A 141,592-nucleotide genomic window follows, 5' to 3' on the forward strand; every position below is an offset into this window, starting at 1 on the left:
AAAGACCTAATTGTATCTACACACATACGTAGATGTATATATATTTCTTTAAAGCATGCAAAGAAACTTTTCTGTCTTCCCCACCCATTTTTACCCATGTTGTTCAACGTACATTATATGAGTAGAAAGTAACCCAAGATGGAAGTGACAGGTCCTGGCAGTAAGATCTCCTCAACCGAGCAGCTTCTTACCCTCATTTTGCTTTCAGCAAGCTTATAAATCATTAGAGGAATCAAAGCAGAAATTTCCAAGAGAGAAGAATTAATCTCTCATAATAAACATGCCATTATTCTGAGCCCTCATAAGGACGGAGGCGTCAAAGAGGCTTTTCATTTAAATTTGAAAAGAAAATCATGGGGAGATGGGGATCCAACACCCGATCCCGAGGTCTTCTCTGCTGTAGGGGCCCCCATCCAGCTGAAATTTTGTCAGCAGCAGATTGTCCTGCAGGGACAACTTTACTGAAGACAACAGCAATTGGCACGAGCACACCATGTGTCTGCTGGATGCCCTGAGGCCACGCTAGCACTGCAGTGACTGACAGCTGTCACTCAGAAAGGCAGGAGCTTCCTTCTTTAGGACCGGAGAGGTGATACTAAAGATAAAAGAAACGGGAAAAGCTTGAAGGGAGATGAGTGGACCAAGGTCTTCTAAGAGAGAAGAAAACAGACTTATTCAAGTGCGGTTTCATAGCCATTTGGATGGCTCTGGAGAGGATGGGGAAGACACGAGGCTCCTCTCAAGGAGGCAGGGCTGGGCTTTACTCTTACTCTTGCATGCACACATATTTTGCAATGCAGAAAAATGGGTTAGTGCCATCCACATGCTTCTCATGGCCCTAATTCCAACCTCTGAAGTCAGTGGGAAACTTTCCACCGGGCTCGGGAAGACAGGGGGAGGACCCCTCAGCTGTGCTGTTGTCAGGGAGATGCTCGCTCCTTGCCTTGACCCGGCACACAAACCTCGCTCTGTCCGGGCTAATGGGAAGAGAAATGCCCAGGGGGGTCCTTAATGCATCTGTCACCACGTCTCCTGCTGTTCCTGTAAGGCACAGAAAGGGATGCTGCTCTCTCGCGTGCTCCAAAGTTTGTATCGCTGAAGGGTGATGAGCAAAACACTTTGCAAGGGCCTGATTCTGCTCTAGGAGGACAGGAGGTGGCAGGGGTAACTCCGGTGAGCAGGACACTCAGCCCGAGGTGCATGCTGCAATTTGCTGTTTGCTTAAAAATCAACACTTTTTTTTTTTTTTTTTTGGTAAGTTTGAACGGGGACATTGCAAAAGCATTAAAGCTCAAAAATCAAAGGTTTCCTGTTATAAATAATCTTGTATCCCTTAGGCAATAGAAGGTAAAATATAGCCAAGATTAGATTAAAAGATTTTGGGGGCTTTTTTTTTTCTTAAAAAAAAATAAATCTAAAAAAAACCTGTCCTTGGGAGGTCAAAGTAAATGTTTCTTTGCAGTTGTTTGAAAATATATTTATTAGCATAGAGTGTCAGTTTGTCTTTCTGGCATAAATGCTGCAAATACATATGTTTCCCCATCCAGGGATCCCAAATCCCATGCTAATGAGGTTCTTTTCACTCTGGTAAATGTACAGGGAAAACCTAAGGTATATGATCTCTTTAAAAATCAATTGCTAAACAACAGGAAAATTTAATCAGAGGAAACAGAGCTCAAACCCGAAATGCCAAAAGGTTTTTAGATCTAAATATGCCAATTTTATTCAAGGTTACATTTTTGTACCCAGAGGTACCCCGGGGGGGGCAGGCAGTGGAGAGGACAGCGATTCTCTGCTGTCTGATAAAACACAGAGCTCTGGTTCTGCCAGCTGACATCTGTGCATCCCTCTGCTTTCCCATCTTTAAAATGGAAATAATTGTTCACGCTGTCTTGTTTTTGGAGGGAGAGGTGAACTCTTCAGGCTGGGTCTGCCCAGCATCGTGTCTGCTGCTGCCTCGTGGTCAGCACCCAAGAAAGAGGAAAAGGGAAGCGAGGTCTGAAGACCACCCTGGTGTGATTTTCCTTTTCCTTTGCCTGTGACTGCACCTGTTTCATGGAGCCAAGAGCCTCCGAGCCTCCAATGGGTCTTCCTTCCAGGAATTTCTCACTGACTCTTCAGACCCATTGATTAAAAAAAAAAAAAAAAAAAAAAGTTACGAAACCACTGCATGATCATTTAAATTGAAGTTTCCAGACTCTAAGAAATAGTGGAAAATTGTTCCTTATGCCCCTTGTCTGCCACTCACAATTTGATGTTTATCAAATCATCACCTTCTCCCTTTAGCTTACTCTTTCTCCAAGCTATGGCTCAGGTTTTCCTCCCAGGATAAAACTTTATGCTTAGTGACTGAATTTTTTTTGCCATTTTTTCTTATAGTCACACTGTGACTGTAAGTCTTCCTTTAATCTTCCACAGGAGACCATCAATCAGCTCTAGGAATAGATTTTGTATCAGGAAAATCTGTGCCGTTGCTAATCTGTTGCATTTCATAAATATGTGTGAAAATGCCTGCTGCTTTTAAACAGCATCTCTCTCCTACATCTTTCTGGATACTGCACTGATGAAGGCATGTATAACCCGACATGCGAGGATGCAAAAGATGCAGGCCCTTGGCTTTATGGTCTTGGGCTTTCTCTCTTCCACCCTGACCACTTGGATAGATCCTTGATTTGCATTAAAATACCCTCCTGCCTGATCCCTGCAGCAGACCTCACGCCAAATACTTGCTGCCCTCCGACACACAAGTGCTGTGCATGGGTAGGGACAAGAGGCTGTGCAAAGAGGGGAAGACATGGTCTCAGGGCAGCTTTTCCAGAGCTGTCAGGGCTTTGTTTCATGGTGGCCACATCCTCAGTTCTCTTACCCTTTGCCTTGGCATCTGCATAGGTTTGCAGTTTGAAGGGATGTGGAGCTGAGACTCATGTCATTGTGGAGCGATTACGATAGCCTTTGATTCCCACTGGCAGAAATTTCCATTAACTTGTGCTAATGGAAATGAGTCCAGTGATGTAGATATCAGTAGAAGCAAGTGTCCTTAGATTTTTCTGGACAACCTCCAAAATGTTTTGGTAGGATTATATTTCTGTTTTATTTCCAGGTTTTATAGTGTTGTAGATAATATAAAGTTAAATAAACTAGTCTCGCTCCTTTGGTCCGCACTTATTTATATCTAACATTTTCATGAAAATCAAGAAAAAACACACACAGAGGGTCAGAGTCTTGTTCCATATCAAATTTGCCTGAAGCTAATTGAATTGCTGGGAATATCTAAGAATGTTGCAAAAGTAACTTCTGGAGAGAGTAACCTGAACATTTCTTGAGACAAATTTTCACTGGGTATAAAAACAGTACTGTGCATCAGGAGAATATTTATCCTTTCCTGTTTTCTCTTCTTTTCTTTTTTTTTTTTTTTTTCTCTATGTTCCAATATACATAAAGAATGCAGCTTGAAGTAATTTTACTAAGTTCTTCTCTGGTGAAAATTAAAAAATATTAAGGGCATGTGCCAGTTAGTTGGAAAGAAATGCCTTTTGATATTAAATCCAAAGAAATAAATTCTGCTTGGTAGAAGTAGTGTAATTTTTTTTAGATCTTTTACATTAGACTTGTAGCCAGCCACGCAACTGTGTGATCCTTTCTAACACAGCTCCAATGGCACGGTATTAATAAAGCAATTAATAGTTAGAATAATAGTAATTCTCAGCAATCCATGTGATATGGGAAAACTGAAATACAGAATGTGAAAACGCAGTCATGTTACTGTAAAAAGTCTTCCACATTGCATACACATCCATACGCACACATATGGTTTCATAATATATCCTAGATTGCAAAGAACAAATGGAATTTAGGAATGATTTGGTTTACAGTTCCCTTAAGTAACATTATCTTGTTAAAGACATTAACCTCAGGCCTTTACTGTTATATATTTGCTTTTATTGTTTTCATCCTGGGGAGCAACCTGTAGGAGAGACACTCAACAGGAAAAGAAGGTTCAAAGGGCATCAAAACATTGATTTTCAAGATGGCTGAACAGCTGTCTTGGGAGCACTGTGCAATTATGAAAAACAGACATCTCTGTTTAGCCTTCCTTATTATTAAAAATCTTCACATACCTTTCGAGCACTAATAACCGGGCTAACATTTAGCTTGGCACCATAGATTTTGCTGAGCGGGCTCCTGTACCCCAGCTAAGCAGAATTTCACGGGATGAAATATATTCTCCTGTGCGCTATATAAAACTGAGCACTGGCAGAAAGACTGAAAACGAGTCGAGCAGCCTCTTCCAAAAAGATTTCCTCCAACACAGCCATAGCGATCTATGTGGGTTTTGTTATTTCTGTTTACCCATGGGGCTTTTATACAGTGTTTGTTTGCTGTGGGTTTATGGGTTAAGTATGCACAAATCTTAGAATAAACTTCAGGAATAACATTTCCATTTAAGTTGCTTGACAAGTCCATTTTAAAACCCCTCTGGAAGCCTCTGCATATGCTCTCCAGAATTGCTCCTATTCCTTAAAACAGGTGTTCTTCCTTATTTTCCCTTTTCCTCGCTGAAGGCCAAGGAAGTTTTTTAAATGCCTTTGGCAAACCTTACGTTGGAAAAGATGCTGTCTGGGGACAAACTAGAGAGCGTGATGATCTGTGTCATTTCCAGAGCATTCACCACAGCTTCTCACCTGTGCTTTAAACGAGCTGGGGTGATGCTGTAAGGTCTCAGACGTGCAAGTGCTGTGAGAAGAGAGGTCTCCAGCTGCCTCTGGTTTGTCTCTGCGTGTCTACATGTGCAAATACCTGCCGCCACCGCAGGTGCCTTCCCCGAGCCCAGTGCCCAGAATATCCCATTCTCATGGTCCTGTCTATTTTGGCATCACGACTGAGGGGTGTATGAATGAAATCCACTACCATTGTGCACAGCACCGTGCTCCCAGGGGGGCAGCTGGCACCTCGCAGGCTGAGGACGGACGGGGCTGGGCCGTGTAGGAATCCCTGTTCCTCAAGGAGAAGTGAGCAAAATAGAGGTCCTTTGGCACAGCTTTTGTCTTGGCAAGCAGGAGGTGTTCTTCTGATCCATCCTCTAGGAAGGAGGGGTTTTGACTCTGGCAGAAGACTCTGGTAGTGGATTTCATTCATACATCCCTCAGTTGTGATGCTGAAATAGACAGGACCATGAGAATGGGATATTCTGGGGAAAGCCCAGCTGCCCCAAGGGGAAGAAAAAAAAAGAAAACAAAACATATATGTTTTTTGATTAAGTAATTTCTTTCCCAAATAGATTAGCTTTCTCTGGAAAGCACTTGGTATGCAGATGCCCCAGATGCAATGAATTCCGATCCCCTGCCTCATGGTTTCCAGTCTGGGGCAGCTTCTTCATGCAGTCACAGCTTCAAAGGTCACTTAAGTACATGATGCTTATTTTCCAGTTGCTGATGTCCTCTCTTAATTAAGCCAAAGATGTGGTTAAGTGGCATCCCTTCAGAAGGTCATGGTACACAGCTCACAGGGACAGGTAGGCTCTGCAAACTTCTACCAGCTCTCTTTTCAGGCTGCTTGCAAACTCAAGCATCACCCCCTTTAAGCACTTGCAGCTGAAGGGTTATTTCTTTCCCATGACCACAAGAGATAGACTGAAAAACGCATTTGTGGGTTCTGGAAGAGAATAAAGCAGCTGAGAAGATGTGCTGTCAAATGGTGTTACCGTTACTGCCTCCACTGGTGTGAGTGTTCGGGGCTCTGTCTTCTCTCTTGCTCCCCAAGGATGTAATTAGGATGCAGGGCCGTAGGTCTCTGCTCGTGGTGTTTCCTGGAGACCAGCAGCTGTCCAAGGCCTTTTCCTTTTGCCTTTTCAATAGCTGAAGGCTTGGGAGTTTGGAGTTTTGCATCCTTTACTATCATACCAATAAGCAACAGAGAGAAACTGGACCAATCCTGCAGCAACCAGTTAAGGATTTATTTATTGTGCTTTGATAATGAATAAAGGCATGCTATTCCTTGTGTTTCCCAAGGCACAAATGAATAATTATATAGTCAGCTGTCAATCCTGTCTTTAGCAGATTTACCCACAATGTTTAAGAACATGCTGCCTTTTAAAAACTTTGAATTACAATTTCATCAATGAATATTATTTCCTTTCTTAAAAAATAAAAATAAATTAAAAAATTGCAAGATTAGCTGGAATAGAAGACCTAGGAATGTGTGTGTTTGAACGCAGGAAAGACAAGCCATAAAAAATCCCTTTTTCCCTACTTATCCAACATGCTCCTATGATTTTTTCCAGCATGTTTAGAATGAAACTGTAGGATCGTGTCACTGGATTCTGACTAGTGGAAAATTGGCTATTTAAATTCCAGGAAATGTCTGATTTTTCAACTACAACTGGTTTCTAATTAGAGCAGAATCCAGCTGTCAGCCAGCGGAGGAATTATGAAATGCTAAAATCACCGGGGGCGATGGAGAACAATTAGCATTCTCAGCCCTAGCGCTGTTGTTGTCCTCTCCAAGTGCTGGGCTGCTTACCTTGCACATGCTAATGCTCTGTTCAACTGAGAGATCCTACGGGAGTTGCACATGACAAGAGAACAGCTTATTGCTTAAACTCTTCTGGGGTCAGCAAAAAGTCACGGAGGCCCCGAGTTTCTTCCCATTGAAGTCAACAATCAAAGGTTCAAAGCCAAGTGAGTCAGGTGGTGTGTTTCTGCGCAGCTCCGTTGGCTTTGGTGGCCTCGGCGAGATGTGCAGCCACTGAGGGCCTGATGCTCTGGCCTGGGAGGGAGTGGGGTTTTCAGGAAGCAGCTCAGGGCTTCTCATCAGCTTAGGCAAAGCCGTGTGATGCTGCCTAAAGGAAGCAGAGCCAAGCTGGGCTCTCGCTGCTGCTGTGCTGGGAGGAGGAATTGGAAGGGAGGGTGAAGACAGAGGGACAGAGCCAGGAGGTAATGGCTACAGCTGGGGTCTCCAGAGAATTGATACGGACAGAACAGCAGTAGTTGTTCATCTGGAGCTGGTCCAGACTTGTGATCCTGCGAAGCCTGTGGTAGGACCACCTGGATACATGCTGCATTAGCGCTTGAATTCGAGTTACAGTGGCTGCTGCCACCCACAACTGCGTGGAGCTCCATCCAGGAGGCAGCCAACCTGCCCCGCAGGAACGTGTAAGAGGCAGCCTGGGGAGATGTTATCCTATTCCGGTCTGTGGTTGTTATTGTTTTCTTAGTCTGTGCCTTCACTGTTTGGCTTTGTAAGAGCCTAGGAAACAAACTGAAAATATTGATACATTATGAATCGCTATTCATTTACAGCCTCCTTTGTATTAGCCCAGTTTGCTGTTAGATGTAATGCTTTGGCACAATCACCATATTCTGCCCACATGCCTAGAGTTAGAAGCCAGTCTTGTGAGACACAAGACACATGCATCTCCCATCAGCTTGAAAAGGTACTGGCAGGAAGACAAAGCAGCTTGAAAGAAGTTTCAATGTTATCTGAAAATTCAAAAAATCAAGAATGTGTTATAATTGGAAACAATCAGCAGAGATAATGCTGGACTCCAGGAGGGGGGAAAGAAGCAGCCAAAAGGTGACCTTGAGGGAGTGTGTATGTGTAAATACAGAAAGCACTGAGTGTTAGAAACGATGGTTGTTGCCTGGGACAACGATGACTCCTTGGACAGGCTGGGAAAGGAGAAAAAGTCATGCAAGTTCTGCTCTGCTGCTCTTGTTGCCCAAGTTGGATGTTAATTACAGGAAAGCTCAAGCCAACGAGTTGGATCTGAGCATCCTTGTCCAGATCCAAGTTTCATCCACTTGATTTTGTTCTTGTTTATATGGGAACAACTTGGCTAGCGTCGGTGCTTTTTGCAATGTTGCAAAATCAGTGGAAGTGGGCTCAGAACTTGGTCTGACCTGATCTATAGCAAGTCAATCCTACTGTGTCATATTAGAAACTCAAAGCTGAAGTCCTGCTCCCTCCTCCCAGGACTCCTGCTGGCAGGGAAACTTCTGAGATGTGGGGCTGTAGGGCACCCAATCATCCTCCTGTCCCTTAAGAATCTCCTGCAGGAACGAACCTACAAAGCGTATGCTGGACTCACCTGGTGTCATTGCTCTGTTTGGTTCATCCAAGTCCCCAAAACAGGATTGCTTTTCCACTGCTGTGCAGGAAACGTCACGAAAACCTCTGAGCAGAGCCAAGAGGCAAGCTCTGGGTGCTCAGATTTGACCCTTCTAGAAAATGCAGTGTGAGCTGAGAACTTGGGATCTGAACCTGGATGCTAACTCTGGCTCAGACCTAATGATACCAGGCCCCTCTCTTTTCTGGAGATGAGATAAACGTTGAAGAGCGCTCAGCGGTGTGTTTTTGTAAGGAATATGTATGGTCTTGGACAAGAAGATGAGTCACTATTGTGAGATGGTGCCTGGCTGTTACTGGAACACAGTAAAGTGGCTATATTAAGACTATACCAAGGAACAAGTGGAATAAGTATTTAAAGATGAAATGCCAGATTTCTTCACAAAGAGAAAATGTTAAGAGCTTTGTGACTTACTGTCTCCTTCCCAACATATACACGGAAAGTTTTACAGGAAAAGACTGATAAACCAAAAGAGCAAGGAACAGGGAAGAAAGCGTGTCCTACATGCAGCACCAGGAAAACAAATTGCAGTTCTTATTTGCTAATTAAATGCTGTGGTCTTGGTAGATAAGAGATACTGGTGCAAATTAAGAAGAGGTGTTTGTGTCCAAGGCTTGATACTGCAGGGTAGCGAGTGTCTTGGTGAAATACCACCCTTCAGCCCTGCACAATATAACAAGCTCAAAAATCATTTCTAGTCTTTAATTCATCTATTTTTTGACCCTAGTGGGTTGTGATTATTAATTAATTTTATAAACTATAGGTACACGTGAAGCAAAATCTTGGATATTTGCATATGAAATGAGTGCAGAGGCTACAGTAGGTGGATAGTGAATGGGATACCAAGTAACCACAGATGTTTGCTGGCCTGAAGGACAACTTGACTTCCATTAATGGTGATTATTAAGCACCTGTATCAACTTGGTAGGCTAGGACTAAAAGCTACCTCCTCTGTTCTGTACTGCAGAAACACCATGTCTTATGTTGGTGCAGAAATAAAGGTGGGCCCAGTTTATTGTTTTGCTTGGCTTGGGTGCTCTGTATGGGTTTGGGACAAATTTTGCCTTTGCTGGAGTCTGAAAGCTACTGAAAAATCAGGCAATGGGGCAAAATTTTCAAAACAAAATAGCCACCTCCCCCTTCAGCAGAGCAGCTCTCTGATTTCCGAACTTGGAACAGGGCTTAGAGCAGGGAGATGACATTACACACGGCCTGTCAGCACGCACTTACAGAGCCCAGGCAAAGCAAGACAGCGTCTCTCGTTACAGGTGAAAAAAATGTTTTTTTTAGCAAGGCTTTCGGAAGAGTTACAACCGCGTGCACAAGGCAGAAGACAGCATTTTTCTCTGCGTGTTATCAGCCATGTTTCCAGTGCACATGGTCCTATGCTGTAAATGGGGATGGGATGTCAGGCAAACAGGTAGTTTGTGCTTTGCTGGAGCCTTCCTCAGCCTCATCAGGGGAGGCCTGCCGAAATCCGAGATGTCAAAATCCAAGACCAGGTTCCCAATTAGGTGCAAGTTGGCCTGCATCCTTCGATGGAGCTATGCTGATTTATGCAAGCTGGGAAATCTGCTTCGTGGTGTGCCGGAACAGATAATATTTCCCTGCCTCGCTATTGGGGCAGGCAAATGGGGAAAAGATTATAATAAGGATGAAATTGTCGTGATGAATCTGATGAATTTGATGATTTTGAACAATAGCTTTGAAAATTCCTGTTCTCCTGGCTCACGGGGAGTATCACTTCTCAGGGCGGGGGGAACTGCTTCTGGAGAAGGGCACACCTTCTTCCAGCTCAGTTTTGGAGAAGTCTGTGCTCATTTCGTCAATCCCAATCAAACTATGCAATAAATCAAGTCATCAAGTGCACCTCCTGCTGATGTCTTCTGCACTTCATGGGAAGGTGCCAAAGCCTAAAAAAAACATCCAGCTGCCAACCACCCCAGGCTATGGGACTGATCCTTCATCAGGGCTGGTCTTCCAGGGCTTCCACCCTTGGTTCCGCTCTGGTGTCCTGCAGCTGCAATGTCCAGCAAGCCTGAGCACCACTGGAGAGGAAGAATCGCTGGGTTTCTCCTGGATTATCCTCCCCAAAAGGCTCCCGAGATCCAGGGATGTTAAGAGGACCTGCCAGCAGACCAAGCCAGGATTTGGATGCCTTCCACCCTTGCGTTGCTTCAGAGCTCCTCCTAAAACCGGGGCTGGCTCGCAGGTGTAGGACATTCCTGGCATGGTTCTGCTGAGGGAAGTGGGCTTTTGACAAGCTTTTGTGAAAAAAATGCAAAATAAAAGGATGTGACATAGCTGATTTAGTCACTTTAGGTTGGTAATTAGTAAAGATATGATGTAGCCTGATATTGTGGCAAGAAATGCACAATTAATTTGTGGGGCTCACCACCACGAGACACCGCTGAAGCCAACGAGCTTAATGATTTCAAACCCGGCCTGTAGGATTATGTGCACACAGTTGTGTTCAATTTGATTAGCTTGGGAAAAAAATCAAAACCACAGCAGTTTGGAAGAAATAAAAGCCTACATGTTTTGGTGCAGGACTGAAACCTGAGCTAGGGAGTAGAAGGAAGACAGGGAGATTTGTGACAGTTTATTCCATAACTTCCTGATTTGGGGTTTCTTCTTGGAAGTGAGATACCAGAGAACAGGGAAAACTGCTCCAAGCTGGCTGGGAAATTATCTAGGAACAGGCAGACCTAAACTCCTTGGCTTCAAGTGGCAGAAAGCCATTCCTTGCTCCTCCACTCACCTCCTGAGCAAAAACCACGGGCATTCACTAATGCTTTTGCTTATCGCAGCCTTCCCCCATCAGCAGATCTGAGCCGTGCACTTCGACTTGAACTTGACCACAAGTCAACGGGAGGCCTTGATAGATGGACAGATAGCTTGTGCGTGTCTTTCCAAGCCAGTTCCCTTCAGCAGGTGTTTGCTGTGTCTGAGGTTACTTTGTTTATATAACCCTTGTTCCATTTGGAAGGATGAAAAATATCACCCCCTTTTATTGTAAACAGACTCCGGTTCTCTTAAACACTAAAAGGAAAGGTTACAAGATTACTCAGAGCCTTCTCCCCACCGCCGCCGCCGCCACCTCGCTTTGCTCCCCGCTCGGGAAGAGGCCGAGGAGCCGACGTGGCCGCTGTGTGGGGTGTCCCATGGGTGCTGGTGAGGCAAAGGATGCTCCAGCCCAGGGTGCTGGGCTGCGTGGGGGGTCCCTGTGTGCCACCCCAGTTCCAGCTATCAGTTTTCATATAAGAGCTTGGATGAGCATCCAGGTTTTATCTCCCATTCCCTGCCAATAATTCCCATTTTGACATTTTTTTTCTTTTTTATTCTCCTTGCTGATTTGTTTTATTTCTTGATGAGCGGCTGTGAGTGGAAGCTCCATCGTGGGAAGGCAATGTTTCGTGACAGCAGCAGAAACAGGGATCTGTGTTGAGATAGTGACTTGCTGAGAAAGCAGGGCAAAGGCTGAGCTTGGTGCATGCATAAGGTGCATTTGGAAAAGAGATGGGAAGGATGGAGCCTGCTGGGTTAGGTGCACGATGCAGCGAAAACAGATGAGTAAGCCAAAACCAGGTGGCTTTACTGCAGTCCCAGTGACCGTAAGGCAGACAGAGCCTTTATGGTGTTACCCCAAGGCCAGGGCAGCCAGCCCCAGGGCTCAGGTTTCCCCCAGGCCCGGCGGATGGCCCCGGTGATGTGTATAAATGAGCTCTGCACAGAGCCTCTGCTCAAGTCCTCGAGAGAGGGGCATGAGCATCTGACAGGGCCTCCTAACATAAGGCATGTGTGCGTGAGCCGTGCTATGAATCATCGGGGCCTGGAACGGAGCTTTATTTAGGATGCAGAGTCAGAGAAAATTCCACCCTTGCCCTGGGAGTAGGAGAAAGCAGGTGTTTTTTTCCATAAACTGTCCTTAGCCCTAAAGTTAATGGCCATAAATTAAACAGGGGAGGGGAATAGCAGATGTTACTATAGGAATCCACATACTGTGTCTGAAGTCGAAGGCTAAATATAGATATTTTTTTCAAAAATTATTTTTTTCATCGAAATCCAAAGAAATGTCCGTACCTTTTTCCTTTCCGGTGGAGAGTCAGGTCACACCACTTTGAGGAACACACCTTTCTCCCTTCCTCCCCGGGCTGAAACATCCCTTGGCAGTGGTGTGAGCAAATGCTCAGTCCCACAGCTGGGCAGGCTGCACGCATCCTGCTGCCCCCGCTCCACCACCTGACTACTCCCAGCACATGCTGCAGGAGACTTGTCACAGCCTTTAGGTTGAAAGAAACCCTTGTATTCTTGATGAGATCTGATTTATCCCTTTTTTTTTTTTTCATAAAATCATCCGATTTCCCTTTTCCCATGCCCTGTCTCTGCTGAATCCCGGTCCAGCAGGGAGGATGCTGCACAGGGAGCCCAGCCAGCACCTACAGGTGCCCGGGCACCACCCTGCTCTTGCTGCACCCATGTCCCCAGCACCCACACGAGGCCACCCCATGCCACCTGCCCCACAGATCTCATCCCTGATGGGACACACTCGTGCAACATTTCCACCCCAGCCGTCCCTCGGTGACCTGGCCGTGGGTTGTGGCGCTGGGACAGCCACCCCAGACAGACCTCACCCCCATCTCGTATCCCTTCGCTCCCCCCTTCCTGCGGCCGGTTTACCTAATGGCCTGTATAAACACAGGAAACGTGGTTATTTTCCAAAAAGAATGAAAGAAAAAAGAAATCGGTGCACGGCTGTTTCGCAGGCAGCGCTCCATCGACAGGACGGGGCTGGTGGGGACACGGGGGGACACTGCAGGGGACAGCCAGCGTGCCATCCCTGGGGCTCTGCTTGGTATCACTGTGATGGCGGGGGGGAAAAAAAAAAAAAACAACAGAGAGCAGGACAAAGAGGGACTGGGGCAGTATTTAAGTTTTATCCACGTGGGCAGAGTGGTTTTGGGGCTACCACGTGGGTTTGGGGGGAGTGCTTTGCTATCCAGATTGCATGGAGAGCTGCATGTCAGAGGGCTTTTCTCGAAGAAAAGTGATCAAAGCTTTTTTTTCCTCAAATAAAAGGCGATGGTGGCATCCCACAGCCAGTTTTTGTCCTGCTGGGCTCTGCCACCACTGTGTAAACAAACGGGGAAACTGAGGCACGCTGGAGGGGCGTTATGGGAAGGGCAAAACAGCTCCCTGGTGCCACCCGCCCTCAGCCCTCGCCGGATCAAACCACAGCTGCTCTCTTTGCTCCGCCAGCAAATCCTTGCGGCTGTGCATAACACAAAAACAGGGGCCTAGAGGACAGGGTGATGGGCTCCGCGTGTCCCCCTCCTTGCAGGCTGCCTTCTGCCTGCCCGTGTCCTGCTGGGGCAGGAGGGGATGCTGCTGACCACAGACACAGCCTCGGCTCTGCTCTTCTGCCTAAATTGCTTTAAATCATTTTCTTGCAGATTGGGCTGGGCACGAGGGACTGCTGTGGTCCCCCCCATCTTCGGCTGCCCCTTGGGACCTTATTTCCAGGTGCTTTTCCTGGTAGCTCTGCTTCTTTCCCATGCACTGCAACTCCCGGCTGCAACAAACCAGGCAGGAGGAAAGGAAGGGGAGGAAGAAAGAAAAAAAAAAAAAAAAAGAAAAGGAAAGAAAAAACCAAAAGCCCTGGGGCTAAACTGAAGCCATTAGTAGCCTCGAACTGATGACAGCGCAATAAATTACTAATTAACCTTCAGGGCGAGTTCAACACCTTGGGGATAAGTGTGAAAACACGGAGTAATAAGCCCTGACAAAGGCAGGGAGCTGCAGCTCCCGCCGGGCCGGGGCACACGGCGCTGCCTTCGAGGCAGGAGGTGCTGGGCGGCTGCAGGGCGGGCAGGGAGCACAAAAAGGGGGGGCATGGGGCTGGGGTCTCGGTCCTGAGGCCAGAAGGAAAATATCAGCATTTTTGCCTTGTTGTGTGTTTTCTTGTTTGTTTGTTTTTTGTTTTTTTTTTTTTCCAAATTGCATCTTTCTAGGATGTCTGTTAAAAAAAATAATAATAAATAAATAAAATAAATAAATACAAATGGAAAGAAATAAAAATGGAAATAAAAATAAAATAAAAATAAAAATGAAAAAATAAAATAAAAATAAAAATAAAAATAAAAATAAAAATAAAAATAAAAATAAAAATAAAAATAAAAATAAAAATAAAAATAAAAATAAAAATAAATAAAAAAGAGCCATTCGACTATGGGAAATGTCTTCAGTTGCAGAGGACTGGCTCTGGGGGATTTTGCTGCTGTTGCAATCACACTGTCCGATCAGAGCATCGCACCCACTCCTGGCCGTGGGTTTGCCAGGGCAGACGATTACCTTGAAGCCTGTGGCCAGCCCCAGATTTGAACCCTAGCCCTAGAGTAATTTGCTCTTGCAGAGATTTCAGCACAGAAATATTTAGCTATCAATGCTGTGCAGTGCCGTGATTCAGGCAATCTACCTCATTAGAAGAGACAATCATGAATTCCAAAAGACTTTATATATATATATATATATATAATTTTATATATGTGTATCCTTTTTTGCATTGCAAGAAGCGGAAGATGGTAATTACCCCAACCTGAGCCCGCTCCCTGCAGGTTTTCTGTGGTTGTTCCTTGGATTTACTCCCCGGCGAGGGGGGAAATGCAATCCCGACCACCCACGGAGCACACGGCTCTCTTGGAGACGCGACGGTGGCGGGGCCAGAAGCTGCGACGGCCGGGGACTGCGACAGGACCCCTGCCTCTGCCCCGGGGAAGGATGAAGCAGCCTGATGCTACGGGCAGAAAAGGGCAGCAGGGCTCTTTCCACATCAGGAGAAAATAAAAAAAAAAAAAAATACAACATTCAATCTTTCAGTTCTTGCTGAAGGAGAAGCCCCAAACCAGTCCTTACAGCCAAGAGCTCCCCTTCTCTTTTTGATTCCCCTTCTGGTGCTGGGGCAAGTATTTGCAAGGTTCATTCTTTGGCATCTCACTGCTGATCGAGCAGGGGGCTTTGCCAATAGTATTGCATCAAAGTCTTTTCAGTTGTAATGGTGTATGACATTTCTGAGACCAGATATGGCTCAACTAATCATATTTTAATAGCCCTACCTTTTAGGAACGGACTGGCTCGGAGTGTACAGAGTAATATTTTAATTTCTGAGCTCTGATGAGCATAATTTTGAGCAGGTATTCAGTTTCTGTATGTTATAAATCGTGCTCCCAGATGTTCAATGCCAACGGGCTATAAAGAGCAACTGCACAAATATAATATTTAATACTGAATGTCAGTTTGGGTGTTCCACTCAATTTCCTGGAAAGATCTTTAAACTCGTCTTATTTAGCTTGAATACCCAATCAGTTCCATACTCCAGCCCGAGCTATGTAATTCCGCATAACTAAGTTCTCTAATTTCTGAGATGCAAATGTAGAGCAGATGTAAAAGGGGAGTGGAGGGAAGGGGGGATGTTCCTGCGCTTTCAGCAGCCCTGGTTATCAGTGCCGCTTGGATCAGAGCGTGAAGGGGCTGTCAGGCTCTGCAAAAAGCACAGACCCCGGATGCTCTGGAGCCTAAGCCAGGGCTGTTGGAGAGGACTTGGGACAAGAAAATAGTGTGTGCCCTGAGAAATCAGCCAGCTAGCATGGCAGGTTTGTAGTGGGAATAAATGTTGGACCTGTCCTTCTAGCAAAGCCCCATCCTGGTAGATAAACCGGAGCTATTGTGCAGGCTGAAGGAGCACTGGAGGTAAGTCGCAGTGAGCTTCTGGCTTTCTCGGTAGTGAGATGGGACAGGGAAGGAGCTGTGATCCGCTGGGACTTCTCCCAGGTAGGCAGAGACTGTCTCCTTGCTGTCTGCCTGAGCTGTGCTGTCCCACGTGTCCCCATCCATCCGTGGCCATCAGCTATCTCACTGCCCATGAGCAGCACCCATGGGCAGCCAGAACAGCATCAATCACTGCCCGTACAGCCTCTAGCGCTGCCACTGTCCTGATGTCACCCATGCCATAGTGACAGGCACCGACAAAAGCAGAAGAAACCCCTTTCCTTCCTCTCCCCTGCCAGCCCAAAGCTGTCTCCTGCAAACCCTACAGCTCCCATCCCGAGGTTTTATGGGTCAAACCCAGCACACTCCCACCGAGCCTGTCCACAGGGGTCAAAATTAGGGAAAAGGGTCCCAAGGGAGATGGGCCACCCGGGCTAAGGGCTGGCTGGTCCGGCAGGGGGCAGGGGGGGGCGTGGTGCCCCCCGGCAGGGCTGGAAGCTTAGCAGCTGCCACCGCAGCGCAATCCATCACCACGGGCTCTTTGAGCTCGGTGAAGTTATTTGACCTTCTTTTTTTTTCTGCTTTAAAAAGAAATACAATAAAAATGTGATTCTGGCTACAGCTTCTAAAGCAGAACTGACCAAATACCATATATAGTATCGACTAAGGACAGCCACAGACTTCCTTCCATCTTTTTAAGCCATCCCCCTTCCTCCAACACCATCCAAGTTGCATTAATCATGGGCTTCTTCAGCGCAAGCGGGATTAATCTGCCCTCCCGCCATTTCCCTGATGTTTTTCAGCGAATGTTGGATGCACGCAGGGATAGTGTGCACCTCACAGGCACAGCAGCCATGGGATGCAAAGGAAACAGTAGCTATTTCTATCGGGTCAAGCCGCAGGGTGTTTCCTGCTCCTCCAAGCAGATCAGTCCCAGGTGGTCACAGCCCCGTGCGCGCTTAGGTCAAAAAATGTTCACTTTCTCCATGCTCAGCGCTTGCTTGCCAAGAAGACAAACTGTTTTGCTGAGCGACCCATCCTATTCCTTTGGTTTAAACATCTCAGCGGCCTCAAAAGCTGCTTCTGCATCCAGCCTTTAGGCGTTGGTTCCGAAAAAAAAATTCAGAAAAGGCTTCTGAAACTGAGCTGGCTGAGCGCAGACACCCCGTGCAAGGAGATGGCGTTTGGAGTTTGCAGAGGGAAAGGCTTTGGGGATTCATTTGTGCCTCAGTGAGTGGGTCGGATTATTAATTATTACATTTCTGCCTGGATTCATCCTGGATTATTCTCACCTCTTTGTCTAATCCACTGAAATTTCTGTCTGTGATGCGTTCACAAATGTACCCCCCCCCTCCAAACCACACCTCAGGGTGCTCTGCCACCAACACACAACCCTGGGGCTGTGGTAGAGCTGCCTTGCCTTCATCCCACTCTTCTTCATCACCGGCTACTGCTGAGCAAGTTGCTAGCCCCGTCGCTGGTGCAGGGATGGAGGCAGGGAGGTGTCAGGGACTGCACTGCTCACTACCTGACAGCATCTGCGGCTCTCAGGGAGTCGCTTCCTTTTCGTGTTCCCAAATGCATTTGCCTGAGAACTCCTTGCAGATGTGCTCAGTGTTAAGCTGACGTGTGAGGTAATGCATGTATTCGTGAACTGTAAAAAGGAAAAAAAAAAAAAAAAAAAAAAAAAAAAAGCGCTCTGTGCTTTATCTGAGCTAATCACAGTCCTTCTATCACATGGGGGACATGGGTCCTTCATGTCATGGTCTGGTGTTGTTACAAACAAAACCCTTTAAAATGTCTTTTTCTCTCTCTTTTTTTTTTTCTCTCTTTGTTTTCTCTTCCTTTTTTTTTTTTTTTTTAATTTTAATGGGAAAACTACTCATGTATTCTGCCACATGAAAGTAGATGTGCCTTCATTTGTGGCCGTGCTGATTACAAAGCCTCGGAGATCTTTAATTAAATCGCTTGGGTTTTGGGTACTCCTTTCAAAGGGAGCCATCAAAATAGCATTTGTGACTCATTACAATTATAACGGTGATGCTATCGTCTTCGCCTTCCTACATGACTCGTTTTGATCAAAACCTCTGCGTGTCGTGCATACCTTGGGCAGCCGTGAGCCTGCACCTCTGCTGCCTGGGGCAGGGCACGGCCGGCCTTGGCGTGTCGGAGGGAGCCGTGCTCATCTCCAGCTGGTTTGTCGCTCTGCTGAGAGCCGTGGCGTCGAGATGCTTTGCATCCAAAAGCCCCAAAGTGACCCAAACATGGGCAGAATTTATTCTGGGTATATCTGTGGCATCAGGATGTCCTGAAGGCGTGTTGCAATCAGCGTGCTTGTAGTGTCTTCTCTTGCTCAAAACTCTCCTCCAGGTGGTTTGTCTCCTTTTTTTTTTTTTTTTTTTTTATATATATATATATATATTTAAAAGCAAGGGTTTATATATATATATATATATTTTTTTTTTTTTAAAAAAAAAGCAGGGTAAATCAGTGTCCACATTGCTCACTCTATGCTTCCCCAGCCTGGCCAAGGACCAGCCCTTGTTCCTCTGCAGCCAGGCAGGGGACAGCGCACACCCTCCTGCCGTTACTCCTGCTGCAGAGAGGATGCAGACAGGTCCCTTCCCTTCTGCCTGGGGCTCGGGGAAGGTCGTGGCTGCAAACCGAACGGGACCACGAGGGCTCATGAGCATGCAGGCTTATTTTATCAAAGCTTGAGGATACCCTGAATGCATATCACTCATTTGTCCGTGGTCCTTGTGGCAAGGAGGAGTGGCAGGTCCCTCTTCCACTGCCGTTTCCACCTATTTATGCTGGGGATGAAGCAGTGCTGGCCCTGATGCCGTCACAGGAGTGAGGATCGCCGCTGATACGTGTGCCCTCAAGTTTGTTTTCTGATACCAGGGGACATCCCTGTTGCCTGGCGAGTGGCATGTGGGTACAATCAGTCTCAGGCAATTTATTTTACTGCCCTGTGTAAACACAGTGCTGAAATTGTCACTCTGATTTAGGAGGTGCCAGATTTTTCTGTTAGTCATTTTTTTCCTTTTTTTTTTTTTTTTCTTCTTTCTCGACACCTTCTGCTCCATCTCTGGAGCAGCACTTCACGAGCAGCTTTCCCCCAGGATTTCCCTGGTCCTCGGATGTGCTTGCGAGGTGTGAGCTCTGCCTCCCAGCCCACGTTAGGTGTTTTCTAGGAGACTGGCAAGAAGGAGAGGGCAAAACTGTTTTTCACCCGGCAACCATTTTGTGCACTGAAAACTGGAAGTATCATTTTAAATGAGCCACTCGGAGAGATGTGATCACCCAAATACAGATGAAATCACTTAAAAATTTTGAAACTGGCAACCTCGTATATTTTAATTATAGACTGCAGTGATATTCTGCTGAAAGCAATTATGTTGTAGCTCTTCCCACACACACAGGCAGTCCCAGTTGTGCTCCACAAAAACTAGTGGTTAAGCAAATCAAGCATCACGTATTCTTTTTTTTTAAGAAAAAAAAAATATATTTTTGTTCAGCCCTTTGAAATAAGGCAGAGATTCACTGTTCTGGACATGGCCTCATTGCACATATGTGGTGTGTTTGGGTGAATGAATGTAGGTGCATTGACTGCAGCAGCAGAAGGATGGATCTACCACCAGGACTGCCTTTTCCCCACCTTTTGAATGGCCTCTTGTTTTTACCATGAAAACGGCCGTCCCTGCTTCGTCAGGGCTTTTCAAACTTGCTAGGGCCAGAAAAGATACCTCTGTTTAGAAGCAGAGAAACGATCCACTAAAAAGTTTCAAACGCAAGGATATCCATTTCACCGGGCTTCACTGGCCAACAAGCGTGGCTTGCTGAAATGTGGTCGAGACGCTCAGATACAGTTCATGCTACTGATACCCCTTGCTCTCCCGTCAAAATTAGCCCGGATGAATGGGGCCTTTTGTAGTTGGGAAAGAAACAGGCAGAAATCACAATAATCTCTTTCTAGCCGGGCTTCTCCAGTGCAGGGTGAGCCGACGGCTCTGCCCGGTGCTGTAGAAGAAGGAAAACAGCAATTTCTCAGCGGTTTCCTTGGCATGTTGGAAACTGAAGGCGATCTTCTCTCCTGCTGCCCGTTGCACCTCGGGCTGGGCGCTCCCGTTGACTCCGTTCCAGCCGTGCAAGCATCACGGGGCTGTGGGATGGCAATCGCATCCCTCACGGACCTGGCCGAGAGGGTCAGTCCCCATCGATGTCCCCTGGCTGGGAAAGCTGGTGGCTTTCCGTGCACGTGTCCCCTGCCAGAGCCTTCGCTCCCAGTGAGGAGTTAGGCTTCTTTCCTGTTATTCTAAAACTAAGTACTTTGCACATTTGGAAAGAATAATTAAATAATGGTCTGAGTGACGGTCTGTGGTTGGAGTTAATTTCTTCCAGTTCTCAAAGTGTCTAATTACACTTTCTTCAACGCTAACTGTACGGGTTGTTTCAAAGCTGCAAAGATCTCTTGTTTAAAAAAAAAAAAAAAAAAAGGAAGATGAAGAGGAGAAAAACCTCAGTTCATCCAGAGTAAAGGAGTCTGGGGACAGAAGGGTAGCCCAAACGTCTTCTGATTTCAGCACAGCTCATGGTTCTGTACATCTCCCTATGAAATCCTTGAAGGAATAGAAATGACAGTCTAGTGCTGCCTGATGTAAATCCAGGTTATCCCTTTTATACAGTTTGCATTCCCTGACTTAAAGCCCCTCTGTCTTTAACGTAGACCTGTGTCAAGTGAAGACACAGCCACTGGAACCTGGTCACATTTAGGGACCTTCTTGTAGTGGCTAATTGACGATCAACACAGCTTTATGCAGACTTCCTACAGGACAGGCAGGAACACTGTTTCGAGGTGTATTTCTACCTCTTTGCCACGGGCCATTTAGAAAAACAAACACACCCTACGGCTGATTTTTCCAGTGACGGTTTGAAATGCTTTAGATGGGTGTCGGGGGAGATGAGAAGGGCAGAGCCAGTGGGGCTGTGTGGCCAGCTAGTGAAGCACGTTGCCTTCTGTGCCCAAGGGACAAGCCCCAGGACCTCAGTGGCGTCGTGGCCACACTCACGACCAGTGCTGAGCATCACATCAGCCCCAATCACAGCAAGTTTTTACCCACCATTGGCTTTGGCCGTGCTCAAACTAGGGATTTCATGGTTCCCAGGTCTTTGCCCCACTATCAGACCGCGGAGGGGATAAGTAACGTGGAAAGCTGGTGGGACGGGTGCCTGGCAGTGCACGTGGCTTTGTTTTTGGGGCTGGTTCGATGCCTGATGCTAGGCTGTCTGACTTCTCCAAGGGATGGATGCACCTGGTTTGAACGGTGGCCTACGGGAGGAGATGTGGTATCCTCCGAGAGCGGGCGAGCTCACGTTGTGATTTATTTTTCTTTCCTGGGGTTTGTGACTGCATCAGACGGGAGAGAGGAAGTGAAGGTTTGTTCTTTCTAAAGATTTATTTCGTTACATCTGCAACAAGTCAAGAAGAGAACAGGGTAGAAAGGCTTTTGGTTTTGGGCCTGGAACAAAGCTCAGTACTTGAGATAAACAAATGGGGGAAAGGAATTATCAAAGAAAGAGCTGGCCACAGACTCTGTTATGAGCTTTATTGTAACAGGCTGAGAAACTCTGGTAACTTGAACCAAAGTGAAAGCGGACTGGACTCCGCAGGGTGAAAGGAAAAGCAGATGATGGAGGTACCTTGAAGAAGAAAGTGCTCTGTCTGCCTGCCTACCCGTCTTCGTGAGTCTCCTGTGTTGCTCTTCCACGTGGAGATGGACATGGAAAATATTTCATGGTGCAGGTGAGAGGACCCAGAGGATGTGCAAGGTGCGTGATGTGCCCAGCTGCTGCTGACAGCTGTGCACGAGCTGTGTATGCACCTGACTCTACTGATTTATCTAGGAAATGCAGCAGTGAGGTTTTCGTAGCATCAGCAAGCACTGAGACACACGAGCACAAGATAAATTGTAGGTATTGATGTGGCATCACGTCCCAGTGTGCTGTACCTGCCAGGTGTGATGTGCTGTACATGCTGTGGAGACAACACAGGTGGTGTGGCATACATTTCCTACACAAGATTTCTCTGCAAAATTGTCAAGCATTTAATCGCAAAAGTATTTCCAGACCACGATGGCACCTTCTCCAAGTGTCCTCTTTGGCAAGCAGGTGCTAATAATAATTCCTATGTAGTGCTGAGGCCAGTCTAGGAGCTGAACTACTGCAAGTAGGCCAGCAGAGATGGTGAGAAATAAACGATCGGAGAGATACAGCATTTGGTCACAGAACAGAGTTTATTTCTCTGTGGGGGAAAAAAAGAAAAAAAAAAAAAAAAAAGGAAAAATGATGAAGCCTTCATTTCCACAGTGTTAAATTAACAACAGCAAAAACAACTCAAACGAATAAACTGCATGCTAAGTAAATTTAAAGGAATTACTATGAAATGAATGCCAGCTTGCTTTGTTAGTGCCTGCACATGCAGCCAGCAACCCCCCTGTAGCATTTCCCAAAAAACTCAGAGGATCATGCCAGTCCCTGCTCCCCCCTGCACAGCTGTAGGGCCGTGGTGTCCCCAGAGGAGCTCCTCCAGCAGAGATAACCCCACTGCAGCCCCGTTACCTGTGCTCCTTATCTTGCTGATATCCTATCAGCCCTGCTCACGGTGAGGCTGGCGAGATAGCAAAGTGGGGCAATTAGCAGTAATTAGCGGTACCCTGGGGCACAGCAGGTCTGTGTCACCCAGTTCTTCTAGAGAAGACGATAGGGTTGGGTGGCCATGGGGCTGGAAATCAGGGCGGGCTTTGTGCTGCCAGTTCTCTTCTATCACCGTGCACGGTGGGGCTGGGTTTGGGGGCAGAGCCCTGGGGTAAACGTGGGGATGGTGAAGGTGGCCTCACCCTGGGGACGGGAGGATGCACGGGAGGCTCACACCTCCAGAAAGTGCACAGCCGGGCCACCCCATGGCGTTGTTGAGGCATTAATCCTACTAAAACCAGGCGGGCTGGTCGTGCAAGTGATGGTCCATGACATCTGGACCATGAGGCACCTTGCTGGGAGCTGCCAGGATGAGGAAATCTCAGGATGGTGGGAGCTTTGGGGAACAGGAAAAGTCAAGTTTTCCTTTAGTGCCATGTCACTGGGGACTACCTAAAGCAACAAAACCCTAGAGCTGACTCTGTCATCAGTACGCCCTAATAGAAGAGGGGAAAACCTCCGTAAATATGAGTTTTGGGTCATCTGGGGCACACACAGGCTGACTTGCAGTGCAGCCCACATCGAGGCGGGCTGCCCCCATCACTTGCTCCAAAAACTGGCTTTTCCTACACCTTCCAGGCACTCACCCAGGGGGTGAGGGCTGTCCTGTCTCCACCCGCAGCCCGGTCCTGCAGCAGGGTCAGGGTGGGATGCCTCCACCCCACACGGCTGGCACCCGATCGAAGCCTGGTGCACGACATCCCCAAATGAGCAGCGTGGCCGTGGCAGTCGCTGGAGTTGCTGGCCAGAAACCTATAAAGCAGAAGGGAAATTGTTTTGGTGGCAGAACTACAAATACTCAATAAAGCGCAGCTTGTTTCAGTGCTTTTTTATGTGGTTCTGTGCTGACTTCTCGTCCCCTAATTCACAGCAGAAGTGAAGCAGAGTGTAGCAGAGATTGAGCATGAATCCTTCGCTTTTCGTTAATGGGAACAATTACAGCAGTTTCTTCTTTTTCTTTTGCCAAGCTGTGATATGAAATAATTTGCTGGGTTCCTGTTTCCATAGAAACAATTAGTTTCATACTATTTTTATATTACACATCAATGAAATGATTAACTAAGTAAAGGCCAACACTTCGTAAACGTATTGTCTCACGCAATAATCATGGAGCTACCAAGTGCCACAGCTAAACGTGCTTGAAGTGCAAGGAAACCAAATCCATAAAGCCCTTACCAGTGTGTGAGTATTTATTGATCTGATGTGGCATGTGCTTCATGAGCCAAAAATACCCCAAATTTCAAACATTGGTGTTCAGGTGCCGTAGGGCATGCTGACTTTTGTGGAAGTTCCCAGTTTCTCTGAGGGTCTGGGTGCCTCGATTCATCTCTAGGGAAGGGTTTAGGGACCTGCTGGGTGATGCAGATGGATTTCAGCTGCCGGTGATGCTGAGAGCTGCCATCCTGCAGGCAGAGGAAAGCCAAGGGCGGATGGCTTGCCCCGTGGTTGGTGTGCTCACAGGGACGTGCCTGGTCCCCAGCCTTTCTCCAAGGACTTGATGCATATTTTCTCCTTAAAACAAAATATACAAAGAGTCCGCCCGGCACGGAGTGGAATTCAGGGCTCTGCCCGCTCCCTCCCGAGCACATCTGGGAGCCTTTCCCTCGCAGAGCCGAGCAGCTGCACCGCCGGGGAGGGCGGAGGGAGGGAGAGAGGGAGGGAGACTCCCATGCGCTGTCACGGGGGAAAGCGAGGGCTGAAATGGGAACTGCTTTCAGGGACGCTGTGGTGGGTGGCTTGGCCCCGAGGCTGCTCGCTTGGGTAGGGATGGGACTGCTGGGGATGGCGCCCAGCCCCGGGGAGGTGCAGCCTGGGCTGAGCAATGGACAGGGCTGGCTTCCCGGACAGCAGGCTTAGTAATTCAGTCCTGAAAATGAGCCACTCGCTCCGAAGGCTCAGTAGGAGTTAGGGTAGCTCGCTTTAATGAGTAGTTAGGGAAGAATTCACTGTGCAACCCACTCTGTTGGACAATGAAACCTTATTTCACTGGACAATGGCCCGGAGTCTCCATCTCCTATGTCGAGACCAGCCCTGATAGGAAAGGAAGTGACATTTTCCTCTTCACTTGGGAAAGATTTATACACAAGTGGCTGTGCAAAAAGTAATGACCCGTTTTCAGTTTAGCAGTTTAAGAAAATCAGAATTTTGCTTGGAACATTCCCTCTTTATTGAAATGCGTCCTGGTGTGATGCACATACAAGTAGCCTCGTCAGACACAGGACAGACCGTGCTCAGAAACCCCTTCTGCAGCTATTTCATGGATGAAGCCAGTTACTTGCTCCTTCCAAACAGATGCAGACAGAAATGTTAGAGAGCGACTTCGCCTAAAATAACTTTTTTCCCTAATTCCAAAGGACAATTTCCATGCAGGGGAGAAGGCTTCCTCAATGCGTACGAAATGGACCCTGGCTGTCCGTTCGGTGCAATAGTATCCTCTTTAATCCTTTCTGCTGACAAGCTAGGATGCGGTGAATCACCACAACACAACACCAAAAGAAAAGAAATGCTCTGTGCTGGGTGAAAGCACTACGCAGAGCTGTGTCTCCACCCAGATGAGAGGGACATCCATCTCCTTCTCTCTGACAGAGCCGTTTCCCCTGCGTTTCCCCATTTCGTATGGCTTTTCTGTTTGTATTTTTTTAGCCATGCTGAAAACCTTGTCACCCTACGAAGGACCCAGGGATAAGGTGATGGCTAGCGGGGCTGGCTGCCTCGCCTGGCCCTGCCTTGCTCTGCTGGGCCCAAATTGCATGCCCGAAGAGCAAGGGTGCAGAGCGTGCATGGGCCACCCTCATCCAGAGGGCTTTGAAGCTTTGTGCCTGATGTGCTTGCATGCAAGCAGTGCAGATGGGTGGCGAGTCTGGAGAGGAGAACAGGCTCCGAGTCTGCACTTAATGGCCAGTGTAAACATCCCCTTGAAATCTCTTTGCAGAGCCAGCCTCCACCGTCTCTCTGCTATTCCCCACTCCCCTTTTACCACCCAACCTCCTGACCTTGCGAAAAACATGTCTCTGAGGGGTCAGGGCTTGGGTCTGGAGCAGATGCTAGAGCCTGGGATCAGGGGTGGGTGGCCCGAGGGCTGAGCAGTGCAGCATTCCTGCACTGGCTCTCTGCTGGAGATAAGGTGGCCCCATGCCGTGATTTACACCAAGGAAGCGGAGTTTGAATGAGGCCTGCGTGTTCCCTGGCAGGCGAGGCAGGAAAAATCCTGCGGAATAAAACCCTTTCAATCTGTCAGTAATGGTTTGCTTTAGAAAAACATCTAATTATATATAGCTAAAAGCACCATGCTGGTCTGGACCACAAGCCATCGCTCACAGCCTCCAAGCCCGAACGCACTGGAACATACCAGGGATTGAGCTAATTTATTTCTGCTTCGGTTAAGCCTGGCTCAAATCCTCCTGGTTTTGCAACCTCCTCCTGGTTGGGCTTCAGCAGAAAAGGTGAGACAAAAAGCAGCAACAACACTTCCGAGTGAGAAGAACCCATCTGGGATGCTTAAAATCCCTGTTTGGGGCCTGGGGAGGGTCAGGGCTTTGAAAATGGATTAATCACCCCGCCAAGGAGAGCAGACCCCTACCTAAAGTCAGCAAACACCAAGTGAAGCTGCTTAGGGCCAGCTGAGAGGAACGCAGTGAATGCAAAAAGGGCAAAGCAGACTCCAAAGTCCATGGCCTTCCTCTCCTAAAACTGCTGGACACAGGCTGGAGAATAGACCTGCAGCAGGTCCTCTGTTCTGCTGGGGAGGTTTGAGGTTGCAGCTACCCCCCTTTGGTGCAAGTTCCTGAGAAACCCGGTCCAGGTGCCACCAGCCCCAGTGAGATCCTGGAGCCATCAGCCAGACACTTTCCCAGATGTGGCTGGTTCTTCCCCCGGTTCCTTCGGCCTGGAGCCAGTTGATGGCTCAAGATCCTTGTCTAGGAAACACATTTCCACCCTGTTGGGTGATTGTTGAGAAATAGGTTTGAGGACAGAAGAGTCTGGATTAGTCTGAGTTACGACTCCATGTTCAAGGTCACACTGGGAATGTGACATCAAAACCAGGGCTGAATTCTTTCAATACATAAAAAAAAAAATCCTTCGCTGAGCACAGCAGATGACTTTGGAATTTGAGCACTTCCAACTTTTTTTTCCCCATATATCTTATTACACAATTTCTGCTCCCCTGGAGAACACCAGGTCCTCTTCCTTCTTCTCCAACAAGCCCAGCAGAGGTAACGCTGATAACCTGGCCACAAGAGTTCCCCTCACTGCTGCAAACGGTCTTAAACCTACCCAAGGAAACTCACTGAAATGAATCAGGTAACAAATAGCAAACATGCAGTTTATGCAACAGCGTACAACTAGGAAATCTTCCCCTTGGCGAAACAATAAGGCCATTGTGCTCCCCGTCTGAGCAGTCAGCAAACTCTGCTGGTCCGGGGCTGTAATGAATTAAGGGCTTTTCTGCAGCAGATACAATTGCTGCTCGTTACTAAGAAAAGCACTTTGTCTGGGCATCTGCAGCATGCTAAATGCATGCGTTCATGTTCCTAGCATAGTCAAATTTACTAAATAGTTGAGGGAAAGGCGATTAGCAGACGTGAGTGACTCAGCTCTGTGCTCATTTCTCCCGTTTCATATGATTCCCAATAATGTGGTAGCAGGAATGCTTGCAGCTGTAGCGGCTGCTCTGACAGCAGAGCTTCAGAGCCTGGTGGGATGGACACGGGGGCACCGACAGCTTCTGCTGCCTGAGCTCCCCGTATTTGTGCTTGTCGGACCATGTCCTTGGAGGTTTTCCAGGCTCAGTTAAACAAAGCCACGTCTGACCCGACCTCACATTGGCAATGGACCTGCTGTGAGCAGAGGTTCGTTGGGAGCACTGTGAGGTCTCTCTGGATCCCATGGATCAACGCTGAGGCAGTGGCATTATACAGGTTATAGGTTATACAGGACAGGGTGTCAAGGTGATGGGGCTGACCTTTCTCTCCCTGCCATTGTATCACCAGATGGCCTTGGGCAAGGCACTGAAACTTTCCTTGGCTATATTTCCAGCTCTAGGCAGACAGCCTGGTCTGTCTCCGATGTGCTTTTTGGGCTGGGAGGGAAGGGTGGTTAGAGGCTACCAGGCTGCAGGCACCAGGGCTTTTCCAGCAGGGTCCTGAAAGCCACCGAAAAGCTGTAGCTGCTTGGACACCAGCAGCAGTTAGAGCCAATCTGTTGGCACTCCTGAGGTGTCCGCAGCCGTAATTAGGGCTTATTGTGAAACAAAAGAGATCCAGTCCAGGTGGTGGAAATTAGGAAGTGAAATGGCAAGAACAATTACTAGCACGATGTCATGAATTCCCTCCACCACAGCACTGAAGGACTGCGACAGGGAACATACCAATGGGCCCCAATAATTCAGAGCCTTGGTTTCACTTAGGAAATTCTGACTAAACACACTCAATGCTTGCGTTTTGTCTTTAAATTATAGTGGTGCTTTGAATTGCTGTCAGGGCTCTGCAGCACTGGAGTTGATCCTGGGCTTCCATCTTGCCTCTCCCTGGCCTCCAAACCTTAATGGAGGTGGGAAAAGGGAGGTGAGAGCTGCGAAGCTGCTTTCTCCTGCATCCCCTTTCCCAGAGCGCACACATACCATGTGTCACGCTGAAACTGGATGCACCTGCTAGAGGAGCTGTGTGGGGGCAGACATTATACGCCAGTTATAAATCCTTAGGCTATCAACAGCCTTCAGTAAACATTTGGACAATCCTTCCTACCTCTCGGTCGTCCAAATATTTGCAACAAGTGGGGCTGCTAGCCGTTTCCTGACATGCTGCGTATCTAAGAATATCCTCGGATCGTAGGTCGGTTCCAGCGCCCCGTGATGGATAGTCTTATTGGTGGAAATAAATGGCTTGGGGAGAAAGAAAAAAAAAATCTATCTGTCTGCCGATAATAAATCCAGGTCAGGATGGAGTGAAAGAACTTGCAGTCATGTATGGGACTTTTCGAGAGCTTTTAGGATCTGATCCGAAGCACCCAAGGGTTAACAGTGACCAGCCCTGAGCTCAATTAGTGGATCTGCTTCCCTTGGTGACCACTTTGGACCAGGCTCTTGGAGAAATGGCTGAAGATGCTCCCGAAAGCTCTTCCTTCCTGCTGTGTGGAGCGCAGGGTTGGAAATAACCTGAGCCAACTTCGGATGTAAGAGGGGAGCCTGCTCCGCCGGCTCTGGCAGCACTTCCTCCAGCGGAGAGCATCTCCCAGGTGAAACGGGGAGGAGAGCACGGCGGTGCACAGGGCTTGCAGGCTGCGTGTGAACCCTCTCATGCAGCTGAGCTGCCAAATAAAAATAAAACTTTTTTTTTTTTTTTTATTGTGGAGAGAGGAAAGCAGCTCGGACTCCGCTCTAGTAGTCAGTAGGGTTTCCTGCACACAAAACCTGTGTTTAAGGCTACTGTGCTAAATAGCAGTGCAAGGAAGCTGGAGCCTTGCAGCACAATAATTTCAGTCTTCCTCTCAATACTCCGCGGGTACTTCTGGCTAAATATACACTGTAATAAACCAGTGGATTTTCTGATAGCATAGGAAAGAAAATGTTTGACCCTCCGCTTAATTGCAGGATAAAACTCTTAGGGTGTAATGTGGCTTTTCCACTGCAGCTCCAGTTTGGACCTTTCGTTTTAATCTTCACTCCTCTCTCAATAAAACCACCAAAGCCACGACAAACGAAAACAACACAACTTCTTATCATGGAGCAATCGTGGCAGTGGGTGCCGAAAACGTGTTTTCTGACAGCAACGTGGGGCTGACCCCCATGCTAGGGGCTGGTTCGCCCCCAGTTACCACCAGGTAATGTCCCCCCGGCACCCCCCGGCTTCTCCAGGATCTCCTCCCTTCCTTTTGGGAAGCCCACAGCTCCGAGCCCTCTGGACAGACTAAACAACATCTGCAAAGTCGCCTCTCTCCCCTGCAGCCCTCCCGGGGGAAGGAGCCGCTCCCAGATGGACAGGAGAAAGCCGGTGTCACCGGGGAGGGCGAGCGGGGCTCCCGGGGGGGGGTGCCGGGGAGCGGGGATGTGGCGGAAGCATAAAGCACCTGTTGGGAGGCTATTTAGGGATTAGCCAAGTGCTGACAGACAAATTGGCAAGATTAATAAGAGCAATCAAGGCTGTGTGGGCTCGAGTTGTGAGCTGACATTAATGTGACATCACTTTCATCTGCTTTCGCCTCACACCGCATAGCTGGTCTGCAGCATCATTAGGGCTGCAGGAGAGCGGCGCGCTCAACCGCGGGGTTTGGAGGGGTTGTGCGTGTGTTGTGGGTACGTGTGTGTATGGGTACGTGTGTGCACGTGTGCGTGCATCCCTGAGAACACATCTGCACGTGGGTGTGCAGGGGCAGGGGACATCCTGTGGCTGGTCCCTACGCGGGGCTGCGTGCACCGAGGGGCACAGGGGCCAGCGCAGCACCCAGCGCCTTGGGGACCCAGAGCCCCCCACCTTGCTGCCCCCACAGCACCTCCACAGGGCCTACCTGGTCCTAACAGCTCTGGTGTAATTTTGGTGATGTTTTCTCCAAAGCCATCTGCTGTACTCTTTTATTTATTTATTTATTTTGCCTTGATAAGCCCTCCGCTGCATTGCTTGATGTCGCCAGGGAAAAATTATTTCCCCCCTCCCAAAAAAAAAGAAAGAAAGAAAAGCATCATGGAAAAAAAGGTTAATTCCAGGTGCCAGGAGAGAACAAAGGAACACCCCTGGCTCTGTGCTAAGCCCCGTGCTAGGAATGTCCCCTTTCCACCGGGAAATGGTTTGATTCCCCCCCAGATATTTTGAGGGAGAAAAAGCTGTTTTGGGGGCTCTCCTCGGCCACTCAAAACAAGGAGAAAAATCTTCCCCCTGAAGCTCTACAGTGAAGCTGCCATTGCTTGGGGAAACCTTGGGGCAGGGTTTTCACGTTTTTCCTCGTTTCCTTACATCCCTTCCCTGCTAAAGTTTCACTCGCCCCAAATTTTGCTCACGTCCCCCTTCAGGGGGCAACTTGTTTACGCGGCGATTTTCTTTGTACTTCGGTCAATGAGGAATCATAACAGTAGTAAAACATCCGAGCGTACAAATCCTCCAGGTTTGCCTGGCTCTGCCGGAGAGGCTGCTCGGCTGAGAGCTTTTGCCCACAAAAGGAAAGTGTTGAAAAGGAGGGAGATGCCAAAGCTGCGAGCACGTTTGCTCGCCAAGCTCCCGGGGGGGGGGGGGAGGAAAGAAACCCTCTCGCTGGAACCCAGGGTGCATCCCTGCAAGCTGGCAAATTATCGACCGGCAGAAGAAAGGCTGTCAAAATCCGATTTTTTAACTATCGCTAGCAACAGTTCAAGCGCACAAATACAGGCTGGGTAGAAACGGGGGGGTGCCAGGGATAATTTTGGAGACATCTTTTTCCTAAGAAAACCAGAATCGAATGGACCCCAAAATTCAGCCTCTGAAATCAAAGTCACTGCTCTCTCCCTCCCTAAAAAATGTAAAAAAAAAAATAAAATTATTTTTATTTTTATGCAATTGATTACTTGATTACTGCTCACTTTGCACAAAAAAAAAAAGACTGGAATTATATATATATGTATCATACGTATTGCACAGTATTGTATTGTACTCTATTGTATTGTGTTATATTATAATACATTATATTATATTTTTAAATTTATATATTTTTAGCTATTCTAAATGGTAAATTACCGGGGATTTTTTGGAACAGATTTCAGGTTTTTCTGAGCTCCACCCGGCAAGGAAAACCCCCGACAATGCCCCAGCCCGCACAGCCGAGGTTTTAGGGATGTGCACCCGTTTGCGAGCGCGACGCAGAAACCCCTCTGAGGGCTCAGGGGGGGGCTCGGGGAGGACGAGCTGAGCCCCCCCTTCCCCTGCCCGCCTCCAGGAGCCGAGGGCTCGTTTTCGTTGTTTTTACGGCTAATTCTCGGCGAGCTGCTTTGATGCTTCTCCCTGCAGCCCTGCTCCGTCCCCGCCGCGCCGGGAAACACAGCTCCGAAAGCGGAGGGGAAGGGGCAGGGGTGGCACGGGGCTCCCCGAACATCCCAAATGTGTTTCTACTAAAAAGGAAAAAAAAAAAAAAAAAAAAAGGAAAAAAAAAATCATATTTGCTCCCAGAAACTGATTAGGTTTAAAGTACACAGCTTAGACCAATCCGGCAGCAACATCCCGGGCATTCAGTGGTCTGTTTGTAATCTCAGCCTTTTTCATTAACATAAACACTACTTCAACAAAAATATACACGGCCACCTACTAAGCCGGGGAAGTAAACGAGGAGCCGCTCCCGCCGCTCTCGGCGCGGGCACCGGCGGCGCGGAGCGGGCGCTGCGCGGGGCGCGCAACTTGCGCGGAGCGGGGCTGGGGCCGGGGTCCCCTTCGCGTCCCCGCTCCGGGAGGAGATGAGCGAGGCCAAAAAGCACCGAGCAGCCAAAAAAAAGCAGCCGAAGCCCCGAGGCCGGGGCTGTTCTGTCCCCCCCGGGCCAGGGAAACGCCGCCGTGTGCGTGCCCGGCGGGACACCCTTGTCCCTTCCCCTCTTTCCTTCTCTTGTTTTCCATCTCGCTTTCTTTCTTTTTCTCTCTTCCTCTACCTCCTTTTCTCCATTTATTTTTACTTTTTCTCTCATTTTCTCGTTTTCTTATCCTTTTTTTCTTTCCTTCCTTCTTCCCATTTTCGTTCTTTTACTCTATTTTTTCTCTTTCTCGTTATTTTTCTTGTTTGTTTTCCCTTTTTTCCCTCTCTGTTTCCGTTTCTTTCTTTCACCGTCTCTTCTTCTCGTTCTGTTTCTCTTCATTTCCTTGTCTGAATTTCTTTTTATGTTTTCTTTGTTTATTTTCCTTATTGTCTCTAGTTTCTTTACAGTGGTGGTTATTTCTTTATCTTGCTTTGTTTTCCCGCTCTATATTTTATTTCTTTCCTTCTTTCTTTCTTATTTTCTCTTATTTCCTTTTTCTCTTTCTTTTTCCTTCTATCTTTCTTTTCTTTCTTTATCTCTTTCCTTCTTTTTTTTCTCCCTGTCTTTCTTTTCTTTTTTTCTCTCTCTTTCTTTTCTTTCTTTCTTTCTTTCTTTCTTTCTTTCTTTCTTTCTTTCTTTCTTTCTTTCTTTCTTTCTTTCTTTCTTTCTTTCTTTCTTTCTTTCTTTCTTTCTTTCTTTCTTTCTTTCTTTCTTTCTTTTCTTTCTTTCCCTCTCTCTTTCTCTCCCTTTCTCTCTTTTCTTTCTCTTTCTTTCTCTCTTTCTCTCTTTCTCTCTTTCTCTCTCTTTCTCTCTTTCTCTTTCTCTCTCTCTCTTTTCTTTCTCTTTCTCTCTTTCTCTCTTTCTCTCTTTCTCTCTTTCTTTCTTTCTCTTTCTTTGCCTTTCTGTCTCTCTCTTTCATTCCCTTTCTCTCCCTTTCCCTGCTTTGCCCTAGCCCTTTCCACATGTCTCTCTGCCTTTCCCGTCTTTCTCCCTCCTCACCCTGACTCTCCCCCTCTCCTCTCCCCCAGGACCCTTTCTCTCCCCACCTATGACCAGTTCGGCCCCTGGCCCCCTCCGGCTGCAGCCCGGTTCCCTGTTCCCGGGAAGGGAAAGGGAAGGAAGGGAAGGGAAAGGCAGGGAAAGGCGCTCCCGAGGTGCGAGCGCTAATTCCCCCGCACACCCGCATCTCTGCTCGTCCCCGCGGCTTAGCATCAATGGGGGGCGTTTGGACGCCCCCGCGGGTCGGACCCGCTCCGTCCCCCCAAACCAGGGCTCCACGGACGGCAGATTTCGATGCGATTTAAGGGCTCAGCACCGTGCCCCGACGGCCCCGCTGGCTGCTCTCCCCGTCCCACGCGTGGAGGGACACGGGGGGCCCGGGGCTGCTCCCGGCCAGGGCACCCGGGGCTCCCCCGGCCCCCACCCACGGGAGCTCCTCGCCCTTCGCTGGGGTGGGAGCAAAATCCCTAAGCCCGGGGGTCTCCGCCTGGGAGAAGCCCCCGCGGGGCTCTGAGCTTCCCATTTAGGTCGTTTCCAGAGGGGAAACGAATAATCCTGTAAGGAGTATTTTAACATGGTAACTTGGCCCTGCGGCAGCATCTCCCAGCAGGTAGCCCCCCAAAATCTGCTGGAGAAAGGCACTGGACGCCTCTATCTGGAAAAGGAAGGCAGAAGCTCCCTCTTTCACCGATTTTACCGGGGTTAGATGCAAAATGCTTTTGCACGTTTTAAGAACTGGAATTTAAGGGAGAGTAAGAGCGCGGAGCTGAGGGTGTTCTGCAAAACGTGCTGCGACGTTTCACGGTTCAGCGGGCGATTTTGAAAACAGGAAAAACAAAATAACGCATGGGTTCGTTGTTCGAATTTGTGGCTAGATCTGCGCAGTGGTGTTGGTTTTTTGGTTTTGGTTTTTGATTTTTTTTTCCAGAGATTCTTCCCCTTTCCTTCCCCGACTTTCACCCACGCACACCCTCTTCCCCAAAAAACAGACGATGGATGTGCCGGTCCCCATTATCAGCCTGATTCTCACAAAAAGCAGCTGCTTTGCTGCAGAAGCCGTGTAACTGCAGGGTATAATCCTCAGTGCTCCGGAAAGCCTTCCCACCTAGGGTCGGGTGCTTCAGGCGTTCACTGAGCACCTTTCCCGAGGATGCCAACCGAGCTCGCTGTTCCCCGCAGAATATTTTTGAAAGCCTCCCTCCCAACCCTCAAATAAAAAAAATCGTTGATAATGTTTAGCTGGGGGACCAGCCGTGTAAAAGGGGTCGTTTTACGACTCGTTCTTCTCTTTTTCTAATGAAGTGGGAAAGGTGATTAACCAATTTTTAGCGTTTTTTAACTCTGCGCTGATAATCGTAAAGCAAAGAAGGGGGTGTGAATCTGCAGCATCCCGTAACGTGGCTCCAGAGCCCGCTGGTGCATTATAGAGCTGCCGGGGTCCCGCAATTAAGCTATACATCGTTAATTGGGAATTAAATAGTTGAAAGAAGAATCCAGGAAAATAGTTTTTTTTTTTTTTTTTTTTTTTTTTTTACCCCAGGAAAGCCCTCCGCACCTCTTGACAAAGAGTGGCCAAGCGAGCAGGGAGCCGCAATGGTTTCCAGCGGGGTTTTTCCTCCTTGTTTATGAACAACAGTCCCGAAAACACATTCCCCTTTGGGCTCTGGAGCGGGGGGATGAAAACGGGTTGAGGTGCGAGATACATTATAGGATCGAGGTTAAAAACCCTTGGCGGTTCCCCCCTCGGACACAGGCTGTAGCCCGACCGCCCTGCAAAGCCCCGCCGGCCTCTGCCTGCCCGGGCCACCTCCGCCCGCCCCCTGCGCCCCCCATGCCCTGGGGATCCTAACCCTAACACTAACCCTAACCCTAACCCTAAACCTGTCCCTGGCCCGAGGGCGTTCTTGTTCCCTCCGCAGCCCCCAGGGATGCCCCGACTTTAGTTTTGGCAGGTGGAGGCAGGTCTGGCCGGTCCCCGGGCAGGGCAAGGCAGGACCCCACGGGCAGGGGACAAAGGGACGAAGCCCCTCTGGCACACGGGGGGGCTCCCGGCACGCCGAGCCCCGCCTGGGGCTTTCCCCAAACGACCAGGTCCCCAGGGAGCCCGGCACAGGGCTCGCCTCGCCTTCAGCATCCTTCCCTGGAAGCCGCTCTTCTTGCCGCATCCCCCACGGGGGACCTCCGTGTCCTGCGTGGGTCGCCTTGCCGGATGGCCTGGCGGATCCCTGTACCCCTGTCGCCCCTCTCGTCACGACAGGTGACACGACACATGGCATACGGCGACGGCCCCGAGCCCTCACCCCTCTCCCCGGGAAGGGGCACCGCCTGATTTACAGGGCTCAGAGTGGGTTTTATTTTCCACCCCGATGCTGGGGACACTTGTCCTGGGGTTGTCACCCCCTGTCCCCCCACAGCCGGGTGATGCTTCCCCAAAAAGCCGTTCTCCCCCCGAGGACCCCTCCCGCAGCACCGGGGAGGCTGCACGGCCCCGGCACCGTGCGGGTCCCCCCCGGGTTTTTTCCTCCCTCGGAGCCCGGTGTCCTCGCTGTCCCCTGGCACCGAGCACCGAGGGACAGCAAAGCCACCCCCCTCCCATACCCCATTTATTTTCCTCCTCTCCCCGTACTGTTTAGGAGGACACGAAGCCGCCTGCTTGGCTGGTTTTTAGGCTGGCATTACACCGTCCCCGTGGCGTTTCGCACCCGTGCAAGAAAAAAATCCCTTTTCCCCTCTATTTTGCCTATTCCGTTGTGACACCCCATGCAGATGAGTTTTGTAGGGAACCCCGAAACGAGTCCGTCGAGGGGGCCGATGGCCCTCGCCTGCCCTGTGTTAGAAGGGGCTGCGGCTCGACGGGCCGTTTCGTCGGGGATTTTACTTTCGGGTCGGGAAGGAAACAACGAATCGAGGTGAATAAGCCTGGAAATAAGGCTGAGGCTTGCGGGGTGGCCGGTCCCAGGGAAGCCCCTCGCCGTCCCCGGTCCGAGGGGACTTCCCCAATTCCACCCGGCCGCGCGTTTCGCTCCGGGACCCGTCGGGGCAGGGGGAACGGAGGCGATTCCCTGCCCCAAAAGAAAGGCTCGGAGGAACGAAATGTTTCGCAGGCATCGACGTCCCCATTTTGCCCCTCAACCGCCGGAGTTTGGGGCTAGAAAAGCTGGAAATGGCTACCCAAGAGCTGAGTTTTGTCTGCGTGCCACACCGCTCTGAGCAGGAGCTGGGAGAAGCGGGATGCCTTCCCGTCGGGGGGGGTTGTTCGGATCCTTTTAACCCCCGGCCCTTTTGTATCCGACCTTTGCTCTGGGCTCCCGGGGCTCGGGGCGAGCTGGGGAAGCGTTGACACGGAGGGGGCTGCGGGGGGTCCCTGTTTATCTGCCCCCCGGGCGGCTCTCGGCCACAGTGCGGCTGGGTGCCCGGGGAAAGGCTGCGAGGGGGGATAATTCTCAAACGTTTTCTGCTGTAGCCCGTCGTTCAGAGCAGCTCAGTTTCTATCGGGGATGGCTGATGTCCCCACCTCTCCCCCCCAAAGACCCACTCTGAGCCCCCGCCGCACCTCCTGGACCTCCAGTTCAGCTCCGATTGGAGTCACTGGAAGAAAACCCTGCAGGGAAACTGTGTGAGAGAAAGCCCCAGCGATAATGCCAGCCCGGATTTACACCTGGATTTACACTGCGGGCCGCCTTTAGGGCGAACTCTTTTAGCGGGGATGTCCGGGAGCATCACCCGCTGCAGCGAGCCGGGTCCCAGCTCAGCTCGGCTCAGCCCCGCCGGTTGTCTCGGTGCCCTGGTGCTCAGCTCTGAGCCCCAGCCAGCCACAAAGCATCCCTCCGGGAAAGTATTCTAGCTATCCGTCCCTGAGCAGGGATATAAATACCCGGAGATATTTTAAAGATCTCTGTGGGAAGCGATTGTGTCTAAGTGGTAGCGCTCGGAGCTTACTATCGCTGGAACCGATTTGCATCGCGGGGAGTGGGTGCTGCCAGAAAACGAAAAAATCCTGCGCTGAAGAGGGCTGTAAATTCCTGTGCTGCAATATTTCATCGAAGGACGTCATGGAAAATGTGGGCTTTTTGTGGGGGGGGGGTTGGGTGTTGGGGGGGGCAGGCTGAGGACGGGGCAGAGGGGGGGAAAAGAGAGACAAAGAGGGGGAGAGAAAAGTGTGAGGTTTTCCTTTTTTTTCCTTTCTGACCAAAGCCTGAACTTCTGCCCGACACACGGCGGCTGACAGACAGCCCGCACCTCCCCGCAGCCGGCTTAGGCGCTCCGGCAGCTTCGCATTGCACCCGCTCCCGATTTCGGCTTTTTCCTTCCCAAAAACTCCTCCAGGTCCCGGAGGCCGGGCTGAGGGTTCCCGGGATCGGGACACGAGCTGCGTACAAGGACACGCGTGGGGCGAAGTGCTGCCGTGTGCCGGGCCCCCCACCCCGCAGGAACGGCTGGGGAGGGGGCGTTTTGCACCCAGGTGCAGCCGGGAGGGAAGCAGACGAGGGGGGCACTTGGCTCGATTTTAAGGAAAGGGGGGTTTCACCAGGCTGGGGCCCTGCTACCCACTCCGTAGCGGGCCGAATAAACCTGTCTCGCCCCCCCCCCCCGTGCTGCCAAGCCGCCAGCAGCAGCCCCCGGGGCCGGGGAAAGGCGCTCCGCTGTCTGCGGGCGGCTCCGCAGTGACTCCGCAGTGACTCCGCAGCCGGGCTCCGCTCCCCAGCCCCCTGCCCTGCCTCCGGCCCCGCTCTCGGACGCAGCCCCTCGACCTTAAATAAACGTTTAGGGATCAATTTGCAGCCGGCTCGGGGCCGGCGGCCACGGGGACGGATGGCTGAAAAAGCAGCCGAGGGAAAGGGCCGGTGCCGGGGAAAGCGGGGGGGGGGGGGGTCCTCCGGGAGGGGGAAATGCAAAGCAGGGGCAGCGGGGAGGGGGACACGGGCCGGTCACTCCCCTCGCCCTGGGTGGTCCGGGCTCGCAGGAACACCCCGGCCCCTCTCGGAGCAGCACCCAGCCCGCCTCTAACAATACCACCTATATACATTTCCAGCCTCGGATTACACACGGCCTGCTCGCAAAGTTGACTTCACTTAAGCAATTAGCTAGTAAAAATACCTTCGGCGCAGGAAAAGGAAGAAAGCTCGGATTTGTCTATTTTTACACAAAACACGGCCGGCTTGCGGCCCGGGGGAGGGATGGGGCCGTTTGGGAAGCGCAGCGGGGCCGGGACGGGGGCCGGGGGGGTGGCGGGGCCGTGCCGGGCAAAACGGGCCCCAAACGGTGCCGGGATTAGCGCAGGGCTAATTGCTCCTGATGAGCTTTTTTTTTTTTTTTTTTTTTTTTTCCTGCTCGCTCCCCCCCCCCTCCCCCCGGGGGCGAGGGCTTGGGGGGGCGGGCCCGATTAAAACCCCCGAAAGAAGAGCAAACAAGAGCAAAAGCGCGTCCCGCTTTGCTGCGGGGCTGGCTCCAGCCCGGCTCTGCGGCTCCGCAAAGGCCGTCCGAGGCAGATCCGGAATCTGAAAGTGCCGCTGGGACCTGCGAGGGGGTTTATAAGCAATAAAGTGTCACCGTCGCCCCCCCCCCCAGGCCGTGTTCCTGTCCCCGTTATCCCCCCAAGCGCTGCCGAGGGTCGTACAGCCCCCAGGCACAGCACGGCCCGGCTTCTCCTCCCCAAATTTCTCCTTTCCCCAATGCACGGGCTCGGTTTACCTTATAAAACGCTCCGAATTTTCTGCTATTCCCACTGCGAGGCCTATAAAACCGGGGGCAATATATTTCCATTTTAATGCTTGCTGGCCCTAATAAATACATCGGAAATCAAATCTTCACACTCCGAAAAGATGGGGCGAGGGGGGAAAGGGCGTTTGCGCGGGGACTGGGCTTGTCTGGAGGGGGGTGGTTTGATTTCCACGGGGAGATTCTTGCTCGGAGATGTTTATTTCCGAGTGGAAACGCTGCCTGCGGCGGTGCTGGGCTTTACGCGAGCTCTTTGTGCCGTTTTCCGACCTCCATCCCCGGGTGTTTTGGGGGGCGGATGGGGGGGAATTCAGTCGCAGAGCTTTGTATAGCAAAGAACCCCCTTTCTGGGAGGCCTGGGGGGCGGCATTCGATGCGGAGCGAAGCTCAGAGTCAGTGCTGTGCCCCCCAGCCCCCCCAAACCCCCCCGGGCAGCTGCCGAGCTCCGAGCCCCGGCCGGGAAGGGAGCAGCGGCCACGGCCGGCCCGGGCAGTCGGAGCAGCCTCCTGTCCTCTGCCTGCGGCGAAAAGCTCCAGCAATAGCAGCCCCCCCTTGCCCCCCAACACGGGCATCTCTTGTCCCCCCCCCCCCCCCCGTCCCCCCCAGGCTCGGGGTTTGCCCCGCACGGCGCTGAGGACTCGCCCTGCCCGTCTCCATCCCCAGAGCTCCTCGTTTGCCCCGGGAACAGGAGGATTTATTTGGCGGAGAGGGGGCAGACGATGAGAAGGGGAAGGAGAGAGGGTTTTTTTTTTTTTTTTTAAGGAAAAAAAAAAAAAGCCCCTGATGTTAAATCCCTCTTGATTGTATCACAGATGTGACAGGCGCCCTGGAGGCTGCTAACAACTGCCCGCGAATAACGCGAAGGGAGTTTGGAAACCCGATCGGTATCTATCTTTCCTTTAAAAGGTATTAAATTATCATAAAAAAAAAAAAAAACACGTTAAAAGCGAATCTGGAGGACGGGGGTTTTGGGGGATCCCCTCTCTCACTGCGCAGGCTGTAGCGGGGCAGACCCACAGCCCTGCGGTGCGGCCTGCAAGGGGGGGGGGGGCAGTTTTTTCTTTTTTCTTTTTTCTTTTTTTTTTTTTCCTTCCTTTCTCTCTTCCTTTCCCCAATCTTGAGAGCGAGAACGCCGCAGCAGCCAGCACATCTGCTCCGCTCCTAGCCAGCAGCCGGCAAAGCCCGGATTCCTGCAGCCGTGCCCCCCACCCGCCCGGCACCCCCCCGGAGCGCAGATTTCCACGAGCAAGAAGGTGACAAAGCTTTAAAGGGACTTACCTTGATGAGCGAGTGACAGCTCTCCCGATGGGAAGATGCTCACAGGAGCTTTTTTTTTTTTTTTTGGAAGGGGTAGGAGGAGAAAAGGGGGGCTGAGGACTATTCCTTCCCATTCTCCTTCCCCTCCACCCCCCCCCCCCCACCCCTCGCATGTGTGTGTGTGCCTGTGGCATCCGACGGAGCTGAGCATCAGGCTCCTGGCATTCAACAGCAAACGTTCAGCACAGATTTATACACAACATCCCCCCCCCCCCCCAAAAAAAAAAAAAAAAAAAAAAAAGAGAGAAAAACAACCCCAAACAACCCAACCCTAAAGAAACCTCGGAGAGGGCGAGGGGGCCGAAGCCCTTTCCCATCCCGGGACCGGCGGCGGAGGCAGGGAAGGGCATTTCGCGCGGCAGCGGGGACTTTTCGCCGATTTCTTTTTATTAAAGCACCCCCGAGCCCGTGTTTACATTGCGCAGTATAAACATCCTGCCCGGGCCCGCCGAGCTTAAAAGAGCGCACGAAGAGGGGGTTTAAAGTGGGTGAAGCTCCGCGCTGCGCCGAGCCCCCGGGGAGCGGCCGCCGCTTCCCTGCGCGCCCCGCGGAAGTTGCGCGCTGCCCCCGCGGGCCCGGCCTGCCGCGTCCCGGCCCCTTTCCCCGCGACACGCGTGGGGCCCTTCCCACTCCCCCCCGTGGTTTCCAGCAGAGGAGGCTCTTGGTGGTGGTGGTGGGGGGTGATGGTGACGGTGGGAATTTGGGGGGGGGGGGTGGAAATGGGGCAGGGCGGGGGGGGCTGCAAAGGGGGACCCCCCACGCACGGCCGCGGTCACGCGTGGCAAAGCCCCCCCCCCCCCGCTGTGCAGGCGGGGATGCGGCAGGGGCGGCGCGGAAAGGGCTCTTTAAAAGCTGCCCCCCGGCGGGGAGCGGGCGGCGGAGGGGGGCCGGGACAGGGCCGAGGGGGCCGCCCGGGAGGGCGTGGGGGAGCCGCTCGGGGCGGGGAGATGCTGGGGCGCTCTTACGTCTGTCAAGGAGCGGCAGACGGCCGCGGCGAGAGATAAAAAGTAAAAGGCGAGCGGCGGGGCCGGGGGCAGACTCGGCAGGCACGGCGATGGGAAGCAGCTCCCCGAGGCACCGGCCCAGCTAAACGGGGGGGGGGGGGCCCGGCGGGACGCGGACGGCGGCGGTGGCAGCCCGGGGGGCAGCGGAGGGGGCGGCTTCTCCCTCCGAGCACCGAGCCCGGCTTCTTTCTCCCCCCCCCCCCCCCCCCCCGCCCCGGCTGCCTCCCCCCCAGCCCTCCGCCTCTCGCTCGCCGGGCTCGGATTTAGGGATAAAGTGGGAGGAGGAGGGAAAAGGGGGGGGGGGGGGGGTCGCTGCCATTTGTTTAGCCGCCGAGGGGTGAAGTCTCCCGGTGGAAACAAACCCCGCCGGGAGGAGGAGGAGGAGGAGGAGGAGGAAGGGGGGCACAGGGAAGGGGGGGGGGGGGGCCGTCGCGGCGAGCCCCCAGCAGCGTGGCCTTTTGGGGGGGTGCGCGGGGGGGGGTGGCGGAGGAGGGCCGGGGCTGGCCGCCGCGGACCTGGCCGTAGATGACTGCAGAAGCGCAGCAGGCTCTGTCCTCTCAGCCCCCTCCTCCTCCGGCGCACAGCAGCTACGGCCCCATGTCCTCCGTGGCCGAGAAGCAGCCGCAGAGCTCGGCCATGGACGCCGCCCCCGGGGCCCCCCCCGGGCCGGCCGGCAGCGCTGCGGGCAGCGGCGGAGCGGCGGGCGGCGGCGGCGGCCCTAAAGCGAAGAAAACGAACGCGGGGATCCGGCGGCCGGAGAAGCCGCCCTATTCCTACATCGCCCTCATCGTCATGGCCATCCAGAGCTCGCCCTCCAAGCGGCTGACCCTGAGCGAGATCTACCAGTTCTTGCAGAGCCGCTTCCCTTTCTTCCGCGGCTCCTACCAGGGCTGGAAAAACTCGGTGCGCCACAACCTCTCGCTCAACGAGTGCTTCATCAAGCTGCCCAAAGGGCTGGGCCGCCCGGGCAAGGGCCACTACTGGACCATCGACCCCGCCAGCGAGTTCATGTTCGAGGAGGGCTCGTTCCGCCGCCGGCCCCGAGGCTTCAGGAGGAAATGCCAGGCGCTGAAACCCATGTACAGCATGATGAACGGGCTCAGCTTCAACCACCTCCCCGACAGCTACAGCTTCCAGGGCTCGGCCGGAGGGCTCTCGTGCCCCCCCAACAGCCTCTCCCTCGAGGGGGGCTTGGGCATGATGAACGGCCACTTGGCCGGCAACGTGGACGGGATGGGGCTGGCCGGCCACTCAGTGCCCCACCTGCCCGCTAACGGCGGGCACTCCTACATGGGCGGCTGCACCGGCTCCTCGGCGGGGGAATACCCGCACCACGACGGCTCCGTGCCCGCCTCCCCGCTGCTCGCCGGCGGCGGCGTGATGGAGCCGCACTCGGTCTACTCCAGCTCGGCCTCGGCTTGGGCTCCCTCCGCTTCGGCCGCCTTGAACACGGGAGCTTCCTACATCAAGCAGCAGCCGCTGTCGCCCTGCAACCCCACGGCCAACCCGCTCTCCTCCAGCCTTTCCACGCACTCCCTCGACCAGTCCTACCTGCACCAGAACAGCCACAACACCGCCGAGCTGCAAGGTGAGGCGCGGACACGCGTGGGGAGAGCCCCGAGCCCGCCGCGACGGCTCGGCCGGGGGCTGCCGGCGGAGCTGGGGGAGGGAAGGGGGTCGGGGACCGTTTTTAGGCATCCCCCCGCCGCGGGAGAGGCCGCCGTGCCCTCGCTCCTCGCCTCCTTTCCCGGGGGAACCGGCCGGCTCCACGGTGATGCTGCCCGGGCGGTTCGTGCCGTCGGGGTTCGCCCCGTCGCTGCTGCGGGGCCGGGAGCCGCCGAGCCCCGGGCTCCGCTCCCCCGGGGGCTGCCCCGGGCCTAGGACTGGTGGGCTCGGGCAGGAGCGGGGCTGCGGGAAGGTGAGGCCCGGGATGGGTGCCGGGGGTGCCGGGGCTCGGAGCGAATAGGTAGGAGAGGGCAGAGCGGTGGGGACGGGGCAGGGAAGGGGCGAGGGGGGAGGACGAAGGGGTGCCGGCAGCCCCACAGCGACTGACGGGGAGCTCGGCTCCGGTCTTCAACCTCTATCGAGGCCTTAGGGTTAGGGTTATCGAGGGCTCCGGAGGCTCCCAGCGACGTCGGAGGGAGAAATGGGGGGGATTTCCCCACCGGGGTGCCCGCCACCCGGTTCCTCCCGACTCCGGCCCCCACCGCCCCCGCGACCCGCTCCTGCCGGGGCTGTGTTTTCCTCGGGGCTGTGTTTTCCAGGCCCGCCGCCTCCCTCCGGCCTCCGCTCCTCCGCCCATGCGGAAGTCGGAGGCTGGGGCTCCCCGCGCCCCGCAGCCTCGGCCCGGCCTCGGCCCCCCCGCAGCCCCGCTGCTGCTGCCCGGAGGAGGCTTTGCCCTGGCCCGGAGGGGGGGGGGTGTCGTGTTTTCGGCCTCTGCTGGACCACGGAGGCCTGCGGAGGGCCGTGGAGGCCGGGGCTGGCCTTCGTGCGGAGGCCCAAAGTCCCCTCGGGGAGGCTGTCGGGGTGCGGGGAGCGGGGCTGGGGGCTGCGCAGCATCCCCGCGCCTTCGGGGGAGCGAGAAAAACCCCGCGGCCAGGGTGTAAAACAGCGGCAGCGGGGCAGGAGCGCCGAGGGAAGGGCGGAAAGGCGCTGGAGGGAGGACAGCGAGGCCTGGCCCGGGCACAGCGCCGAGCCGAGCCGAGCCGGGCCGTGGCGGGGACAGCGGCCGTCTGCGGGGTCCCGCCGGGCTCCCGCCTCGGTCCCCGCTCCGCCACCGAGCCGGTGGTTATCTGCCGTGCACAGCTCGCTTGGAAAGACCTTGAACGAACCCCAAATCGCTGGAAAAAGGAGCAAAAAGCCGCCCGGAGAAGGCGCCGGGGCCGCCCGCGGCGTGAGGGCAGCAGCTCCTCAAAATCGCCCGGGTTCCCAGCGCCGTCCCGGGGTCCGCGGCTCCTCCCGAGCGCACCCCAACACTTCGGGGCCTTTTTACGTCCCCAGGCGGCTGCAGAAGAGGCAGAGAAAATTCCGCCCTCGGCTGCTTTTCGCCCTCGGCCTCTCCGGCCGCTTTCCGGGGCCGGCCCGTCGGGACTGGGCTGAGAGCGGCCGCACTGCCCCGCTCCGCACCCCGCGGGGAGCACCCGGCACCCTCGAGGGCGCAAAAAGCGGGGGGGAAAAAATTAAAATAAAATGAAAACAACCCGAGACAAAACCCAAACCATCTCCTTGAAGTCTCCTCGGGCCGGCTAAGAGAGAGCCGAGGCCGTGGAGTTTTCCTCGTCGCCACCTGCCCCAATATTGAGGTGTAAAACCCCAAATTCCCAACCGGGCTCTGCGAGGCGCGGGCGGCGGCTTCTCCGCCGTGCTCAACCTCTTTTACTGGACTGTACCCACGACGGCTGACAATTCTTTTTCCCCCTGTCCCACAGGCATCCCGCGGTATCACTCCCAGTCTCCGAGCATGTGCGACAGAAAGGAATTCGTCTTCTCTTTCAACGCCATGGCCTCCTCCTCCATGCATTCGGCGGGCAGCGGCTCCTATTACCACCAACAAGTGACATACCAGGACATCAAGCCGTGCGTTATGTGATACGGGGCGGAAAAGCCACCTCCCGGGGCCGTCGAGGCCTGACCCGGGCACCGAGCCCCCCCCCCCCCGGACCCTGGGGGCGCAGGGGGTTCTCTCCGGGCCGGGAGGAAGGACCGGGAGCCCCGAGGACCGCCGTGCGCGGCGGCCGAGCACCGGCCCCGGCCCCAACACGTGTCTTCAATCAGAGACGGTCTCTGCCTTCTTCTGCTTCTCCGCTTGGGTCGGCTTGGGGTGAGAGGAAAAGCAAAAGCAGCCCCCCGAAACACCCACCGCCGCCTCCTCACCCGAAATCCCCGACTGCGAGTTTGCGTTAAGAGTTTGACAAATGAGGTTTTGATTATTTCCTTTAAAAAAAAAAAAAGAAAGAAAGAAAGAAAAGAAAAGAAAGAAAGAAGAAAAAGAATTTGCTAACCACGTTTTCTAAGTCAGTGCATTGAGCGATGCCACCACCCCGGTGGGTAGGGGCAGAGCCGGCTGGGGCCGGGGGCTCCAAGGACCCCCCCGGTGCCCGCGGCCGCTCCGCGCTGCCCCCTCGGTCGCCTCCGGGCTTCCCGGCCCGGCCTTTCGGTCCCGTCTCACTTCGAGCCCCTACTTCCGAGAAATATCTTCTTAGTTTTGTTTCTTTGCCGGCAAACACACAGCGGGCAAAAATCTCTCAGAGGGATTTTTTTCTTTTGTAACTATATATATAATTTTTTTTTTGCCTGCATAAAGACTGCAGGATCAGACCCTATGCAGAGAGAATAAGGCACTTTGAAAAGAGACAGCCATGCTCATTCTGTTATTTATTCTACATTTTTTTTGTTGTTGTTGCTAATAATCGAGACACGAGTAGTCTCAGTTGATCAGTATTAAAGCGGTGGAGCTCTGTTGGCAATATTTGCCATATAGATTTTTTTTTTTTAGTTAACCTTTGTAAATTTTAAACCGATTATGGTCTTTGTGTAAAGACAATCTTCCATATGTTTTTATAGAAATATATATATAATGAAGGATTATTCCCCTCCGTCCCCCCTCTATTTTTTTTTTTTTGCCCTTTGTACAGTTCGGTGACACCTATTTTAATTTCTTTCTGCACTGTATAAAATTGTAATTATGTGGTTGGTTTTGATTTTGTTTTTTGTTGGTTTATTTTTTTTTTCCGCCCTGCCCTTTTGTGTACGTTTCGTCCCTAAGGATAAAAAAAAAAAAAATCGAACCGAAATAAAACATGTATGTTATTTGTACATGGGCTTCACGATTGTATGAGCAGCAAATAAACGAGCATGCGGTGTAAGACGCGTAATTATATCTGAGGAGGCGGGGGGCTCCGCGGGGCGCGGAGGGGCCGCCCGGCCGCGGAAACCTTCGGGTGTTTGGGGCAAAAAACCCCGAGAAGAATAAAGAGAGGAGGAAGGCAAATCGGAGGCGATTTTCAATTTTTTTTTTGCTGCTGTTATCGCCTTGCCCAAGGAGAAAGCGAAACGCGGTGCCCGACAGCAATTTGCTCCTTGCTGGGGGACGTGGCGGGTCGCTGCGGAGCCCCAGCTCTCGGCTCCTTCTTCCTCCTCCTCCTCCTCCTCCTCCTCCTCCTCTTCCTCGGGGCCGGCCGGGACCCCGGCGGCTTCGGGCACCCGGGGAACCTCCGCGGCAGGGGGAGAGCGGCCGCGGGCCGGCTCGGCAAAGCCGCGTCTGCTGGGGCAGCGCCGCGGAGGTGCACGCAGGCTTTTCCCTCGCCGTGGAAATAAAAAATTAAAAATAATTAAAAAAAATAAAAATAAGAAATTCAAGCGGGCGAACGGGGGGCTGGAGCGGCTCCCGCGGGGTCACCGCGCTGCGCTCGGCGGGGACAGACCCGCACCCTCCGTGCCTGCGGGACAGCGGGTGGCTGGGGACGGGGATGGGGACAAGGATGGGGACAGGCCGGTGGCTGCCGAGTGGGGTTTGTTACCCGCTCTCCAAAGGCGATTCTCCTGTTACGATACCCGGAGGCCAACGCGCCCACATCAGCTCATGCTACGAAGCCAGCCATAGAGTAAAAACAATAAAAAAATGAGATGCATACAGCTAAATCTGATTCCTTCGTCGGGTATTTCTCTCTTTTTACAGGCAAATTAGGTTACGGCGCGCTAATTAGCCCAGCTTAATGTAATGAATTTAATTAAAAGGAAACTCAGCCTGTAACAAACCAACAAAATATCTTTCTAATTGCTCTTCTAATTAAAGCAGGTGGGAAAGGCTTTGTCAGAGCTGGTAGAGGCCTCTCTCCGGGATTTTTTTCTTTTTATTATCATTTTTGGGTGTTTGTTTTTCAAGGGTAGGTCTGCTTAGGCTAATGGCGAACTATGTGCAACATTTACTGGGGTTCCCCTGTTTTTGCGCCTTTCTGGACGGATCCTTCCCTCTGTTCCCTGCACTGTTGACCGTCCCTGCTGGAGGTGAGCCGTGTTGTTACCATCTTTTTAACGTACAAGCTGAAGGCTGAGGTTTCGCTCCCGACGCACATATCTGCGCTAGGTGTGGTTGAGATAGAGGCTCAGGGTGAGGAGTTCAGTCTCTGCCAAGTGGTTTTTCCTTCCTTGAAATCTCACTATCACTCCTAAGACTCGTTTCATCCTTCAGATTCACGTTGAACTTGCTCCTCTGTGTGTATTATCGATCCGCTCACAGCTTGGTGTCTGCAGGGGATGGAAAGGGCAGGCAGACACCTTGCAATCCGCGGGTCCAGCCTGAGCAAAGTTTGATATCTGGTCCCCAACAAAGGTTCGCGTGATTCATTTTCCTCCCTCCCATCGGTTCCCCTGCCCCATGCCGCCAAACCTGGAAAAACAGAACCATTGCATACCGTGGACGCCACATACTCCTCAAGCCAGTGAGCGCAGTCTAAACAGGCAGCTCTCCATCTCAGACACCTCCACTAGGGAGGAGAGGATGAAACCCTACGGGCTCCTGCCCCCAGCCCTTGTTCTGCACGAGACAAACCTGCTTTTTCCCTGCATGTGTTGTCCCGGCGGATGGCAAAAAACCTAGCTGCTATCACAACCGGCCCCTTTGTAGCAGCTCTGCGTGTATGTCTGTGCGGTCGGGTGGGCTCTGCTGGGAGGTGAGGAGAAATAAGCTTGTTCAGAAACACTGGTGGAGCCTTGTAAGAGGAGAGGAGAAGTAGGCTTGCTCAGAAATACGGTATTTGCTCACGCAACAGCCTCCCCTTGTCCAGCTCCAAGCCGTGGTCAGCTGATGTAGCTCCGCTGAGCATCAGGGATCTGCTCACTACTCATCACCCGCTGCCCCATCCATAGGTGATAAAACTACCTGGTTTTCTTTGTTTTTGGTGTTTCTACTATAGGAAAGTTTCCCATTGCGGATGCCCTGCGGTGGCCCGTGAGCTTTATACAGGGCTCTTGTGCTGAAATTCGACGCACAGCAAGAAACAGGCCTGGTGCCTCCGACTATATGTGGCACAAGGGGACCCAGAAGGCACCAGGCAGCAGGGCCAGGTGGTGCCACAGCAGAGCGTTTGGGTGGCAAGGAGCCTTGGTGGCCCTGATGCTTCCCGGGCGTTTCCTTCCCCTGCCACGAAGCTGGATGTGCACACTCACTGCCCTGTTCCTTGCACGCTCGTGTGCGCACAGCTGCTTGCTTTGGGGGGGGGGGGGCACACGGTGGTCCTGCACGGGCAGGGCGCGGAAAGCCCCAAGGGTGCGAGAGCTGCACTTGGGAACCCCACGAGAGGCGGTGCGGGGCTGAGGTCCCCGCCGGGGGTGGGTCGGGGGGGCGATGCTGGGCTCCTTTGGTCGGGGGGCGGCACCTGGGGAGGGGGAGCGGGCCCGGGGGCGGCGCGGAGCCGTTCCCTTGGCGGCAGCGCCACCTGGTGCCGCGCACCGCGCACCGCTCCGGGAGGCGTCCGCCCTTTCCTCCGTGCGCCCTGCTGGGGTGGGTGCTGCAGGCTTGGGGTTGAGGTTTCTTTTCCTTTCTTTTCCTTATTTATTTATTTATTTATTTATTTTTTCTTTTTCCTTCCGCTTTCTGGTAGCCGGAGCTCCGAAGGTGAACGGCCCTTTGCTGCATCTTCAAATTTAGCATCGAAACGTTGGCGCTTGAGCACATCGGACAAACCGTTTTTATGGGATGCTTCTGGGTTAGGCCTGTTCTACCCCCAGGTGGGATGGATGGGGATATGTGGCATGGGGTTGCATAGAGAATCCCATGTATACTCAGCACGTGATGCTCTTGGATGGGGCTGGTTACGCAGACTAGCAGCAAACTAGGCACTTTGGACACTTTGCTGGTAGAAACAGATCCTTTGAATCTTAAAGGGTATTTAGAAGGCCAAGTTCTGAGTTTGGTCTGTACTTTTTAGCAGGTGAAGGCTCAGATTCACCAGGATAATTGGGTGCCTGACTTCTGTGTTGAATCCAAGAAGTTTGGGACCTACACGCGTCAGTGGATCTCATTTACAGTAATTTTCACTTTTCAAAAGGGAACTTTTTCAAAAGGGAACTTTTTCAAAAGGGGACTTTGACTTATTTTGGAAGACCACACGCTTTCAGAAGACCAAACCTGGACATTTGCTCACTTTCCATGCGTGCTTACAAGCACAACTCCTGCCTGATACCAATTTCTGCAGGAAGACAGTGCTAGGGTTGTTCCTGCAGGCTTGGCATTTGCATGTTTGTGCCAAAAAGTCTTTGGCACTGGGATTCGACCTCAGCGACATAACTGATGCAGAGGAGCATGCGTCTGGCTGAAGGAGACCCCCATGATGAGCAGGAGATGCCCAGAGTGCTAGCAGCAGCTCCGCAATTGTGAGCTGATGTTATTCATAGCAACAATTATCAGATTGGCTCAAGACGTGAGGAGAGGCATGCAACTCAGTTGTTTTTTAAAGAACTTTCATTGCCAGTACTCATCCTGCCCAGTAAGCAACTAAAATCAGAATATTATTAAGGAACGATAAAAGAAGGAATAAAGCTCATTGTTACTGATCTTCCAGGATGGAGAGCTGTCTATTTGCACAGGCTTATGAGAGGTTCTTTGAGACCAGTTCCCCGTTATCTGAGGCAAACATGAATCTCCTCTTCTCAGACACTTCCTGCAGGTTCTCTGAGAGATCCCAAGAAGCCTGCAGGTCAGAGGTTGAAATTCATGGTCACAGGCACATAGATCAGAGCAAATGTCAATCTAAGAGATCAGATCTGCTTGATCAAGGAATGAGATGCGTGGACATTGGCAGTGCCACCTCACTTCAGTATTTCTTACAGTGACATGAATACTAGAGACTGGACATAGTCATTTCTTTATTTGAGGCAGCGGGAGTTGAAAGACCCAGAATGGTACAGAAAGTGCAGTTCTGTGGCTCAGCTCAGCTTCAGGCTAATTACTGAAAAAATAAGCAAACACACCTGAGAAAGCAGTATGTCAGAGCCTGGAAAGTTTTGCAGGGACTTAGAGTACCGAGAGTTCACTTGGAGCTGGACTTGTTACAGCGATTGTGTTCCTATACGGTGGTAAAGAAAAGACGCTGCAGATCAACTACCTGAGTAATCGCTTCCTTCAGAGAGGTGGAAACACCAGACTTTGGAATCTGAGCAGTGCAAGTGCCTGGAAAGACTCTGAAAACACGATATCCCTCTGGAAAAACTTTAAGTATTACTCTTGTCTGAATGATTAACTTTATTCTAACGGATTGCTCAAAGATACTAAGGAGTGGCAGGAGTGGATACACTAATGCCTGGAAATGCAGAGGTTTTTGCAACCTTTCATGAATGTTTCACTTCCTTCCCTGCCTTTTTTTCCTCTCATCTAACAGTCCTGAATGTTTGCCTTATTCCTCAAAGAAAAAAATTGCCCCGTTTTAGCCCCACATGTTTCTGCATGGGATGGGTGGACCACAACATAGTTGACTTGCTAGACCTCTGGAGGAGGCACGTCTCAGGGAAAGGAGCTCAGTTTCTGTCCCCCATCTTGTCTCATGGGATAAGAGAGCCGTGATTTATGTCCCTGGACTGGAGAGAGGCTTGCAGTTAAGTGCTTTGACTGACTAGAAGGCTCTCCTGGAGCAGGAGGATCCAAAGGATCACACGATCCCCAACCACAGCAGGGCTGTGAGGGGGCAGAGTGGCTGCGACGCTGCAGCTCCGTTGGGAAGATACAAGATGCCCACCTGTCACATAGAAATGTCAAAAGGTCACCCTGCTGGTTTTATTTTTTGAGGGAGAGAGCTTCTGATGAGTTTCTAACCTGTCCCGCCAGTTGTTTCCCCAAGTGCTGGGAATTACCAGTCACATCTGGTCTAGCAGGAGCCAGTTCCACCTTCCTCATTTTTCCATCTGTAAAACGTGGATGTTACTGGGGCCACCATAAAGATTGACTAGATAGGTCCGTATCCTGAAGTCATTTCTCCCAGTGACTTCAGTGAAATGCCCAGCCCAGAACAATGGCAGGATACACGACCCTAAACATTTCTGCAGTGCTTTGTAAGATGAAAAGCAGTGACTTTTCTACCTATGTCAGTGGAGGGGCAGAGAAACTTTTCATGATGTTTACAGCAGGCATTGCAGACATTATACATAAAAACATGGGAAATGGTGCACTTTTCTTGTAGAGAGATAATCTTTAATAGATGGCAATGAGGAAATAGAGGCATTCATACACAAGAGCCTACCTCACAGACGGGTACATTTCCCTGACTAACATGGTCACAGTCACAGATGTTTCCTCCAGAGCCAGAACTGCTGCATGGGGCTGTTCCTTCTAAGGAACCGGAATGAGAGAAATCCCAGCGCATGCTTTTCCTCCCCCTCCTCAACCCTTGCTGCAGTTATAGAGAAAAATGCAGAGCCAGTGCTAGATTTTCAATGGAAGCATTTTCTTAAAAACGTTTGTTTCTCCCTTTGGAGCACTATAAGACGATTAAATTTAAAACAAAAAAAAAGACATGACTTGAAGCCAGTATTTAACCATCCCTTTCCCCAGATATTTTATTGGTCTCCAATGATAATGAGCTAAGTCCTCTGTCCTTAAAGACTGCTTTCTGGGAGGGAACCAGGGACAAATGTGAATGGAGGCACTGGAGGGCTGGATGGGGACCTGGCTGTGACACAGGAGCAGGCTTTGCTGTATTCCCACCCTGATGTTGAGACTTTTTTTTTCCTTTTTCTCTCCATGGAAACAAACAATCTCTGATTCTTGTCACTCAGAGGAGACTACACAGCAAGATGGCTTGTTTACTCGCTGTTGTCTTTGGTGGATTGAAGCTGTGTGGCCTTGTCCTTGTTCCAGGAAATGCATGGACATAGCTGTCTGAAGGAAAACCCTCATGATTGTATAGTTTTCAGTGCTGAGTGGCATTTAGCCACCTCGTTTTTATTGTTAGCAGATCACAATGTTGCCTCACTGCTCTGTGCCACACACCACGCTGTGACTAATATCATTCAACAAAAGAAAATCCCCTCCAAAGTGACCATGTTCTCCAGCCTAATGGAGCTGGTGGAGGCTCCATTCATCCGATACAGTTTTCTCTTTGCATCTCTCCCACAAGTGGGGACAGAAGATGAGCAGAGGGGGCAGAAGCACTCTGGGAAGCTCATACACACACGCTGTAACACCTAGGGTGGTCGCTGCCGGACTCTGCACCCTCTCAGCTGCCATGAAAGTTGAGCTGGGTTTGCTCACGCTGACCAGCCTCCGGAGCTGTTCAGCATCTTTCCCCATTGAACCCTTAAAAAGAGGGGCATGCAATAACAACATCCTAACTTGTTTGTGCCATGAAAGGAGCTGGAAAGAATGCATCGAACCACATGACAAGCGAGGACATCAGGCTGCACAGAGAATAGAAAGACCTCATTTTTAATTACTTCTGAACAAAGTTGGCTCAGTAAAGTATTTCCCATTGTACTGCTGAACTTTTCTTCTCATCACACAGCAGTGAAACACAGGCTCTTGTGCTGCTGCAAGTGAACCAAAATCAAGTCTGTGTTAGGGATCACTTCATTTCCTATTAAATGCAGACTGCACATCTATCACAGGCATTTCAGACCTCTTTTTTTCCTTCAGCACCCAGGCACTTCTTTCTCATTGTAAATGTTTTTATCATGAGAGTCGTAAAAAGCAAGGATATCCCACCATTCATACAGAAGGAGACTGGGGGTTAAGTGCTTAGAAGTACATTCTCTCCATTGTTCTGGGCATGAGCGGTCACCAAAAGGCAATTACAGAGAACAGGGTTGAAGCACTGAGGCTTCTACAGTCCTAGACTAGCGCTTCAGTCACAGCAATAAAGAGGGACTGTAGGGGCCAATATCCACCTGAGATTAGGCACAAACCTTATCCATGTATATATAGCCAAGTTCATCCTAGGTGCTAGCACCAGGGCCACAAGTACAACCAGCAGAAAATGAAGAGTTATTATTTTAGTAAAAGTTCGCATCTTTAAAGCTTATTAATTCAGACTGTAAATTCTTCAGGGCACGGACTTTGTGGTTTGATTGTTGCTAAAATATCTTGCGTAGTCCTGATCTGGGCCAAAGTGAAACATAAGCAGGCTTCAGTTCCTCGAGTTTCATTATGAGATCAGAGTCTAAGGATTCACTAAAAAGCATTATATTTCAGTTTTGTGGATTCAGAGAAAAGTCAGAAGTGACTCATGTATAACTGATGTCTTCCTGACCGTGCAGAGAGCCTGAAACAATAGATCTAAGAGATGCAAACTGCCCCATTCACTTTTTCTTCAAAATCTGCTGTCTCCCCAAGTAGAATATTGGTCAGCCTGCAAGAAAAAATCCACATCATACAGCTAGAGATGCCAGAAAACCGTGTAGGCGTGTGCCTTGGGCAGTCTTGCATTACTTAATTAAACAGCAATTTAGCATCTTGCATTGAAATGTCTCTTAGCTAAAGATGAGCAACTTCCCAAGCGGCAGTAAGGGCATCGTCCTTGTCACTGCTTCTCTTGCTGGCCAAGACAGAAATCACATTGACTTCAGCATGTGCAAGGTCAAACTCCTACTGAATGTGTTAATATACAGTGCATTTCAGACAGTATGAGCTATACAGTGGTGTATCTCACAGGTTAGCTTGTAGAACAGCTTTGCTGCAAGTCATTCTGCTTTTTTTTTTTTCTTTTCAAAATGTAAATACTTAAGTTCCTACAACATCACTTCTGGTTCTCACTGTGGGAATACTATATCAATCCATAAACGCGCTAGGACTTGTTATGATTTTTCATCTCGAAAAGGGAGAGGTTACGTTCTTCAGTCATATTTGCCAACAGAAAACCCTGGTGAAAGTAAAGCACCCACCCTAAACCTGCAGGAGTATGGGGAAGCCACCCCTGATTTCTGATGACTACTGCTCTGCCTTCATATAACCTCTTACTACTAAACCCTCTGCAGAGGCTCTGAACCCTGGTGAGCCTTCTGTAGCTTCAGGTTCTATTTTCAGCAGCTGCCTGTACTAATTCGTTCCTGCATGATGTTGCTCTTGATGCAGAGATGACAAGTGAACTTGTACCCACACTAGTTACTACTGATTTGCTGAAGCTGCTGATACAGATGGGTTTGCAGTGGGCTGCCAAACTCTGACCTGGAGCAGCTGCTACCTTGAATTAAAAACAAGCTTTAATGACTTTACGATGCCAAGGCCTAGAGGACCTTGCCATTTAACAACCTGGATCAAAAAGGACTACTTAAATTGGATATTATCACAGCGTCAACATTATTCCAGTTCATTCGGAATGCTAATGAATTGTCCATTATCTTAAGCGTATAGTAATTATTTTTCTTTTCAGAGCCTAACTGCAGTTATGTATCTCTGTCTAGTTAATATCTTCCCAGCAGCGTGGTTTGGACTGTTAATTGTCTTTTGGGAAAAGTAACAGGTTATTAGGTATTGCTGTGAAATGTGACCTCACAAAGCATAAGACTGAAAAAAGTGACAGGCTGGAAGATAATTACATAGATTGGCTACACGGATATAGATCTAGCACAGCTCAGGCTATGGAACCACAAACGTAACTCCCCTGGCATAATGTAAGATTTTACTAGGAGAAGACAGAGAAAACCGGTATGAATGCCTCTTTTTCATTACCTTTGGAGGTCAGCTGACCTGGAACTATATGTTGTGGTTTCTGGCAATCAAAAAACAGAGACGACCAAGGTTAGCATAAAAAAATATATTAGGAATACCTTCAAGTATGTATTTACACATGAATACAAATAATTTATCACTTATAAATTTCTTTTGACTCATTCTGCCTCAGTGAAAGCAAAAAACCATTATTTTCCTCCCAAAAAACCCTATGAGATCAACAGCGGTTATTCTTATCTGCACTGAAACTTCAGAGATTAAAAACACAGAAATAAGGCAGAGGATGAAATTCCCACAAACCAGAGAAGGCTGGTTCAACCTGCAATATAACAGGGGAAGTTACAGACGACTGAACTTTTCCCTGGCAGAATAATGCTTTTTAACTGCTGAGGTCACCTGGGCATCATCACCAATGCAAGCAGTATTGCGAGAGTCGAAAAAAACATCACATGATCATGTTGCTTAACTCGCCATCATTTGGAAGGGGAAAGCAGTGATGTGTAATTATTTTTTGATTTTCTTTCCCCTGCTTTCTAAGCCAATGATGTAATGAGTATGTTTTAGTAGTAGCATAACCCCTGACTCCTATCCTTGAAGCACACAACTACCGAAACAAGATGCAGAGGCCCCTGAAGTGCTCATGTCTGAATTCATACTAAGTGACACTGAAAATAATTTTGAGCTGGAGGAAAAGAGAGCATTTAAGAGCACAGCCCTGCTTCTTCAGAAACCTCTCCTTTGCTGACCTTACAGAAAGTTGAAGCAATGCTTTCCTTGAGTCCCTCCTGGGCAGAGCTCATGATAACAGAATTTTTTATTTAATACTGTATGAAATGTCTGACCCTTGAGGCATAATAATGTACTTAAAATATACTTAACAGTACCCTCAGGCTAAAAAAAGTTTCCAACTTATATGTTAAAAAAAAAAAATCCATTTGGATGCTTACTTTGACTATGTGCCCAGCATCAATGGCAAAACTGCTTCTGTTTAGAAAGGATGGTTCAGCCAAAATTCAGCTTGTTTTTCAGGAATGAAGAACTGAAGAAAAAATATAATAAAAGCCATACCACATAAATCATCATTCTCCTCTACACTGTAAGTGTTCATGTGTGTGTAAAAACTTACTTTAAGCTAGTAGTTGATAGCACTTCTGCAAACAAAATTTGTCAGTGCTGCTCCCTAATGCTCATCACTGTCTGCTGCTGTGGGTGCAGGAAGACCACACTGGTGGTGACAAAGACACAGTAAGAACAGGCTTTGCCGCTATCTCCAGCAACTTTTCAAAGAACTGGACTAATCATCAACAAGTTTTGACTGTGGTTTGTCTGCTTTTCATTTCCACTACAATGATTATCTATTAATGTAATTTCCCAGAGGCAATGGAATCACACCACATTATAAGAGACAAGACAATCAGGAAAATAATTTGTTTTATAATTATCTACATCCATCAAAAAGGCACCTGAAGTGTTTTGGGGAGGAGTAGGGGAGAGAAAGTTTCCTCTCCCAGACTGAAATAAAACATACAAAGTTTACAGAGGGCTGAAATAACAAAACAAACCTGAGAAGGGTGCTACCTTCTCTTCCACCTTATGTTAATAGTTATTACTAGAACATGGGGGCTGAGCCAGTGTTTTTACAGCAGTTCTTTAAGAGCACAAATAGGCCAAGGTCCCTTCCCCCATTTTTACGAAAAATATGCTGAAAACTCACATCAGGCAAACACCGTTTCTTAGTAAACATAGCTGTAACCTTTAAGACAGATTTTCTGCAGCTGGCTTTAAAGCTCACAAGCACGAATCTGCAGGTACAATCTGTAGATGACAGAACATAACCACCTCGCTCCATGTGGCTGCGCGCAGCTACCAAAGGGTAGGTTTTTGATCCAGGCCTAACAGATGTACACTCTGAAGAGCAAATCAAACCAGGGCCAATGAAAAACAAATGCACAGAACGTGGGTACTTTGTGGACAACCATTCAGAGAAAAGGCTCCTCTGTCATCCATCTTGACAAATGCACTTTGCACGTACAACTGCAGGAATGGGGCAGGCAAGTCAGCTGTGAGATGTATGCCTCATTTGTTTCAAAAGCTGGCTTTGCCTTTGTTGTTTAGCCTGCAGAAATCAGAGCCTATACTAATAACCTTGAAAACTTAGGTCAGCTTCTTGCAAAACAATAAAAACATGCCTTTTTTTTTCCCCTCTATTCAAATTAATTTCTAACTATTGATTTCTACTTGCCCTTTGTTTCTCTGATTCTTGGCCAGCTCAACTCGCAAAGTATTACCCCCGAGGCTCAAGCCTTTCAAAGAGGATACAGCACTCTCTGCGGCTGCTTTATCCTTGTAATCGAGAAAAGCCCTGTGCTGCGCTCCCTGCCAATTCACTTTTAAAGGAGTTGCATGGAATTCCCTTAAAGCATATTTCAGCTCGCTCACTCTTACGCTGGGAGGTATGTTCCCCACATACACAGTAGTAATCGTGCCAGATCCCTCTAATCTGGGACTTAAAGAATCACTTTCAACATACTGTTGTCCCATTTGAGCCGAGCCCATTGCAGCCTGCGGTCTTGTATTTCCAGGCCTTGCCTTCTCATTTAACGCTGCTGACTTGTTGGCGTTTGCCAAGTCTGGATGTTCGTCTTGGAGGGTAACATCCTTGCCTGTCTGTTTCTCTTTGTATCGAAGACTCTTTAGGATGGGGATTTTTGCCAGCATCTCATAGCTGACCTAAAAAAGGAGGAAGACAGATACAATTATGAGATTTTTTTTCCAGAAAAAGATGACCATCAGGACCCATTTGTACCATAAAAAGAGCGGAACTTTATTATATTGCTGCCATTCGAAGTGCCAGAGCATTCAAAATGCTACTAATTGTTGGCTGGATTCTGAAGATGCTCCCTAAATACACACTGCAGGACAAAAATAAACATTAGTTACTCTTTAAGCGAGCAGTACAATGTAGATCCAGCAGGAAAATCAAAACCAAACTCAGAGCTATGTGATTTTGACATTTATTTATCAGGGCGTTTTCAGATTTGCATTCTCATTGTTATCCCTTAATATTTGCTTTGACCGAGGGCCTGTGCTCCTGCTCTGGCAGAATCTTACATGCCTACAATTCATCAGACCATCAGGCACTTTCATTCTGCAGACCTCCTTGCTTTCTTTTCCCCCCAAAACAGGATATCCCGTAGGCTGGCTCATACAATGAGGAGGGACCATGGTGTTAGCTTGCAGCTGAGGAGCGTGCCTTGTAGCGGGGCTCCTCCGAGTGTGGGCCCAGCTGGAGGCACGTTCTCTGGTTGTGGCACATCACCACAGCCCCTCTCTTGCCATCTGACCTCACACACCACCCGCAGCTACTCATCAGATCCCACACCACTCTGCTGGGTTGGATCACAGAACGGAAGAGTGTCCAAACGCTTACTTCAAAACTGTGAACTCTCTGTCCCTCCATCCAGCCCCACTTCATAAGCAGCTTTTCTGGAAGGGCTCTTCCTCTCAACAGCTGAACCCTATCCATCTCAGGCATGAGATGCCCCAGGCTGCACTCAGTGACTGGCAGGAAACGCAGTGGTTCCCTAGCTAATGTGGTCTAGCTCTTGGCTTGCAGACTGCAGTTGGAAGCAGCAGTAATTCGTACTTGGCTGCTGGACAAGCAGAACATCCATCAACACAAGATCCAATTCTTAAATTTAGGGAGCAAAACAGAGCCTGGGGAAGCGATGCCTGAGCTAGCAGAGTCCCAAGCTAGTAGCCCACACAGTGCGAGCAAGCCACTCTCGCGGGTGTTGTGCCCAAGAATATGAGCCACGACCTCGGCAGGCTGTCCTGGACCAGCACCAGCGTACCCAGGCCAGAATATGCCTGCAGGGCTCAGCTCAGAGCCCCTGAACTCCTGGTTCTACAGTTCTGTCAGGGGGAGTTTCAATCTAACTGCACCACAAGAAGTCTAAAATTCACAGATCTCTAGGGAAAGGAACCCAACTCTGACGTGACTGGAGTAAAATTGAAGACAGGGTGGGGGCAATGTTAGGCTTAGGTAACAGGAAAGGCAGTTAGCAGGAGTTTCTTAAATGTTTCCAGGCAGGACTCCTCTTCTGAGGAGCAAACAAGTAAGCTTTACTTCAGGCTGAAATTAAATACATACATTTCCATACAGCCCAGCTCCGCCTTGTTAATATAATATCAAACAGCGGAACAGAGCTAACCATCACGGGCAGAGGCAACCTCCATTCTGCCACACTGCAGACCCAGAGACAAGGTGTTTGGGATCAGGCCCTTTAAACAAGCAAACTTTATGGCTGAGAATAATTTCTGTACAAATCTGGCCTGATCTGGCAGCCAGTACAGAGAGGCAAGGACTTCCTCTGGGGCTCTGGGAGCCTCAGCACTCTGAAAGGTACATGCCATTTTCAGATTTTGAAGACTTATTGCTCTGTGGATTCCTGGACTGATTTGTTTTTCTCAGCCAGGAATTCAGACTGCTGGGTTTGACGGCAAACTCCCCTTCCCTGGGCAATACAACATCAAACCAATGGCTGAAGCCATCTTACTTTGTTTTTACTGGCCAACAATTAGGAACATTTGTTGTCCTCTGTCAAATTTCTATGTGAAACGTAAGCTCTATGCTAATTAAACCAAACAGGAAAAACATTTTTCTATTCTCATGCAACTAATCACTCCTGGACCCAAAGAACAACCTTAACCTATTACCAAGTGTGTGCACAGTTCCTTTCGCCCTGAAATTAAACTCAGCTCCTAAGGCACAGACTGGGGGGTTTAGCTTGAAAGAGCAATGCTACCAAGAGCGAGCCCTCACCCACTTTGCAGATTAAGGGAATCGATGAGCAGGGCCACTCAGAGGATGGATCTGGAACTCCCTGTCTCTCAAGGACAAACTGAAGAGAAGACTTAGATAATCCGGGGTCAGCATACTTTCTAAAAGAGAGCTCAACTGGCCAGGCTGCAGCACTGCCTCTCTTCTCACTGGAGTGACCGGCAGTTTTTGGTATCTGCCTGGAGCTCCTGGTTCAGGGTCCCTGCAGCCTCAGGCAGATGTACGTGCAATAGCATGTGTGTCTTCAGAAGGACTACGAACTAGTTCTCTATAAGAGCTGAAGCTCTGATCATCAAAAACCACCACAAAGCAAGCCTATTGTTACCTGAAATGCAGCCCTGGGTAGGCATACCAGCAAGAAGCCTCTAAGCAACAAAGGCAGTTGATTTGGCACTTAGATTTGTTTGTAAAAAAAAAAAATCTGGAAAAAAATATATTAAACTAGTTCTGATACTGTCAACTGACATCCTTCTGCCACAGAGTGACAGAGAATTCACCTTTAAGAATATTTTCCCTGGGGTCTAGGAGAATCTTTCGTCTGGGCCAAAGCTTTCAAATCCTTCCCTATTTCTCACTCCTTTTACGTCAAAGAATGGTAGAAAAACTCAGTTTAGGAATTCAGAATATCATTTCACCACCTTTTTTGGGGTGCAGGGGGTGAGAGACAAAAGGGCAAAAGGGGCAGTGGGTGGCACAGGAGGAGAAAAAACTTGCTCTGCTCTGTTGCAAAATACCAAACAAAAGAACTCCTTTGTGGTAGTACAATGTGTTGCTAATTACGATCACGAAAAAAAGTTTCTTTTGTCTTGTGAGCTGGGGAGGATTGCAATGATTTATTTCCACGTGGAGAGAGTCCAAAGATATTCCTCCTCTCTTTTAAACAAGCTGCACGTTTCTTGGTCCTGTGCCGGCTGGTCACTCCTCCCTAGCCTTGCTTAGCACTTAGAGCTAAGCCAGGACGCAAGGGACTTGGGCTCTGCCCCGCGTCTTGTTGATCCCGTTATGCGGACCTGGGCAACCTCAGTGGCAGAAGCTCCTTCCCTTGCTCCCCCTTTCCCTATAAAGTCAGAGCCAAGCCATTTATTGATGTTTGTAAACTTTGTATTGAGTGTTGGGATTTAGATGATTGGCTTTGGCAGCGAAGCCAGCTGAAGAAGTTTCCTATTATCCCTTGACCACCAATTCCCAGGCCGCTTCCACGCTTCAGCCTTCTGGGGTCGGACAACAGAAGTGCTTCTGGGGCTGTGCTATGAACTCAGTAACTGAAGTGATTCAGGTTAAAAATAACTCCACCAAAGGCAATTAATCATTTAACAATCCTGCCTACTCCCTGCCATGGCTGGGAGAGCCTTGGGGAAAGAGGACAGCAGGGTAGATGAATTCTTCTGGCACACAATTACCGGGCTATGGGAAAGAAGCTGAGAAGGGAAATGTGGCCCCTCTCTGACAGAAACCTGAAGAAAACAGACTCTGGGATGCTGCCTGCCAATAAAAATCTCCCAGCACTTAACCCTGAGCATCCACTCTTACGACACCTGGTTTGGTCCCAAAACAACGTAGTGGCAGATGGACTTCTGCAAAGTCTCTGCTGGAACGTCGGGGCTCTCCTCAGCCACTGTTATTCCAGAAGAGCAAACGTAGCCACTTTCAATATTTTGCTGGAGAAAATGAAAGATGTGTTTGTCCTCTGACAGAATGAGTAATGCTGACCCCTGATACAGTGCAGGCCAAGCCAAACACTGCTTTGATTTCCCTGGCAGCAAAGGCAGTGCAGTTCTGATGTAGGGCCCGTACGGGAAGGACAGTTATAGATTGGAGAGGATGCTAAGTCTGTTATTTAATTCTGCTTCTCATAGCTACCCATCTGGGCACACCAAACGATAGAGGAACACGTGGCTCACGATGGATACAGGTGTTGCTGCCCTGCCCTGGAAGGCTGAGAGCAAGACCAAACGATCTTCAGTAGAGTAGATCCACCAACCCTTCCAAGTACCGAGGCTGGAAGGCCAAAGTGTTTGCAAGATTCATTTCTGCCCACCGTGGGGGATGCCTGACCCGAGACTCCTCATAAAGGCCTCCAGAACAGAGCCCACTTCTCACGTTGTCTCCTTAATCAGTTGCTTGTTTCAAGGAGCGCTCTGCTCACAGGGGTTTAAAGCACAAAGCCAAGACAGCTAGGACGGGCCAGCACAGTCGAACGTTTTGTGCAAATGAATGATAAAATGTCCAAATATGTGCACGCAATCCGAGGGCATATTTCTGGGAGCTGGCAGCCCATGAAGTCTGCGAGTGTCCCTCAGGAGAAACTTATGCAACCCACATTTGGAATCCATCAGCAAAAACCGAGTCCGTGGACTCCGCAGCAAGGGTCAGATTTGCAAAGGTGTCGAGATGTTTAACCACGCGTGGAAGCCTGCCCTGCTCATGCTATCCCTCAAAACAAACCCACCCCAAAAACAAAACAAAAAGCCCTAGCTAAACCGACAATTTTTTTCTGATGGCAACAGCACGTCCCTGCTAAAGGTTTTGCCAGCTTGAGTGTGTGAATTTTTTGAGCTCTGAAACGGCATTATTTTACTTTCCAACCATTCTATCACAGACCCAAATCAAAAGCTGTTTGTTGTCAGTGTCTCTCTGCCACTGCATATTAAACTCTTTCAACATCAGACCCAGGGATTCTCCTAGTTCACTTCGTTTTGGGAAAAAAAAATTCCTACTTCTATAAAATTCTCAGCAAAAGAGTGAAAAAAAAAAAGAGAAGGAAATGCTTGCTAGAATCTAGTGATTTTTCTACCAACTATTCTCATTTCCCTCTTCATGCCCCCAAGTATTTTAATTGGTCTGTACAGTTTCAATTTAAAATAAGCACAGCACAAATAACTTCACAATTGCGACACGCATAATTGACAGCGTCGCAGATAAAGATCACAGCTACCCATACAAAATACTAAATGAGAAAGTAAGTTGGTTCATGAATTCAGAGTTCCCAGAAACAATGGGTCGGATTTTCGAGGCAGATGAAGCCAAATAACTCTCCACTGGTATCCAAATAAAGTTTTCCAGAGAGCTCAGCTCTTAGCGGCCCTTGCTGCCCTCCAAGAGCACTTACACATTTTTCAAACCCCTCAACTCCAGTGCAGAAAGCTTACCTGTATACATGCTCCAGTATTGCCTTTGTAATTCAGATGTGTTTCTAGAGTGCCTAGTACTTATTTTGATAATGCTTCCCTGGTACTAACACTGTAGCTCTTATATTTCCTTTGAAGTCTTTAAAAAATCAGCATTTCTATGACAAAAATCACAGTATATAATTATTCGCACCTGTTCCCATACTTGACTCACTACTTCCTTCCTACACAGCATGTAAGGACCACAAACACTCCAAGACAACACAGTGCCTCTTTGAGCACAGAAACCTAGCCTGGAGATATGCATTTTGTTTACTCTGTAGGTACCCTTTTACCTCATTACAAGCTGAAAACAGAGGGTACCTATTAATGGCTATTTATCCTAACAGCTTTAGGAAAGCACATCCTTTACAACAATTCTTAGCAGTAATCCCATGTTTGCAAACACCTTTAATTCATTTTTTAAGTCATTGTCTTGGCTTGATCCAGTGAAGGATGAATTCTTTTTTGCAATGTATTTTACACATCGCCCACCTTAAAGCAGTTAAGCGACTTTCTGTTGACAAAACACCATACACAGAAGTGGGGTATTTATTTACTGACTACCTCTTGATTCGTTTAGTTTTGCTGAGAGGAATAGGAATGCAACAGCAAAGCCAGGATTTGAAGGAGAAAAGGATGTAGAGAAAAAGATGAGAAAATAATGTAGAAGCATCCAGATAAAGCTGATGGACAAACACTTAAATTGCCTCAATCAAATCCTACAATTTTAACAACCTGACAATTAACTAGACCTCCCACCTCCAAGACCCTCTGTGCAGGAGTAGATCACAGTTACCTCCACAGCCACAAACAACATATATACAAGTTGCTCAGTTCCCTGTGAAAGAATAATGCTAAATTCTTTCTTCGTACAGACAACGCTTTGCTGTTGTCCCAAAATAACAGAAACAATCATCCCCACTGACTAGTGTTCTCCAATATTATCTAGTCAACACAAGCTCTGAAGAACAGCCAAAAGCTGTTTTATATGTTAAATTAACACTCAAACACTTAAAGCTCGGTCATGTAAAGAACTCTGTTCTCAGTGAAAGCTGTAAAAAATTCCATGAGAGCTGTATTTTTCAGACACCACCACTAACGCAGAGATTACTATAGGAAAAACTTTCATTATGACACACAAACTGGCTGAAGTCAATGTGGTGCAGGCTTTAGATAAAACTCTTACTAAGCATCTCCTCAAGCTTTAGAAAAAAGGGGTTGCGACAAATACTTTGTAAGCTTTTGAGCAACATTCTGTAACACAAAGCTTGACTTTTTCTTTGCAAAGCAAAGAAATGCAAAAGAAACATTGAATTTGATAAATTGCTTGGGGACTGACTTGACTTTCTACCAATGGCAAAAGCCACACAAAAGATTCAAGGGTCCCTGCAAGAGACTGTGCCCCAGACCCTTAAATAATGTTGCCAGCAAAAGGAAGGAGACGGGAGGTGGGGGGGAAGCATTAGCAAGGCTGCTTACTGAGACTGGTCTGACAGTAAGAGAGACAGACTATAATCAAAAGTATGTTGGCAAGATGGATAGAGCACAAGGAATAGGCCTTCAAAACAATTACATTCAATAATACCCTAAAAATTATAATTCAAAAATAATTCAATGGAAAAAATGCACTAGAACAGAGAAAGCTTTTATTTATTTAATTTTAACCTCAAATCCTCAACCACAGTCAGGGTAAATCACTCTCTCACCATAGGAATAAAAATAGTACTGGCTAGAATTGTTTGTTGTAGATACATTACCTTAACAAATGCAACTTTTTACTTTGTTAACCACTTGCCAAACAACTGATTTCCCTGAAAGTGTTCACCAGTATTTCTCCAGAGCTTTCTGCAAAGAAAGGGTACGCTATGCCTCATTTTAGCATTTATCCTGCTACCCAGGGTCTTCTCCCTAACAAGATGACTTCTGGAATGAAAATCTAATGACAAAGAAAACGTTTTCACAGAATGCAATTCCAGTAGAATAATTTCCTAAATGCTTTTCCAAAACCATTTTTGAAACCACTGAAGTTTCTGACAATCTCCAGAAAAAAAAAAACAACTCCAAACCCATAATACAATCATTGTCAATAAATAATGATACATGACTTAAAGCAGTATCAAGTCACTGTTCCTCCACCTGATAATGAGCTCCAGTTACAAATTCATCTGTCCTCTGGAAGCCAACCCCATACATTCGCTATGTAAACAGCAATGTACCAGCCACTAAGTCACGCTTTTCTTTTAGAACTGGAGCAGCATGTATTCCACCCATTCCACACAGTCTAATGCCATAAAGTTGTCTCCAAAGTACTGCCTTCATAAATAGAAGGCAGGCAGTTTTATTAAGCACTCAAGAATTAGATATAAAAGAAGATGGAGAAGTCCCTCATCTTACATAAGCTGTTATACTGCAAACAACTACAAGAAATGATGTCTTTCTTAAAACTCCATGAATAATGTTTTTGGCAACTCTCACCCTATAATTCATTTGATACCATAAATTCAGCTTCAGTAATATACTTTGTCACTATCACCATCTACAAACCACTGAACATTTATGCTGTATTTTTGTTTCATCTAACAAACACATTTGCTCCTTTTCCAATTATTTCCAAAGTAACCGATGTGTTTATACGTAATTTTCCCTACGGGAGTAAAAATGGGGAACTTATCAGCAGAATATTGGTACCAGAAAACCATTGTTAACAGAGGTAACTTGCCTTATGCCATATTATTCCCTGTGGTTTTGGTCGTTTGCAATTAGTCTTGATGGTTCTTGTTGGTGTGAGTATATAATCAACGGTTAAATCATGATCATCAAGAAGCTCTTCTGCTATGTCAAGCACCTACAAGAAGCAAGAGATTTGTTAAAAACAAATTCATTAAAATTGTGCATAATTCCTGATGTCTTGTAACATATGCAAATCTATCAGTGACCCTGGAAACAAAGTAAAGGTGCTACCCCAAAATCATTCCAAGCTGCCATTTCAGAGCAGGTATTTTATCTTACCTGGCAGTCATGCACAATAGTAACTACAGGTGTCTCCTCCTTCACTGCTCCCATTGACACCATCATTGCGTATTCCATGTCTGCATAACCTTCACCTTTTCCAATCCTCCAGCCTAAAACACACAAAAGCAAAAGGTGATAGTAGACGCAAACAGCACAGTGGAAAGAATGGTAACTGTCAAAAGCATGAAATTAAACTAAGCACTCTGCAACAGATAAACCAAGCACAGAGTTATAGCCTGGCAAGAATTCAGATCAACGTCTTTCACAGAACGCAACCTTACTTTGAATTAAAACTGAAATTAAAATTAAATGTTAGTTTCAACAAACACTTGGAAGATGCCAGGATCCTCCCACTGAGAATAAACCAAACCCAATCCAATTTGGTTAACACAGCAACCTATTTACCCACTGTAATTAGAACCACCTACTCACATCAAGCACAGTTTAACTTCACGTAAGTAAAGAGGAATCTGGGTCACATACAAAGAGCATTTTATTTTTAGGCAATGGGTGAAGTCAACGGATATTTTTTCACCACCAGCCATTCTTCAAAAGACTAGAATATGCAAAATCTGATCCCCAGATAGGTACTGAACCAGCAGCTGCAACGCCCATCCTTTTATACAGCCTATTAGAGCAGTGCAGGTCTCTGAACACGTGGGTCTCCCTGCTTCCTTTAAAAGAAAAAAGAAAAGCTTGCCTGAGTAGTTCTACTGAAGGCCAGAACAGTGGCCTGTATGCTCTAAACCACACTGCTGCCTGCCCATCAAGTCCCGGTGGCATTGTTGTAAACCAGGCATTGAATCTTCTTGCTTGGACTAGGATCAGTGATTTGACACACAGAAGAGACAAAACTTAAGGCCACAATTAAGCTCCAAGGAGATTTTCAGGTCTGTCAAAATGACGATGTAACATTGAGAATCACAACCTTAACTCCCTCCGCCTGGAAAGCTTACAAGGTTTTATCTTACCTTTTTCAGAGACAGCCACTGATCCTACAACAACCAAGTCCACTCGTACTTTCCCATCAAGACCTACAGGCACACTGTATTCTTTTATACCCTGCAAGAAAAACATAGCTTTAGGTTCACACAGTGCAGAGTCTTCCAACCAGTGAGGCTGAAATCCAGAGTATTTTGATAAATCCAAGTGACTCCCCGTGTTTCTAAGTGTTTCTTCCATGTATAGCCAAGTTGTAAATGTCTGGAAAGGGATTCCCTCTAGGGAATCCTAGAATACATTTTCTACTACAGTGACAAGGATTCTGGCACACTTCAGGGAGAGCTAAGGGAGGTGGGCCATTTTCTAAACAAGGTTGCTTTTTTAGGGTCAAAACCTTGTATTTGAAACCCTTAATTCCGCATCTATTTCTGAAAATGAGGGCAAATGAAACTTACCCTCCTACTCCTACCAAGTGAAAGTCATAAGATATAGATTCACATTCATGAGCAACGCCAGAGCACTACAAATTCTTAAATTAGCTCTCACATACAAATCACAAGGTTAATTTAGACAGACAGCTACAGCCTGAAGATGTTAAACTGTACCCAAAATGCACAACAAGGTGCAGATGCTGGATTACTCTCCTTTTCATACTGTACACGGCACTGCCAGCATCTCCAGACCCAAATCTTTAAAAGCACATTCCCAAGCTGCCTACATGTTCCCTGAGACTGCACTCCTCAACACTTTGCTGTGTGACCATTATTCAGGATGTGCCACTGCCAAGCTATCTTTACCCAAACTTCCTAACTACAACACTGATGAAGAAAACCACATTATTCCTGACAACTCAGAAGAAAAGCTTTACATAGCCCTGGCAACCTTTCTTAATTCCTCTTGCCCCCTCGCCCCCTTCAGGCTCCTCTCTAAAGGACACATCCTAATAAAATTCTGTCCAGAGCTGCAGAAATTAAAAACAGAACTTTATTTTAGCTTTCAAACATCAGATGTTTAGAACTTAAAGATACCTTGGTATTCATTCACTCTTAATACACATATACAGCATAACAAATCTTTTTCACACCAATTCAACCTCGTGCTAAGTTAATCCTCACAATAAAAAAAAAAAAAACATTTTCAGGGTGAAGCATAAAACCAAAAAGATTGGTAATTTTTGTATGACTTTAAGTAATAAGGCTCACTATGCACTTCACAGCAGTGTGCCACAATCAGTTTGCACAGTGCTCTGTCGATATAAACTAATAGCATTTATTCATTAGTAAGCCTATTTGGGGAAGAAACAGACGTGATGGTAAAATCCTAGATCAGACACGAGGTCTGAAGCAGGTCAAAAGAAAGGTCCCTTTCAAAAAAGTGCTCTTCAACCCTGAAAAACTTAATTAATGACCTTAATAGAACTTCCAACAAAGAAAGTTGCTACTAATTACCATCCACTCACAATCCTCAGTTGTATACTAGGTTACTCTAGAACTTTATTGCGTTTAGCAGGAGATAAAGAAGGGAATAAAACTATATAGCAGAACTATTCATTTTATACAAGTTAAATTATCACATCAAATAATGATGCATGTAAACCAAGACAGGTTTCTCTGCCAAGTGACTTTAGCTATACAGTATGACATTTTAACACCAGAGGGCAGCAACACACCATGTTTCAAAGGAAACCACTACATACACATTATTTTTATACTGCCAGTTGAGGCAAATGACAGAATTTATGTTTCTTTAAACTTAAGACTGTAGAAGAACCAATCTTTTCTATTGAATAACTCCAAATATTTTATTGGCCAGATCAGGCAAAAACTGTACACACTGAAATACTCCTTATAGGGTTTACCAACTCAAAACTGCAAAAATAATACAGAAATAATATTTATTAGAAGCTTAAAGATCCAAACCACCTATGAAAGTTGTTCATAATGTTCCAGAAAGCATTCACAAAATATACCGTTCTATTAATAAATTAAATAGACATGAAAAAAAATAAATTGCATCATGACTTCAGCGCTGCCAAAAGAGTATTCCTGGTGGATGTGTACACAAAACCAGGAGCGACACACTAACAGAACAAGCTGTCACGTAGCATCTGGTATTCCAACTTTAAGTTAGACTATCATAACACAACTCTCCTCCACATGTTAATTCAGACTTTGCCCGTTTTGTGTCCCTACTTGAGAAGTAGCACATATCCGCAGGATCTCCTTGGTGGCACCTGAGGGTGGCACAATCCTATTGAACAGGCCACTTCTCAGCCGCGGGGTGGGAACCAACAAAGTCTTCCTTGCCTGTGAAACAAAAGGAGTCACCACATTAAAATGAGGCGGGCTCGTTTTACAGAGAAGAAACATTTTTACTGTCCCATAGATCTCCATATGGCCAACCATCTTATTTGCTATGCGTCGTTAGCATCGGTGACTGTGTAGTGGTTGTAGAGGAATCCTCTCCACTACGGTACAGCTTCAGACAAGGAACTATTTAAAAAATACAGGGCAAAACATGCCTGTTGGTCTAAAGTATGCGTGCACAAATGAGGTACTCATAATAAGCGAACAAACATTTATGGGTCTGACATACACCCTGTGATAAATGTATGGCAATCTGAGGCAAGGCTACCTGACGTGTTTCTGGGAATTAGACCACAAAACCATGGAAACAGCTGTTGTTCCACAGAAGTGTACTACTTTACCAGAACTCTATGTGAACCTCTGTAGTTTGCCCAAAAGGCAATGATACGCTGACATGAGCAGCCCTGGGAAGCTCAGGACTGGTAAAACTCCTGCAGGAAAAATAGCAGGAGTTGGCCACAAGGTGCTGCCAAGCACTGCACCATTGTCCCACTCTCCTCCTCAGGGGTGCAAGGCACTCAGTTACCTGCAGCGCGGCTAGCCGAACACCTTCCAGAGGTTTATCAGGATCCACTTTGATCACACCTGCTCTGCTGAACGCATCGAGCTCTTTAATAGAGCAGCAAGCCTGGTGGGACCCCTGTGTGAAGAAAGGAATCAGGAGAGAAGGGAATGCATTCACTTACTTCTAGTGTTAGAAAGCGAGCATTCTTCTGGGGAACATCGGGATTTATTTTTACAGTATTGGCGGCTTTGAACTCCTGTAAAGCCAGAAGCCTTGTCGCAGCATGAGAGGCACCCTGTTTTCATAAAATAACCATGCATCACCAAGGAGTTCAAAGCAGAGAGGAGAAATTTTTACTCTTTCATCCTGTAGAGACGCTAACTTCCCATGATTTTAAACAAGAGGGACACACTGCTAATTTTGTGACCTTCTCTATGGGAAGGAAACACATACCAACAGTGGCTGAAGGCTCCACTAACATCTTGCAGGCCACAGAAAAAAAGGGGACCTGGGTACACTCACTTTGCCTAAGTTGACTCCATTCACTCCTGACTCAAAGTCGGAGGGCAATTTCCCTGTTTAGACAATGAACACAAACAGGTTCCTTTAAACAAAGGACACAGAGGCTGGTTTTGGATGAACCACTTTCGGGACAAGTCTCCCTTTGCAAAGCCTATATGGAGCTCAAGAAATTAAGTTCTTAGAGTGAGGTGCGAAAACCTGGTGAAACACAAACAAAATGCAGCACACACCTGCCACGGCCTATCTGTGGGAGATCACAGAACGGCTCGGGTGGGAAGGGACCTCAAAGATCATCCAGTTCCCACCCCCTGCCATGGGCGGGGACACCACCCACTGGATCAGGCTGGCCAAGGCCCCATCCAGCCTGGCCTTGGGCACCTCCAGGGATGGGGCAGCCACATCCTCCGGGCAACCTGTGCCAGCGCCTCACCACCCTTACAGCGCAGAACTTCCTCCTAATGCCTAGTCTGAATCTCTTCTCTTTTAGTTTAAGACCATTCCCCCTCATCCTATCACTACCTGCCCAAGCAGAGCCCCCCTTCCATCCTTTTCTTTATCCCTTTTAGCATTGAAAGGCTGCAGCGAGGTTTCCCCGGATGCTTCCCTTCTGCAAGCTGCACACCCCCGGCCTTTCCTCACAGGGGCACACCCCAGGCACGGCAGAGCTTTGCATTTGCTGACCCGCAGCGCACCGGAGGTGCACGGGGTGACGATCTCAGCTCTCTGCCGCCGCCGCCACCACGATCACCACCTCCATCGCCTCCTCCACCACCACCACCACTTCCACCACCACCTCAACCGCCAGCTCCACCTCCGCCGCCTCCATCCTTGCCTTCACTACCATCACCACTACCTCCATCGCTCCCACCACCACGCCCAGGACCACCTCCTCCTCCACCACCACCCCCACCTCCGTCACCATCACCCCCAGAACCTCCACCACCCCCACCTCCTCACCCTCCCCCCCGTACCTTGAAGTTGGGGATGCGGCCGTGCACGGGCCGGGGTCTCTCCGCCAGGCCGCTGCTCTCCAGGTAGCCCCACACCAGCTCCCGGACGCCGCCCTTAGATGTCCCTGAGGGAACGGGGGGCAGCGCTCAGCTACAGCCCCCCCTAAATCCCCTCAGCCCAACCGCCGCCCCCAACGGTCACCCTCGCGCCCCCCCCGGCCGTGACGTAACGCCCCGCGTGACGTCACGCCCCCCACCGTGACGTCGCGCCCCCGCGCCCCGCCCCCGCCGCTCACCCGCGCGCGGCCCCGCGCCCCCCTGCATGGCGGCGAGAGCCGCCCAGGGGTGGGGCTTCCGGCCCCGGCTTGGCTCCGCCCACCGCTCCGGGAGGCTACGGCGGGGCGGAGGGGACAAAAAGGTGCGAGGGCGAAGGGGAAATGGGGGGGGGGGGAATAGGAATAGGAATAGGAATAGGAATAGGAATAGGAATAGGAATAGGAATAGGAATAGGAATAGGAATAGGAATAGGAATAGGAATAGGAATAGGAATAGGAATAGGAATAGGAATAGGAATAGGAATAGGAATAGGAATAGGAATAGGAATAGGAATAGGAATAGGAATAGGAATAGGAATAGGAATAGGAATAGGAATAGGAATAGGAATAGGAATAGGAATAGGAATAGGAATAGGAATAGGAATAGGAATGAACGCCCCAAAGAGAAGCCCCCTCTCCCGCCATAGCCTGTTCTGCAGTGCCACACGCTGTGAGGAAAACCCCAAGCCCAACCCATGGGCCTTTCCCCGAGTCATGCCCCAAAATCCCGGCCATGTCCCCGTGCTTTGCCAGCCCCCGAGGGGCCGCGTTTTGACTTAAGGTTCACAGCAGAAATCAGGGAGAGCTTATGTACAGAAACAGGGCGCAGCACAGCCCCCCAGGATCCCATAGCCTTCCTTTCAGTCGTATGTTTTACCTGGAAAAAAGCACACTTCTCATAAAACAAACTCCCAAATCAACTATTTAATCAGTTATTTTTCCATTTAAAGTCATCCAGTCATACATAAAGCACTACCCAGCCTTTACGTGCGATTCCAGGTCCGCCAGCATCTGCGAAGCACGCTTCTCACCCACATATAATGGGATGGCAAACGATTTATTTGCCCGATTTATTATTTATGGGACGGATGCATTCCCCAAGCACCCCGAGAAAAGCAGAGCGGGACAGGAGGGCTGTGGGAGCGACGAGCCATGGCTTTGTCTTAAAGCCTCTCAGGGAAGAATGGGACATGGCTTTGGGGTTCGGTTTCTGATCTGCTTGGCTCGGGTGCTGCCGATACACGTCCACGGCCGGAGCTGACTGTTGCTTTGCCAGCCCAAAAAGCGGAACAAATTAGGATGCTCTTCTCTGAATAGTTGCAGATGTTTCGCTGGGCAGATGCAAGTGCATTTTCTTTCTGGGGCTGCTGTTGGTTGCCGAGCTGTTTTTTTCACAGCGCAAAGCAAAGGCCACGGCTCCACTGGGCCCGGGAGTCTTTCCCCCTCCAACAATTTGTTTTTCAAGCTCAAACCGATACCGTGGACTTGGGCTAAACGCTGTGGTGAGCCTGGGGCTTCACCTTCCCACCGAAACCCCTCGTCAGCATTTGGAGAAAGAACTCGGAGCCCTGGTTCCGCAATGGGGTGCGCTTAGGAAGAGCCTTTTCACTACCTCCGAGTGCTGCTGGAGCCAGTGGGAATCCGTCCAGGCATAATAGACCACCCATGTGGAGCTGGGCCTAAATGTTTGAAGCTCATTCCTCCACTTCCTACTCACGGAAAACTCCCAGCGACTTTGATATCTCAGCGGGGAGTTCGGGATTGGGCCTTTGGTGAGCAATTTACGGCCTCTCTGTAAGTCAGCCTCATGATTTGCGCTGCCGGCAGAGGAAATGGAAGCGTCGTCCTCCTTCCCGAGAGGGTGCAGGGACCTCACGTGGGCTCACCATGCTGGGACACCGGGTGGCATTTAGCTCTCCTCGTGTCCGTCGGGGCTGCAAGAGCCAGCACTCTCCGTCTGTCCGCTGTCACCCCAAAATCATCGTGCTGCAGCTCCCGGGATGGATGCGGCTCTGACACACTCTTCCTCCTCTCCTCTGGGAAAGGGGAAGCGAGTGAGAGCAACTGCATTGTGACAATTAATGCAATAGCAATCAGGGGGGCTCAGGTCCTTCCCACAGCTCCCTCCAACCTCCCTGCAGGCCATTCAGTCGCACACGTGGATTTGGCTTCCCAAAAATAGGGGCCCGAGCTGGCTCTGCAGCGATCAGGATACTTTGCCCTAGGAGTCTGCTGCTGGGTGGCGTTTTTTTTCGACCGGTTCAATTCACCGCTTTGATTCCACGGCTCTGAAATCCTGTGTGCACCAAATTGCTTTTCCATGGCATCTTTTTTTTTTCATGCAGCCATTCCCATTAGCTCTCACAGCCTCACGTGGCTCGCACAGATGTCACTGGGAAGTCCCTTTGTAGCAGGAAGCGTACAGGGCCACCAACACCCCGTGTAAATGGAGTTAGTCCACTCGAGGTGACTGCATCACTTCTAGATTTCATTTTACAAAACCAAATAAAATACTCTGGTCTTTTATTTTTGACCTCTAGAAAGAAGTCAAAAATTTTTGACTTCTAGAAAGAGGTCAAAAAAGGATCCAAGCATTTCATACGGAAGACAAACTGGAGCTCTCAAAGTTTATGAATACCCTATAAAAGGGAGTGCCTGCCTCACGCAGGCTGGGATTACAGACCCCGGGGTGCACTGCGGACAATGCAGAAAGAAACTCCTTGTGCTGCAGCAGTCCTTGCCCTGGAGTACAGACCGAACGTGTAAGGGCAGCCACAGAAAGCGGACAGGATGTACCCAAAGATGAATGCTAATCTACGTATGTTCATTTTCAATATTGAAATTAAAAATCAGCTGCAAGTTTTTAAGTCAAGCTGGTTTGATGATAAATTCATCCTTGCGGTGCATTAACTGGGGTACTGGCAATTGGTATTTCTGACCACTGTGAAATGGATTTCCATGTGTGAATAAACAGCCTGTGACCGAATCATTGTGCTTACTAAATAACCCCACAAAGGAGGGATGTTAGGGCCCGGACCAACCTGCCTGAGCCCAGCAACCTCACCTGCTGCTGCGAACAGCCATGGGGTTTGTGCCCTGGTGCCCTTCCTGGGGCTGGTCTCCAGAACAGAAGTGACACTGGGGTGTGAGTGTACAGCCAGGAGGATCAGTGGGGCTTTGCCGGGGTGATGCCACTGTTTGCATTGCCAAGGCAAAGCTTTCTTTTTCTTTTTTCCTTTTTTCTTTTTCTTTTTCTTTTTTCTTTTTCTTTTTCTTTCCCTTTCCCTTTCCCTTTCCCTTTCCCTTTCCCTTTCCCTTTCCCTTTCCCTTTTCTTCTTCTTCTTCTTTTCTTCTTCTTTTCTTCTTTTCTTCTTTTCTTCTTCTTTTCTTCTTTTTTCCTTTTTTTCTTTTCCTTTTCCTTTCTCTTTCTTTCCTTCCCTTTCCTTGTCTCTCTTTCTTTCTCTCTTTCATTTTCGCTCTTTCTCTCTCTCTTTCTTCCTTTCCTTCTTTCCTTCTTTTTCCACTTTCTTTCTGTTCCCTTTCCTTCCTCCCTTTCTCATCTTTCTCTCTCCCTTCTGCCACTGTCCCGCATCTACCCGTTGTTCCTTCTCCATTCCCTTTCCCTCTCGCCCTCCCTTCCTCTTTCTCTCTCCCCCTCTCCCCCTGTCTCCCTCACCCCTCTGCCTCTCCTTTCCCCCTTCTCCTTTCTTCTCCCTCTCCTTCCTCCCCATCCCTCACCCTCCGGCTCCTCTCCCGGAGCACGGCTCCGGCTCCCACGGGCAGCCGGTGCCGGTGCGGTGCCGGACGGGCGGTGCAGAGCCCCCGGTGCCCCCTGGGGGGCAGCACACGCCGCGCAGTGCTCCCGCCGGGCAGGTGAGCGCCCGCCGGCACCGGCAGCGCCGAGCACCGGCACCGGGCAGCGCCGGCACCGGGCGCCGGGGCCGGGCCGGGGGGAGCCGGGCTGGGAAAATTCCCCGACGGGCGGCACCGTCGGGGCTGAGGCTCTCGGTTCCGGGGACAAAAAGGCAAAGAAAAGAATTGGAAGGCAAAACCGGGGGGGGGCTTAACTCGGGCAAACGGCGCTGCCGGAGCCCCGGAGGGGGGCGAGAAGAAAAAAGGGCCATGGCCGGGGGGCGAGTGCTTGCCCCTGCCTGTTGCCCGCAGGGACTTCTCTCTGCTCTCCCCTCTTTCGGAAGCATTTTGTTTCATACCGCTGATTTTTCTTTTTCTTTTTTCTTTTTTTATTTTTTTTTTTTCTTCCTCCCCGCGGTTGAAGTTCGGGCTTTTGTGAGCTTGTTGTCAGTCTCTCTAAAGTTCCCAGCTGCAGCGAGCAAAGCCCCGCGGCCGCTCCTCGGTTTTCTGTAGCAATTCATCTCGGTAAAGTTTTCAGCTGAGGAGAGGTAAGATTCAACCCAGGTTATTTCTCGAGAGCGGAGCAGGCTTCTAGGAAGGGACAGCTCTAGGACGCCGCAGGACGGGGTTGCTTTGGTCAAGCTTTTGCAGTTAAAAATTGCTGGCTTTTAAAAAGTGGCATCGTTTAAAAAATCCCGTGCGCTTATATAAGCTTAGAAAAAGCCCCAGTTTTTTAATGAGAAATATGATTTCTTTGAAAACCGAAGATGAAAATATGAAGTCGTTCGCAAATTATTCCAGAAAAAAAAAAAAGTTGTCTCGATAGTCGTAGATTAACAGAAAAATATGAGCAGATCTCGCAGAATTTAGTATTTATTTTCCCCAAAAAAATCTCCTGCACGTTTGCACAGTTGATGAAACCCTCCGGCTAAATTTCCGTTTATTTCCATCAAAATCGAATAACAATTTCGAAGCGTCCGACGAAAACTTGCCGAACGCTTTTCCATCGCGGATCATTTTTGGCGGTACCTCCTTGCAGGGGAGCTGCCCCTGATTTTTTTTTTTCGCCAATCGCATAAAATCGTTTCCTTTCTTACGAAGAAAATCGCCGGCAATCGCCGGCCCCGCCGCGTTCCCACGGCCGCAGCCGGCTGCGGTCTCGCCCCGTCCGCGGTGGCTGGAAGCGGGGAAGGGACATTTCAGCCAGCAAAATCCCTCTCTGGCTTTGGGAAAAAAAATAGAAAATCTATTTTTTAAAGCCTCACGGTGCCCCACAGATCGCAAGGAGGGAAAGGCGGAATTACAGGGCGAGAAAGCAAAAAAAAAATCCCAGCTCAGAAATCAGCTCAGGAGCAGCCGGGCTGGGGGAGGCAGCGGGGAGAAGCCCCGCCGAGGTGACAGCGAATTCACTCCGGTCTCATCTGCTCCCTCCGGGCTCGAATCGATTTTGCAGTGACTGTTTTCGTGGCCCAGGAGGGAGGGGGGAACTGGCCCTTTCCCACCTTCATGTCTCCGCCGGGCAGCCCGGGGCACCTCGCGGCAGCAACCCCAAGCACCCGAGTTTACACTTGGCCACCATGCGTCCCTAATTGTCCCGCTCTGATTGCCTCTAATGAATTCATTAGAGAGAGGCAGAGGGGCGGATTTCACATGCACGAGAAAATCCGCCTCAACGGCCGGAACGAAAAAAGCCACCTAAGAGCACTGGAAAAACTAAAACCCCCCCCCTCAAAGTGCCCCGGAGAGGCCGAGGAACCTCTGAGCCCCCAAGGACGGGGCCCGGGGGGCATCGGGCCGGGAGCGGGGGGCAAAGACGGGACAAAGCGGGGGCAAAGCGGGGACGGGGTCCTTCCTCCACCGCCACCGGGGAGGGAACCGGCGGCCTTCGGCGGATCGAAGCGGGGAGCCGCGAGGCTATTTCACCGCGAACAAATGTATCGGGGCAGGGGCAGAGCCGGCCGGCACGGAGCACAACGAGGTGGGATCCCCAACCACGGTCCTGGGGAGCCAACGGGCTGAAAATGGGCTTAAAAGTTTAAAAAAAAAAATGGGCTGAGTGGAGGGCGAGCAGGGAGCAAAGCGGGGACCCTTTTAATGAAATAATAATAAATGGTAGTAATAGCGGTAATAAAAGATTAAGACATAAAATATTTTAATAGGAATGATGTATTTTAATAAGAATGAAGTATTTAATAATGAAGTATTTTAACAAGAATAAAGATATTTTAATAAGAAATAGTTAAAAAAAAAAAAGTGGGGAAAAACTCTATCTATAGGGTTGGATATATAGATTAAAGCACGGCGAGGGTGGCCGCGCGCGTGGGTGCGCGCGCCCGCGCGCCATGCCCGGCGCGCCACCGCATCCCGGGGCCTCCCTCCCATTGGCTGCGGCGGCGGCGGCGCGGCACGCCATTGGCGGGCGGCGGCGGCGCGGGGCGGGGCGAGCGGGGAGTAAAAGCGCGGCGGCGGCGGGCCGGGGTTTGAACGCTGCGCAGCGCGGCCGGGAGCTCGGCGGCTCCGCGCACCCCTCGCCGCCCGCCGGGAGCCGCCGCCGCCGCTGCTGCTGGCTCCGGGAGGAGTTCGGGCGGCTTGGTTGTCAGCAGAACTGGGTTTCCGCAAGGCTGCTTTTTCTTCTTCTTTTTAATTTTTTCCTCCCTTTTTAAATTTTTTTTTTCCTAAATTCTTTTTTTTTTTTTTTTTTTTCCGCGAGAATATCGTATTTCCCCTCCCCTCCCGTCGGCATCCCGCTCCGCAGCAGCGCCCGCCGCCGCCGCGGGGCACGGCTAGGTGTGTAGGTCAGAATCACAGTCATAAAGAGGGAGGGAGAGGCCGCCAGAGACCACCCTGCCCCCGGCGACCCGAAGGATGCTGCTGCGGCGCCGCTGCTAGAGGACACGCTGGGATTCAGCTCGTGTCCGGGACTCGCTCTCTCCCTCTCTCCCCTCTTCCTTGTTCCGCAGAGGGGTCCCTGCCGAGGGTGAGGCCCTTCCACCCGCGCCCCTCTTCCTCCTCCTCTTCCTCTCCCCCGCGGCTCCGCTCCCCGCGGGCAGCCCTCTCCATGATGCAGGCTCGCTACTCCGTCTCGGACCCCAACGCCCTGGGAGTGGTGCCCTATTTGAGCGAGCAGAACTACTACCGGACGGCGGGGACGTACGGCGGCATGGGCAACCCCATGAGCGTCTATTCGGGCCACGCCGAGCAGTACGCGGCGGGCATGGGGCGCTCCTACGGGCCCTACCACCCGCACCAGCCCGCAGCCCCCAAGGACCTGGTGAAGCCGCCCTACAGCTACATCGCCCTCATCACCATGGCCATCCAGAACGCCCCCGACAAGAAGATCACGCTCAATGGGATTTACCAGTTCATCATGGACCGCTTCCCCTTCTACCGCGAGAACAAGCAGGGCTGGCAGAACAGCATCCGCCACAACCTCTCGCTCAACGAGTGCTTCGTCAAGGTGCCCCGCGACGACAAGAAGCCGGGCAAGGGCAGCTACTGGACCCTGGACCCCGACTCCTACAACATGTTCGAGAACGGCAGCTTCCTGCGCCGCCGGCGCCGCTTCAAGAAGAAGGACGTGTCCAAGGAGAAGGAGGAGGCCCGCGAGAGGCTGCTGAAGGAGCAGCCCAAACCCCCCGGGCTGCCCGGCTCCGAGCTCCCCAAGGAAGCCTCCTCCTCCTCCTCTTCCTCCGCCTCGGCTCCGGCCTCCGAGAAGAAGGTGGTGATCAAGAGCGAGACGGCATCGCCGGAGCTGCCGGTGATCACCAAGGTGGAGACGCTGAGCCCGGCCAGCGGCGGGGCCCTGCGGGACAGCCCCCGCAGCGCCGCCTCGCCTCCCGCCGCCTCCCCCGAGGGCTCCCTGCCCGAGCATCACCCCGCCGGCAACGGGCTGCCGGGGGGTTTCAGCGTGGAGAACATCATGACCCTGCGGACTTCCCCCCCGGGGGATCTGAGCCCGGTGAGTGCCGCCTCGGGCCGGACGGGGGCCGCAATGCCGCTGGGCTACCCGCCGTCGGGGCAGCCGTCGGGTTACAGCGCGGCGTGCAGCCAGGCGCTGGACGCTAGTGGGAGCTACCACTGCAGCATGAGGGCCATGAGCCTGTACAGCGGCGAGAGGCCGGGCCACATGTGCGTGCCCCCAGCGCCGCTGGAGGAAGGCCTGGCCGAGCACCCCACGGGCGCCCCGTCGCCCCTGGGCGCCCTGAGCCTGCCGTCGGGGCAGGAGGGAGCGCTGGGAGCCGGGCATCCCCACGGCGGGGGGGCGGCGCAACCGGCAGCCTCGTGGTACCTCAATCACGGAGCCGAGCTGAGCCACCTGCCCGGGCACACTTTCGGCACCCAGCAGCAGACTTTCCCCAACGTCCGGGAAATGTTCACGTCGCACCGGCTCGGCATGGAGAGCGCCTCGCTCAGCGAGCACCAGGTGAGCAGCAACTCCGCCTGTCAGCTCCCCTACAGGTCCGCGCCGTCCCTATACCGCCACGCCGCCCCCTACTCCTACGACTGCACTAAGTACTGAGTAGCCACCGCCCCCCTCCCCTCTAGGGCAAGCCTCAAAACAAAACCCCCAAAAAAATGAAAGGAAAAAAAAAAAAGGAAAAAAAAAAAACCGATAATAACAATTCCCCCCCCCAAAAAAAATCGAAAATCAGGTGAAATAAAACCACACCAAACCCTTCAGACTGAGGACAGACCTCACAACCTCTCCGTGGACCTGCGAGCCACGGCGTTTGGAGATCCCAAGCCCCCCTCCTTTCCCCCTACCCCCCCCCCCCCCCCCTTCGGGCCTCCTGAAATGCAAGTAAATTTTACTTGAAAAGGGGATCTCTCCTAAAAAAAAAAAAATAAAATTAAAAAAAAAAAACAAATTATATATATATATGTCTATCTAAACAAAGTGGCAAATTTTATATGCTAAAGTATAGGGGGTCTCAGAAAATAAGTTATGGACCAATATCGCAACGACCATTTATACGATTTTAAAGAAAAAAAGTATATAAATATATATATATAAATATATGTCCTGGGTATTTTTTAAGTTCTCTGTTGTGCTGTAAAAAATGTGTGGATTTCTAATCAGGCTAATTTTCAGAGCCATTAATATAATATTTAAAGTTGAGTTCACTGGATTATTTTTGTCGCGCCCAACGACTCCTAACTTCCAAATTAATGACAAGTGATTTCTTCTTCTTCTCTGTACAATTATGCAATAGAGTTTCTTTCGTTTTAGAGCTCTTCTTTGCGCAAGACGAGGAAATAATTTATTTTTTGCTGGTGGATTTTTTTTGAAAGAAAAAGACAAAGTATCTGATACTTTTTTTATTATTATTTACGACGTGTGATGTTTTGTATAATAGATTTCACCTTGACCATTCCTAAGGACTATTTGCTTTAACCTGCTTCAAAGTTCGTTTGTCTTATGTGGTCTTAATTGTTGTACTTACCTTAAAATAAATCCATGCTGTTTTTTCTGCTCCAAGTCTGGCGCTTGTGTGTGTATATACGTGTTTTTTGCAAGTTTTCTCCCTCCACCTTTCCTTCGCGCGGAAAAACGTGGCACTCGTTGCTTTTTTTTTCTTTTTTTTTTTTCTTTTCCCAAACCAAGTCCTTTTCCTGCAGCACGAGGGCTCGTTCCGATTATTTTGGGGGCTGTTGGGTGCTGTGGGGCCGCTCTCCCTCCGCCCCAGCCCCTGCGGCGGGGCATTTCCCAGGCCCCAGGGGTTTCGGATTGCTGCCGCTGCCTTTCCTCTTGCCCTGTCCCTGCATCATAGGCCCGGGCTCCGCTTTGCAGCTGCTTCCACACGGGGCAAAAAAAAAAAAAAAAAAAAAAAAAAAAAAACCCCAATTCCCCTCTTTTAAGGAAACCCGAAGGGCTGCGAGCAGGGACGGGTGAGAAGAGCTCTCGCTTAAACCCCAGCTCGCCGCGGAGTCTAGGAATAATGCGGGAAGTTCTTTTAGGAATCGTTTTACAGCTTTTAAATCCCCTCCCGTCTGAAGGTTTGCATGGGTTTGACCTTCTCGTTATCTACCTAAGCCGCTTTTAGGGCCGGCTTTTTTTTTTTTTTTTTCCCCCCCCCTCCGTCCCCCCCCTTCCCCCCGAACCAACCTGTTAAAGCAACTTCAGCCGGGGGCAGCGATGCTAACGGCATGCTGCGGGCTTCGTGGGGGGGGGAAAAAACTCCGCTTCTTTCCCAGGGTTTGTAAGCCCGGCTCCTTGCCCGGCTGCCGGGGCCACCTCCCCCTTTTCCCTTTCCACCCCCCCCCCCGCCGCCCCCATGTCCCGTGTCGCCGTGGCCGGGTCGCGGAGCCCCTTCTGCTCGCGGGAGGCTGTTAAAATCGATGACATAAATTGGGTTTGATCGGGTACATTTCGCATGCGCTGGAAAGCTGGCAAGAGGCACAGAAACTCTCGGTTTGAAATGAGAAAAAATGTCCGACACTCACTTGATCTGTATTTTAAGGAACATTCTTGTAAAACTCTTGCCCTTTTTCCTGGCTCTCAGAGGGTAGTTTTTCTTTTTTCCTTTTTTTTTTTTTTTTCTTGCAACAAAATCCGAAGAGCTATTTCAAAGAGGAAGAAGGTAAAAAATAATAACAAAAATATAAAGCGGGGAAGATTTCTTCCCCGGGTTCAGCCCTGTGTTTCCTCGCAGGTTTTCTTCTCCACAGGCTGGGGAGCAGCGGGCGGGGACCTGCCCTGCTCTGTGTCCCCCCCCCCCCGTGCTGCTGCTGGACAGTTCCTGGGGGACACGGCCGGGCTGCAGCAGGGTTTGGGGGTCCCCTTTCACCCCCGTTTGGTTTTGCTGCCTCGCCCCCGTCCCGGCGAGGGGCAGCCCCGACGGAAGCAGCAGGGAGGGGGCCAGCCCCCCCAGCCCAGCCCGTAGCTACCCCCCTCCGGTGCCGGCTGGGTTTTTCAGGGCTAGGTGGCCTTTACACTGCCACCAGCAGCCGATGTCGGCAATAATCCTGGAGGGATGTAAAGAGGGGGAGAAGGCTCTGCCCGGTGGGGTGTGCGGTGTTCCCAAGCCCTATCCCCCATCCCCGCTGTGCTGCCGTCGTGGGGCGGCAGGATTTCAGCAGCCTGGCAGAAAAAGAAAAGCCCTCGCGAAGGTGCTGAGAGCAAGGAGCTCGGGAGCTTGCTTCCTGCAGGATCAGGCCTTCCCCCCAGCCGGGAAGAGCATCCGGGGCAGGGCGGCCTCCCGGCTCCCCCCTCGGAGGAGGCTGGGGGCTCAGGTCCCTTTGCTGAGCCCCCACCCTGTGTCCTGGGGAGGGGGGGTGTCAGACCTCGTCTGCCCCTTTCCCCGAGCCCCCGGCCTTTCCGAGGGGAGCGCTTTTGGGGCTCATTTTGCAGGCGAGGCGAGGAGCGCGGGGCTCAGGCATCTTTCCGTGGCTGCATTTAGAAGCCGAGCTATGGGGTTCAATGCCGCGATAGGCGTTTGTCGCGACAGGTGACTTCAGCCCGAGGCAGAGGGGGAGGAAGGAAGGAAGGAGGAAGGCACAGGGCAGCGCCTACGGCCTTGTGACGGCCCTGATGCATCTTTGCCCACCCCAAATAATCCACCACCACGTCCTTAGGACAACGTTTGCAGCTGAAGCACCCCCAGAGCACCCTCCCCCCCCGCCCAAGCAGGTCCGGGGACCAAGCTTAGCCCCAGCGGGGCTGGCTGAAGCTGAAGGATGCTCCGGGACGGGGCCCAGCGCGGTTCCGGGCAGCGGATGAGGATGGTGGATGGGTTTTTCTTGCTGCTTTGCCATCAGCCTACGGTTTTGCAAACCTGTCTGAGAGCCCAGACAGCTGCGGGGCTCGGGAGGGGAAGGGCCGGCGGTTTCCCAGCTCGTCCCCGCGGCGCTGCCGGGAATGTCCCCACGCCGGCGGTCACCGTGCCCCGGCCGAGAGCGCCTTTCCCAAGAGCTGCAGGACCCGGTTAAAACTCACTGCCTTTAGGAAAGTCTCCGACCTCTGCACAGGCCTGGGCACGGAGCTGTCTGCCTTCCCTCCACGCCATCCTAAATCCCCTAGAGCTCGGCAGGGCGCCGTGGGAAGGCATCGGACAGGAGCTTTTGGGGCAAGGCCGCTAGGTCTTTTGTCACTTCGGAGGGGACTTTGCAGACTGTCCATACCAGGCAGTGAGAGGCCAGGAGATAAAGAAATGTACCCCCAAACTGTGCCCATTTCGAGCGACTTTGCAACTGTACAGCGCCGAGCACCCGGGGCGAGGGGTGGGCGCTTGGCTGTGGCTCAGGGCTGCTCGCATCTGTCAGAAGGAGGAAGGGGCTGGGGCAAGGGGCTGGGGCAAGCCGAAAGCCACTGCCGCTGGTAAACCTGCGGGGGGGTTTAACCCCTTCCGAAACCGCTCTGCCAAGGGCTGGACGGGCCCGGACCCTGCGGCGGGGCGGGCCGCGGGGGGAGTGGGGAGCACTGGTTTATTTATCCCCAGTTCCCCACCAGTATGGGCTGCGGAGGGAGTGGGGAGCACTGATTTATCCCCGTTCCCCACCGCTATGGGCCGTGGAGGGAGTGGGAAGCACTGATTTATCCCCCTTCCCCACCGCTACGGGCCGTGGAGGGAGTGGGAAGCACTGATTTATCCCCCGTTCCCCACCGCTATGGGCCGTGGAGGGAGCGGGGAGCGCTGATTTATTTATCCCCCGTTCCCCACCGCTATGGGCCGTGGAGGGAGCGGGGAGCACTGATTTATTTATCCCCCGTTCCCCACCATTACGGGCTGCGGCGGGAGCGGGGAGCACTGATTTATCCCCCTCTCCCCCCGGGATCCCCGGGCGGGAGCGCTCCTCGCTGCTGCTTTAAAAGGGGCCTGTCAGCTGGAGAGGAGGGGAAACACGTCCAGGAGCGCCTCCGTCGCCGGCTCCGCATTTCTTCCGCTCAGGGGAAGAACAACAACATCAACAAAACAACAAAAATCCTTCTCCGCAGCGTTGCTCGCTCTCGTCCGCTCGCTTCCCCGGCCACCCCGCAGCCGTCAGAGCCGCCTCGGCTGCAGGCACGTCCGAGGGGGCTGCTCCCGGGCAGATAACGCGGAGATGCCGCTGGCAGGAGAGAGACACCAGGCAGCACATGGGCTGGGAAGAAGGAGCAGACAGAAAAGCCGCATCCCCGCCTCCAAGGATTTCCTACCGGGGGGGTGGGGGGGGTGGGGGGAGGAGGAAGCAACAATTTTCCTGGGGGAGGGAGCTCGGGAGAGCCCGCGTGCCCGTCTCCTGCAGTCCACGCGAGTATTTATTGTTTTATTAACCCGTGTTTGGGGTGGCTTGGGAGCGGGGGGATTCCCCGAGGTGGGGCTGTGCGGAGGGGGGGGGTGGGAGACGACCCTCGGCCCCGGCTCGCTGCCCTGCGGGAGCGTCGAGCAGGTGAGAGCAGCCGGGCTCTGCACCATCCCTCCCCGCTGAGGATGCTACCGGGGGGGGGTGTGTGTGTGGGGGGGAGACTGCCCGGCAATGCTGGTCCCCACTCTCGAGGCGCTCCTCCCTCCGAGCCCTCCTTCTGCTTTGATTTTTCTGGGCTTTTATTGCATTTATGGCACGCCGGATGGCGTGCCGGGGGCCGGCGGGTGTGCGCGGCGCGGGGGAGGGATGCGGCGTCCCCGCAAGGGCGGTGTTAGCGGGGTGGGTTTAATCCCCCCCCTCTCCTTTTCCCCTTCCCCACCTGCCTGGGACGAGCCAGTGAGCGAGGAGAGCCCCGAGCCCCTCTCCCCGACAGAAGCCACCTCCCTGGGCAGTCCGGCTGCGCATCCCGGACTGGTGATGGTGCTTTATAGGTTTTGGGATCGTTTGCGGCCCCATAAAAATCCCGTTAGATTTCTGCCCGGGGGTGAAAGCCCCTCGCCCTCTGCACTGCTCGGGGAAACGGCAGAGGTGGGCGAGAAACCCGACGGGAGGAGAGGGGGGGCACGGCCAGGGCCGGGCAGATCTTGCTCCCCTCCTTAAATAACCAGGGAGGGAGCATCTCCCGTGCTGGCGTTCCCTCTCCTGAAACCCTCCCTTTATTTCCACGGCCCTATAACGGGGGGGCACACACCCATACACCCCCCATCCCCTGCCTCCTCTTCCCTCCCCCGGAGAAATGATGCTTCACCGCCGGCTCTAACGCAGGTCTGAGCCGCGGTGGCCTGGGGAAAGAGCCGACACCTCCAACCGCATCGGAATACCTCAGGGCTTCGGATTAAAGCTGTTACATCAGTAAATTAAAAAAAAAAATAAAAAAAAAAAATCCAACAACAGAAAACACAGACCCAAACCTGGACGTTTATACAGAAAAAGAGCATCACAAATTCCTAATGTAAGCACCGGCCAGCTGTGTGCACTTGTAAAGTTGTTATAATCCCCCTCCTTGTTATAAACAGGAAAGTACATAATATAAAGCAACAGGCCCGCATTCACAAATACTGACCCTCCTCCCCGCGCCTGCCAAATTCCCCTTGTCTGAAGCTCGCTGCAGCCCCCGGGCGTCTCTCCCGGCTCGGCCCCTGCCCGCACGGCGCTCGCCGGCCACGGGGGGGGCCAGGGCCGGGCCCGGCCTCCGCCCCCAGCCGGTCCTCGACGGGGAGACTGCGGCCTCCGGCCCGGAGCCGCTCCGCACCTGGCCCCCGCACAGAGCCCTTCCTCCGGCAGGGAGTCCCCTGCTCCTTCCTCCCCTCCGCAGCGCTGCTTTCTCCTCTCCTCGATCCGGTTTTCTTCCTTTTCTCTCCATTTTATTTTTTTTTTTATTTTTTTTTTATTTTTTTGGTTAATGCCCCCGTTTTCCTGCGGGGATCCTCGCCCGCTCCTCCCCGAGCTCCAGCAGTGCACATCCTGCTCTGCTGTGTGTGCTTACAGCGTCAAAGGGTGGACGTGATATTTCAAACATCAGATCAGTGCGTTTATATATTGGGTGCCCGGAAATTTTTCCAAATAAACACAGCTTGATTCGACTTGGGTGGGCAGACTTATCAACAGACTAATTCTATAAACAAATGAAGGAATAACCCGGAGACCATTGGCTGGTACCAGCAAGACACGTGGAGAGAGCTTGGAGTTTTGTAGCAATGAAATTTTAATTAATGTGGGTGGGCTGAGAACACAAACGACTGTTTATCAGAGACAATTTATTTTCCAGTGCTAAGTCAACATATAATAGCAAACTTACAACAATTATTTAACTTCTCCCCCCCCTCCTTTTTTTTTTTTTTCCTTTTTTTTTTTTTTTTTTTTTAAGAGCTATGAAGCAGGGACAGAGGCAGAGCGAGCTCGTTGAGGCAGGGCTGGGATCTGAGCTCGCACAAATAGCTCCCCGGCGGACTCGCCCCAGGTTCCTGCCCTGCCCTGGCCCTTCGCTGGGCTCCGAGGGGGAAGACCCGGAGCTCCACGCCCGCCGGCCATGAGCCACCTCTACGGCAGCCACCTCTCCCCCATGGGCAGCCCGTCCATGCTCTACCTCCCGGCCGCGCTGGGCTTCGCCCCCAGCGGCGCTCTCTCCCGGCAGGACCCCCCGCAGAAACCCCCCTACAGCTACATCGCCCTCATCGCCATGGCCATCAAGGAGGCTCCGGAGCAGAAGGTGACCCTGAGCGGCATCTACCAGTTCATCATGGACCGCTTCCCCTTCTACCACGACAACAAGCAGGGCTGGCAGAACAGCATCCGCCACAACCTCTCCCTCAACGACTGCTTCGTCAAGGTGCCCCGGGAGAAGGGGAGGCCGGGCAAGGGCAGCTACTGGACCCTGGACCCTCGCTGCTTGGACATGTTCGAGAACGGCAACTACCGACGGAGGAAGAGGAAGCCCAAAGCCGCGGGGCCCCCGGAGGCTCGGAGCGGCGCCGTGCCCCCCGACGGCGGCCGCCCCGACGAGCCCAAGCGGGCCAAGGGGAGCGGAGCGGGGCACAGCCCGGCGGCGGACTCGGGCGACGAAGGGGCTCCGGGACCGGCTGCCGGTGGGGGGGGGGAAGAAGGGGTTGCCCCCGGGAGACCCCCCCGCTGCTCCTCCGCCGCCGCCCCCCGGGCTCCCGCCGCCTCCGGGGGGCCGCCCGCCGCCCCCCCGGCTCTCAAGAGCGGTCCTCGGGGTCGCAGCTTCAGCATCGAGAGCATCCTCGCCCAGGGGTTGCGGCAGCCCCCCCCCGGGGCAGCCCCCAAGGCCCGGGAGAGCCCCGTCGGTTGCCTCGGCGGCTCCCTGGTCGCCAGCGGGGGCTTCGGGCCGGCCCTCAACGCCTCCCTCATGCTCGACTCCCAGGTGCACGGCAGGCTCTACCACATCGGCATCCCCTTCCTCTCCTGCTTCCCTCTCCACTTCTCCGAGGCCGTACTGAATTTCCAGTAGGTGCCCCCCACCCCTCCAGCCCCCTCGCTGCTCGCTGGAGGGCAGAGCCCGGACTCGGACCTCGCCACGCGGGTAAAAGACCAAAAAACGCTCTTAGAGGTGACTCAGGATTTCAGGGCATTTTCAAGGCACGTCTCGCTGCGGAGAGCTCCTTAGGGATTGCTTCTCCCCACCCCCCAGCCCCCCCCACCAGATCGACTGTGCAAGGTAAAGCGGTTTTCTTTTCACCTCGGTGGCGGAGGCGCAGAGAGGGGGCACTGGGGGGGGTCCCACGCTGGCCTCCACGCCCTGCAGGCTTTGCTCTGCGGCTTTTGCCTTTGCATCCATCACGTTTCTTAGACCTGCTTTCTGCCACCCCCCTCTGGTCTCCAGTTTTCTTTATTTTTTTTATTTTTTCTTTATTTTTTCCTTTTGAAAACCCAAACCGCCCCTTTTATTCTCACGGAAGGGGGCTGAGATTTGCTTTGCCACGCGTACCCATGGGGGCCTGCTGCACACCATCGCTCCTGAGTTCAGCCCAGCCCTCCGAGTGGGTAAAAGGCAGGTAACCAGAGTAACCAGAGCTGAAACAAGGGCAGACAAAATAATCCAGGCTCATTCTGCGCAGTCCTGCTTGCTTTGACTCAGCACTGTATATAACTCACGACGTTAACGCAAGCTGTTTTCCTGCCCAGCACTTGTGCTTCTTGAGTATCGCGATAGTGGTGTCTCACTTCTGTCTCGCTCATGTGGCCGTGGAGAGGGGGCACGGATGAGCAAAGACGTTTTGAACGTGGAGAAGCGGCCCGTTTCCCTGGGTGGCTGGGATCGGTTGCTTCTGACCAAAAAAGACTGAAGCCGGGTTGTGGAGGCTGGTCTTGGCATTTCAAAGGAGCTGTGTTAACAACCCGGACAACTACCAGGAAAAAAAAACACAAACCAACAGAAACCATCAACTATGTTTCTCAAAGTTTTTTTTTTTTTCTTTTCTTTTCTTAAAGAAAGAAAAATCAAGACTCTTTAGGAGCAATCAGGAATATTTTTTTTTTTTTTTTTTTTTTTTTGCCATGATAGAGGCTTTCTGTATATTAATGGATAAATGCCCTTCTGGAAAAAAAAAAAGTCTATATTCTCAATTTTCATTATGAAACCAATCTATATCCAATAAAAGCATTTGGTCCAGGACCGTGGCTGATGCGTTGTCAAACTCCCATCACCTCGTGCAGCCTGGTGGGGTGACGCTGCCAGGAGGAGGTAAAAGGGGACTCAGGAGAAATACAGGGGCTTGGGGAGTGACATGTTTCTTGTAACTGTGATCTCGTATTTCCTGAAGTGATTCTGTCTCTCTCCTCCCTCCATCCCACCCCTTCTCATGGCCTTACCTGGGCTATGGAAGTCTGGTTTCTCAGGTGAGCTGTGGGTCAGCTTTTCCAGAGGATGGCCGGCACCTAACACCTCGCCTGCCTGCCTTGACATTTGGACCAGGAGCTTAGCAGGGCTCAGATCAACACGAAGCAAAGAGCTCTCAGGTGGGGAAGTACAGAAAATCCCTGAAAGGTGGGAATGATGTGGAGTTTCCCAAAAGGAAGATGCTCACAGGTGGATCCCTGGGCAGATACAGATACAGCTTTTCCCAGGAGTGTGCCAACACCCTCAACGAAAAAAAGAAAAAAAGGAGAAAAAAAAAGGACAGGGGAAATATTTATATAGATTTGCAAGATAGAAAAAATAACATTCACTATATGCTTCCTATTTCTGGTAATTTCTGTTTAAATAACAATCGAGTCCATTTTTTAAAGCTATGGCACCACATCAGGACAATCTTGTGATAGTGAAGGTGTCACTGCCCGCGCAAAGCCACTTGTGCTCCCACCGTCACCTACAGAGCTGGGCACGTGCTGGGAGGGTTCATCAATTCCCTTGTCCCTGCAGTGCCACTCCTGTGTAATTACAGACAGGCACTGGAGCAAGTTAAATAAATGGCAGCCTTACTAGGAGGGTTTGAACAAGCCCTGTGGAGGCTGGGTGCTAACATCACCCATATGAAGCAGCAGGGGCAGGGAGGTCAGGGTTAGTTCTTGCCCAGTGGTGCCTTGAGACCTCCCATCATCCCTCCCCCCCCCCCCAGCTGCTTGCATGTCATAGGGCTTGGTCACGCGTGGGAAACGGGGGGGTTAATCCTGCCTCTGAGGATGCATGAGGCCAGGTCTCCATCAAGCTCCAGAGCTTGGTCCCACAGCAGAGATGCTGGATCCTTCGTCCCCCTTCAGCCTGGCCTGAGGAAGGGTTTTGCCCCCGGATGACTATTCGTGCTCTCAGTCACAAGGCAGTTTATAGACAGAAAACCCTTTTTCTTTGTGAGTGAAGCCCCTCCTGACACACAGCAGATGTTCCCACCCGCCCCGGGGAGAGCTCTCCCATTGCAGCTGCACAGGGCATGGTCCCTGGGAATTTGCACACCTCCAGGGTACGCTGGCAAGTGGCCATTTGCTTCTGTGTGCACAGAGTGTGGGGACAGCCACATGCAAAGAAAAATCCACTAAAGCCCCCCCGGGCAGTCCCATCACATGTTTTTATCCGTGTCTCCAGCCTTGGCTGGATCCCTTTTTCCTAACTTGGCCCCCGACCTGTGGTGCCCCAGTCCTGGGACCTCTCAGATCCTATTCCAGCTCCCAAAATACCTTTTTGGTCCTGCTGCCTGGGTTTTTCCTGCTCACACAGGTGTATCCAGGTGCACGGGGTAACCATCAGCAGCCACTGCGACCATTTCCTTCACTGATAGCCTCCACCTCGAAGCCCTTTATGTACAAGGGCAGACCCTGCTCAAAATAAAAAAAGAAATAAAAAACACCTGAAGGAATAAAACTGAAGTTGTACTGCAGCTTGACTTGTATGTTTTTGTCACAGGCGTGTTTTGGGGGGATTTAACCTTTTCTGCGTGATAGGAGTTTGTTTCCTTGAAGCTTTGCTCACAGTGACATTTGGTTTTATGTCTGTTTTGTTAGAGTGGAGTGGGACCGAGCCCAGCTGCAGTATTTAAAAGCTACACCAGGCCTGAGTTTGGTTTCACTTGGGAGAGAAAAATTAACAGGCTTCATGTGTTCTGCACAAGGGTGACTCTAACTCGCGTGAACTCAGAACCAAGTAAATAGCTCTGAGTGGCAACTCGGAATTAATTGGGATCAGGCCATCGGTGTAATTTGCAGGAGATGAATACTGAGAAAAAGGGTCTTGTTGCCAGCTCGCAGAATGACTAACCACACAAGGCTTTTGCACGTCATATGTTTATATATAGAAGAGCAGAACTAATGGTACAATAAAAACAACTGCAGTTTGGTGCTGAGAAAGAAGTGTGCCTATCAGTATGCCAGTACCTGGCATCTGCATGGGGCTGAATGTCCTCGATTCCTCTGCACATCACCCAAATCTTGGTGCTGCGCCGTACAAAACAGACACCGTGTCCTACAAATACAAAGGGCCTGACAAGCTGCAAATATTCAATGTCAATGGTTTCACACCTGTTCCACAACCAAAAAAAAAAACAAAAACAGCTGCCAAACACAAAACTGCCACCCAGTATTTAACTCATCCCTGGAATCTCCCCCCTTTTGCTTTCCCAACCTCTTGGGCTTGGCTATAAACACAAGTCTGCAATACTGCGAAGAAAAAGGAGAAAATAGCCTATGATGCAGTATAAACAGCATACTCCTTGTGTGGGCGATATATATGCTTTTCCGTTCCTCCGGGGAGGAATGACCTCTCCCAGCTGAGCAAGGTTTCACGTCGCCGAGCTCTGCAGCCAATTTTAACTCGTTGGAGCACAGAAGAGCTGGAAGAGGTTTGTGGCGGACCTCTTCAGGTCTCGGAGCAGCCTTGCTCCGAACACAGGTTTCCAATGAGGGGAACTGAAAACGCTGCATAGCAGCCTATTAAAACAGTTCAGGAGTTTTATTTCTCATAAATGGGGCTTCCAATCTTGAAATTCACACTGCGTGTGTCCTCTTAAAGTTGGTCCCACAGCGTATATACACGTATATTTATATATATATAAAACATCAAGTATTTACATATGTGCAGAAGCCGCTTTCAGGACTTGTCACTCAAAGTTCCTGGCTGCACATGCCTGATTTCAAGGTGACACAACCCAAAGGGACTTTGTAGCTGCTTCTATTTCATTTTGGTCCCTTTTAATAATTCCTTTTTCCTTCATCCTTTCCCAAGGAGGACACGCACTGGAGAGAACATCCCTTTTCACACCAAAACCCTCTGGCCTCCTGCTAATTGCTCTTCAGCCTGTTGTAAAGAGCTGTCAATTCCAGAAACAAGAGGGCAGGAGGATCTGCTCCGTTGCTTGATTCATAGCCCCGCACACCCAGAAAACAGGTCTCCTGGGAGACGGCATTTTGGATATTAAACAGATCGCATACTTGATTTTCAATGAAAGACCAAGAAGACAAGATCACAGGATGAGAGAAGTTACAGATGGAAAAGGTCTATGAGGTTATGCAATTCATCAGTCTGGACATTGCATAATTGCTCCCTACAGTATATTTTTAGTGCTTTATCCAGACAAATCATTAAGTGCTTTAAAATGGGCCAGATTCCTCAAATGCAATGCGTGCTAAATCACAGCTGATTTCACAGAGGCTCGTAGCTCGCAGTGTCTAATAAGACACCAGAAGAAAGTTTTGTGTGGTCAAGGAGAACTGAACCGGCCCTTCCAAAAATAAATACTGATCTGATTCAGAATTCCTTATAGGAATCTTTCCTAAATTGGCTGAATTAGAACCCTTAAATCTCATTTTCAGATTATACTGAATAATACGTTATTACTTATTCAGATGTTCTCTTAGTCCAAAGTAAAACATTGTTAATGTTCATGTGAACGCAATTTGTTTTAAGCCAGCTTCAAAGCCAGTTCAGTAAAGCGTAAAGAATGTTTATTTAAAATATAGTTGCTAAATTTAGCATGAGCTTGGTTAGCCTAAATCTTAGCGACATTTTTAGAGAGCACATTGCAAATCAGGAATGCATGGAGAAATAAATAAACTTTCCCACATTTTTGGAAATCGAGTAAGAATTTGCAAGTTATTTCTTGCACGGGCAATTTCCGTGGATTGGAAAGCTTTATGAATAATGCAAATTTCCCACTAAGCAGACAGCTTAAAACACAATGCTAATAATTTTCATTGTAATTCCATTTCAAGGAACACTCCCTCAAGGAGGAAACAACGCTAATAGCAGTCAGCTATTGTTATAAAAATTACACAGGGCATTAACATGTTTCAATATTTACTCAAGCTCTTTGCAAAGCACTGAATAGCTCAGCGGAGCTGCGGTTGGCCTCGAGCCAGATCCAAACCCCTGCAAAGGAAATCTTGCATTGGAATTGGGTCCTGTGCTCTTCCCAGTCCTTAGGACTCTGGATCTGACCCCCACCCCTTGCTGAAGTCCTCGCTGGGTTCGATGCCATCCTGCCCGCGGATGGTGCTGAGCCACGCCAGAGCTGCTCCGCGGTGCTGGGGCTCACCTGAGCTGGATGCAGGCAACAGTTCGGATGCGTGCTCATTTACTTGAGTCCTTTTTTACACTCCTAGCACAGCAAAACACAGGACATGGTGCTCTACAAAGGCCTCATTTACATTACCGTGAGCTAATTCAGCTGGATGGTGATTGAAGCAGGAGACAAGGCAGCCTTGCTGGAAATTACAGCCTTCGGTCCATATAGACAGCAGACAGATGATTTTAAGCTTTTCCTTTCCTTTCTTCCAGCATCACCTTCCTGAGTTCACCTGGGGAAAAGAGGCACATCTGGGCCACCTTTAAGGCATGTGAGTTTGCCTTAGAGAAATGAGGCAAACACATGCAGGGAAGACGAGCAGACTTGTTACGGTAAGGAATTAAATTATCCTTTTTTAGGTCAGTATCCGAGGGCTGGAGCAGCATCTCCATCCTTTCCCTCCACCTTTCCCCGAAAAAACTGTCACAGGGTTGGTTGAGCTCTCTCAGCCCTGCAGGTGAAGGCTTGGGAACACACGGACCCTACACGCTAATTCCTGGATCTGCACTGAGGAGGACCCCTCAATTCTTTACTATCTATCTTCAGTTGCTTACTAAGTCGCTGTTTTCATTACAAAAGCAATATGTAATAATAGTTGTTAAAATAATTGTATTTCTGTTTTTACATCTGTAAAGATTAAGTTAAACAGTATGAAGCCCATTAAACTATTTCATGTCATGCTGCCATAAATTTCCTCCATTCCCATTGCTACTATTATTCCAGAGTAAACTCTGAGATCAAGCTGCTGCCACACAGAGTTATTTATAGGAGCTCATTCATCAATAAAAACTTCAAAAGAAATCTGTTACTCTTCTATTGGGAAGCCAAAGAAAACTAACATAAAGACAACCCTGTTAAGAAACAAAGCTAAGGAGACCACAAGACATTTAGTTAAGGAAAATCCTGATTTCTAACAAATACCATGCAAGGAAGAAAAAAAAGAAAAAAGATTGTTGGCAACATGAATCCTTTTAAGTTACTTCATTTTCATTGGACGGTTAAAATAAACTGTTAAACAGTTGTATTTGTCCTGGCTCGGCCCCCTCATTAGGCTTCATGTGATGGATTTGTGATCTCGCAGTGTATAAGGAGCTCTTCATCTATTGCAAAAACTGGTGCTGTCTTTCCACTTGTCTCAGCTGCTCATCCACCCATCTATCAGCACCGCAGAGACCTAACGAGTGAGATGCTGAGTCGGCAATGGAAAGCACCTACCTCCCTAAAGGTGGATACACAGAACAGGGGAAGGTAGAGATTTCATCGTCTTTATTCTTACTTTATCTTCTGTGCATGTGAGCTGTGCAGCATTCGCTTCTACAACACTGGCAGAGCTGGTCCTTGAGTGTATGGGGGGTCTATTGCTGTGCTTCGCTGCCTGTACCAGCCCTGGTCCTTGCAGAGCTGCTCGTGTCTCTCTCAGGACTGTTTGGAGCCACATCAGATCTCAACGCTTGCCATTTATATCATAGCAATTGCCCATCATTGGGGAAGCAATATTCTTCTCCTTTTTGCAAGAACTTCACATGAGTGAGGTTTTCCTGGAGTTCTTTGTAGGAACATCAGCTCAGCGATCCGCCAGATCCCGTCATGGTAAGAGCATCCCCAAACAGTGCTTTTTGAGCTCAGCAGACAGAGATTTTCTTGTTCCCACCACAGCAATCTGAGCCCCAAAGGCAATACGGGGCTCAGGTACAAGTTGTATAAAAATATCATGGTCATATCCTCAAACATCAAAGCCCAGAGGTGGGGATGCTACTTCCCAGAGATCTCTTTACCTCTCTGTCATTACTCATGCAAGCCTAAGCAGGGCAGTTTGTGTGGATTTCATCTCAATCAACACGAGTCATCTGACAGCTCAACACCTGATCTAAGCTAGCCACCCAGGCTTTCTCCCTAATTTTCCAGGAAAGCAAAACACCGTCAGAGAGTAGATCTTCCAATGACCACGAGCCCAATCTTTAGGGAGATAAAATCACCCCTTGGTTATGTGCGGAGAAGCTGGATGACCAGCTGATATGAGGTCTGTACTTTAGAGAATCAGGGGAGAGGAAATCCACCCACAGCAGATATTGCTTCTTCCAGACAAGCTGTCAGCCTGCTTGGCAAGGGCAATAAACCCCTTTTGTCTGAACAGAGTTCTCTCTAAACTTGCCCCAAAAGCTCTTTTTGTTTTTCTTCCAAGCCGTTTTTGGTTGGGTTGTGCTGCAGTGGAGGGAAGACCTCATTGTTTTCCTTCTGCTGTGGACTTAGACCAGGGAGTCCCAAGTGGACTGCTAGCGATGTGACTTAATAACAGCCCTGCAGTTGCTTCCCCAAGCTCAGGTACTAAGTAAAGAAATTTGCAAAGGCTTGTTATAAGCCACCAAACTAGGGTCCCAGAAAATCTCTTTCCTCACGAAGATCTGGAAGAGTTACCTTCACTTTTGTCCATCATGTGCTTTACTACAAATTGAAGCTCATGTATCCAGCTTTGCACTGATATAATTATAGTCACTGAGAAAGGAGGAGAGCCAAGTCATTCATGTTGACCCAATTACACCAATGAGAAACACTTTTATACATTGCTATAGCTTATATTTGGAATAGGTCTGAGCAGTGGGGACACAATGATTATTAATAAACACGAAATGTCTCCGTATACAAACCAGATTTATTCCAATTTAACTGTACCTACTGTTAAATATAATTGCTTTGTTATGAAAAGGGCAAAGAGAAGCCCTTAATTGTTGTGTCTGGTTTCAGATTAGACTCTACATAAACTTGAAGTAACAATAACAATTGTGGTCCACTTCTTATGGAGCATTTTTCACTGATTTCTCCTAAAGTGCTTTGCAGGGAAGGTCAGTAGAAAACCCCATTGTAAACATGGGGAAATCTCCTGATTATTTGTTTTGGATGACTATAGAGGAAATTGCATATGCTTTCATGGAAAAAAAAAAATCCTCTATTATTATTATTATTATTCTCTGTCCTAAAAGGGAAGAAAAAAAAAAGCCTACTGACTCTGATCTTACTTTAAATTATCTTCAAGCAAATTCCAGGCAAACCAAATTAAGCCAAATGACTCTGAATTTAATGAGAGTAAATAGTAACAGACTAAGTAAAAGCTTAAAACAGGCACCTAGCTGCTCTGTGCTCCTTGTAGCATGATAGAAGGTCTCGAAACCTTCGACTGAATAATTTTTTGTAGCTTATTTCAGAGATGTTTTACTTATGGCTTGAGCATCAATAAGAAACCACAGGTCAGCTGATGGCAAAGCAAAGCTGGACAAATCTGTATCTGTAGCTTAGATAAATTTGAGAAAATAGTTCTGTTTAGAGTGTGAAGTGCAATCATGTAGTGAAGTGTTCAAAAATACCTTTGTGTGGTAGGGTTTGGGGCTGAGCAGAGAGTCCAAGACAGGAGCGAGATGTGAGTCAGCCCTCTGAAGTCTCGTGGGCTGATCCTTTTCACATCCAGATATGATTTCCATTGCTGGGAAAAAAAAACAAACTGAGCTAAAGCTGCGAAGAGAGGGAAAAATATTAATTTTTATTAGAGATGTCTCAGAGATGTCTCATGATCTGGTGTTCGCAGGGTTTGTGCAAGCTGAAGTATCCCAGCTCTGGTGCAGAGCAAGCAACTCTCTGATGAAAGCGCTGCAGGGATAGGACTGGGAGCTGGCCCTGGAGGTGTTCTCCTGCCACTTCAGCCCTGGGGACAAGGCTGGCTGTGATCCCCCCGGGGCCAGGAGGAGCCGCGGGCACTTTTTACAGAGGTTCTGCCTCTCCCGCTGTCAGGACTCAGGAAAGCATCACTGAACACTTACTTTGCAGTACTCTGGCTTTGTCTGGGCAGGCATCTAGCAAGGCTTTCTTGGATTGTTCACTCAACCTTGCTCTATCAAACGCTTTTCTAAAGTCTTTAATCAAGACAGGACTAGTCGTCCTCCACCCATCTGATGGCTCAGCAAATGCTGAAGACCTGGTGGCCTTTCCTTGAGTTTCCAAAGGTGTAAGCACACGGAGAGAAGCTGGAGGGTGGGAGGCCTTGGCCCCCATATATACAGATGCACTGGTGCACATGGACAGGGAATGTGTGTGCTACCCAACCCTGCCCCAGTCCAGAAAGAAAAAAGGGATTAATTTCTTTCTGCTCAGGTAGTTTTAAGAAATCCCTTCTGCCCCCAAACTCACTTCTCTATCCACTATAGTGAGGGATAACAGTGAATCCCCATTCTTTTCCAGCTCTTCATTAAGATTTCCATGCTAGGACACGAGCATTAAATCTCCAAAAGAGGTATGCTGCTTCTACTCTCAGCTCCTTGCTGCTTACTTTAAAAGTCATTATCTTTCCTTCCAGTAATAAAATAAATCAATAGGGAAAAGATATTTTTCAAATGTCTAAGAAACGCAATTTCTCCTTGAGAGCATTAAGGTACGGAGGAAACATGAAATATCAACTTTGACACACTTGACAAATATTGAAAGGGAGCTGAGGCTAAAAGGCAATTCCTTGAAGATTTTGGATCATTAAGAAACTACACGAATGGGTTGAAATCCTTGAAAGAAAACCTATCCCAGGCTTACTTGGCTGGACCGGCGCCAGGGCTGTGCGTTTACCTCCCAGGCTCTCTCTCACTAACGATGTCTAAGGGAAAACCCATCCCCACTTATTTCCTAGGGGTGGGAAGGATCTGTGAGCCGACGAGCTGGGGGTTCCCGTGCCCTCATTTGCTTGTGCGTGCCGTGCTTAGGGCAACACCTGTCAACCTGTAAATCCTGGAGCACTTGGCCTCAGCGAGGGTAAGACCAGCAGCTCGGTTTTGACCCAAAAGATGACTGCGGGGAGCTGGGAGGGGCTGCACAGACCTTTCCCAGGCTCAGCCTCTCCCCACGTTTTGTTGCACTGATTGGAAAGTGCGGGGATGCAAGAGGGAGGTCAAGGTTGTACAGGGTCGTGGTCAAGCCTCTCCAGGGATGTGGCGTGTTGTAGAGGGCTGCATCTTCTGGTGATGCCCTCTGCTGTTAGATGGGTGTTTAATGTGGTGTCAGAGGTGAAGTCACCACACTTTCTGGCCTCAGTGAGAAAACTGGGGTCTCCTGGGTGGCCTGGGAAAAGCCCGGCCCCTCTCCACCAGAGCTCTTCGGCTGAGGCATCGCGGCAGGCGTAGGAGTCGGGCCCCAAGTGAAGGGCCGGACCAGGGGGTGACCTCCTGCACCACGGAAACTTCACATCCGAGCTCTCCGAGACCACGCTGTCTTCCTGTGTCTCCACACAGCTCCTCGCACAAAGGGTCCAGTGTCCCGGGCTGCACACAACGCCCCAACAACAATTAGGTGACTCAGCTCCTCCGGCACGGACGTACGGCCCCGATGGAGAGGACCACACTCAAGGAGAGGGCACGGGGAGGTTATTCGGGGAAGCGGGTTTGAGGGTGGTTTGGTGTGGGCACCCCGCGGGGCCGTCCATGCGTTTGGCAATGGAGGGAAGGAGGAGGAGGGTGCTGGGGCTGAGCTTTCCCAGGGCGGTTGCGAGGCATCGCATGGGATCGGGCTGCCTCTGTCCTGGCATCCAGGCCTTAAATCTCATTTCCAGCTAGTTTACTAGAAATAGTCTCCACAGCCCTCAGGATGAAATATCCCAGGCTGGCGAGCTAACGGCTTGTGCTCGCTGCAATCTGCGAGCTCTGAATTTCACAGCTGCGGTGAGACAGTATTTAAAATCTCAGAGACAGAAATGGCCCTCTGTAAAGCAGAAATTATAAGTTTTGGCCCTGTCTCTAACCTTTGGAGAGTTGCCCAGCTTCTGACAGTCTGTGATGATGTCTCTGTGGAGGAAATCCTACGCTGAAGAAAAGCATGTTGCTTTCTCCCAAAGTTATATCCTTTCTTTTATTCGGCCACCAGAAAGGACACTCTGTCATCTTGACAGATCTTAAATATTCCCTCCTAATTTTAAGGGAGGAAGATATGGGGACAAAATTAATTTTTTTTTTCTATTTTTTTTTCAGGGGTCTTATTTATGGCTGAGGATATAAGGGATTTGAATGGAAATAACAATTAAACTCAAGAAAAAATTCACACCACAGGTCACTGCAATCCCAACTTTTCCCCTTATGAACTCAAGCCGAGGAGGTTTTCTTCCCCTTTGTGATTTAGGCTTTGCTAAACTTCTCTGAAAATAGTTCATATATCACAAAGAAGAATTTCCATGGGGAACATAAATACATCCGTGGAAAGAAGGGAAAATTTTTCCTTGTCTCTGGGAATGGATGAGAAAGAAAGACAGTTGACGCCAAATATTAATGATGAGTGGAGGAATCCATCCAAAGAAACGATCTGTGGAGAATACTTAAACTATCCTAAAGTCACAGACATATAAAAATCTGGTGCGGAACAATGACTTTTCCACTAATATCGGCTTGGAGTCAAGAAATATTTAAGCACATGCTTAAGTCAGTCCCTGTTCAGGATAGCCCTTCAGTGAATTGCTGAAGTTAACTTCAGCTTTATTGATGTGTTTTTCAGCTCGGTGGATATCAGTTGGAGTTAAGCATGCCTAGAATTGCTTAAGAACTGTCTGGCAGGGAGATGCTTTCTTCTGCTGGGACCATGTTAGAGGGTTTTCAGTTTCTTTGCTTCAGAAAGAGTTTGTATTAAATTCCTCGTAGAGGGGACAGCATTGAGGACAGTCAGGGCTGTATGCATATGGATATATATGGCCATGTGCACACCTGCAGATGTGCTGCTCTTCGCAGGCTTCTCGCTTACATCCTGTGGGTGTCCCTCCCAGCGACGGAGGGATGTTAATAGCCGGTCCTGTGTGGCAAACATCCCTGCAAAATTGCATCCTGGGCTTGTGGTGCCTTCACAGGCAGGCGGGCCTGCAGCCTCCCAAGCAGCTGAGTGGGGCAGGGAAGCATTCCTGCCTTCCTTCGAGGGATGGAAAGCAGAGACACCGCCGTGCTGACCATGCACAGGCATGTTCAGGCAGACCTGAGTCTTCGTCCCGCTGCCTGCACGCAGCTGGTGCGGCAGCTGCCACGGGTGCTGTGTGCTCAGAGGGCCACGACCTGCTCCTGAGCACCTCTGCCAAGGTTCACGCTTGATCCCGTGTTTTTGTGCCCCTTCTCCTCCTCCCTTGTGATGGGGAGGAGGTGGTGAGTGAATGCAGGTGGTGTTCTTGGCTTTGGTGGGGTTGCAAGGGCTGGGGATTTTCTCCTCACCGAGCTTTGCAGCACGGCAGGAGGAGCTGGAGCTCATCTCATCCAGGACTCAAGAACCTCAGCAGCTTTTCTCCGGGGAGAAAAAGCCCTTAAACTTCTCGGAAGACAGCTCTAGATGTTAGCACCTCACTGCCTCATATTGCGTGAGGTCAGGCTGATGATGGGCTGGGGCTAGGTGTCGGCCACGAGGACATCAGCTCTGCATGCTGTCACGCAGCGCCAGAATTACAAAGCAAAACACACAAGCCTTCCTCAAGTGGTTGGATTTGACATAGCTGGATGAGCGGTTTAATTGGGTTATTAACACATCTCCACACTGACATCAAGAGCATTAAGCACTGTGTAAACAGACTGGGGCCAAAAGCTCTGCCAAGGTGCTGGAGGTAGGGTGGGAACACTGCTCTCTTTGCAGCTGTGGCGTCACCTGGCTCCAGGCAGGGAGGTGTTAGGAAGGCAGGAGGTGAAACTACATCTCCTTTTGGAGCAGGGAGAGGTTTAAGAAGAAGGCAGGCAGGGTAGGGTCTGCACAAGCCTCACCTGACCTTTCACCATCTGCAGAGCATCCTGGGCGCTGTACTGAGCCATCCTAAAATAGTACAGAGGCCAAGTTCCTACCGTAGCCCTCTCTGCTTTCATCCCCGTGTGGGCAGCATGGTCCCAAGGCAGCAGTTCCTCCAGCACATCTGCTGTGACCAGCATCAGCATTTGTGCAAAGCTCCCCAGCACCGCGCCACCTGCGCGCAGGGACGCGGCTGTGGCTCTGCAAACCTGCACCCCATGTCCCGGGGCAGCGGGAGGATTAGCGAGGAGCTTCAAAGCGTTGTGTAATTGCACTTTCACTCAACTCGCATGGCTTTGTTTTCTTAATTTTAAAAGAAATGTCAGGCCAGCCTCCAGGGACAGGCAAAAGGATCCCTCTCTTGGTGACAGCGGGTAAAACAGAGGCTGCATGTTCTTGCCCTCGGACTGGGCTGGCTGGGTCTGGGCTAAGCTGGTGCCGGGAGAGTGAGGGCAGATAAATCAGCTCTGGATTCGGCCCCTTTGGATGTTTGGATCTGAGTGACAGAAGCATGGCACAGGGCACTCTCTCAGGAGGCCCCACCAGCAGCCGAAGGGACAGTGCCCACCTCTCCTCCTCCCTGCCTTACCCTAAAGGGATGTTGGAGGTTATAAACTTGTCCCTTCCAGGAAAGCGGTATGCTAGAGAAGAAATCGGAGGTGGGCAATGAATTCCCCTGGCTGCTATCTCATGGCATACCAGCAGTGTCTGCATTACAAGATTTACTTCCCGGCGAAGCTGTAACCTCGCTCTCCTCTGTAGCGATAAGCTCTCCCAGGGGCAGAGCATGCTGGTGCTGTCATAAACTTTTATGAGTATGCGTCTCAGCCTTCCTGCATAACACAGATCAGATCATGGGATCCCTGAGTTTGCTCTCATATGTGGCAGGATTCACTTTTTTTTTTTTTTTTTTTGCAAGCTCTGACATGGAAAACAAATCAACCACCTTTTGAGGAGGCTTCAGTCTGCTCTTCAAAAGCTGCAGACTGTGCTGAAAATGCTGCTGGGGAAAAAACTTTTATTTTCACACTGCTCCTAGAGAGGAAAACTATACGGATCGTTAAGCGAAGTTCTCTGCAAGCACAGTCACTTGCTTTCATTTGATCTTTTTCCTAAACAAATCACCCCTATCTTAAACTTTCCCTGTTTTTTCCCCCTCTTCAGCACCATGAGAAGGCTCTGACAGCTAGAAATCATCCTCTAACTTCCTTCCATTTATGATAGGGCATCTGCTAATGAGATACTGGCTCTGGGGATGTTCTCTTTTCCTTCATTTAATCAATCTTCTTTCTCTTCTGCAGAGAGAACGAGCTATTCACTTAGCACAAAATGAAACTGGTGCATCACAGAAGATAAATATGGGGAACTGGTTTATCTGGTTCAAAAGTATGTTCTGATTGTCCTCTGCGCCTGTTCCTGGTGAAGAGCAAACTGTCTTCTCTGACGGCGCTCTAGGCTCTGCTCGTAGTGCTCCTAATCGCGCTTGGGACTCAGAAGTTCAGAAATTGAAGGGAAAAAAATGCCCTAGAAAAACAAAGGAATGTTTTGAATGTTGAATCCTCTTGGTGGGATGCCAGCTGGAGGTGCTGGGTGAAGGTATGTGATTAAGCACACTGCCTTGCTCGTCCCCAGATCATTTACTCGTTCCCAGCACAACAGGTTTGCTTCTGGTGAACTCAAAGCTTTTCTGTCTTTAGAAATGCCACAAAACCTTCTCACCTGATAAAGGTTTCCCTTGCTGACTGGAACAAGATCCATAGGATCAAGTCACAGATTTCAGCTCTTACTATTTTCACTCCTTAAGATGATGCAATTTCAAGTCTGTTGGTGCATTAAAAGTTGTCTGTCTGCCTGGAGCATCCGTTCCCACTGTGGATCCCCAAATAGGTGTCAGGACCCCAAACAGGCTTGTGGCATTTAAACCTTGGCTTGCAAAGCCCATGGGAAGCTCAGCCTCTGAGGTGGGACCATAAGGGTGCTGAAAAGTGTGCTCATCACTGAAAGTCCTTCAGAAGTTGTCACAGGAAAATCTGAGTTTAGTTTTGCTAGTTTCTGTCTTCTCATATATTCTTTTGTATTTCCCTTTCTCTTGTCCCATATACTTGCTCCTTTTCTCAGCCCTCATCCTAATAAATTACATTATCACTCTCTATGGATTCTTTCATCCTACAGAGCTGCAGCAGAAGCTGAAATGTAGTCCAAATCAGAGGGTTGTGATCTTTTTAAAGACAAAGGGAGGGAAAATCATTTGGTTCTCATTCTTTAGAAGACTCTTGCTTTAAGAAGTCATAGGTTATATGATATTTTCCCAATTTCTCCCATTTACATGGGAATGGCAGCAGACCAAACATTACTCTGAAAGCCAGCAGAAGCTTTCTTAACATTTCAGATTCTGACCAAAAGGGAAAAAAATAAAAAGCCCTTTCCCCTCCTTGTTTTTCTGGCCAGCCCTTGTTCATGACATTTGGGAAAAGCAAAGCAGGCGACTGGAAAACACCACCCGTGGTTGCTACCACACAGCCTCTGCTCTCAGGGTTGGATGCTTTCCTTCCCCACATCCCGGGCTCCCACCCGCCGTGGGGGAGCTGCAGAAAAGCCGTGCAGAGGGCATGGGGCTGGACAGAAGTGCTGCCCCCATCAGCCCCGACCAAACGGAGGCTCAGGTCAGGGAATGAACATGCTGGTTTGGGGAAATGAGCTCCTCCAAGATGCACCAGCTGTGGAGTAGTCACAGTCTGTATCTGGGATGCTCTGATCCCATCTGATAAGGGGAGAGGCTGTCCAAAAGCAACAGGCAAAAAAGCACGCTGCCAGGTCCGTGATCTAATCTGCCCAAGTAGGAACAGTGCAAAGAAGTGAAAAATGAACACGAGGAGAGGGAGAGATCCAGGAGACAGCGTGAATAAATCCTCAGTAACACAGGAGTCACCGACAGTAACAATAAACCACGAAAAAACAAAGCTCACCATTATGCGAGCGCCGATTCTGCTTTCACTTATGTCAGTGGAAATCTGGCAATTGGTTTTGATGGCAGGAGGATTAGGTCGGGATGGAAATATTTGTGATCTGAACTTTTCACCTCACAAGAACCTGTTCACACTTTAAGAGCAAGCTGCGTTGAGCAGACGTGACATTCATGTGACAGCGTGACCTGTGCAGGGTCTGAGCATTGTGGCTTTGGCTAAACCTGGGTGATGGTGAACAAAATGATGAACACGCTGAATAAGGAGGAAAGCAAACAACTCAGGAAGGTTTTGGTCTCCTTTTCCCTGCATGGAAAAAAATCTTTTTTTTTTTTTAATTATTATTTATTTATTTTTTGGCTACCAAAATTTAGCAGAGCAAACCCCAAAATTAACATTTTGCAGTTTTGTGTCTCCTCCTAGCTGCAGGCTCAACCAGCTTCTTGCGGCAGTGCCAAACTTACTGTTGGAGTGGAAAATGGAGGATGGGGAGATGGAGGGACCCAAAAAGGTCTGATGGGAGGTGGGTGGCGGAGTTAGGAACCAAGGCTGAAAACTTGATTTCCTTAATCTGAGTGACAAAAGCAACCACATTTCCTCTCAGAGAGGCATTATGAGAAACAACAGCAAATATTGCAGGAAAAAAAGTTTCCCAAACCCTTCCATATCTTATTAATCTTGCCCAAGCTTGTCACCCATAAAGACTCCATTTAACATGAGATTTGTGCTACTCCTCCTAGGCTTAGGGAATATTGTAAATAACAAATAGATGTAAATGCAGAATAAATGACAATTTTTAATGACATTACTGTATTTTTCCTAGTGCTTGTATTAATTTCAGAGCTCCAATCTAACCTCGTGTGTTGTAAGAAATCTTTGTTTATTCCTTGTGCCTACCCCACATGTGGGAAAACACACGGCTAACAACAGTGGATTAATTTTACATCTTCAACAGAGATGCTTATCCCATTTATTAAAAAGATTGTTATACTGTAGAAGGAGGCAGAAAATTGATGCGTTTAAGGCCTTTTGAAAACAAGACAGAAAACAGCAGGAGAAGAAGGGTGGAAAGTTTACACAGAAATCGCTTCTGAGAAGCTGACACTGGGAAAACGAGAAACACATTTCTTTGGCGGAGCCGGGACTTGAGGAGGACACTTTGCGAGCACACCGATTTATCTAAGCGGCAAGGAAGAAAATGATGCATTTCCTGCAAAGAACGTAAAAACAAACAAGAAGTCACACTGCGACTCGAGCGAGAGGAATCAAAAAGCAACCGTGACCATAATAAATAGCGGTGAATTCCTGGCGGAGCCGGCGATGGGGAGGAAAGGACAGCTGAGTCCAATCAGCCGGGCTCAGGCTCTCGCGCTCCTCCTGTCACGGGCTGCTACTTGATGTCTCTTATCATCTGCATCGGCCCCATCGAGACGAGCCGTGTTCTTAATGAGCTGATATACGAGACAGTGATAGCTGCAGCTTAAAGCCAATATTGTACCTTCGGAGGCACGATTTTTCAAAATGAACAAATGGTCTGTGAAGCTGGTGGTGACTCGGAGTAACGGATGAGATGTCTGGAGGTGGATTTTTTTTTTTAGGTGTAAGTGTAGAAATGGCATATTTTTAAATGAGCTCTGATGGGAGCGAGAGGTTCGCTGCAGACCTCATGCAGATGGGCTGACCTGGTGTCCCTGCTGGTTTCCATGCCTGGCATTGTGACAAGCATCCCTGGGGTGAGTGACATAGCTGGGGGCATGTCCCACTACAGCTGCTTGCTTGGAAAGCTGTATGGGGACAGGGGTGCCAGGAGGGGTTCCCTGTGGAATGGGTACCACCAGCCATCCTTCAGCTCATCTGCTACGTGAAATCACCCATCAGCCTTCAAAAGACCCAGGTCGTCTTTACTTCTGTGCAGAAATAAGTATCTGTCTCGGGTGGGCTCACTTCAGGTGTCCATTTCCTTCCTAGATCTCCCCAGCCCAAGAATGGGCATCTCCACCAGACCAGAGCAGCCTTCCCAAATTGGAAGTCCATGGAGAAAATCTGCAGCTTAACTCTTCTGGAGCCCTCTCTTCTGAGCTCATGGACACTGAAACTTCTCCCATACAGTCCTAAGACAGAGCTTTGGGGGTGAAGAATTCGAGGTGAATATTTCTTTGAGAATCTTGTGAAGCTTCACTCAGGTGGCACTGCAAACATACATGATGATTTTCAAGCCAGGGGAAAGTAGTCCTCCAAATTCCATTTCTTGAATAATCTGCAAATATCCCAAGGGAAGACTTTCTGGAGGCACAAGGGATGAATCAGATGCCTCTGAAGTCCAGCAGGAGCTATGTGCCAACCTTCCCGTGTATTTACAAGTCACCCTGTGCAAGCTAAAAGGCTTCTGCAAGGCAGTCACAATACAGAGCCTGCTCAAGAGGCACAGCGTCGTGGACACAGTTAATTTCCTTCCAATCCACAAAATGATTATAACATTGGGTTTGAACAACGTTAAGAAAATGGTGCAAAGGATACAACAAAAGCTGCAGTTATCCTGAAGGGAATTCGATGTAATGATATTCAGGCCGACATAATCAACAGAATCTCTGAACTGTTCAAGTTTCAGCCAGCACTGGCAATTAAGAAATCTTACCAAGAAATGTAACTTAACTCCTTATTAGCACTCGGATCTCTATCAGGAACACTACAAAAAATAGAAAAAAAATATAAAAATAAAATCCGAGAGCATTTTTCAAATTAGCAGCCTTGAGGGCAATATGGGGTAAGTCCAGGCAGAGCGAATTGAATGGGAATAGTTAATTCAGTTCTAGGAAACTTAAGAATCCCTCCTCTCCTCATCAGCAGTAACTTGCTTGTTAAAGGGAGACAAATGAAAATGTTAATCAGCAAAGATGTTCACTGGGGGATTGCTGGGAAGGAATCTCTCTGAGCCAGCAGCCCTGCTGAGGTTGTGTGTGTGTAACCCCTCCGCCAAGGGGTGTGTAACCACCTCTCCCCAAAATGCCCAGTGAGAGACCTGTCTAGCAGGGAGGGTTTGCCCAGAATTGTGACCAGAGCTCACAGGGCTGACAGTGGTCTGAAACTGGTTTTACTGCTGTGTTACTGATCCAGCTCTTGGTAAGGACAGGGGAGCGTTCCCATTGTGAGATCCGGATCCAATGCTGGGTTCTTGGTTGGGTTTCAACGTGTCCTTCACACGTTGTGCGTCTCTGGGAAGGGGAGGCACATGGCCAGGTAAGCAAGTCTAAGGAGGAATTGCAGGACATTTAAAATCTCTTTTTTTTTTTTTTTTTTAACAGAAGAAACAGCTCTGGCTAGTTATATGGACCTTAGATTTAAAAATAGCTGGGTTCCTTCCTGTCTGAGGTAGAGAAAGATATAAGCTTGATTTATTGGCTGTCCAGTGGACTTTATATTCAATTTCCTCTTGTCACATTCCTATCAAGGAACTGCATGAGTGTAGCAGAGACAGGGTGAGCCTTTATAGAATAAATACATTCATTTATGTGATGAATACCTATATTCACATGAATAAAAGTCCCTCTTCAAACACTCAAACAAATAAATACTGGCTAAATATTGTTAGCAGAGAAAAAGAAAGAAAAAAGACATGAAGAAAAGCCATTGCACAAATTTGAATTCTGTTGCAGTTTACAGTTAGCAAGAATTTGTGAATACACTTCCCATAAATGGGATGAACAGAAACGAATGTCCTGCCTCATCCATGCAATGAGGTTTGATAAGCCCCTGCTGGGCTGAAAAATTGGGAGTTTCCAAGGAAAAACACACTGGAAAACTGCACATCAAACAAGAAAAAATAAGAGTGAGAAGAATTGAAACACATTTAAGATTATGAAAGAGGTTTTAATTAGTGTCTGAGTTTTGTCTGATGCCCGGTGATGTAAATCAGTGAAATCAGTGGGGTGGCACCCAAGCTAAGCTCTGGACATGGCCCTGCACGAGGCTCATTGCTACGGTCAGTCCAGGGTGCCAAAATGTGTTCAGCTTGATTGGTTATGGTGAATTCAGGAATACTTTCCCCCTCTTGTATTAAGTATAACTAAAGCATTCATTTAGATTGCATATTCTCCTGTACAAGTATGTTATTTTAATTTCCCCCAAGAGCTAAAAAAAGAATCTTTTTTTTTTCTTTTTTTCTTTTTTTCCCAATTTGATATACATAATGTAGGCTGGCAGTATTAGTCTAAGTGTTTTCTATTCATGGTTTTCTGAAACTTTATATTAGAAGTCTTTGAAATCAAACACCCTTCTTTTTATCATATATTACTTCCTCCCCTGGAACTGTTCCGCCTCTGTGCAGTGATCCCACTAGACTTTTAACTTTCATATGAAAAAAAAAAAAAAAAGTGATAAAAATGTATCGATGTTTGAACACCATCCAAAACAGTCAACTTCAAAAACAACACACAGACACACAGACACACACACAAATTCTGTGAATGGAAAATAGGAACTGAATTTACTGGGAGTGGGAAAAGCTTTGGGAAAGCTAGCTGCTATGTTTTATGGACTATCTATTGACTTTGGGTATACCCAGTACCACCAGTGTTTGCAACAGCATTTAAAACAAATTTTCCAAGAGTGGGCCATGGGTTTATGCAAACCACAAGTGACACAAGTGACTTGCAGGCTGGGTGATGTCTGCAGAATTGTTTATTCTTGCAGCAGTCAAGGAGCACAGGACGGCTGCGGTTCTAGCTGCAAACTTAAGAGGTGGTATCAAGGAGTTTAAAATAGATGTGGTAGGCTTAAAGCTACCACACACAGTTTAAAAAATGAAAAGGTGACCTTAATTTTTTTTTTTTTTTGTGGTGTTCAAAATGCTACCTTGGAATAAGCTTTATCAAATTTTTCTTTTCAGCCCCCCCAGGTGAGTATTTCAGCAGACTTGGAATATTCTCTTCCACCAGCATTTTCCACTTTCACGAGATAGCTGCTTTAATAATAACAGTAATGTTGCAATGCCAAAGGCATCAATCCGGTATCAGTCAGTTTCTCAGCCAGCCTCCTGCGCATCCTAAAGGACGGGGTCAAACGTTTGGGAAGTAAATGAAAGCTCCCAGGCAGTAGGGATGGAGAGGAGGAAAGGCAAAAGACTTACTATGCCTGAACTGAATTATGCTATTATATATTTATTACTGGAGCGCACAGCTTTATGGTTTGGTATGTACATCTGAAATGAGAGTAGCAGAGGACATGAATAGTCCTGAGCTGGAAAGCCAAGATTTCCAGGCCACATTACTGCTGTAGAGCTGACCCCAGAGAGACCCAAGGCATGCCTGAGTCCCACCTTAACCCTCTGCATCCAGAATTCACCAATTTATGAATGCCAAAGTTTCCTTTTCATCTGGTGGAGCATTTCTGGGCAGTGCTGGTGTTCTGCAGTTTCCATGGGACACCAAGCCTGGACAGTAGGTTACACTCACCTAGCTCTGTCCTAATACAACCGTATGATTTTTATTTGATGCCACATGCCTACTCAATCTGCATCAACTGAGACTAATTGGCCAGGTAAATCCCATGATGCTGCTTCTGTTCCTTGACTGGAACTGCATCCAAATGTCATCTGTTAATTTAACACACGCCTTTCATGCATGCAACATCCACACCTGCAACAAAAATCACGCAAACACTTTTGGTGATAATTTAGAAAAAAACCAAGAACCTTAGATGTGATTTCATTAAAATCAAACAAAATGCCAGTGGTTGACATAATGAAGGGTGTTTGATTTGGCTCTTGAGCAATGAAACAGCTATGCGCAGAAAAGTGGTTGCAGCTTTTGTCCTAACAAATATGAAGCATCATTATTCTCTACCAGCTCAGTACCAATCTTCTTCTGTTAAAATCATTCAAACATTTCTTATTTTTTAGCTTCTTGTTTCTTGGTACTGCAAAACAGAAGAAATGTTTGACAGGTATTAATTTTGAAAACAAATGGTGTATTTCCAGATCAGCCGCTGACGAGAAAGGAGGGAAAGAGAAAATTACAGGTTGTTTTAATTGCAAACTGGGAATTTTATAAACAAAATGCACACACGTATAATTTATAAACATTGTCCAGGCCAGAGCAATAATTATGATAAATCCTTTGTCAACCCCACTAAGAAGTCTTTCATGAAGTAGTAGGAAATTAATTCACATTCTAGACAATGGTTCAATAAAATGCTTTCCAGCTTCTCTGGCATATGGAATTCCACATGGGCTGCAATCAGATGTTCCCCAAATCACACTTTTTCATTGCTTAACTCCTTGACAGTTTAACATAAACAAACACTGAATTCATTAAGTTGCATTTTTTAAGCTTTCTAATTAACTGAAACAGCTGAAGTTTAAATCTTCAAACATATGTTAAAAGCTTAATTTTCAAGACATAAACCACTGTAAAACCTGCAGATTATTAACATTTGAGGTGTTCAGCAGAGTACCTTTCCTTGTGTTGTTCTTCATGGTTCTGCAAAATGTAGACTTTCAGTGTTTTAATGTAAAGTAATTAACAAAACAAAAACCGTCTCATTTTTATAATGAAAAACATTACTGTCTTGATTTGGAAATAGAACCTTTTTGATTATGAGCTCCATGATTATTCACATCCAGTCCTATGACGCTATCTTTCTTTTTGATGAAATATCATGTGGTTCCATCAACAGCCTGTTGTTAACCACTGTTAAGTACTATTTTTCAGAGGACATGCACATCCCTGCTCTTGCACCCACATATTCTGGGTGCAGTCTTGACCTCAGGGAAGGGGTTGTGGTTCTTTTATCCATCAAAGTCTTTTCATCTTTGCCATGACATGAGAAACATGCTTCTGGAAGGGACTAGGCTTTAATCCTTCTGTAATCTTTAATGTATTCTATTAAAGAGAAAGGATTGGGTAGGTCAGGAAACTGGTAATATGGCCTTATCCTTTGGATTTGTATGATCCTAGTGAGACCACAAAAATGATGTGAACACCATAGACATTTGGTTGCTCCAACAGTGCTTTTAGATTCAACAGTTCTGAGCTTGAGATAGACACTTTTTAATTCTTAAATGAAAGTAGCCAAGGCAATGGCAACCCTTTAAATCGGGGCACATAAAACATCTATTTGACCTGAGGGCCACACAGCCATGGCATCGTGACAAAGATGTATACCAGAGCTAATAATAGGGCAAAAGTGCTTTTAGCTCTTCTTGTCCCACCAGTAATTAGTACGACGGAGACCATTTGGAAAAAATCTGCGATGACCCTCTACTACTTTGGAAGGCATTGAACAGAGCAGTGGTGGAACTCGGTTTGCACCAACAGACTGTTGTCCACATCTTTTCTCACATGAGATAATGAATCTGACCCGGGCACCAGGTGCCTCGTCCTGCTGACGGGTCTACGTGTGAATTGTGAAGAGAGGAGGAAATGACGGGAAGTGAAGTGCCATCAGCAAAACTTTCATGTGGGCTTTGTTCCCAGGAAACCACTTCCTCTGTTTGTACGGGGATGGGACTGCATGGGGACTCACGCTCTCAGCTAATTTAGCCAAGCCAGAAAAGCCATGGCACCCCACTAAAATTAAATGAGGTATTTCTTTTCTTATTTGTTTATATGGATTCTGCTGTCATAGAGTTTTTGTTTCATGGGAATTTTCATCCTCTTACTTTTCTTTCTGAACTTTTTTTTTTTACTTCTATCAAAACTGATTACAATGAAGCAAATTCTCATGAGTTTGTTTGGATTAGAGAAAAAATGTGGACTCTTGTGAACAGGGAACCAACACATAGATTTCCGTCAGGAAGGAGCATAGTAGCAGACTTTTTTATTAAAACTTGGCTAAATGACATGGCTCCTTAGTCAGCACCGACCTCACTGAACCTTTACCTGCTGAGGATGGGGCACAAACCAAAGTCGAACAACCACAGTAGCTCTCTGGCAAGATGAGAACCTGTGTTCAGGTAAAAATGTGCCTGTATTAATATACATTAACATCAAGTAGTGGAGGGAACCATGAGCTGTGTTCATCATGCTAAGCAGCTCTGTGGCTTGTTTTTCCCTTGGCCAACTGCCTCTCCGTGCCTCCATGGACACTGATAACAGAGAGGCTCCATTTGGTATAATCCGATTATCACCATTCAGCTTCTTCAGGAGGGCACATCCTGCTGATACAAAACTCTTTAACAAGCACACACCAGCATGATGCTACAGGGGAAAAAATTGACTATCACCACATTGTGATGACACAAGGACCACCAAAGCCAAAGGGAAAAAAAAACACAAACTATTATTGGCCTTATTTTCTATGTGTAGGCAATAGCACAGTGAAGACTCCAAGTGTATGCTTAACTCCAAGCCTGGGAGTGGTTTCACTGAAATTTAGAGGTTAAACTTTTTTTTTGTTGTTGTTAAACTTTTGCATCTGCCTACAAGCTTTGCTAGGTCAGCACTTCTTGCCACTTGAGAGGCAATGATACTTGTGCACAACAGAGTAGCAAATGGAGTCTAGGGTGAGCTGGATCCAAGCAGTGGATCACTATTTGGTGTGCAATTAATTACTATTAATAAATTCTCCATTGTGGAGAAACCCTTAGCAAAAGACCTCTATCATTCCAAAACATCTGCAATGGAAAATGTATGGGCAGCAAGGTTTTAAGTGGATTCTCAGGCTACAGGGAGGTTCTTATGAAACCCCCATGATCAAAAAATAATGAAGTAAAAGTTGTTTAAATACATGAAAACATTGTTCATTATTATAAAAATCCTCCAAAGCAGGGGAAGGTTCCAATTTTTTCTGAATGAAAAGAGAAGCATTTTTATGGATGACCCTTCCAGAAGCCTTGTTTTAGTTCCCACCACCACCCAAAAATAATGCAGTTTTAAACGAGTAAAATTCCTCGTTTCTTCCCCCACAGAAGTGTCTGTAAAAGCTTTGTGTTGCCTCAACCTACAGCACCTCTGTGACTAGAGCATTTGCAGGGGTCATCTTGGGGACTGTTGGTTCCCCAAGTTTTCAGTGGATTCCCAGGGCATAGAGCTGGTGGGCTGTTGTTCCTTTGGTGTCCCTGAACCAGAAACTGGAGGAGGCTGTGGGAGGAGAAGGAGGAAGACGAATGTCATTTAATGGGTCGATTAGCAATGAATTTGTAAAAAAAAAAAAAAATGTACAGCTTTCATCTGTGGCCATCATCTGTAAATCACAGAACCACAGACTGATTGAGGTGTCAAGGGACATCTGGAGGTCATCTGGTGCAACCTCCCTGCTCAGGCAGGACCACCAGGTTACTCAGGACCATGTCCAGATAGCTTTTGAATATTTTAGAATATTTTCAATATCTCAAAGGAGGGAGACTCATACTAGCTGATAATGCTCCCACATACATCAGGAAGATGAATAAGAGAAATAACCCTTAAGTGCATCAGGAAGCTTACAAACAGGAGGCCCAGGTAATGTTCTCCCACAAGTCTTGCATCCTGAGATGCATCCAGAAATGTGCAGAGCTGGTACATGGAAGGGTTTGGAGCCACCATGGTACTACTGAGGGCTGGGAGCTGAGGGCTTTCATGCTGAGCCAGGCCCCAGGGTGGTGGTGTGTCTCAGCACAAAAAGAGCCTGAGGTGGAAAAGGGGGTTGTGGTGCTGCAATGTCACCTGCCAGCTTGCAAAGAGCAAAACCGAGCCATGCTGCATCCCAGAGCTGAAGGCAGGGGGAGGTTAGTCACCCACTACTGGAGCATCCCAGATAAACACATCTATGTTTTTTGTTCCTCCATTTGTTGGCTGTTCTCTGTCCAGATCACCAGGCTGGAATAACCTCCCTGGAGCTGGTCATGCTCGGGGTTTGGTTTGGGGTTAGAAGTGAGACCTTAAGTCAATCAGCTGCTATTGGAAAAATCCAGGCTAGCAAAGATGTGGGCAAATTGCGAGAGCCACCACAGCACTCTTCAGCTCAGGGGGCTGGGGAAGGTAATGTCGAAGGAAAGGCCAGGGTCTGAGGTTGTGTCCAAGCACAGCACACAGCAAACCAGCAGCTTAACTCTCTGCTCTCCTGCCCTGTACCACCCTTCCTCCTCCTGTTCCTTGCTGGAGATGCATCTCAGCAAGAGGCCAGAGAATTAACTGCCAACTGTTCATTTTACCAGACAGTTTTAATCTCTTTTTCTGTTCAGGATTATTGACAGGCCAATTACTTCTCAAACTACATTTAATTAAACTCATTTGCAAACTGCTCCTTCAGGTATTTTGCTGAGCAGCCCAATTGTAGATAAACAAGCGTGATGGAGCTGGTTGCTTCCCCCCACTGGATTAATATGGGGCAGTTCTAGTGTCAATGCAGGGTTTTATTTCCCTGATAATGTGCTGATGCAATGTAGAAATATTTTTTCTAGCAAAGTCCAAAGCAAAGTAGTTGATGGAGAGAGCAGAGTGGCCGTGGAAACCAAAGGTGATGGTGGCACTGGTGTCAAGGGAAAGTTTGTGATGCAAAAGGTTCCTGCTCCAGATGCCACCAGGGCTCCAGCATTGTCATCCCACCCCAATCCCTGCACTGTTTCCCTTTTTTCTTCACTGCCACATGGAAGAAGTGCTCCTCATCCTTGGGACAGCAAAATTTGGTTTTCCTCCACTGCAGGGGAGCCCTGAGCTGGCTGGAGAAGGCTGTGGGCTGTTGAGCATCCACTGGGACCACTCCGTGGAGTGAGACAGTCTCATTCCTTATTTTCCACGGTGTGCTCAGTAATTGTTTAGTCTGGTACTGCTGTTCAGAGGAATTGATAAAATTTGTAGATTAGAAACCAGAGAGTGCTGAGGAGACAGCTCTGACCTTCCCCACAGCCTACCGCTCCTCTCCCCAGCCAGGCTGGGCTCTTGCCCACAGGATGGGTTTGGTTTTGTCACTCATTGTTTGCAGATCACTTCAGGCAAAAACAAAGACGCCGAGCCTCAGAAAAGATTTAAAAATCTCAGCTTGCTTTAAAGAAGAGAAAACAGATTTTCATGAAACTCTTTGCTCTGCCGTGTTGTCCCCATAGGGTAGAAGCGTCCTGGGTGAGGCTGCTCTGGCGAGGTCTGGTGGTTTTGCTAAGAACAACAGACCCTGCTTAATTACACAAATAGGCCCTGACCTCTGGCTCCATCCGATCTCCTGTTACATCTGAGACGTCTGGATCTGGACCAGCACCACGGCACAGGCTGAGGTCCTCTCGTGCAAGGTGAGGATGAGATTTGTCACTAGAGTGTGAGCCGGCTGTAGGTCACCAGGTGTTCTGATAAGATGTATGGTAGGAGTTTTCCTATCTGAAATTACTCATTGACATGAATAAGAGGAAAGCAGAGAACATTTCCAAGCTGCAATTAATTATTTATTAATAATAACTTTATTTCCCAGAGGAAAAGTTCTCTAGAAGAAAGACAATAGGTAGAAAAGTGTTAGCTAAAGCTCTTAATATCATGCTTGATTCACCTGATTAGGATCTCCTTTACCTAGACAAGGCTTTTTCTGCTTTGCTACGAAAACACAGGTGATGGACTCCATTTTGGTGTGCAAGAAGCAAATAAATTTCTGTTGTACAACTGGTAGGTCTGACCCAAATCCACCAGTCACCAAAGGCACCAGTAACCATTTTCTGAAGGGAGGTCCATAGTACAACCTTCAGGTACAATCCAAGCTATGTGTACCAAAGCTGTGTCTGCTTCAAATTATGGATGGGTACTTTTTTTTCCTGCATGTCTGTTCAAGCAGACATCAAAAAGACTTTTGCACAGAAGTAAAATCATTAAGGACTAAAAATGAGAGGAAGGAGAAAATAATTAGGCTGAAAAGCAAAATCTGTCGGCCCCTTTCTACATGATTTCTAGCAGCTACTATTCTCAAAGTCTCTTCTAAAAAGAAAGTGAAACCACCAGTATGCTCCAAAAATCAAGGGCAGTTAATAAGTGCCTGCAGCTTCAAATTTTGGGGAGATGATGACTTCTTTGGCTCACTCATAGACCCTACAAAGCATGTAGAGTGTCCCAACAATTTTTACCTTCATTAAGAAACCATATGCCTTGCTGCAGCAGTTTTGTGAAACCGCAAACAAAATGTAATGAGTTCAGCATTTTCATATCATTCTAATTTTCTTAGCTGATATTTGAGATAAAAGACAAAGCCTGCCTTGGTTTCAGTTCAGAGGACGTTCTGTACTATGGCTTCACTTTTCTGAAATACTGATCAAAGCAGAGCTGTGAAATCTTACTATCCCATTGCTAACTGCACTGTTGACTTTGTGCATACTTCCAAAATCCCTGCTTCCCCTTAGACCTTTTGACCACCTTATTATTAAAAAAAAAAAAAAAAAAAAAAAAGGATATTTGCATTTAGTGCTGTTCAGTACTTTCTTGCTAGAAACAGTCTTACTAGGGAGCTGAAACATGATTTTCCTCTTCTATAATTAAAAGAATAAACCTTTTTCATGGTACCTCCAAGCTTGCTTTACTCTGAAACACGTGTGATATCATTTTGCCTACTGTGAGGGATGCAGTTCATTAACTGTGGAGGCACCCCTCTCATCAAAGAGAGAAGGAAAACGACTCATGAGTTTTCCCCCCAGATTCTCTGATTATATTAATCCCAGAAGATCTGAACTTCATTTTCTTTCCATCTGGGACAGGAATCCAGCAGGGAGAAGTTCAGGGTACCCAAATGTTTCCGTAACTGTCTCAAATAACTTCATGCGTTTCAGCTCGTCAGCTGTGTAACCGAGTGTGGGGCTCCCTGTCAGGTCCAACCCATTCCCCTTCTCATCCCCATCCCCATCCAAATCCCCATCCCCATCCCTATGCCCATCCCCATGCCCATCCCCATGCCCATCCCCATGCCCATCCCCATGCCCATCCCCATCCCCATCCCCATTCCCTTCCTCATCCCCATCCCCTTTCCCATCCGTATCCCCAATCTCCATCCGTTGGCTCTCCAGTGAGATGGGGGCTGAGGAGAGGTAGGACCCTTCACCCATCACCTGATATGACCTGAGTAGAGAGTGGAGATTTTTTATGTCACATTTTTCCCCAAAGCTTTCTCTCTCCATAATTTAACTTTTCAATAAAGACAGAAAGTAGATGTGGTGGTGGTAGGGCGACACTGAGTCAGGCACGGTGAAGAAGTGCCCGTCTGTGAAAGTGGTTTTTGGGCAGGCTTCCCGGCAGGGAAGGGGCCAGCGGGACCAGCTAAACAGCGGGTGGTCGGAGGTGAGGCTAAAAGGATCCTGCTGCTCTCGGGATGCATTTATGCAGTGGGGATTGCAAATCTACGAGAAACTGTAATTTTCAGTTGAGCAAATGTAAACCCTGGGGACAGCCCTGATGGGCGGGGGTGATGGTGGAGGAGGCGGCGTGTGTCCCCTGGGAGCTGGGTGACGATGCCGAGCAGCCCCCATGGGATGTGCAGGGCCCGATGCTGTGGACGGGGCATCTGCACAGGAGCCTGTGCGCGCTGGCACCCTCAGCTGGTGCGGGGAGGCCGGGGGGAGCCGACACTGTTGGGTTGTTTCTGTGGTCTCCGAACACCAGCCTTGAAGCCAGGCTTCTCTTCTGAAGGAAAAAATAGTAGTTCTGACATTCCAAGAAATCCCAAAAGGAAAAATACTGAAAATTAAATGGGTTGGGCTCCGTCCAACTCACTTACTCATGGGAGATAAATGATTTCGTATGCTAATGACCATTCCCTCAAATCTCTGACATTTTCTTACAATGTACTTAAGTACAGTTTGTTTTGCTTTCTGTCTCCACAACAATTACAAAGATTTATATTTTATTGCTCCGGTTACGTTTGCCAGGACCACACTTCCTTTCCTTTTTAAAGGCACAGCGATATTGTCTGGTACGGCACATAACGGGGCTTTCTGAATAGCTAAAAGGAAAATAAACAAGGCTGAACTTATCTTCTGGAGGAGGGCAGACACTTTCGCTAGGCACAGCGAAGCCAATAAAGGCTTCTGGCTCTTTTCTCCTCGACAGATCAGTACACACAGAATCAGCAACAGTTCATAAGCAAGACAACTCTGTCACCTTTTGCGATAACTTAAAATTAATTTGCCCCTCTAATGTGATTAAGAACAGCTAAAACCTGCCACCTTTAAAGGCGCATCTGGTGGTAATGGCTATTTTCTTCGGTCTACCGTTTGGCAAAGGGGATGTCTGTGCTTCGCAGAGGTGGGTCTCTCGTCTTGGTGCAAGCTGGGGGAAGAACAAAGCCCCCTGTACCCAGGGCACATTAGCACAAATGATGATTGTTTTCACTGACACCTTTCCCTGCCTCCTCCACCTGGCTCCCAGCCCTCAGAGTGACTCAGGTCTCCACCAGGGAGGAGAACAGCTTCAGCTGACTTTGCCAACCAGGACGCTGGTGCTAATTTAGCATTGCTGGGTTAAGCCTGCAGGGAATGGAGCTGAGGTCACAGTGCTGCAGACTGGAAACCAGATAATCCTGGGCTGCAATGGCACTTTGCCCACGGCTGTCTCGGGAGCCCTTTCCATCGCCCTGTCTCCACCACATCTGAGCAGCTCAGCACCATGTGAGGGGCCAAACTCTGCCATCCCCACTCCCTGCTGCTGATTAGTCCTCCTCTGTGCCCTCCTTAATTTATACCCCTAGTTGTTTTAAAAGCGTAATCCCCACGTGGCACAGCAGATTGTGGGGTGGTCGGAGAAACCATGCTCAGCCCCAGCCATGGGCAGTGCCCGTGGGAGTGCTGCAAAGCTGCGGCAACACAAACCTGCTGAGGGGTGGCAATGTGTGTGTGAACCGACTCCTCTGCCTGGTTCCAGCCAAAAAAAAGCTGCTAGTGATGCCCTCACGGCAGGTCAGATCCAGTCTTGTTTTTACAGACAGAGGGAGAATCCACTGACTGTGGCTTTCTTGGGAATCATTTGCAGTCCATGAGTAATGTGGACCACAAGATGAAAAAAAAAATAAAAATAAAGAGGAGGCTCATAAAGGAAAGGAAAGAAGAAGACAATATAATCAGTGTTTTCCACTATGTGCTATGAGCATCTTGAACTACTCTGTTACCAAAAGACTCTGTTCGAATAATCTGTACCAGTTTGGAAAAGAAAAGTCATGCAACAAGTGATGTCCAGAAACACCTCTCTTTCACGATCCTTGCTCATTTGCATGGGTTTCATCAGGACTATGATGACAAACAGCAGTGACTGCAGCCTGTGACACACCTTTCCCTTCCCATTTAAACAGTTGAAAGTATGGCATGAGCACTGGCAATAGCTGGGAAACTTTATTATTAGCTGCTTCTCTTCTTAACTTCATAACTATCTCCTATCCTAAACATAGCCTATTCAGGCAAAGGAATGTGCATTGTATATCATATAGCAAATAACTTTTTCTTTATTATACATTCATTTATTATTTTCTCTTTTGAGTGAAATGATGGACTCAAACCCAGAAATTCAGGTTTTGATTCCCAGACCCTTCCATAGGCTTCCTGTGTGACCTTGGGAAAGTCTCTTTGTGCTTCCGTTTGTCACTCAATAACTTAGAAAAAGGAAATAATAACACGCGATATTCTTTTGTGGGATGCAAAAGGCAGCTTTTTGCCAAAATTCAAATGAGAAAAAATGCTGATCACTTCCATAGCTGATGAAAGAGGAGAGGGATGCCATGAAGAATGTTGTCAAAGCTTTAATAATTTCCAGTGGTACTGAAGATATTTTGGTTTTCCCAGCACATCAGTCTTCTTCTGCCATTTACTCGCAGTTTCCAGCAATTCCTTGTGCAGTGCCCAGTGCAACAGTTTTAATCTAGTGCCAGCTGAAATGTGCAGCCATAATAATGATGTTTCATTTCAAAGCATCTTCCTCTGTTCGTGGCCAGAACGTCTGAGTAGATTCCACTCTGTTTCTGCTAATAATAATAATAAAAAAGGCAGATTTTAGAACTGTCTTCAGCTCATTTGCAGTGCTCATTTGAGCTGGTTTTTGGGGAGAGGATCCCCGTGGTTGGATTTGCTCCATGGTCCGAGCTGTGCTGTGGGCAGACCCCACCAGCCCCATGCACTTGACCTGGGTGGTGCTGGGGGTCCCATAGGGCGATGCTGTGCAGAGCTGGGTGATGTTGCTGCTGCTTCTGCTCCTCATCCTCCCCCTCAGTGGGAGTGTGGCCAGGCCACCAGTGTGGGCAGCGCTGCTGTTTAAAAGAACAATAAAGGCTGAGCTCCTAATCCCAAAGGGAAAATGTAAATGGTAAGATGTTTCCTAAAAATATGGATTATGAAAGTACATCCATTTCTATTGTTTTGGTGAAACATTGTGTTAACTGAACTTAATCAAACACACATTACTTGTCTCTGTGGATGAAATTCTCTGGCCCATGTTACCCAGGTCAAACCAGATGATCTAATGGTCCCTTTGGCCTTAAAATCCTCTGAAACAATGAAACATGGGTTTCATTAATGTAGCTAGACATTTGGAAGAATGAAGTATGAGCTGCGCATACCCTAATAATATATCTTTCAGATTCCTATGGCGTTTGTCCATCTTTTTGCCAGAGTGCTGTTTGTGGGGCGGAATAGTGCCCTGCTCTCTCTCTCTCTGGGAAAAAATTTCCTCCGGAGCCAGCTGTGCCTGTTGCAAGGCAGATGCGTGCACCCTCTCGCAGGCCATTTACCATACAAAAGCAAGTCTCTGGGGGACCACATTCTCCTTTTCTCCCTCTTTCAGTCATGGACAGCAAAACTCCCACTGCCTATGATATATGCTGCATCACGTCAAAAACCACACCAGTCATCTTCTGCTGCAGGGGATTTAATCTCTTCCTTCTCTGCTATGACCTGCTTTGACTTCAAGACGAGATGATTCCTTGAAATAAAATCCCTGTGTCTGCTTGCCTCTAATGAAGCACTGCTGGCTTGTCCCACGTCCATACCCTCCGCAGAACAAGCCCCTGGGTGCTTCTCCTGGTACCTCACTGAAGAAGGGAAGGAGAAAAAAGGTAGCTACAGCTCGGCACACACGGGGTTAAGCAGAACGACATCCAGCAGCGAATGCCACCAGCAACAGATGGCACCAGGGGACACTGCAGCGTCACCTCGGGGCTGCAGGCAGCCACATCCGCATGAATCAGCCTTCTTCATCCAGCTCCATCCTTTCCTGACCTCCTCGCCTAATGCCTGTGGATGCGCACAGCCATTGCGGAGAGCCCTCCAGCGTCCCGGAGTCGTGCAATTTGTGTGAAAGACCACGGGAAAACCAAAAAGGCTGCAGAAGGATCTCAGAGCAGAGAGCCGTCCCCCTGCCCGGCCTGGGCCAGGCGGTGATTACAGACAATACCTTCCGTATTTCTCAAAGGGAAGTGATATATCCTTCCCAAGTCAAGCCCGTGGCAGCTGTCATGCTTTGTGGCTGCTTGGGGTATGCAATGATGTCATTTCAGAGAAAGAATCAAAGATTGGCTTCAATTTGAGGGGGCTTAGCTGTTTTGGTGTTTTTTAAACTTTGCCTTCATTTTTTTTTTTTTTTTATGCATTCAGAATTCACGCAGGGATGGTTCCAAACCAAATCCTCCGTCCGCTCTCTCTGGAGCCTTCCCTCCCCGCTGCCTGTCCTCGCTCCCTCTTCCCCCGTTGTCCCGCGCTGGCGCCGAGCGCTGGATCCTTACTGGGAAATGGGCAGGTCACACGGTTTACTGTCAGCCACAGAGACCTCTTTGGCCACTGCGTGATTCACTCTGGAGAGAGCCTCATTTTCTGCACCACCTCCTGAAATGTCAGAGAAAAATAAAACCCACTGTGTGACTGCAATGAGGCATATTCTGGTCCTGTTTATTTTGTAGGCAAACAGCCACTACCAGCAAGCAGCGCAAGCTATAAGTTCCAAAAATCTCCTTTACCAAGGATATTGTATGTGAAGGAGAACTGCCAAATTCTCCAGGCTGGAATGTCTGTTTTCCAGGGAACGGGCTTTTTTGGAACGTCTTGAGCAATCCCGAGGCAGATGGCAACCCAGCGAGCCTGCCCGAAAGCAGCAGAACGACCCCGAGTGCGCGAGACACGAGTGTCACCGCTGCGTCAGGAGAAATCAGATGCAAGACGAGTCCTGAATGTGCCCCCTCCCTCATTAATCTTATCCTGACGAAGTACTGTCCCCACATTGGCCTCGTGCCCGAGCCCGTTTTGGCTTATCACTCAGCCAAGGCAGTCAGTCAACACCAGGAGTTTCCATCTCCGAGGATGGGCTGCAGGAAGCCAAAATCTGTCACTTCTTTCCTCTGCCTCATTAGATCCTGTGTTTCACAGGATGCTGAAATCAAGGCGCTGTGTGCTCGCGGACAGATAAATCAGTTCAGACCACCAAATAATGGAAATTAAAACACAGGCGCCTATCTGTGGTTCTTAAGTGTTCACATTCTCCAGTAAAGTTTCATGAGGGATGTGCAGTAATTAAGGCAAAGTTTTAAAAAGCTCTGACTAATTTTTTAAAAGGTCTCCTGGGTGCAAGACTTTTGTCTTGAATGTAGCTGCTGAGCCTCAGCTTTGTGGTGTTAACATCAGCAAGATCTTCAGACGGGGATGGCAGGACAAGACGGCTGGATTGCTGCGAGAAGAAGGCATTTCCCATCCTACTGAAGAAGGCCAGGGTGCTTTGACCAACACATTTCTGTAATAAAGGGCCCAATGTTTTAAAGGCAGGACCCAATGTTAGCCAGCAAAAGCCATCTGCAGCTTTCAAATTAGTTGGCCCAATCTCCAAGAAATTGAACACTTTGGGGTATGTTTAGTGGACTTTGGTAGGAACTCATGAAGCTGACGAGGTTTATTAAGGTGAACTCACCCTCATAGTTGATGAAGCACAGGACCCAAAATTAAATGATTTGATTGTACCAGGTGAAAACAAAACATATACACCAGAGTCTTATTTCTGGTGGTGACCCACAGGAGGTGTGTAAGAAAATACATAAGAATAGAGCAAATGATATCTCCTTGAATCCTCTCACAGCCTCTGAAAATACTACTTTTAGGTGGTTCTGTGTGTTCAGTCTCCTTCTGTTGGCCTGATCTTGGCAGTAGCTGGGGCTCGCTGCTCCCCTCCCCATGATTTCGGCGACCTTGCTCCGTGCCCCCGCTATCGGGAGCAGGGATCTCCGCCTGCGGTCTCTCCCCGTTCCGTGAGCTCATCGGCACATTTGCACTTATGTTACCGGATTACTTAAACACGGTCCTACGTTAATCAGCAGAGTGTCAGTTCTCACACTGGGGAATGACAATTGTAACGGTAATTTTAAAGGTATTTTTCATCTGCAAGAAGCCAAGATCTTTTTAAAGCAGCAACGTCAAGGGAATATTTATTTTAAAAATTTCAGCTGGAAGAGCCAGCCGTTTGTACACTTTATGTTTCCTTTTAACTTCAGATTCATTTTTTGCTCTTTCAGGCAGAGCTTTCTGTGTAAGCAGTTGCTGTGTAACTCCTTTTCCTCTTCCCCGTAAATGCTGGGTACCTTATAGACCAATAAGCCACAATTGGGAATGCATTCAGAGACCATTAGTACAGGAAGCCAGGTCAAATCCAAAAAAACCATGAACCAGTAAGTTTGAAAACACCGTATGAATGGCCTTTTCATAGCGTTGCTTTCAGGTGGAGTTTGTTTTTGGATTAAAGGAGTTTATTCAGGTATTCACAAATATCCAAGCTCTCTGAACTGGCTGGAATGTGGAAACCTCCAAGTCATAATCAATTGCCGTAAAAGGGATTGGCATGTTCTAACCAGGGAATAGAGGGATGAAAGAGTCATAATTAGGTGACACGCCTTCAAAACGGGATGAAAGACGGAAAACATCCTCAAAGGCGCAAGCAAATATGAAAATCTCAAATCACCTCTTTCTTTATTTGCGATCAAGATTTTCCAAAAATGCCTGTTTCAGAAGTTGTATGTGTACCAAAATCCCACATCATTTTTCCCCCTTTGCCTGTTTGGCTGGGGAATTAAAAAAAAATAACAATAAAACACAACTGCAACATGACAGAAACTTGTTCTTTTCCATCTTGGGGGCTGTGGAAACAGGGCTTGCTGTGTCCTGAATAATATAAAATACCGAGGGCAAAAGTTTTCTTCCAGCCACTCAGACATAAGACAAGGCAGTGCTCAGAGACACATCCAGTTTTTTAATTTTGGACACATGGGAGAGGGAAGCTGGTGACCTGAGTTCAGGGAAAGAGGGATTAGAGATGGAAGGAGAAGGAAACAAGAGGAGTTATCACTGCAGCAATCAAATGTGGATGGAAGATGTCGTAGCAGGGGGAGAAAGGAAGCACAACAGCTTCTTTCCTGGTAGGCGATGCAGAGGGATTGCCTCCTTTATCCCACCTTCTTCTCACTTGATTCACCAGGAATGGCAAAAGGCACCTTTTTGTGACCTGCAGGTGATGACCTTGAGCTGTTCCAACCGAGAGCTCAATATTTCCAGCACAAGACATGTTTGGCTCTTTTCAGGGTTAACCCAGGTCGTGTGTGCCAAGCGCTCTGGAGCCGCAATTTGCAGCAGAGATGCTAACTATTGTCTCCATGAAGCCGCTGAAAATGGGGCTTTAGAGCATGTTTGCATGGCTGTGAACTAAATACAGAGAAGTCTGATCTTTCGGCACTATTTGGGATCAGTTTATTTCAGACTTCAGCTGCTTCGTGCTGTTGTTAATTGGAGGCTATTGTTTCTCAGCTCAGTGTTAAAAGAAATGGAAGGTTATTGGGAACTGGCAAGTTTTCTGGAAATAAGTGAAACCTTCTTCCTTTCTCATACTAAGCACACACTGCAAGGCACAGCCACACACACACACATTATAAACAGCAAATATATGAGAGGAAAATCCACATTTTATACATCCTGAAGCACTTGAACCTCTCGGTTCTCTGTATTTAGAGAAACATTTGCTATGGCTTCAGACAACCTTCGAAATAAAATCCATTCCCATTCTTATTACGTAGTGGGAATTAATTGGCACTTACTAACGGGTACCGTAACTACCTTTTTTTTCCCTTTACGGTCCTAACCATCCCACATCACATACAGATTCTGCTGAACCTCATTCTTTCAAAACACTTGCACAAACAGTGTCCTGTTTCCCTTCGCAGGTGCAGAGCAACACATGGAAGAGATGGAGGCTTCAAGCATAGCCTTCAAATTGGCTTTAAATATGGACTGACACTGGCAAGTGAGCAATATTTGAAAGGATGTTCTTGCTGAAATTAAAAAAACAGACTAGATCTTGTGCTTTTTTTGCATAACATTTTGTTCCTTAAGATGCTAACCCAAAGTCCATTTTAAACTAATGATAGTCATTCTCATATCAACAATTTTTGGGTGCAGATGGCCAACAGTTTTTGAGGGAATAATTTTCCACCCACTCTGGAACATTGTCTAAATTATGCATGAAATGTAGTAATTTGGGAGAAATTTACAACTTCCAAAAAGGTGAGATGAGGAATTTTGGCTTCCTAATTTCTTTTTAATAATGGCACATCATTTTAATTTAATGCCATAGAAACATGTAATTTTGATTTTCTTACTTTGACTCATTTGGGTCAACTAGTCTATAATGTTTAATAGCATATTATTTTTACATTATATTATGAGCTCCTAGGGCCAACGCTGGCACGCAGGGTGGAAACTCGTCCCTTCCACTCCTCTCTATCCTTTGTGGCGGTTTCCATCATCTCGATGCTGTTGAAATGAATGCTGTTACCTCCCTTGCTAGGCTTTTTAAAAAGATTTCTCTTGGAGATGCTCTGCTGCACATTTCCAAGGCTCAGCTGTGGGATGTCGTGTCCAGCTTGGACACAAGTGCTGGTTCCTGGGCTGGCTGTTAAAAATTGCCTCCGAGAAGATGCTCTCCCTCTGGCCCCACTGCTGGAGCCATAATGACCATGAGCTTTCTGGCTGTTGCTTGTCCCCTTCTCCCTGCACCAGCACATGGCTGGAAGCCCCCATCGTGGTGTTGGGTCCGGCTTTCTATTCCTGAAACTTGGGTTTTCCGCGCTTGCTGTGGGAATTTTGTGTTGTCCAACACGCATGCCCCCAAAACATTTAGACAACCAGAGACGAGCTGGAAGAAGACGAATTCTCAAATCTCTTTGCTGGTAATGAAATCTTTCCATACTCTGCCCTGACCTCTTTTCCTTTTTGTCTTTTTTTTTTTTTTTTTTTTTTGAGGAGGGGGAGGGAAGCATCTATTTTTCTGTCCAACCTTTCAGTGACTTGCCAGCTTTCACAGCCCCATATATTAACGGCTGAGATCATAGCTGAGTTGAAAAGTCTGGGCTTTACTCAGAGGCTGCCCGTTTCTGATTTTTGTGTGCTGCTAAGTTTAGGAAATGCCACGCTCAGCCGTTCTAGCCTCGCTGTTACTTCCTTCGCGGGTCGGTCGGCCAATACCTCTCTGCCCAGGGAGGTGCGCGTGTTGGCATTTCCTGTTGCACAGGAAGCTCTTCTTATTTCTGAAGCTCTTTCCCTCTCCCAGGAGCTCCAGTTTTGGGAGTTGCTGCTGTATTTTGGGGAATTTTGATTCTCTAACAACTAGGTAAATTGTCAGGTTGTACAAAGAACTTATTCAAGATAAAAACACTGTGCTTAAATAGCAGCTAAGGTTGGATTAGGGAATACATGGTGGAAAACAAAGACATGCATTTTGTCTCAAAAGGAAATAAAAATAAATACATGTAAAAGCTGACTGTGCGCTGAGGTCACTTTAATACTGTTGGCTTTTGCACACCGATAGCAGCTGTGTGAGCCCTTAAACACAAAGGTTGAGCCTGTGCTTGTCTTAAGAGGAATTGGCAAAAATGATCTTGCTTCAAGAAAGAGAAAATGAGAAAACCAAACAAAACACAAAGGGCTGATCAGTCATCTTTCAGAGGCTCACAGTGCTCAAATAACTACAGGAGGTTTTGCAAGAGTTAAAAAAAGAAACTTGCAGCTCATTGCTCTGGAGTTTCTGGAAAGTGAACTGGAGTAAGAGGGCTGGGGACTGTGCTGAATAAAGATAATATCTGCGGCTCTGCAGTGTTCAGTGTGCTTTCTATCATCTCTGGAAAAGACGGCTCTCATCTGTTGGTCTGTCAGTTGGGCACCTCCATTCTCTGCTATAAAAATCATTTTGAGAACAGAAAATTATTTTTTTTCCACTATTCCTAGATAGTTCCTTGAACTTTGTGGAATTTGGAAAACAAAACACAGCAAACAACAAGCAAATAAACAAACAAACAAAATCGAAACAAAAAAACACCTTTCTAGCAGCTATTCCAGAAGCTATTTCTTTCAGAGTCAGTTTAATTGAGAACGGAAGGATCGCTGAGATTTGAAAAAGCATGCAGGAGCCTTGCCTTTGGCTTGACAAAGTCTTGGTGTTGTCATGGGCTCTTTTAAGAAATTTGAAGAAGGAAGCAAAGGAGGGCTACAAGATATGATGGAAAATGATCTGCTGTGAGGTTGCCAACATGTTTAAAATAACAGGCCGGTGTTCGGTGGGCTTTTGTGATAATCTCTGAATAATATAAATAAAATAAAAAAATAGGAAAAAAAAAGGATAAGACTCTAAACCACTTAAACCGAGAGGGGAAAAATGATAAGTTATAATTAAAGGCCAATCAGACCTCTGGAGCTGAATAAAAGGAAAACAAGTAGATGAAAAGATAAGGCAAGAAGCAATTAAACTCCTCCTTGATGACAGACTTACATTAGCTGCTGAGGAAGAGTGAAAGGTGGGGTTTACTGATTGAAAGCAATTTCATTCAGGGGACCCGCACCTCACCTCTTCTGCCTTGTGACAACTTGACTTGCACGCTGCAGTGGAGCTCCCCATCTGTCATCTCATCTCAGCAATCTTAACCAGCCTTCAAACTGGGTCTTGGGGAATGCTTGCTTGTGATCAGCACTGCAGCCATACAAGCGAGTGAATGAATGAATAACAGCATGGCTGGCGCATGCATTTTCTCCTGGTACCACTGCATGGGGTGCAAAGGCAGCTGGAGCTGTTTGCAGACTTGCAGACATCTCAGACCTCTTGCAGAAGGTTGGTTAAGCAAGCTTTGGATCTCTGAGGGTGGAAAAAGGAGGGAGTTCAGCTAAGATAACATTACCCCACCACTCAGCATCAGCAAATAGAGCACATGCTTCTTTCCTGATCAGCTCCTTCTCTGCTCCAGACATAAATTTGGGTGCACAGTTGCAGGAAATAGGTGTGCAAACAGAGCAGGAGACATCTGTAATGTGAAAATCACTGTGCAGTTACCTACAGAGCCATTGTGCATTCAATCCACTGCGTTAGCTGGGCAGACTGAATAATTCTATGCACTGATATGTGGAACCAGCTATGCAAGCAAGGTTTTTTCTTTTAATGCAGACCAATGGCTTCCTGTTTTGGAAATCTTGCCTCTTCAGTGCACAAATGCATAGTTTTGTGTGTGCATAATTTGTGGCTGTAATTTTAGAGGCTCATTAAATAACTTGGCTGTGGAAATCAAATTGCCTTTCATCAAAATCCAGCAAGAGCTGAACTAGTTCTGTCCATCACAGCAGCCCTTCTGGTCTTCGTTACGCGGCTGAAAAGTACAAATGCAAATGGGGCTGCGGGTCTGCAGCACAGGACGGAGAGGCAGGGACTTGAGAAGAGTGAGTGATGCTGGCAGCAGGATTTCAGTAGTGAGTTGGTCACCTCAGGATAAGTCAGATCTGCCCTGCTTTTCTGCCCAGGTAAGAAAGCCAAGGAAAGCCCCAAATGGTGGGTCTGCACAGTGCTGTGCAAGCCCATCTGACATCTCCAGGAGCTCCTGTGGTGCCCTGTATTGCCCCGGGGACCTTCTGCCTTCAGTACTCAGCAAATCCAAGTCTGGGACTGAAACCCCTGCATGTACCATGCACCAGCACCACGCTGATGAAGTCCAGATTTAGTATCAGTGTAATATTGTAGGGATGAGAATGAGAAACGAGTGAAGGCGAACACTTAGGTGGGGAGGGACAACACCTGTGCTTTGATATCCAGCAGCATCATCTGTGCAGAGATTTCTTTTCTTTTCTTTTTTTTTTTTTTAAATCATTCTACATAAATATTTTGTCTTTAAAATTATTAACATGCTAGCAGCATGTTAATAATTTTAGTGGTATTCATACTGATATGAAAGGAAATATGAAAGAAGAGGGGAAACCTGCCTTCTGCTGCAGCAGTTTTGTATCATTTGTACCCCAAGTTCTTGCAGCTGGCCAAAATCCGGGACATTTCCTAGGGTTTAATCTTTATTCTGCCCCACTAACAGCAATGCACAACCTCCTTCCCTCCAGTGACCCTCCTGTTTGTAACGTTTACTTGGAGGAGAGAGTGGGTTCAAAGATGCTTTGGGAAAGAAGGAAAAACAAGAAGCGGTTTCAAAAGGCCCTATGTCTAAAAAGAAAAGTTTAAAAAAGGGAGACAAATAAAGAGATAAGACAGATGCTGTTTCCTGTGGAATGGGAGACGGCTCTTTGGCAGCTGATGAAGAAGAGGTGGGATTCCCCCTTCCTCTGATCCCTTCCATTTGGGGTTTCAGGTGTCTCCTTCAGAAACCCAGAGGTCACGCAGGGGACAACCCGCTCACCAGAAGGGCCATCGGACTGCCAACGTGTCAGCAATTCAAAGACCGCTGACAGAGATAAGAATGCGGGAGAGGTGTAACTTAAGTGTCATCTTATAGCTACTGGGAGCTCGGATACACTTCAAAGGCGGGCGGGCGGCGAAGCGGTCGCTCCATGAGAGGGGAGCCAAACAGGCAGGCTTGAAAGCATGATTAGGACTTATCGTATTCCACCACGAATGTGTGAAAACGGGCAGGCGGGACTCGCGCGCTGCAAGGTAAATGGCAAAGCTTTAAAGAGCTGCTCCTCCTCCAGCGCTGACTGCCCCTCTAGGAAATCTCCCTTAAACACCTCCCAAGGATGAGATGCCCAGCTTGCCAAGCTGCTCTCCTCTGCCCCAACCCCACACCAAAATATGAAACTCATCAAGTGAGGCAGCCAAGAGATATTCAGGATGGGAAGGAGCTCACCGGGGTGCCTTCTTCCATTAGTACCAGCAGTCTGAGCAGGGTGCTTATTTCGTGTTTCCCTGATGAGGCAGAGAAGCTGATGGCATTACGGAGAGCTTGTTCACATCGGTGGCAACTCACTACCCTTTGAGTCAGAGGAATGGTATCTCCTGTCATCACATGCCCAAAGTCTTAATTTCTTCCTGTCCCTTTTTTTTTCTTCTTTTTTTTCCTCAATATTCTTGTGTGTGCCAACTACACCCCTCAGCATCTACACGCTAGCCCTTGGATTTTTCAAAATAGCAAAGGAAGCAGAAACGACTCCAAGCTTTTATCTATGTTTTCAAAAGAATGCAAATCAGGAAACTCAACCTTAAAAGCTTGGGCTGGAAAGAGCATCCTCCCCATTGCAAAACATTTCACCTTTAATATATTCGAACCAGCCTATGAGACCATTTCTTTTGCCAAGACAACTTTTCCTCATTAACTGTTGGGTTCCAGGAACCTCTTGGCTTTCTCTGAACTTTTCGGCACTGAAGCAGAATACTAATGTCAGGATCACATAGACGAGAAATTAAATCTCAATTCAATAGCTAGGCAGATGCTGAATGGTAATAAGGGGAAGGGGGAAAGCCCAGAAAGAAACACCACTGCACCATGGATTTCTGAAAACAACTTGCAAAGGGAAAATCCATGCACAGGTTAGGTTTACACTGCCCTACCACCATCAGTTTTAACTCGCATTGATGCTCTCAGCTGGAAACTGTGCTGAGCACCAAGGCCCTGAGATTTTTACCTGTGCATCTAGATGGGACTGCTAGTCATTGTGCTGGAGTTTGAGATTATACCTGACAGCTGGTGATGGGAGTGAGGTTGGACCTGGACTTCTCATTGCTGTGTGCTCGGGCAGGCTAAGAAAATGGGGAGGAAATGCTCTTCCCACCCTGCTAGCAATGGTTTATCTATGCTGGCACTTACATGTCATCTGAGAGCCACCCTTGAATACCTTTACTGTAGTATGAGAGACAAGGCATGGGAGGAAGGGGCTGGAGAAACTGAAGCCTAAAACATAATTTCTAACAGCATACTGAGAAACTTCTATGAGTTGCCTGAACTTGCTTATGAACCTTTAGTAGATGCCTATCCACATATTAAAAACACAGTTTTGAACAACCAATCCGAAAAAAATTTGGGAAAACTCCATTCCTCAGTTTCTCTGTTGGCAAAAATCGAGCAACATCTCGTCATTGGTGATGGGGAGGCGCTATGCAAATGTCTTTGCTGAACACCCCGAGTCTGCTGGCGGGACCGGCAGCGATGTGTGCAGCGGCAGCTGGGCGAGCGGCCGAAGCGTCCGTGCTGTGGAGGAGGGAGCCTTTGGAAAGGGGCAGGGCAGGAAGCTGTGGGAAGCCTGAGTTTAATCTGCTCCGTGTGTGAGTCAGAGTCCTAAATCTTCACATCTTCCGAGGCTTTTGCGCCGTTGCCACGTTGGCTATGGCCAGCGAGCTTTCTGATTTGCCCCGCTTGATTTATATCAAGGCCGGTCTTCATCTTTTTCACATGTACTAATGGGCTGGTTTTGCTTCATCCTTTCCCAAGCCAGAGAGGTACAGCTGAGCCCAGGGAATGCAGGGCTGCCTGAATCTCTATTTCCATCCAGACAGCCCTTGTCAGGGGAGAGGCAAAGAGGGAGTTTGTTTAAAGTGGAGCAGCACATAAACAAAGCTTGTGTAAGTACGCTGAAAACAAAAACGCAAGCAGCCCGCTTACTCTCACTCACGAGAAGCCTTTGCATCCATCTCATTTTTTTTTTTTTGTTTTAATCTAATTTTGCAACTGTAAAAATGTGGTGGAAATGAGAATCTGGCACAACAACAGGCTCAGTCCCTCCGATATGGAGCTGAGAATGTCTGCAGTGATTACAAGCCTATAAATCTCAGCATGTCTCTCCTAATTACTCCAACAGGAAAGCATTTAATTATGTAATCAGGATACCCTATTTGACACAGGCACACATGTAGCCTGAGCGCTAACCTTAACCTGGTTATCTCGCTTTGTTTCTGGACTAGTTAAATATAGATGTAGACAGACGGATCCGTCTGTGCAAACAGAGAACGTTATGTGTGGGAAAGTAACCTGGTGTTGAACCTGTGCGATCGCCTTCCCCCGCTGCAACGGGCTGCTTGGTCGGGGCTCTATCTTGCAGACGGCTTCTTCCTGATCAGATGCAATTTGCTAATTTGCTGCCATTTCCTTGGCTGATTTGCCTTCTTATTTCAGGCCCGGGTGTGATTTATTTCTGAGGGGTACAGCTGAGTTCATGCCAGCTGAGTTCTTTTCTTCTGCAAGTTCTGATTTATCCAAATAATATAGGTGTTTTGTTTGTTTGTTTGTTTTAAGGGATATTAGATGCAAGTTAATCCTGCAACAGCCCAGTAAGAAGCAGACAAATGCTTTTTAGCCTTGGTTATAGCCCTGATCCCATCTAGACAAGGACACACTGAGTATCTGCTTGACCCCACTACATTTTAAGAGCTTTCCAGGCAGGAAGAAGCATCGTGTCCTCACTGGTGCCGCTGGGTTCCCCCAAATACTCTCCTGGGCTGTGTTTATAGGTCCCAGAGGCACATCTTACATGGCCCGCTGGGAGCCTGTCTCTTTCTGTGTCTTTTATGGCTCCGATTTTAGCATCAGTTCCAAGTTTCCCATTTTACTCAGCAAAGCCCTGCACGTGCATGGGAAAATCCTTGCCCCCATGAGGGGCCCAATGCCTTGCTCCTTAATGACACTGAATTTGCTTCTGCTGGCACAGGTAGGATTGGTGCCAGCTCTGCAAAAGGAGCTGTGCCTGGTGGAGATTCACTGGTGAGCCACAGGAAAAGGAGTCAGCAGAGGTCAGCAGCTTGTTAATCACATTCCCTGCCTGTGTCACGGGCAGCTGTGGGACTCTGTTAATCCCCGTTCTGCAAAGAGCACTGTGGGGACAAGGAGTGACAGCTGAACCACGTGTGTCTGGGAGAGGGTGTCTCCGAAAAGTGATGGAGGAGCAAGGATGCGATCAGCCGGGCTGCTGCATGGGGTGGCAACCCTCCTCTGCTAGTGATCCCCCCCTGCACCTTTGCTGCTGTAACTGTTTGTCCGCACTGTTTGTCTGGATGGGGCCGGGAGAAAACAGCTTTTCCTTATAATGATATGATAACCTTATGTGGGCTTTCTTCTATAGAGGTTTTATGTTAGCTCTTTCTTTTTTTTTTTTTTTTGGCTTTCCCTTTTGAAACATATCTGCCTATGGTCTCTATATAAATTATTTAACAATAGGAAAACTTTCCTAAAATACTAATACTCACCTGACTGGTAAGCTTCTGGATGTTTTTGGAAAAGGTTTCTCATTGCTCATATCCCTCATTTATAGGGACATCCCAACTGAAATGGTGTAAAAGGTACGTAGCCCAAATTATTAAGCTGGCATTTATATGAAATAATTCATTTAAATGTGATTAACAACATGAAAGTAATAGGGGAGTGATGAGAGAGAACTTCAAGAGGAATTCATTCCAGTTCAGTGCCTTGTGCATCCTCTGTCCTGCTCCTTCCCTCCTTGCCTTCCCTGCAGCCCCACACACATCTGGTTCCCTATCAAGAGTCCGTGCCAGCAGAGGATACAACTATCAGTTGTATTTGATCATATGGGTAACTTCTTGAAGTTGTTACTACATTTTTAAATTAACAAAGCAAACAGTGAAAATCAGAGGGTTTGGCAGAGGACAAAGAAACCGCATCTCTCCCTACTCTTAGCTGCATGTCATAACAAAACGCTGGGCCAGATAATTAAGATAGTTTCTAAAAATGTCCCCATGATAGTTGCCAGGGTATCTGTCTCCTTGAGCATGCACATAGCATATCTGCAAGAGTTGCTTTAGTGCTTCATTTCAAAATAAATTGATTAAAAAAAAAAATACATCAGGAACAAATACTTCATGTGCTCCTAAGCTCCCAAGAAAAATGAGAAATATTTCCTTTTCCTTAGGAAATGAGAAACCACTGTAAATGCATATAGAAAACTGCAAAAACAGGTATCTTTTCACTTTTGAATTGGTTCAGTAAGACATATGAATGGGTTTATTGGATTGCAAACAGTCGTGGTGTGGCTAGCAGGTTACCAACACCAGCTGAGCCATAATAACCACGGGGCACTGCTGGCACCACAATGCACACTGCCATGCAGGCAGCTTAATGCAGCTCAGGATAGAGCAAGACTAGGAAAAAAGCTTGTAAAATGATATTCTGAGCTTCCCTTAAACTCTGTAAGCTTTACAGCCGCCCTAACCCCATAGCAAATGCTGCAATGTATCACATACAGCGTGCCTTAATGAGAGGGCTTTTGTTTGATCTTTTTTGTTTATTTGTTTGTTTGTTTTTAGAAATGCAGAGGATAAAACTGAGCTATATCATCCTTAGTATTTCAATGAAACCTTACTAACCAGCATCCTTTACGTCAAGCCTAATATGTCATACAATGGCTGCCTTTCTAACAGGCAGCTAATATCATCTCTTAGGAATTTATTACGAGTGTACTATGTCTTGTAGGTTTTTTTTTTTTATGTCATGTTGTTAATCGAAGCAACTAGGATGTGTTGAACACACGTTTGGAAAGGAAAGATTAATTTCACACTGCCATTTGCAACTCAAAGGGAGGGAAAACGAGTGTCGTTATCCAATGTCATTAGCAGAGCTGGCATTAGCACATACAAAGGGCTGCAGGAGATAAGATAACAAATGTTTATAATGAATTCTTTTCCAGTCGGTGACCTAAACTCTTACAGTTGCTTTTAGGAGAAGACATACACAGCCCCCATGTTGTATTCCTTTAATGCCCAGCATATGTTTCCTTCTGATCCATCTTTCCTTCTGCCTGCTCGGTTTAATAGCTCCATCGTGGGTTTTAGACTACGTGTCTCACTGTATTATTTTAATGATCCTTTGACTGAGTCAGACTGGAAGAATCCCACAAACTTCAGCGGCGCTGTGGGTGATGTAGACGGGCACAAGTCAGCTGCAGCCTGGCACACGGTTCTTCCCTGGGCACCCAGGGGAAAGAAAACAGCTTCAGATTTTGACCTACAAAAACTCGGCTGTGGCTTGAGCAGAGTCCTATCAGAGCAGGGAATGGAGAAAGCGCCACCGAGAGATGGTAGATGGTTTCCAGCAGCTTTTCTAGCTTGACCATGGCCACTCCTGCTTGAAAAACGTTAAAGCAGGGCTCTGCCAGGCGCCGGTGCCAGGCGCGCACCAGAGGCTGCAGCAGGAACACCAGGAGACAGGAGGGGAAGGACAGCCAGTTAAAACATGTTTTCAATCAGCTTGACTATTCAGACGGGGAGATGCATGTTACATAAATGGCTTGAGCCAACCCAGAAACGAAAACACTTTCCACAAGGGAGTGAAGGAAAGAAAAACAGTTTCACCTGCTGCTCTCTTTAGGCAAGAGCTGCTGACAGAGCCGTGTGCGTGCTGGAAGGGGCAGGTAAAGGCAGAGCCGGGGCTGGTGCTGTGCGGCAGGTTCAGCTGGGATACTGCTGGCCAGCCGTGGGGTTACAACAGCTCTCCTGGTGCTAATGCAATAGATGTTAATCTCCAGAAGTATGATCCTGAGAGCCAGCGCCGTCAGCAGCATCAGCTGTGGTGCCTGGCATGGCTTCATCATCAGACTTATCTATGGGTGTAACAAGCAATTCTGCAGCTTCAGCTTCAAACTATTTCTTTTTCCACAAATAATTAGGGATGCTGGGGTGGCAGGGAGACTCCAGGATTCAGGTTGAAGTGCTGGATCTCGTTCAGCCCAGGTGATGGGCACGTGGGGCTGAGAGCAGGATGTGTGCGTGTGCTGGTGGCTTTGGCAGTCCCAGGAGATTGGGGAGGGGAGGTGGAATCCCCTGCGAGGGGGTCTTTGCAGTACTCTCAGCATGGGTGCCGTGGTGAAAAGGAGGGGACATTGTCACCTTTCCCTGCTCCTCGTGGCACTGAGGGATGTGATTTAGTGGTGGGGGTGTGGAAGGTCAGGTTGATGGTTGGACGATCTTGAAAGTCTTTAGTAACCTAAATGATTCCATAATTCTAGCATCTTGGGTGACTTTGGGGAGCTGAGATGGGGAGGGTGACACCAACTTTATAATTTCTGGCAACATCTATGTGCCAGGTCCGCGCAGACAAATCCCTGTGCATGTGGGATGCAGCTCTGGACAAACAGCACTGCTTGCATCAGGCAGCGTCTGAGCAGGGGTTTTGTGGCCCTTGGTTTTGGGCTGAGGCACCAAAATCACTGCAGAGACAGCGATCAGGCTGTAAACACGTCCTGGTGAGGATTTAGTGCTTACTAGTAGTTCAACTTTTGGGAAGGAGGCAGGGCGCAGTGCTGATGCTGCGCACCCCGGTATAATTCTGACAGCTCCAGTAGGGCTCATGTGCCTGATTTATATGGACACAGTTGAAATCTGAATCATGCCTATTATTTATGCATTTGTATTAGTAGTAATTTTGTTTTTTTCCCCCTAAACTCATCATAAAGAACAGAAAGAGAAAGATATAAGTAACACATTTTCGAATGTTCCTTCCTAGTGAATTACTTGGCCTGACATTGGAAATGAATTATTTTCCATTGTACCAGTGACCCCTGTTGTGTGTTCTATTAACACCACATGTTAAACTTTTATATTTTTAGTAAACCATGACCTTGTACATTCTCTGTCATTTCCCACTGGCATAAGTACAACACATGTGGTATGAAAGCTAACGGTTTTCATTTGTATACAGTACTTTTATATCTTAGGCTTGTATGAAAGCACACAGGTCATGGTAATCAGGGCATCCTCGGATTTTACCAGTTACAAACAGTCACAACAAAGTGTATGTGTTTTCAAAAAAACATATTTTTGGCATAATGCTCTCTTATGTGTTGTGCAAATCCAGATGAAAATGGGATCTTGAAAGGCTGTGTTAAATTTTTTGATCGTGCTAATCCAAACAACTGTCTCCAACACATGCACAAGCTGAAGGAAGTCTATAAAATGTCAGGTTTGTCCTAAATATCTGCAGAACAAATGTGGCTCAGGAACATGACCAAGTGTGCAGAACTCCTAAGATAAAAGATGATGTCACATAGGTTCGATATTTTATTTCATCAAATGGTGACATTGTTCTGGACATCTAAAAATTATGGATGATTTATGAATAGAGCCCAGGGTACGGAAGAAAGAATAATTCCTTCCAGTTGCCCAAATATTCCTTTTTTTTTTTTTTTCCTCCCCTTTTTTTTCCTTTTCTCTTTTTAATCCTGGACTCTTTAGATGTGAGTATTAGGCACACTGGTGTGCACTCACAGCACATGGCCATTCACACACAGAGATGTTCTTGCGTGTGTAAACACCAACCTATGTGGTCATTTGTGCTTTTTCACTGATCCCCAGCCTGCTCTGTACGCACTCTGTACGCACTATTCAGTACTGATCCATCTCCTTTTCTGGGCTGATCTGAGCTTTCTGAGTCATTTCTGTTTCCAATGAGAATTCATGTTAAAAAAAAGATTAAAAATAGTTCAAGGTTATCCTCAGCTGCTTTGCTAGATGCAAGGTCAAGACACACAGCAGCATCCAGCACCAAGAGCATGGCAGATCTGTGTGTCCCAACACAGTGAAAAAAAAAAAAAAAGACCAAAAAATGGATGATTTACCCTCTTGCCTATTGAGCCTCAGTGGTTTCTCCACCTGCCTATTTCAAAGCTGAACCCTTTTTGCGTGATGGGCATCCAGAACTCAAACTTCTTCCATATTGGCTCTTACAATGCATCCAGCCTTGGAGAGTCTCTCGTAGAGTCCCCCAGCTCTTTGCTTTCCCCTTTTTGCCACCCATCACCTCCTCTTGGTCAGTGGTGGTGAAGGATCTGGTTGTTCCCTGCATCCCATGCCCCCGAGATGCTGTCTCAGACTTCCTCACTGGCAGCTTCACATTAAAACATGACATAATTGTGTTTGCGATGCAACACCATGTCTGCCAGGACAAACTCGCAATGTTTGGCTCGGGGTCAGCCAGGCTTGGATTTTATGTCTGAGAAATAATTATTGGCTCAACAATCCCACAAGGATTCTTTGTTGTCTCCTTCTTGCGCTGTGGACATTGGGTAGCAAGGGGAGAGCTGCTAACGTACAAGAACACTCCCCAATAGTTAAACCTTGAAACAAACTTGGATTTGTAGTTGTCTTGTGTAGTAAGACTTTTTTTTTTTTTATTATTTGAGTTGTCTTTTAAGATTTTGCCTGGAGTTGTGTTCAAAGGTCTTCCAGTGCTCAGGGAGGCAGGTAGGGAAGGTGGCATAGAAACACGCCATGTAGATGCAAAGTTTTGATCCATGGGAATGTGCTGTGCTCTGGGGATTGCCCCGGTTTTGGGGTGTCACAGTAATCTGTGGCTTCACCTTGAAATCCTTTTTCCTTACAGAACATTTTTTCTTCTGATTCCCACCCCCCCCCCCAAAAAAAAAACAAACCAAAAAAACAGAAACAACAAAAGAATGTTACTGTCCTGAGTCCTCTGCATCTTGGAAAACCCATAATAGAAGAGGAGTTGATGTACTGATGGAGATAACCAGAAAAACAGATTATCTAATAGACCCAAATTATAAATATGATATAAAATAAGTGCTAATAAAAGGATTCTAGCTTGTCTTCTGTGTAATGACAAACAAACAAAACCAACTCTGTTTATATAATGGGTTGGGAAGTGTGACTTGTCAGGGATGGGGGGAAATCTCCTGTCAGCAGAGACAGTGGAAAGGAGGGCAGAGAGAAAACAGCCAGGAAATGATAGAGGAATGGAGAGGAAGTGTAGGAGAGAAAAAGAGAGAGAGAAAAAAATCTACAACAAACTAAGGAGATTACAGGGAAACAAAAACAAAAACAAAAGCCGAGGAGGAAATAGGAGACAGAACTGTGGCTATGGAGTAAATGTAGGATGTAGGATACTTGTCCCTGAAGGGAAAATGTTTGTGTGTGTAGGAGGCAAGATAGAGATTTTTGTTTCTTAACGTATCTAATGCATATGGCAAGTTGCCTTTTCTTGGAATTTTTAAATTATATTAAAAAAAAAAAAAGGAAAAGCAAAAAGGAAAAGCTGAATCATCCATGACATAAAAAGGCCTGGACTAAAATTATAGGAAAGAACTGTTTATTAAAGGAAACTAGTCTGAGGAACTATAGAAGCCCTTCAGCCAGTCCCAGAGATTGAGGAGCTGTCAGCTCTGTGAGTGCCAGTAGTGGACTGATCATGGCTTCTCAACCAGCTTAAAATGACTGCTCTGCTCCTCAGGGTCTCCAGGAAAAAAACAGATGGATGTGAAGATCCCTTCCCTGGGTCACCAGGGTCATAAAGATGCTCACTTATGCTGTGGCCCAGTGGTTTCTCCTGAAGCAAAGCCACCCCTGCCCAACACAAAGCCAAAAGAGCATCCACAACACCTCAACCGATGACAACGAGGAGCTGGAGTTCATTAGGGAGCAGCTTCCCCCAGGGCTTGCAAACCAAGAGACCTCCCTGAGGACATCCTGGGCTCGGTGATGTCCCTAGGGATGGGACATCCCAGCCCCAGCGCCTCGCGGCGGTGACCAGTGGGTGCTCTCCGAAGGCAGCTCGCTGGTTCCCGGCAAGCGCGCCTAAAATGACACAAACCACACCAGGACTTGACGAATAACAGAACATCAAGTCAGACAGACACTGGCTGGCTTTTCCACTGTAGCTCTCCCCCTGCTATTATTTATATACCATTTCACTTGCTTACATGTAACTTAAAACCAACCCAATGTCAGCAGCCCAATCCTACGGCAAGCCAATTAGCCTGGAGTAGCCCTCGCTTGCTTTCTGCCTTTCTTTTTCTCTCTCCCCCTTTGCTTTTGCATACAGGAATAAGGCTGGCTACTGTTAGGCAATCCAGGTCTTGGCCGAGACAAGACCGTGTGCCAGTTCAGTGGCTGAATATGGTCCCTGTTTATTTTTTCAGAGTGGCAATTTTCAAGGGGTTGAAATAGTTGTTAAAATTAGCATAAAGAATTTAAGCCACAGAAAGGTCCTTTCACCTTATTCTTCAAAAAGCCAGTTGTTTTCCAGAGCACCGGCTCCTTCCAACCTGCCTGAAAGCCTCAATTTCCATCTGGGAACAAAATTGCAACCCGCAGACCCTGTAGTGGCGCTCAGGCAGGTTTTGGTGGGATTGAGCTCATTTCTCCATGCACAAATGGCACCTGCTGGTGGGGAGAGCATCAAAATCCATCCCATGGAAAGGCTGAGCAAACCCAGCCGAGCCGAGAAGCAAGCAGCCGAAACAACGTGCTCTCGTGCTGCTCATGGAGGATGCCAAGTGGATAACAAATCTCTACCTCGCCACGAACAGAAGTAAACATCCCGTTCAGGACTGACAGCTTTTGACATCCCGGGCTCTGCGCAGCGTCAGGACGGAAGGAGGTGAAGCTTTCTGACAGCTCCACGTGACAGCCGGCCAGATCCCCTTCCCATGGGTGGAAAGAAATAGGGATTCCCTAGCAATTTGCCAGCATTAAAATGAGATCTTTAATATCTGCTCAGAGCCCTAGAGCCTTTCTCTCTGACTAGGAAAGTGTTGCTCTGGACCAGTCTCTCGGTGAGATAGCGCTGCGGCAGAGGGTTTCGTTTTGAGTCAGGCAGTTTGCTTTGTTTTGGAAACTGAACGGCCGATAAGCAGTCTGGAAATGCAAAGGTTTGGTTCAGTTACTCCAAAGTTGCTTATTTAAATTCTAGCCAAGGTCTCTTGAGTCAGCAAAACTCAGCGGGAGCTCTCATAAAAATAGGGTCTCTTTTGAAAATTCACATGCTTCCTGTTTGTGCAAACGCTGTGAGAACTGGCTTTCCCATGGCATGTCTGCACTGGAACCAGGAAATAGACAGCAATTTGGAAACAAGAAATAATTGCTAAAAAAAAAAAAAAGAAAAAAAGAAAAATAATCATATTTCTTTTTCCCTTTCAAGCTGAAAGAAAGTTTTGTTTAGTTTCTCATCCCATCAGAGACAACTTGCCCTTAGCCAGCATCTGGCGTTGCATTGATCCAACCCAACCTGCTGCAAGCCAATTCTGGAAATTGTGTTAATGTGTTAGAGCAACACCATCCTAATGAAGTTTATGACTTTCCCCATGAGCTTGGAGCAGATCCTGCTGCGAGAGGGGGTGCAACTCACTGCTGCCTGCAGATATTGCATCAAGGGATGACTGCTCTGCAGCAAGCAGTGAGACTGTGTTTGCAGAGCATGAGCTTCATCCACACTTGCTCATGCATGGGGAGCAGCACACATAGCTCATCCTGCACATGTCCAGCTCCTCATGGACTTTGTAGCCTCTCCTGGCACCATGATCCCTTGTCCCCATGTGAGCAGTGGCAGTTCTGCACACATGCTTCTAGCAGAGGCTGGAGAAGTTGGCTTGTGTTGGCACTCATTTAACTAGTTTTGTGGCAAACAGGAGAACTGCCTGGCATTTTTATTTGCATCCATATCAAAATTTCCTGGGGTTTTCAACAGCCTGGCAAAACCAGGAGAGAAATGAAAATGCCCTGTAATCTTGATAGCAAGTGGGCTGGCTTTAATTTCAGAAGGCAGATTCTGATGTGAAACCTGAAGTAACTCCACTCAGCCCTGTCAAGTTCCTCCCAATCTACTTGACATCATCTAGCTGGTTTTCCACTGCCATGAACATACAGACAATTAATTATCAAGTCTAACAAACATATAAACATCAGAGCACTTACATTGTTAATACGAATGAATATTTATGAGTATTTTGTTTTCTCCAACCATGGCCACGTTCAAATTTATGCTCATTGAGCTGTCCGCTTGGGCCTGAGAATAAGTATTTTGATC

The 141,592-nt window shown here is 48.6% G+C and overlaps 4 protein-coding genes and 1 long non-coding RNA gene across 7 annotated transcripts; 3 read left to right on the plus strand and 2 right to left on the minus strand.

Moving 5' to 3' along the window:
* Window positions 1-21,484: 21,484 nt before the first annotated feature.
* On the minus strand, window positions 21,485-24,119 carry LOC136791802 (uncharacterized). The gene is made up of 2 exons (XR_010834596.1): window positions 23,233-24,119; window positions 21,485-22,193 (listed from the first exon to the last, which is right to left on the minus strand). It is a non-coding gene; the product is annotated as an uncharacterized lncRNA (long non-coding RNA).
* A 17,460-nt stretch (window positions 24,120-41,579) lies between these two features.
* Window positions 41,580-46,011, plus strand: FOXF1 (forkhead box F1). Its single transcript, XM_048075143.2, has 2 exons — window positions 41,580-42,734; window positions 44,575-46,011. The coding sequence occupies exons 1-2, from the start codon at window positions 41,672-41,674 to the stop codon at window positions 44,733-44,735; spliced, it is 1,224 nt and encodes a 407-aa protein (XP_047931100.1). The 5' UTR covers window positions 41,580-41,671; the 3' UTR covers window positions 44,736-46,011.
* Window positions 46,012-49,020: 3,009 nt separating this feature from the next.
* Window positions 49,021-71,505, minus strand: MTHFSD (methenyltetrahydrofolate synthetase domain containing). Of its 3 annotated transcripts, XM_048075141.2 has the most exons (10): window positions 71,407-71,504; window positions 71,132-71,235; window positions 69,660-69,773; window positions 68,960-69,073; window positions 66,797-66,887; window positions 65,823-65,935; window positions 65,533-65,658; window positions 57,331-57,530; window positions 54,801-54,840; window positions 49,021-53,481 (listed from the first exon to the last, which is right to left on the minus strand). In XM_048075141.2, exons 1-9 carry the CDS (start codon window positions 71,432-71,434, stop codon window positions 54,825-54,827), a joined length of 906 nt encoding a protein of 301 aa, XP_047931098.2. In that variant the 5' UTR covers window positions 71,435-71,504; the 3' UTR covers window positions 49,021-53,481; window positions 54,801-54,824. The 3 variants fall into 3 exon arrangements, with proteins under 3 accessions (XP_047931098.2, XP_047931096.2, XP_047931095.2); XM_048075139.2 differs by lacking the exons at window positions 49,021-53,481; window positions 54,801-54,840; window positions 69,660-69,773 and adding an exon at window positions 69,820-69,933 and having other exon boundaries at window positions 56,215-57,530; window positions 71,407-71,505; XM_048075138.2 differs by lacking the exons at window positions 49,021-53,481; window positions 54,801-54,840 and having other exon boundaries at window positions 56,215-57,530.
* Window positions 71,506-77,528: 6,023 nt separating this feature from the next.
* FOXC2 (forkhead box C2) lies at window positions 77,529-80,536 on the plus strand. Its single transcript, XM_048075185.2, has one exon. The coding sequence runs from the start codon at window positions 78,116-78,118 to the stop codon at window positions 79,574-79,576; it is 1,461 nt and encodes a 486-aa protein (XP_047931142.1). The 5' UTR covers window positions 77,529-78,115; the 3' UTR covers window positions 79,577-80,536.
* Window positions 80,537-85,812: 5,276 nt separating this feature from the next.
* Window positions 85,813-90,218, plus strand: FOXL1 (forkhead box L1). Its single transcript, XM_067004419.1, has one exon. It carries the CDS (start codon window positions 86,432-86,434, stop codon window positions 87,368-87,370), a length of 939 nt encoding a protein of 312 aa, XP_066860520.1. The 5' UTR covers window positions 85,813-86,431; the 3' UTR covers window positions 87,371-90,218.
* Window positions 90,219-141,592: the final 51,374 nt, after the last annotated feature.

This window comes from Anser cygnoides, chromosome 12 (genome assembly GCF_040182565.1).
Source record: "Anser cygnoides isolate HZ-2024a breed goose chromosome 12, Taihu_goose_T2T_genome, whole genome shotgun sequence".
Lineage (NCBI taxonomy): Eukaryota > Metazoa > Chordata > Aves > Anseriformes > Anatidae > Anser > Anser cygnoides.

Bases quoted from the DNA above. Each gene is read 5' to 3' on its own strand.
- MTHFSD (XM_048075139.2), bottom strand. From the start codon at position 71,434: ATGCAGGGGGGCGCGGGGCCGCGCGCGG. The intron at 69,074-69,819 runs GTAAGTGAATGC...TTTGTTTCACAG, and splicing joins CTCGCTTTCTAACACTAGAA to GCAAGGAAGACTTTGTTGGT. The intron at 66,888-68,959 runs GTAGGGACACAA...TTTTTCTTGCAG, and splicing joins GGATATGTGCTACTTCTCAA to GGTATAAAAGAATACAGTGT.
- FOXC2 (XM_048075185.2), top strand. From the start codon at position 78,116: ATGATGCAGGCTCGCTACTCCGTCTCGGACCCCAACGCCCTGGGAGTG.
- FOXL1 (XM_067004419.1), top strand. From the start codon at position 86,432: ATGAGCCACCTCTACGGCAGCCACCTCTCCCCCATGGGCAGCCCGTCC.
- FOXF1 (XM_048075143.2), top strand. From the start codon at position 41,672: ATGACTGCAGAAGCGCAGCAGGCTCTGTCCTCTCAGCCCCCTCCTCCT. The intron at 42,735-44,574 runs GTGAGGCGCGGA...CCTGTCCCACAG, and splicing joins CAACACCGCCGAGCTGCAAG to GCATCCCGCGGTATCACTCC.